Raw genomic sequence first — 112515 nt, 5'->3', positions numbered from 1 at the left:
AGGTCACAATTGGGGGTCAAAGGTCAACAGAGTTTTTTTCCTGTCCCGTCCATAACTGTGCCATCCATGAAGGGATTTTAATATTACTTGGCACAAATGTTTCCCATGATGAGACGACATGTCATGCGCAACACCCAGTACCCTAGCTTAAAGGTCAAGGTCACACTTTGAGATCAAAGGTCAAGAGGATTTTTTTCCTGTCCGGTCTATAACTTCGTCATGCAAAGCAGGATTTAGATATCAGGTGGCACAAATATTCCCCTGGATGAGACAACATGTCATGCGCAAGAACCAGGTCCCTAGGTCTAAGGTCAAGGTCATATTTAGAGGTCAAAGGTCAAATTCAAGAACGACTTTGTACGGAACATTTCTTCTTCATGCATGGAAGGATTTTGATGTAACTTGGAACAAATGTTCACCACCATGAGGCACCCTTGTTTTTAGAATTACGTCCCTTTGTTGTTACTATAAATAGATTTTATTGTAACTTTTTTATTACTGGCGGTAGAGAAAAATCGAGACCACTTTTCTGTGGTACAGCATGCATGTTACATCCAATTTTTAGGTGTATTTTGACCTATCTCTACCTGGTAAAGAGTTTCTTGTGGACTTATATTATATATATTTTTTTTTTTTTTTTTTTTTTTTTTTAAGATTAATTTCCCTTTGTTGTTACTATAAATAACTTACATGATAACATTTTTATAATCAGCCAAAAAATTCAATATGAAAACAACTGTGGGTTTTTATATATGCACATTTTAATCCAAGTGTGTTGTTATAACATATTGTATATGTAGTACAATATTGTTTATACATCATTGACAGATATCAGTTCATTATGTTATACTGCAGTAGAGAAAATTAGGTGCCTTCCAGTAGGGGACTTTGTATTGCATGGCAATACTTCATTCACTTGTTCTATCTTCTTCGTAATTTGCAATCTTTGTTATTTGCTAACCCTAAAATAACCATGCCTCACCCTAACGGGCTCGGGTACCAACCGATCCCTCGGGATTCTGCAGATGTGTTAACACGAAAAGACATGCGTTATCCCTACATTAAAATCTCGAACAATGTTGTTACCGAGTCATCTGGGGGAAAAAACAAGTCACCAGATCAAAACCTTATTAACACTCCAGGGGCCACATTTTAGAAAATATCTTTAAGAAACCTTATCAGAATATCTGTCTATATAAAACCTAGATTAAACCAAAAATGGGTTACATGGGATAAGAAGCTAGGACACTAGGTCAAATCATGGAAAGACCTTGTTAACACACTAGAAACCACATTTTCCACATGATCAGCATACATCTTTGCTAGAATCTTTGTCTCTGTAAAATCTAGGTCAATTTCAAACCTCGGTTACCCAAACTAGGTATGGTAAAATCATTGAAAACAACACTGCTCATTTACTTGGTCTTCATATAACTCTGTCAAGATTTATCTCTTTGAAATTTGTCAGATTTAAAACTGGATTAATTGAGATGTTAACTAGGTCACTAGGTTGAATTATAGAGAAAAAAAAAACATTTGTTAACGTTATAGAAGCCACATTTTCCACTTGATCTCAATAACTTTGTCAGTAGGTTTGTATTATGATACCAGGGTCAAATTCAAAACTGGATAATATATGTCAAAACTAGGTCACTAGGTCAAATTATAGAAAAGGCATTGTTAACATACAAAAGGTCTCGTTTTCTACCCGATTTTCAAAAAACTTAGTAGGAATGTATGTCTGTTTAAAGTTTAGGTTTAATTTGTATCTAGATCACTTTGGCCAAAAACCTATTTATTCTTATTCAATCAAATCATAGAAAAGGATTGTTAACACTTTAGTGGCCACTTTTTCAACTTGATCATCATAAATCTTGGTCTGAATGTTTGTCTGTATGAAATAAAGGTCAAGTTCAAAAGTCGGTAACCAGATATCAAAAACTATGTCACCAGGTCAAATCATTTAAAAGGTTGGTTAATGAACTTGATTTACATAAAACATGGTCAAAAAATTAGATACTAGGTTATCTGAGTAAGAAATAAGTCAGGCGAGCGGTATAGGGTCTTCAGGGCCTGCTAGTTATATTTAGCCAATTTAAATACATTTGATGAGAATTGTCTTCATTTAAAGTATATAGCTAATGATAAATTACTTAAAGTGAAAGATGTGCCTAGTATATCTCCAATCAAAATTGTGACTGTACCCATACAAAGAAAAATACGTCCGTAGTCCTAATTGCTCCATACTCTATCTCTTTTTGCATCATTCTATGTAAGTATGTTAACACTTACCTTGCTAAATTTCTATAATGGACTTGTCCATCATTCAATTTGCATCATTGTAAGTATGTTTACCCTTACCCTGCTAAATTTCTATAACGGACTTGTCCATCATTCAATTTGGGCAATACCATTTATTATACGAAGGGGTGTCAAGTGAAAATTTACTGACTGAATAGCGAACAGTGCAGACCATGATCAGACTGCACGAATGTGCTAATCTTGGCCTGCACTGGTCGCAAAGGTAGATTCACTTGCCGCCAGCAGGCTTAAGGTTTAAGAACGTTCAACAATAGCTGCCAAGCAGAGCTGAATGTTGTACCATTGTCCTTACTGAAAAATGTGATGTTTATGACTGGTACAGTTTCCTTTTAAGTTTTCTCTTTTTGAAAAGGTTTCATTCAATATTTATCTTAAACATTAACCCGGAAGTATCAATTTCAGTCATTGTCATTGTCGTTATCACATAGTCAGACATGAATTGATAAAGAAACTGAAAATACACTAATTTTAGAAAATAGAATAGCGTTACTAGCCATGTTTAGTCTTGCTGGAGTATTTTTAGAAAATAGGATGGGGATAGTAGCCATGTGTAGGAGTGTGTAACAATGTGTTTTGTTTATTAAAATCGAATTGAATAAGTGAGTACCTTTTATTTCCTAGCGTCTGCAACATTGTTGTATTAGTATGTTGCTGCACAGAGTTCAATTTCCGTATAATTTACGGAATCGAATTGTTACCATGGTTAATATATAATTTGCAGAAACTTTTAAAAATCGTTAGTTCATTGCGAACACTTTCTTTAATACTAAATGCAATGAAAGACATATTCCTAGAATTATATGTAAAAGAAGCCTGCATTTCGTTGCTTAAAAGTTTAGAGTTGTACTGAGTTTGGAATAAGTTATTCTTTAACTTAAGAATTACGTATTTATCAGATTGATTTGTAACTTGGACAAAAAGCAGAACTATAAACGTCCGAGGTAGTTCAGTATGCACATTATAAGGCCAAAAGAATTAAGGTGTGTTTTTGGTGATTCACAAGAAAAAATGGCGGAATGTACGGCTTTTCAAAAATTATGTTTTAAGTATTTTGGAGAAGGTATTGTTCATTTACGTCTATCTTTTAACTCTTCTATAAAATCCCCATTCTCAGACATGATTAAGATTACAAACTGATAATTAACACTTTTGCACATGAGAAGTCTTAACTCGGAATTTGGATTTCAAATCCCGTCAAAATTTGAAATCGCATACTTGATGTTCCGTCATTAAATTCCTGTCTCCATGTGACGAAATAAACATGTGTTTGCTAAGTAATGGCGTTGCAAATGTAAAAAACATATATAAACTACGAACAAAGTGCGTTTCAAATTTCTGTGCACTCTCAGAATGTATATAAACTGTATATGCCCAGTGTTTTTTTCTGGCCAATTTGGGGTCGAAATTGGCCCCGATCCCAGTGGCAAATAGTATGTTTTTTTTTTCCCCAATTTCAAGCTTAAATTGCCAAAGTTATTATTTTTTTTTTACTTTTTTCAACTTTTTCAGACAAGGCTGTACCTATGAAACCTTAAACATTTGAAACACAAGACAGTTTCCTAACTTATTGTATAATGATAAATTTTATGACCATTTTTTAAACTTAAATGTGACATTTAAATAAAAAATATGGTTTTTAACAATTCCCGATTTAGGTGTTTTACGACGCATTTCTCCTAATTGTAAAGGCCCAGGTCCTATTCCCAAATCAGTGGGGAAAAAACGCTGATGCCATGTTTGCACGGAAATATATATGGCATCTGCACAAATAATCATGATTAAGTAGAATTTCGAGTATCTCGAAGTAACACGCTTGGTCGCACGGAGTTCGAGATAGCGACTATCAACTTTATAATTGTTAAATTATGTATTTTGATCTACTAGGTACTTTGTGGAAAATATGAATTGTGTCTTCAGTTACTATTGCTACTGACACAAAAGTAAGTGACGTCCAAAATTGTTGTTTGAAACAATCTTTAAGAACTGACTTAAAGACCCACCACAACCTAGTGACCTACTTTTTCCACCTACATGAAATTCGTGAAAATCATACCATTATACCATAATACTGGTATAATATAGCTATACTACCAGATGACAGGTAGAAAATTCAGGCACTCATATGTACTGACAAACTTTATGTTACGGAAACGCATGAGAATTTGCTGTTTTTACTACTTTTTACGATGAAAATCGAAAAGCGTTTGTCACGCTTTTACTCCAGGTAAACTGTCTCGATTATAAATATCTATATTTTAAGTCATTATTCACTACTTCAGCTATAGCGCTATTGGTTACGACGACGGGAAAATGTCTTTATTGCCGCAGCGGTCCGGGGTTCGATTGCCGCGGCGGTCCGGGGTTCGATTCCCGACTTGGTCATCTTTTTTTCTTGATTTGGAATTTTTAAAATATTTTAGAAACAAAAATTCATATTCTAATGTAGGGATAACGCATGTTTTTTCGTGTTATAACATCTGCAGAATCCCGAGGGATTGGTTGGTACCCGAGCCCGTTCCAACGATTCCCGAGGGATTCTGAAGATGTTATAACACGAAAAGAACATGCGCCAACGCTATTCTAGACATAAAACGCGTAAAAACCAAGTAAATGAATATATTGTCCCTCAACATCATTAAATTTCCATGAAATGCGCGGTAAAGTCTACGTTGTTTTTTCACGTTGACATCATTTCCTTTTGAATTATCCGTTTTGGGGCCGTAATACGTTTACGCTTTGCCACGGAACGCGCATATATAAAAAGGTGTTATAACAGCACGCGAGCGCGAGAATCTCTCTGTTAACACACGTTTTCTTTCCTGTTAAAACACCCCCAAAAAGTAACAATAACAGCAATTTTATGCTAGAATGTTCATAATATGACCAAAACTTAAATTTGAAAGAAAGATTATTTTTTAGCCAAATCTGGAGGCATGCTGCTTTAACGATATCGGTAAGATAAGCACTTAACATTCAACCGGTTGTCCAAAATTCCCAATGTGATTTCATGCATGCTGGCCCACAATAGCTGAACGGTATCAAATTGTTCCATTTTTCAAAATTCATCTACCGACTATTTTTCGGAAAATGCTTAAACTCCCTTAACGTTAATAATCATTTAGCAACGTTTTTCTGTGATTGGAGAATGAATAATGAAACTGCAAATGTGCATCGAAGAAAACTTTAATATAGCGGGATTTTTTAAAACTGTGTTCGTATCATAACAAATTCGTTAAAACGAGTGAGTAACGTTTGCTTTGTCATAATAATTGGCGTATTACTGCAATTTTCACGCAATCGCTTACAAATAATGTATAAGGTGTGATTAAGTTGTGTTACTCTTAAGGATTCGTTGTTAATATATATAAGATCCTGAAAGACAATTAATTAAAACCTTTTGTATGTCATTTTGTCTCTTCAACTACTGCACTTAGAATATACTTATTAAGGCGTAAAAAAGACACTTTCTCCTTCCACATTGCGTAGGTTCTCCCACGGTTTTGTTGATTTCAGTTATGTGCAAATCTAAGAAACTCTTCAGTATCGTTCTTTAGCAGTAAAAAAGAGAACTACTTTAAGTCATTAGGTACAATTTTAAACAGTTTTGTGAGATCGTTTAGTAAATACCATTGCTATATATACTGAACCAAAGAGCTACCCCGTCATTTGCTATTTTGCAAATAGTTTAAAAATTACTGAAAGTACATTTCTTAATTTAAGGTGACAGACTGACAGTTAGATCGATCTATCAATATTAACATATCAAAATATCAATAGCATTAAATCACGCAAAAATATAATTTTATCATTTTAGAAGCTACTACCAAACCCCGTTTTTAAAAAGTCACAAAATTACACTTGAAAGATGCGTTTTTTTAGAAAATGAATATATACAATTTATAGAAATAAGGAAGTGTAATCCTGACTTTTTATTAGGAAATCTTTTCATTTTTTTCACAGAACAGAACAGAACATATACTCTATTGACTTGTACATAACACATCGTCATACATTCATATCAATATAAAAATTATAAATACAATGTAGTCTCGTGATTAAGGAGGTAAATATGCATATTGTTGTAAATACAACAGACAGGTTAATGGGGATGCTTGTATTTAAATTACATGTGACATAGACATTCACACATATTATATGCTCTTTTACGATAGGGCTTGCCAACGCCATAATTCTGTTTTTGATGTCATTTTCTTCCCTCATAACGTTTTTCACTTAGTTTGTAAATTCTATCTGTTTTAGTGTATTTTTGTGACCTTTCAAAGATGGGTTAAAATCGTAAAATGAACGAAATAATATGACAGCATCATTTGAGCCGCGCCATGAGAAAACCAACATAGTGGCTTTGCGACCAGCATGGATCCAGACCAGCCTGCGCATCCGCGCAGTCTGGTCAGGATCCATGCTGTTCGCTAACAGTTTCTCCAATTCCAGTAGGCTTTAAAAGCGAACAGCATGGAGCCTGACCAGACTGCGCGGATGCGCAGGCTGGTCTGGATCCATGCTGGTCGCAAACCCACTATGTTGATTTTCTCATGGCGCGGCTCATTTGATTTTGTTGGAATTGTGAAAACTTATCAACAACATAATTATTGTTCTAAGCGAAGACTAAATTTCAAAATTGTACGTTCAGTAATTTTCAAATTACTGGCGAAAGAACTCATGGCGGGTAAGCTGTTTTGTTCAGTATAGATTACGAATTATCATTCAGTACAATTATCGATAAACTGAAACAATACATATCAGATAAATGATGAGATAGTAATATTTGAACAACGACGACACTACAGATAATTATAATATCAGTCATCAAACACGTAACGAATCATGTGAGTTTCAGTTTTGTTTTCAGAAAAAAAGGTTGCCACTAAATATGTTTGCATAATTTTAGGTCAAAAAACTACATTTTCATGCAAACATCTCAAACAGACCATGCCCAGTTGTTCATTTAGTTCACTAGGAAGACTTTGCATTTATTTCTAATTTCACACAATGATTCATGCGTCTACAAATAAAGTCGACATGAAAGGCTATGGAATAATTACAAATATAACACAATGTATCTGTATTCTTTATAAAGTCTAGGCTGCTATAAGTAGTTAGATACATGGGGTTTTTGGCATTTTAACCCCCACCCTGACCCCTTGTCCCTATTCTATAAGTGGACTTTAACCTTGCCCTAAACTTAAAATACTAACTTAGTACCCTTGATACCCTGACAATCTTTTAAATCTTTAGTTAAACCGAATGAAAACCTTTGGTTTAACCAAAAAAAAGATTTAGTTTTTGGTCCGAACTGACCAATGCCGAACAATTTAAAATCCACAGGCTTTATCAAAGATACAAGCTAAAATAAAATTGACTTAAATATCAATACAGTACACCGTAAGGTATTTACTTCCTGATTGACAGTGCATATCAAGATAAAGATCAGGTTTCAGTTTAACTGGAGAACAAATACTACGCTATAGTAAATACAATTCTATTGTGTATTGAGAGCTTGTCCTACTTGTAAGACACATACTTGTCCTTTATGTACCTGTTGTGTCAAAGGTAAATCAAGTGCATTTTTTAAAAATGATAATGCGGGAAACCACAAATTTAACCAATCAAAAGCCTGCCATTTTTCTGCCAAGTGGCAGCAATGTGGCAGTGTCTGCCAACTTTTGGCAGAAATTTGGCAAAACTTTGGCAGATTATATTTATTAATAAAATGTAAGGTATTTGATCTTATTTTCAATTAATAAGTATATTATTAGGGTACACATAGTAATTAAAACTTTAATTAAACTTTTAATTCAAAAGTTTGTTTCTATCATGGAATGCATGTTCATTCGATACAGGTTATACATGTTCATCCGATACAGGTTCATCCGATACAATATTCGATGTAGGTTCATCCGATATGTATAATCTGACGTAACTACCCGGCAAAAGCGTAAATGTTACTTCTGCAGATTCTGAATCGTTATAAGGATGAATATCAAACATTGTTCCATGTAATAGATAAACTTTAATTCTTTTCTTATAAATAGATATTAACCGATCAGTGTCAAAGTCCTCAGCTACTATATTTATTATATTACTGCCAAATATACCAAGAATTAGATCATTTCATCATGCACGCCTAAATATAAACTGCGATATTGGACTTTTAATCGGTTTATCCGGTTCACCTATGGGTCTGGCCCCGTTAATAAAAATTTAATATCTATTATATAAGGTCAGTTTTTTTAACCGCAAACACACCATTCAAAACCACATTTGGTACAGCTACATTATATTGTTGGTTTATGTGTATAAATCTTTATAATCTACGAAAATTCCAAATCTTAAATCCATTCCATTTAAATAGTTCAGATCATCCATACCTTCATATGTTGAATGTATCCAAGCACCAGACGGTTAAAATACTTTTCATTTTTACAATATGTATAAAAACTGTTATATTCAATAAGAAACACTTCATGTCCACTTCCTCTAGCCTTTTTTCTATTTTTTTGTCTTTTTTTTTAAGTTTAAGAATTATTTCAGCTAAATCATCAACTCGTTTTGTTGTAGCAACTTCAGAAGCAGATAAATTGTCAACAGTATTCTTTGTTCTAGCTAATTGTGTTTCTTGTTTTAAGAAAGCATCTTTTACTTCTATAATTTTTTCCCAATTATTAGAAATTTTTTCATCATTAGTAGCAATTTCTTCGACATTAGCGGTTATTGCTTTAGTATTAGCAGTAATTACTTGGGTATTAGCAGTGATTGATTCTCCTTGTTTAGCTGATATTTCAACTACAGAGTCCAAATCATTTATTATTTTTTTAATTTTATCATTAATTTGATTATTAAATTTATTAATATCTTCTTGTAATAAACCTTTAAGTTTACTTAACTTTTTGTACTTTATATTGTGACTTGCATCAACATTATTAATCAGGTCTACAAGTTGTTTCTTCAAATTTTCTATCTGATTATTAACTGTGTTAATTGCTTCAGTATTAGCAGTAATTAACTCTCCTTGTTTAACTGATTTTTCAACTACAAAGTCCAGTTCATTTTTATGTTCTTCAACTTTAGCATTAAGCTGCGTCATATCTTCTTGTAATTTTTTTGTAATATTACTTAAGTCTGCATACTTTAAATTATGACGGTTGTCAACAATACTAATCCAATTTCGAATTTGTTTTTTAAAGTCATCTATTTTAGAATTGAGCTCTTTTTTAAAATCCTCTAATGCTGTGTCATGATCATCACCTCTTTGTGAAGCTGCCTTTTCCAATTCAGATTTATATTCTGCAAGTTTTTTGAAATTAATTCTAATAAATCTTTATGCTTTTTTTCAGTTTCAGTATTTAGTTTATTTATTTCTGTTCTAATTTCTAATGATACATATTTTGTAACTTTTTTTCAGCTTCATAATCTTGTCTTTTAGTTCTTCATGTTTAATCATACTATCTTTTAATTCTTGAATTTGGGTGAATAAAATGTTTAAATTAACTCGAAATACTTCTTTTATGTTATCATCTGTCAAATTGATTTCTCTTCAAGTTCTTTAATAGAATCAGTCATAGCTTTCATTTCTTCTTCAATTTTACCTTGTAATTCAACTATTAATAATGAATTCTTTTTAAAATTTTTGTTAATTCTTCAATATTCTTACTTCTGCTTTAATGTCTGTTTTTATACTTTTAATATCTTCAAGATTATAGTCTCTATTACACTTTGAACTTTTTTATACACAAACGTCTTGAAACTACATCGGTGGATTTATCTGGATTTCCTAAGTTGATATTTTATTACCTCCCATATCTAATGCTCTGTTCATTGTGTTATCAAGTTCCTTATTCTGTGAAGATATGATTCCATGTCCTTTCTAGCTTTTTGTATTGTTTTTTAGTAGCATAATCACTTAAATCAATATCAAATTTAACTTTACTTACACTTTCAGTTTCACTTATTTGTTTTGTTCATTAAAAAACACCCATCTATATATCACCAGTAAAGTTTTTTCTTAAAACTTCCTTGGTTTGTCAATATATAAGAAATCATATTTTTGATTTGTTGCATTAGCAAAAGTATCACGATCTATATTTTGTTCATCACAAATCATATTATTTTCGTTTACCTGGACTTTCAAATAAAATATAATGTGAACAGTTATACGAATATCTTTTGGTGTTTTTATAGTAAGACTGACTTAAATAAATAAACACAACAGTTTTTGTGGACGTCCTTGAATAAAGTATTTGTTATTTCATTTTGAACTTTTTTTATCTTCACATACAAAATCATCAAATTTACTACTTTTTGTTTTCTGATTCAAGATTCTCACAAGGTTCAATTTGGTTGGGATCAGCTGAATATTCAAGTATTTCATTTGGATCATACTTTAATTTTTTTTGCAATTTGACTTAAGTTGTTAATTAAATCTTGATATTTAGATTGTTCTAAGTTTTTAGCTACAAGTATAATTTATTCATAATATATAAGAGGTTTTCGAAGTATATGCATTAATGTATTTTGTTTTTCCAGATCCAAGAGATCCACATATTAACATTCTAAAACATGAATCTGGCATAAAAGGATAAAATTGTTTAAAGTTATTGGATTTATCACTTTTTGTATCATAATTTGGAATTTCCATTTATATAATTAAAAACTAAAGTTTTAAAACTTTATATTACATTATTTTACATTATTTTACAATATCTTACATTATTTTACATTATTTTACAATATCTTACATTATCTTACATTATTATATAAATGCAATCAAAACTTAATGAAATGATAATAAGAAAAAAATTAGTTGGGCAAAAGATGAGAAATCTTAGAGAAGAAATAATGAGAGAAAAAATAAGAAAAGCTACAAATCGGGATATGTACACTGAAATTTATAAGCCAATTACTGAAAAAATAGAAAGTCAAAAAGAACAATTATCAAGTCAGTTAAAAGCATTACCTGGAATTAAGGAGCAATTAGCGTTACTTCCAAAAAGTTTTGTTGATAAAATAAAAGAAGCAGAACAACAACAAAAATTGGCAGAGATAAGGGAAGAACAACCACCTCCGGGACTACCACAACCATTACAACCATTACCGCCGGAAGATACTATGGGTTTGGAAGAGCTATTCCGAGAATCAATGCGATTAATACCGCCGAAAGATCATATGGGTTTGGATGATGGAGATGATCCTTTTGAAGAATCAGAAGAAGAATTGAGAGCAAGACCGGAAGAAAAAAAAATATATGAAATAGATTTAGATGCTGATTTGGATAATGATGTTTTAAAAGAATATAAATATTCCAAACCGAATGAAATATTTGGCCTTTTAAATGCAAATGTAATTGATCCTAATAAAATAAGTAAAGACGATCTTAAAGACACAATAAATGATGTTAATGAAGATATTAAAAAATTAAATGGTCCGATAACAAGCAAATCAAGATCAAAAAATCCAAATAAACAAGAAGAAGCAAAAAAATTAAAACATGATCAAAATCAACTCATAATGTACAAATACCGGTTAAATCAAATTCTTAATGCGGATCGTATATATAAAAAAGGAAAAGGAATAAAACATCATAACCCATATAAAGTTTTACCAAATGGACAATATGGCAATTTAATTATTAACTTAATAAACCATATGGTCAAAACAAATTAATTGCTAAGGATAGAATAACTGGAAAAGAAGTCATTAACACTAAAGTAGATGATGATTTAATTGATTTGATTAATAAAAGATATAACAATAATAAAAAATATTCAATTAATTCAGGAAAAATATTTAAAGAATTAACAGAAAAGTCAGGATTGCCTATCAATAAAAGATCTATGAAATTTAAAAAAGTAATTAGAGGACAAGGTTATGACGTTTGTCCATGTAATCCAAAAGAATTGGTTAATGACTTGGAGTTAATTTGTGGTTCAATTGATGCTGGAAATAATAATGAAGAACTAAAAAATGAAGGTATTAGAATAATTGATGAACTATTAAAATGAATTCACTTTTACCAGAACAACACGAAATGTTATATAAAAATTATTTTCTTGAATATATAAATGGAACAAAAAATAGTATAAGTTCTGAAACAGTTAAAGATAATAAAAATAAACCGAGTGATTTTACAATCAGATTTAGTCGTTCTTTAATTTTAGATAAAATAAAAACTTATGTTGTTGGTTTGGATAGTAATAACACTATGACCTACTCTTGGCATAATATTAGTGATGAATATGACAATAAAAAAATTCGTTATAATAATGGTTAAGAATGGAAAGATATTATATTTACAAATGGTTCTTACAGTTACACAGATATTAATAATTATATTAGAGAAACATTAATAAGTAATGATGATTTTGAATTTAATAAATCAGAAATTGCTCCAATAAGTTCGGAATTTGATTTAAGTAGTTTCGAGATTTTGATTTCAATTACAGATAATTTTATGTTGGATTTAAGAATGTCAAATTTTCATACATTGCTTGGATTTGAGAAAAAAGCATTGAGAAATACTGAATGGGGAACTACAACACCAAATATAACTATAACTCTGTTGATACAATTTACATTCATTGTGATCTTATTGATAATTCACTTGTTGATGGTAATTTCAGTGATATTATCTATGCTTTAAGTACTGCAGATTTAACAAGAGCTTATCCATTTACAAAAGAACCACAAAGAGTTGGATATATCTGAAATTAATAAATATATTATAAATTCAATTAGAATATATATTACGATGTATTTGGTAGAATAATTAATTTTAATGAGGTTGAAACAAGTTTTTACATAATTTTAAAAGAAATTAATTAAAACTAAAGTTTAAAACTTTAATTATGAAATTATAAATTTTAGTTTATATAAATGTACAAAAAAGTTTATGACAAAAATAAAGGAATATTTATTTATGTTGATGCTCACACAGGAAAAGAAATCATACACGGAACAGGTATCTTTGACACTTTAACGAAATTGTTTTCAAGTGGAGTTGCATCTTAAATTTGGGCCCACAGTGGAAAAAAAGCTTTGGAAACAGCAGGAAAAGCAGCACTTGAAGTGGAACAAAAAGGTTGGCACAGAAGTTGGAAATTTAGCTGCTGATAAAATTGTTGAAAAACTTAAAAAGAAACCTGCTCCAGCAGTTGGTAATTTAATTGTAAGGAATTACAAGAAAAGAATAACAGTAAAAATAATAAAAATAATAATGATAAAGAGGAGGATATTAATATGAGAATAAATAGAATATTGTCAGGATCTGGAACTTCAGCTCGACAAAAACGTATTAACAGATTAATTTATAAAAAACTAAAGTTTTAACTTTAATAAAAAAATAGAATAAAAAATAAAATAATATATAATATATACATGTTTAGAACAAAACAATATTGTGAAAAATATGAATTAACTCCTATTCAATTAGATACAGCATTAATATCTGTCCTGGGAAATAATGTTAAGCAACAAAAAAACGGATATCACTTTACAATTAATGATAGAAGTTCATATTTGATGGTTTAATGGTTATTTTGAAGTAAGTTTTAAAGTAATAAAGCTTGCTAATGGTAATAATTACGGTGATGGAGATCAATTGCTTTAATTAATAATGCAGCTTCATTATTGATCAGTTAGTTGTTAAACGAATGGAAAAAATTGTTTATGATTGTAAATAATTTATACAAAGTAATAAATGTAAAAATTTAGTTGAACTATCTGAAGATTATGCAAATCAACTGGAACAAATGAATTTATCTATTTAGATACTAACGTTGGCACTGAAATCAGACCTGCCCAAGCTAAATATAATAGTGGTTTTGCTTCTAGGAATTTATTAATCCAAGGTAATAAGGAGGTGAATGCTAAAATTTCATTAAATAATTATTCATTTTTTCAGGGTTTAGAAACTAATATTTTACCTCCAAGTCAAATTCAAATAACACTGCAGCTGACAGATGATGATGAATTAATTTTTAGAGCTAATGCTGCTGATCCTGGTAGAGTAATTGTAACAAAATTAATTCTATGGGTTCCACGTTTAATTTTCAATGAATTTGGGTTTGATCTAATTACTACTGAAAGATTTAAAAAAGCAAGATGGTCATACCTTCGGGAAATGATAACACAATCAACTGATACACAACAGATTAATACAACTTTTAGAATAACAGCTGGTGTAACAAAACCACAACATGTATTTGTTTATTTACAACGACCTCGTTGTAAATAAACAAATACAAGTAATTCACAAGAACATAACCCACATTTATTAGATACATTTAAACTTAATGCAGCAGATGATGATTATAATTCTATTTTGAGCTCTTGTCGTCTTGAAGTTGGTAATGGTGTTTTTTATCCAGAAACAGAATATACAAGTATATCAAGAATATATGATGATGTAATTAATTATTATTATAAACAAAATAATAAGACTACTGGAAGTCTGCTAAATAGATTTAATTTTCGAAGTTTATTTGGATTTGTTCATTTTAACTTAGAATATAAAAAGGAAGTAACTACAGAAGATCCTAAGCAGATTACATTAACAATTAAGTTAACTGCACTTCCCACTGCAAGATATCGTATTTACGCAATTGTATTATATGAGGAAACAGTTGAAATAAATACATTGGAAATGAACTTGTTATTGTTTAAATAAATAAAAATAAATTATATATAATGACATCAATTATATTGAATATAAAGTTAACCTTACAGATGGACAAAGAAAAATTTAGCCCGAGCCTACAACAACAAAATTCCACATACTTTTAGATTAAAACATGAACAATTACGTGGAAACTTCCCTTTACTTTTAACAAAAACACAATTAATCAAATTAAAAAAGTGTTGCAAATAAGAAGGGATTAGAAATTACAATTTCAAAAAGTCAAATGTCCAGTCAAGGTCAAAATGGTGGATTTTTAGGAGCATTTGGCTGGTTTGTTAGGAAAAACAATTCTTCCAATGGCAGCAAAAATAGCTCCAAAATATTAGCCCCTCTAGGCATTGGAAGCCCTTTCTGGACTGGCCAGTACTGGTGTTAGTAAAATACTTGGAAATGGTATGATTTCAGTAGCTAATGATAAGAGAAATATGATATCACCATATCTTACACCTAATCAAAGAAAGCAATTAGTAGGATCTGGAGTGATTAGATTAACACAAAAACAAAAACAAGACGGTGGGTTTTTAGGTATGTTGGCTGCTAGTCTAGGAATACCTTTGATTACATCTTTGTTAAGTGGGAAAGGATTACAGATTGATTCTCAACGAAGACCTTACAGACGAATTCCTATAGTAAAAAAAAAATAAAATTTAATAAAAAGAAAATAAAATTTAATAAAAAGAAAATAAAATTTATAAACAAACCAATATCTAACTTTGAAATTGAACAATGGGTAAAACAATTAAAAATTAAAAACTTTAGGGGTGTGTTTAGTAGAAATAATTTACCAAGAGTGAAACTCTCGGAGACCACAGGTCTACCAAAATTAAAATTAAAAGTAAAGGACGAGTGTGGAATTATAAATTTGGACGACTCTATTGGTCCTGGAACACATTGGGTTTGTTACTTAAATAATATGTATTTCGATCCATTTGGACTTCCTCCACCAAAAGAAGTAATTAAGTATATACCAAATGTAAAATACAACAATGTTCAATATCAAGACAAAAAAAGTACACTTTGTGGATATTATTGTTTATTTTTCATTAAAATGTTACAAGACAAAGTACCATTGTATGATTTATTGTATAAAATACTAAAAATTCATAATCAAAGAGTAAATGAACAAACTATTATAAATTATTTTAACTAATAAGGACATTTATTTAACTGGAATAATTAATATAATGGGAATATTCAATAATATAAATGAAAAAGTAAATAAAATAGAAAAACAAATAATAAGAAAACCTCCATTGTTTTTAACAATGTTTACCAAGATACCGATGGTGGATTATTTCAATGGAAAACTGTAAATGCTAGTCCTGGTTTAGTTCAAAATGGTAATAATGTAAAAATTAATTTTAATTGCATCTTAATTATTCTTGTTGATGCAATTAAATTAGATAAAGGAGAAGCTAAATTACAAATAAAAAATAAAGAAAATGTTATTCTTCAAGTTACAATGCAAAAAATAATAGAAAAAATGAATCTATTTCTATTAATTATGCAAATGAATTTAAAATAAATGATGTTATATATATTAATTCTTTAAACGTTATGAATATTCAGTTAACAATTTATGGTTCTATAATTTAAGTTTTAATTTTAAGAGCTAATTTAAGTTTTAATTAAGAATTAATTTAAGAATAATTTAAGAATAAGCTAATGTATCAATACCATTATCAAGAATATATCTTTTATCGTCATAACATGATAAAGATGTTTTATTTATAACATAACTGGAAAGATTGTGTTTATCAGAACGAATAACTTTAAAGGTGTGATTAGTTTGGGTTGAATAAACAAAGTATCTTTGTAATTTTTATGAACTATTGTTTCTTAACAAAAGTTTTTTAATCCTTTACATTTTTTACAATTAACTTCATTTTCTAATAAATATGAATACATTTTACTTCTTAATCCGACAAATTCAACAATAGGAAGCGGCAGCGTTCATCTTTAAATTTTCCAATTACTTTTTTATTATTATCAAAATAAATTTGATTTTGGGTTTAATCACTATTATCAAATAAATCTTTGTCCTTATAAAATCTCATATGCATCTTTGGTTTTTATTTCATAACATAATGATCAGTGTCAGTGATGTAATTTACAATTATCCTCGTCAGCTTTCTTAATATAATTATTAATGAAAATCATACATTTAATATTTTGATAAATCTAGAATGCACATTCCAACATAACAAGGTCTGTTTAATAACAAACTTTCTTTTATTCTATGAATACCAAAAAAGGTTAGAGTTAAACATCGTTGAATCTAACAATGAAGGTTTGGCTATGTATTTAATAAAATATTTTCATCATGAGTTAATTTAATATTAACCTCTTGCGTAAATTCTCCATCGTCTTACCAAATACAGAATTGTCATTAACTTAAAAAAGTCCTTTTCAAATGAATTTTTTGCTTTAGATCTTTTTTGAGTATTAAAATCAATATACTTTTTAACCAAGGACTTTCATTAAAAGTTAATTTTTGTGTATTTTTGTTACTTTTAACCCTAATTGTGTATATAGTTCAAGATTTTTATAATGAACTACATAATTTTGTTTTTTCATTAAAGTTGGAACCAACTTCTTTACATTACTTTTTCCTATTTCAAATTCTGTTTTAATATTTTTACTATAATCAGAAAGCCATTGATCTGGTATAATAATTTTTTCAGGAGCTAAAGGATAATCATTATGTACAGTATGTAATTCTTTTGGATATTCAAGATCACATTCAACTATAAAGTTAGTTTTACCTTTTGCAATTAATTTCTTGAATTGTTTTTCGGATATAAATTTAAAGTTTCCAGAGGGTAAAGGTTGACACATAGCCCAACCGTAAAGGTTATTGGCGTCAAGGTACATAATGTATTTAGATTCTAATTTAGGATTATAATCTTTCATATATTTATTGTTTGCTTTACTGTATCTGTTTGAAATATAACTTATTCCTCCTCTCAGTCCCTTTTCAATAAAAAGATACATATCAATATCAGTTATTAAATCTAACTTAATTCCAGTCATTTTTAACATTGCATCCCAAGCTAAACCAGGACTACTAAAATAATGACAAGGATCTAATTTGTAGTACTCTAAACATATTTTTCTAAAATTTTCAAATACATCAGCTAAAAGTAATACGTCAGTTTTTAAATATAGATCATGATATTCTCCCATTGTTTTAATTTTAAATTTATTCCAAACATTTTTAGCATGTTCATATTCGTTGTCAGATATGTGTGTTTCATTTAAAATTGAATAAAACTCTTCTTTAGAAGGTAATTTTGTTTCTTTGAATTTTTTAAATGAATCCATGTAATCATATGTATAAACACCTTTTGTTTTTAATAATTCAATGTAATCAAATTCTTGAGATAAGTATTTAAATTCTGGAATATTTTTTACTAAGTTATCCAATGATTGAGACATAAATTGGAATGAATCAATAAAGACCAAGTCAGAAATCATAAATGCCATATATCTTTCCATATTGTTAGGAATAACATTAATTTCTTTTTTAAATTTCCCTATTTGTTGCATAATAAAATGACCGTCATAACCTCTTAAATTATGAAAAATAACAGGAATTTTATGTGTTAGTTTAAAATTGATATTACATTCTGAGTGAGCACCTCCTCTGAATTTTCCTGTTATATGACAGTGGTCTCTTACTTTGATTGAATCTTCTATATATTCTTTTTCACAGATATGACAAAACTTTTGTTTTTTAAATTCGGTTGAATCTTTTTTAGACATTCTTAGTTCTTTGTTAAAGTGCTCTTTAAATATTTCTTTACAATATTCCTCTTCCTCAAGCATTTTTTCAATAAACTTATAAACTGCATTAGGGCCTCTATAAATCTGGGTTGGTTTAGTATATTTATCGTCATAACAACAAACAACTTTATAGCCGTAACCACAATCTATATGATTTTGATATGGTTCAGTAAATGAAGATTCAGTTGATGGTAAAGCAGTTAAAACTTTTTTAGTTATTGATTCAAATCAGCATAAATTACAAAAGGTACTGCTAAACCTTTATGATAATTTTTAAATTGTACTTTACTTCCCTCTTTTGGCATTTTTACACCTTGGATACCATTAATAGCTAAACAATTTGGAATATGTTCATTTAATATTCTTTCTTGAGTAAAGTGTTGTAAGCAACTTTTACAGAAATATTTTTTTTCTTTATGTTTGGTTTTGTTAAACATTAATCTATTAAAGTCTTTTATCCAAACATAATGTTGGACTACAGTTCTTGAGGGCTTACAGTCATCATCAGTTATTTTATCATTTATTTTATCATTTATTTTATCATTAGTAATTAGCAACATGTCACAGTGTTCTTCGTATTGATATTTTGATATGTACAATGGATAAATACTATTTTCTTCATAACCAAATATATTAAATGTTATTTCATTTAAAACTTCAATTTTAGGTATTTGATTTAATGTAACAGGAAATTTAATTCCAGTATAATCAAGATCGTTTATATGTTTTTTATATTTTGAAATATTTTGAGATTTTTTTCAACAGGAAATTTGTAAGCTAAATGACACCATCTAAAACATTCGTTATTCATCATTCTTTATATTTATTAATCCTTTCATTGGATGTTGTAATGGTTTTGGTAATTCTAAATACTTGAAGCAGCCAATGGGCTATACTTATATCTGTTTATATAATGAGCATCAACTGACTCTATTCTCCAGCCACTTCCTTCAGAAATCCAATTACCAATTCTATTTATTATTCATCAAAAGCTTGATGTAAGTTTTTTTTATTTCGTTTGTGTTAATAATTTCTAAAGCCTTTGATTGAAAATAAGCTGATTTATATATTGTATCAGTTTTATCCATTTTTACAAAGTTATTTTTAAAACAACGTTTATTTTTATACCTTTTAAGTTTTAAGTTCAGATTTAAAGTATTTCATAAGAGTCGTTTATATTAAATATAATTGATTCTTTGGATCTTGTTATATGTAATTTTAATTTCAAATTTCTTATATATTGTTTTGTAGATCTCTCAATTTCCATCTATATTTATATTTAGAATAATAAAATTCGTTAAGCAAAAAAGGATTAAAAAAATAATTAAAAAATAATAAAATAAATAAAGTTTTAATTATCTTTAAGAAGAAATAAGATATTTAAATTTATATCTTTTTCCATTAACTTTTGATATTCCACATTTTACTCGGTTTTCTCCTTTACAGCACATTGTTATTAACCAGAATTAATACAAGGTCTTTAGAAGCTGCATAATTGCTTTTATATGTTTTTCTTCATTAGTATCACAGTCGGTTACAATAACTTTTTTAGGGTTGTTTCTAATATTATTTGGTCTGGGACAATCACATAACTTTTTAAAACTAGAGGTTTTAGTACTCGAGGGTACAGCATTTTCTTCTTCAGTTAATAGACAACCACAGTCCCATTCAAATAAAGTTCTTTCACGAAGATAAGGATCTATAACATTTTGTAATTTATCAATGACATGATTTTTATATTCATCGCTAACTATTTGATCAAGTTTTGATTTAATAACATTTCTTCTTTTAAGAACTTTCTTATATGAATTTTTATCTGGATTCATTATTTCTCCTAAAGTGCTAGATAATTTTGACATAATCATTCTATCTACCTTTCTATTAACCATCTATATATAATATACTTATAGAAAAAAATCTCTAAAACGCACCTAAAGAACATTTAAAAAATAGGTAATATTATCTATATCTTTTGAATAAGATTTAAAGTCATTTTTTCTAAATTGTTATCAACTGTTAAAATTTTAATACCTTCTTGAGACATTCTGTTTAACCATTCTTCGTGTAATTTGTGTAGTTTTTCTAAATAATCTAAACCAACTCTATTTTCTTCCGTTCTGTTTCTTTTTTGAAGCCTTTTAAAGCATATTTCTGGGTTGGTTTTAACATAAACAAATCCGTCAATTGGGTTTTTTCCGTATGGTTTTATAATATGATCAGTTAAGAAAAGATTGTATACTGCCCACTCGGGGTCATTTATCATTGTCGTGATGTTGTTTTGTAAAAACGTTACTGTTAGTTAAATAACAACGTTCAAGGACAGAAACACCATCAAACTGTTTAGCAGAAGATAGCATTTTTATATGACTGTTTAAAGTTGTTAGCTGAAAAGGAAATAAATATTTGGAAGGTTCTTGAGCAGCAAGTTCAAAAAGGTTATATGAATTATAATCAAAGTCCATAACATTTTGCCATTCGTGAATTGGTTCTGGAATTATATTAAAATTAGGATTATATTCTTTAATAATATCTAAAAACGTACTTTTTCCTGATGCAATATTACCTTCAACTGATATAATTTTTCTCATTTATATAAAATACTTATAGAAAAAATCTTTAATAAAGTTAATATAACTCTTCTTCTTTTTTACTTTTATATCCGTTAAGTTTAAATTCCTTCATATACGTTTCAAAAGGCATTGAATATTTTTTTTCTTTCTGCATTTCTAATAGTATTGTAAAAATATCCTGAATAAACTTGTTTCTCTTCTTCTTTATTTACTTTTCCAATCCGTGCTTTTGTTATTAGTTGTTTTATTTTGTGATGATGTGCTTTTAAATAAATTTCTTGTCGTCAAGTTTTATCTGTTAGTAAATATGGTAATTACTGATGGAACAGCGCCAGCAACTGCTACAAATATAGGAATAGCTGGAACAAGTGCTAATGCAGCTGAACAACCAAAGACACCTGCTGTAATATATAATCCGGTACTTACTCTCCCACAAAATTTATAACTTTTTCTGTAAGCAGCAGCTAGTTTAGTTAAGTGAATGATTAACTGATCTATTGTTTCTATTCCATTATTAGAAATTAAATTTTTATGGACCATTTATAAATTATTTTTTAAATTAAATTTCTTCCAATTCACTAAATGGTACCCAACTATTAAATTTTTCACTATAACCTTCCATTTTACTAAAGCTTGTTTTTTCTTATAGTCTCGTCTAATAACTTTTTCTATTCTAAAAACTTCTTGTGTAGTAGGTAAAAGTTCTTGTTCATAAAATGAACCTTGAATTATTTCATTATTTAAATCTTTAATAGTGTATGTTCTGGGATTTGTATTATTAATTTTATAAATTATAAATATTTCCTCTGTCCAGTTTGGTGTATATCCTTTTTCAAAATGTCTTTTAAGTTTGCTTAAACGAACTCGATCACCAATTTTAAATTTTTGTTTTACTTTTTGGTATTTTTAAATCACCATATAAATTAAAGTAAACAGTACCTTTATTTAAGTTTTTACTAGCTTCGGTTGGTGTCATTTTTATACTAGAATGTTTTGTTTGTTATATTTATCAACCATATCCTGCAAATTATCTAAATAAGTATAAGTATTATTTGCTGTAAAATATTTCCACATTATTCTTTTTAAATTCTATTAAATCTTTCAATTACTACAGCTTTGCCTTCATTAAATGTATGATACATATTAATCTTATTTTTATTCAAAATGATTCAAACTTTTTATTATAAAATTCTTTTCCTTCATCTACCCATAAATTTACTGGTAATCGTCCTTCTTAAAATTATTTTTTCAAATGCTTCAGTAACAGATTTTCCAGTTTTATTCTTTAATGGAATAACCCAAGCATATTTACTAAATATAATCAATAACGGTTAACAAGTACTTTACTCCTTTAATTATATTTTGAAAAAGCTTGCATGTCAACTAAATCAGCTGACCAAGTATCATCAATATCATTAACTATCACTCTTCGTTTTCCTAAATTTCCTTTTAATTGGTTTTGTGTAATTCTTCTGCTAATTCATCGCTCCATGTGATTCCGGGGGTATACTCTACCCCCTTTTCCCGTTTTTTGATTTTTGTCCGAGACCAAGTGTGTATTTCGTTTTGATAGCTGGTTTTACAACTAAATGTTTTGCAATCTTTTCTCCAAATGTTTTTGATTTAGTTTTATTTAAATTGGAAAGCATTTGCTTATCACATGTACCCTTTTTTACACCACTGTCATAGCAAAAGTCATGGTCCATACATACTGCATCCAGTTCATTGACAGGGGGTCCATTATCTAGGGGATTTCCTGGCCCACAATAATTATATCCTGGAAGTGTTAAACCTTTCTTAGGTAATAAAGGTAACATTGCTTTGTGAATATCTAAATTACCCCCTGTACTTTTAACAAACTTTGATTTCATTTTTCCACAAGATGAACAAGTAGCCTTTATCATTTTTCTCCCGTTTTTTGTTATAACATAATGAGGATTTATATTATCAGTTAATCTTCTTTCTTTCAAACAATATATTTTATTCTGTAAACTCATCTATATCATATGTATTTAAATTTAACTTTAAAACTTTTTAGTTGGTTTTAACTGGGTTTAAAACCTGTGGGTTTTTAATTGTCCGGCATTGGTCAGTCTGGACTGAGGGTCAAAAGGTCAAATGAGGTTAAACCAAAGGTTTTCATTCGGTTTAACTAAAGATTTAAAAGATTGTCAGGGTATCAAGGGTACTAAGTTAGTATTTTAAGTTAAGGGCAAGGTTAAAGTCCACTTATAGAATAGGGACAAGGGGTCAGGGTGGGGGTTAAAATGCCAAAAACCCCATGTATCTAACTACTGCTATACAATAGTAAAATATCTGAATATATAAATTGATGAACATTTAAAAAAGAAGAATTTGGTTTCTAACGGCTATGAACCATGTTTTACCACTTGTAATTAATATTTTAACGCGTTAAGTATATGCGCACAGCTGCTGTTTTTCATCAGAATAACGTGTAGCCGCTGCAATCAAAATCGTATCATTTTGATGACTATGGTGGCTGATTTCTGCCATTTCGTGTTGGCGTGTAATCGGGGCGAAAACACGACAACACGAAAACTCGACAAATACCTAATTTGTCGAGATTTTGCGTTTTCGCGTCGGCGGGGCGAAAACACGACAGCACGACAAATAGAGGGCACCAATAGGACATATTCATACCCGCCAACACGAAATCTCGACAAATAAATGTGTCGTGTCGGCGTCCTCTAAATGTCGTGTTTTCGTGTAAAATTGGTCGGGTTTTCGTGTTGCCAGCATATGTCAATAATGTCAACAAATGTCTTAGATCATTGTGTTATCTGCAGCTATTTTTAATCATGGGTGAATATTTTTTATTAAAAAAAAACAACAACAACAAAAAAAAAAAGCAAACGGACCAATACATTTTATTTCCCAACATAATAAACCTTATGTTTACTGACGCATAAGAGTTATATCGTAGAAAAATTTCTATAAGCGAAAATGTTATCAAAATTGTCATTTTCTCCCATAAATACCCATAATGAAAATTTGTGTGAGGTTTAAATTGTTCAGATCAGTCTAACATTAAATCAAACACACGACCCTATCTTTTTTATTTGCCGAATTTTAAGAAGATTCTGAAGTTGGAAAAAAAAGTATTTAATCAAATTGTACATTGATCTGCACTAGTAGAACTACAAGGTGAAAACACGAGACACTCCTTTTTGGTATACAACAACATCGTTGCTTTATTCTAATGTCAATAACTTATTATTTCCCTTGTTTCAGTGTGCGTCTTCTAAGCAGATATATAGTATAGTTTTATTCCACGCCCACTTTTAGCTCAAGAGGAAGAACTCAGATCTACGGATCGCGGGGCCGTGAGTTCGATCCCCAGGCGGGGCGTATATTCTCCGTGACGATTTGATAAATGGTATTGTGTCTGACATCGTTCGTACTCCACCTTTGATTCATGTGGGGAAGTTGGCAGTTACTTGCGGAGAACAGGTTTGTACTGGTACAAAATCCAGGAACACTAGTAAAGTTAACTTCCCGCCGTTACATAATTAAAATACTAATAATAGTATGAAATGCAGTGGTCTTAACTATCATCTGTTCTTACGTAATATTGTTAACTCTCCAATCTGACTAAAGTACTTGATCTTCTATGCGTAGCGTAATAGGATATGTACTTTAGTCAGATTGGTTAACTCTCCGCTTTGTCATTGCGGACAACCCGAGACCAGCTCACATTTTTTGCTTGAATGTAGACTGTATTACCTTCCTCGGCATGTAATGTTAACTTCTGTTGGTAATTTCACCCAGTCTATCACTGTTAACACCTTACTTTATGGTGATACTTCTCTGTCTGATACTGACAACAGACAAATCCTCACAGCTGTCCAACAATTTATCCTTGGAAGCCATAGGTTCGCTTGACTTGTGATCTGACCCCTATACTGTTTCACACTGTCATTATCTCCAGACAACAAGACTGTTAAGTATATAAAGCTAAGAGTGGTTTGGGGCAGCTGAACATTTCCTCTACATAGTTTCTTCCTTCCCTTTTCATTCTAGAGAATATAGTTTTTCTATGTACTATTTCATACTGTAACCTTTATGGTTACCTAATTTTGCTAAAATATTCTAAATACTAAAAAAGCGATGTACTAATACTTTTATTTCATCTTTACCTTCCATTTCTGAGCATTTTGTTGTTTTTTTCCTTTTTTTTTTTGTTTTTCATTTTCCTTTTTTTTTCCTTTTCATGAATAACTAAGAATGTGTTACACATTAGTTTAACAGCCATCCATAGTATTGTAAATATTATCTTTCCGGAGGATGACATTATAAGTATTTCAATACTTCCGTCAATATCCTATTGCTTGTGTTGTTATGTCTGTCTGTATGTGTATGAATGTATCTTGTGTAACATTTGCAATAAAATATTCTTAAACTAAAATACTAATAATTAAAAAACGACGTTAAACCCAAAACAAACAAACAAATCCATGATGATGTGTAAAAACCCATTATAGAGATTGATGTGCCTTGTGTGTTTTGCTTACATTTTACAGTAATGAAACAGGTAGTAAGAAAAAAATCAGAATTCACACATGTTGATGTACATTTTATCACCAGAGATGAATAAAAAGCAAAGTCTAATCGTGAATATATATACAAACCCATGTAAATTTGCATCCGTGCAAAAGCGTCCCTGGCGATTAAACTCCGTCTGAAATACAATGTGTATACCAATATCTGATAATACAATAATACATGTATTTGTATTTCGTGGTATACTAAGCGTTAAACGTTTTCAATAAATCACAAAGCAACGATATATGCCTTTTATTTGTAGAACATATTTGAGCCGCGCCATGGGAAAACCAACATAGTGCGTTTGCGACCAGCATGGATCAGACCAGCCTGCGCATCTGCGCAGTCTGGTCAGGATCCATGCTGTTCGCTTTCAAAGCCTATTGCAATTAGATAAACCGTTAGCGAACAGCATAGATCCTGACCAGACTGCGTGGATGCGCGGGCTGGTCTGGATTTATGCTGGTCGCAAATGTTGTTCATGGTGCAGCTCATTTAGTAACTGTGCAAATAATAAGAAAACGGAGTATATCCAGACGACGGTACAAACTGGCACATACCGGTTCATGGCATCATAAATCTCAGACGAATAGAGTAATGTCCCTTTGCAAGCAGAAGTAAAGCGAAAATAATAGTCGGGTATAACAAATTCGCTAAAATTAGAATCGCTAAAATAAAATTGATACCAAAATCGCGAAATTTGCCGTACGCGAAAAAAAACAAAAAACAACAACATGATTTACGGTAATAAAAATAACAGAAGTCAAGTTCTTATATAAATGTATACATGTTGATACCTTTTACACTGAGCAAACGTTTTGAATGTTACAGGGATACTTTGAAAAGATATTCGTTTAGTTAATACTAAAATACATGTTCACAAATTAAATCTGCATAGATTTGTAATAAAAATGTGCGAACCTATCGCTTCAGATATGACCCACTAATCTGACACAAGGGTGATATCGTATATATCAAATAGGTGATGTTATTTTAGTCTATCTTTTATCAAATGAATGATAATATATTGTATACATTAAAATGTACAGTTATGGTCTGTATAAAGAGCTTTTGTATTTATTATTAGGATGCCATGATATAACAGTAGGAAATGGAGCATCAGAAACAATCTCAAAAGACGCCTTCCTCTGATACTGGCAAAGCTTCAAAAGACTCACAAATGCAAAAGAAACAGGGTGAATCAGTTGGCGGCAAACGTGAAAACAAGGGTCGGACTAGAAATGTAGAAAAGGAAAAGGATGTAAATAAGGTTCGTCCATTCAAAATTAACGCCAAAGAAACATACTTATACGTTATTATACCGGAGCAATGTTCAGACAAATCAAAATTAGAACCGTTTTTGCACTATCGAATGGGAAACAAAGATGCTAGTACCATGAAATTTTGCTTAACAGATTTAATGCCTGTTCGTTTAAGTAACAAAAGTTGTAGTTTGGTGACACTGCGATTCGAGAGTTCAAAGAAAGCTGCTGCAGCTACTAATTTATTACATAAAAGTAACCAAAATTCATCTAGCAAAATCCGTTGTTATAGCAGTAAATTTGAAGCACTTGGTGAAAAGGATCCAGTCGACGCTGAACGTGCATGTGTACTAGAAGAAGCCTTCAAGGAAATAGTCGAGACAGCGTCGCGGACAGCATTGAAACATGATGAAAAGTTGACAAAAGCAAGAGATAATTTGAAAGAAATTGAGATGGTGCTTGGCAAAGAAAAAGGACTATCTCCCGCAGAATTCGAGAAACTAACAAACGAAAAGTTAGCGGTTGAAGATAAATTCCTAGAATTAGAGAGACAGCGGCGAGAGTTCAACGGCTTTATCCAGAACATGAAAACAAAACTAAACGGTATCATTCATTTCGAGAAATTTGACAAGGAACTGAAAGAGATCAGAAAATATTTTGGAGTTGAGTGCCGTCGACTTGATGCAGCTTTGCCCATGTATGCTAGACGAACGGATATATTGAATACCATTAGAGACAGTCAGGTGTCTGTTATACTTGGAGAAACTGGGTCTGGGAAATCTACGCAGATGGCACAGTACCTTTACCAAGCAGGTTTCTTGTGTAAGTTTGACTATGTCATATTTTGAAAATAATATTGCTCTTCATACCCATAAGGCAACCCTGAAGTTTGACCTCGATATAGCCTTTGGAAATTGCTTTTAGTTATCATTTTCAGTATTAATGACATGGTTCCTATAATCTTTGATTGCATCATGCCGGTAACGAAATATTTTCCTGGCGATTGACATTGGCATATTATTGTTTGTCTATGTTTAAAGTCAAGTCAAAAACTTCTATCAAATTCAACTGTATAATGCCGGTAAAACAATCTACCTCCATTTAGCAGTTTACTACCGGTATTTATCATAAACTTTTGACCCGCAGGGGATCCTCGAACCTTCAGTGTGGAAGACAAGTGGTTCTGAAGGTTTCTTAAGATCTCCAATATCTTTTAATTATCTTCATCTTTTTATGCTTACAAAGACATTTTATAATGTTTGAGTCATTTAGCTGTCACATGCTTGTTTGTTTGATTATGAAAATACGACAAAGGGCAGACACCATGCTTTCTGACTAACACATTGCAATATAATTAAATTATTAAATAATGATATTAATAATACTTCTGAATAGAAATGTACAATCACAGTATTTTATCTTACAGCAGGTGGCTTTATAGCCTGTACACAACCACGAAAGATTGCCGCTGTTAGTCTAGCAACACGTGTTGCCTCAGAACTTTCTTCTGGCGTTGGTCAAGTGGTTGGCTATAAGGTTGGAATGCAAAGTAAAACAACCGCTGTTACGAAGATTGTATACATGACAGATCATATCCTTTTGAACGAGTGTCTAGTCGACACACACCTGTCTAAATATTCGTGCGTGATCATAGACGAAGCCCACGAGAGAAGCATTTACACGGACTTACTCTTGGGTATGCTGAAACAAACTCTTTCAAAAAGACCAGAACTGAAGGTTGTCATTACATCCGCAACAATCGATCCAGATTTATTTGTAACATACTTTGGAGGAATGGAAAAATGTCCAGTACTGAAGGTTTCTGGAAGAACATTCCCGGTCGACGTGATCTGGGATGGTAATAACTCTGAAACACCTTTTCCAGACGACTATATGAACAAAGCGCTAAATAAAGCCATTGAAATACATAACAGTTCTTCGACAGAAGACGGAGACATACTTGTATTTCTTACATCTCCCGCCGAAACCGAAACTTGCGCTGGAAAAATGAAAAGATGTGTCAAGGAAAACAATGTTTTGTGCCTTCAACTTCACGGTAAATTGAAACCCGAAGAGCAACAACAAGTCTTTGCACAAACTCCTAGTGGAAAACGAAAAGTTGTGTTTGCCACAAATAGCGCAGAAACATCCATTACTATTCCAGGAATCAAATTTGTCGTCGACGCTGGTGTCGTCAAGGAAATGCGTTTTGATGCGAAAAAGAATATGAATTCTCTTGATGTCGTGCCCGTCAGTCAAAGTTCATCAAATCAGAGAAAGGGAAGGGCTGGGCGTACAGAATCCGGAAAATGCTTTCGATTATACACTGATGATGATTTCTGCACTATGGAGAAAACTGCAAGCCCGGAAATATTAAGAATTCAAGTTTCACAAGCAATGTTGAAGCTGATATTGCTGGGTGTCGATCCGATGAATTTTGACTACGTCCAATCCCCATCACGCGAAGCTATGGTTTCTGCAATGGAGGAATTGGAAGAAATTGGTGCAGCAGCAGACCGCACTATAACTGAACTAGGAAGATGGATCGCAAAGCTACCAGTAGAGCCAAAGCTTGGAGCGTTCATAAAGAAAGGCATAGATAGAGGATTTCCTATAGAGGTTCTAGTTGTTGCTGGGTGCTCTAGTCAGAGTGGAATCTTTTACCGTGCTGGTACAGCTGAGGAGAAGAAAACCGCTGATATGAGGAAAATGAAGTTCTGCCACAATGATGGAGACTTTCTAACAGCGTTAAACGTTTTCCGTGAATGGGATAAAATAAACGAAAAAGCAAAGGGGAGATGGTGTACTGAGAATAGCGTCAATGGGAAAGCTATGAAAGGTGTACGAGAGATGATGAACGAAATCCTGTCTACATTAAAGAAAGAATTTGACTTTAACATCAAGCATAAATTTCAGCCCCCTGATGACGCAGATGGTGTCGTCAAACAACTTGTATTTGATTGTATGATGAATAACCTTGCAATTTATCTTGGTCATGAAAGCGCTGGATACCTCATTGTCAAACGTATGCAAAGAGTTCAGCTGCATCCTGGATCGGCACTAGTGTCTCTAGGATCTCACCCGGAATGGGTTGTCTTCAACAGAGTTCTAAAGACTTCGGCAGATTTTATGACAGAGGTCACAGCTGTTTCATTATCAACAATAAAAGAAGCAGTAAAAAGTAAGAGGATATCAATAGACATCAATGAGCTTGAGAAACAAAAAATCAGACTGGTCTTAAACATGCGATTAGGGAAAACAGTCTTTTGGAAATTTGTTGGCAAAAATCATTCTAACAGGCGAAAGATTGAAGGAGACATACAAACAAAATGTAATCAAACGCCAGTTGTTATTGAAGCAAATAAGTTATTGGGTGTAGTATCTCTGTTTTGCTTACCAGAGTATGCTGAACAAGCTTCAGGTATACTTCGTTCTATCCTTGAGAATATGGTTCTACAGATACTTGCCGAATCCAGAGAAGAAAGCATTGGGAATAGGAATTCAGGAGTTCGTGTTGTATTACGAGAAGGAGGATCAGTAGTAGATTTACTTATGCCAAATCAGTTCCGAACGCTGACTATTAAGGTCAGAGGATCTAGCAGCATGGCCGAAAAAAACGTTCGAGATGTTCTTGAAGGTTTTGGGAGCATAGCAAATATATGGAAAAGGAAAGGATATGGTCCAGTTTGGGGAAGCGTGACGTTTGCTGAATCGAATGACGCTGCTGCTGCTCTCAGTATGATAAACAAAGACGAGAACAGAAAAATAGATTTGATTCCAGTTACTTTTGAAAACAAGGCATCTATCGGTAGAGACTCGCGAAATCAAAGTTTTACCATTGTTATTACATGGTGTAGGCGAAAAGCAAAAGGACTGTGCTTTGTGACCCTAAAAAGACCTGAGGATAAAGCTATGCTTTCTACAGCTTCAGCCATTATTAATGGTTCCACCCTGTCTGTCAGACTTTCAAAAACCCAATCGGACGCATCTAAAGCTCAGTCTGATTTGTTCATAAAGGGGCTCAGGCCAGATACAACTGAAGAGCATGTAAAAGAAGGGTTGGGACAACTTCTCGGAGTATCACTTGAAGATAGCAATACTAGATTTGGAAACATCATAATTCCTCGTACAGATATGCCATGGAGTCAAGACCAAAACGCACAAACACAAAGAGAAATTTCAGGCCTTATACAACGGTTTGCTGGGACAGACTCATTCAAAGTAAATGTCAAAGAATTCAAACAAAAGACAGTCAAATGCATTGCATTTGTTACATTTTCGGACTGGAAGACATGCTTTGACACCGGAGAACGTCTACGTGGAAATTCACAGATAGATGGAAGCATCGTGCATGCTAGGTTTGAATGTAAGGCCAATGTATTTGTCGCTAAACGTATTTTTGAAATTATCAGAGAAGATATGGAGCAACTTATTGACAAATATAAGCAGAAAAAATCATCTACTACTGTCACGTCACGCCAGATGAAAAACGAAAACTACTGTATCGAGATAAAAACATTAACTCCGGAAAAACTAGCCAAAGGCAAATGCAAAGTTGAAAAGCTCGTAAATGGAGATACATTAGACTGTGAAAAAATAAGTAAATTGGAAGCCATTTTCAACCATGATGGCAGATTGAAGTTAAAGGAAATAGCGGATAAGACTGGCACAATCATTTTTGTTGACGAAAGACGAAAGAAAGTAATTGTCCAAGGTTCATCAGAGGGAAAGACAAACGCTGTCTCCATGATAGAAAACCTTATCGGGGCTATTGAAATATTAGCAGAGAAAGTAGTACGTTTTAAGGGTAAAGACAATCCTCCTGGATTATTGAAAGTTCTGCTAAGGAAGTATGGGATGATGTTCGAAAAGCTGAAAGTAGAAACAGGTGTTTCTAGCATTCACCTTAATATACGATACCATGAGGTGACACTTACAGGAAAAGAAGAGGCTATTGAAAGAGCACTAATACAAATAAGCAAAGTGAGGGAAACGATGATACAAGAAGGTGAGCATAAAACAGCCGATTCTGATTTTCCAGATTGCCCAGTATGCCTTTGCCCAGTTGAAGAAACAGACATTTCCAGACTCGAATACTGCGGACATTCGTATTGCAAATTTTGCCTTACATCACAGATTCAGAGTGCGATAACAAACCGAGAATTTCCGATTGCATGCGCAGAAGAAACCTGCAACAAGCCAGTAGCCATCAGGGATTTAGATGCACAGGTTAAAGGTGGGAATGTTACATGGGAAGACATAAGTGGTGCAAGCATTGCATGTTTGGTTACAAGAAATACTGAACACTTTAAGTATTGTATTACGCCCGATTGTGGAATAGTGTATCGAGCGACAGAAGAAGTCAACATGTTTGCATGTCCAGTGTGTAATATTAAAATCTGTACAAGCTGTCACAACCAGTTTCATGAAGGATTGACATGTAAAGAAAATGAAAGCGCTGGTACAGAAGATACTTCATTGGAAGAATGGCTTAAAGAAGAACCAAACTTGCGGAAGTTATGTCCGAAGTGCGGCTATGCGATAGAAAAAATAAGTGGATGCAATCGAATGACATGTAAATGTGGAGCTAATATTTGTTGGAAGTGTTTAGCTTTTTTTGAGACCAGCGGAAAATGCTATGATCATCTGAGTAAAATGCATGGCGGTTGTTTCGACTACTAACTCTTCCCAAGGTACTGATGATACCGTCATGATTCATATGAATCCATTCTACAAATAGATAACTGAATACAAAAATAAATACAAAATGCCTTTTGGACCTCCTCGGTAGCCTAGTGGCAGAGCGTCCGCTACGAATGCGTGTGGGTTCGATCCCCGGCCGCGTCATACCAAAGACGTAAAAAATGATTCTAGTAGCTTCCTCGCTTGGCGCTCAGCATTATGAGGATAGTGCTAAGACTGGTCAGCCTTGTGTCAGTATAATGTGACTGGGTGGGGTAGCATGCCACGTGTCTACGGCGTGATATTCCAGTGAAGCAGCACTATAAAGTTGGGCATTGTGCTCACTGCTACAAGTAGACAAAGCCGTTTATATGACTGAAAAATTGTTGAAAAAGACGTTAAAACCGAACACACACACACACACACACACACACACACACACACACACACACACACTGCCTTTTGAAAAAGAATGACTTTAGAAGTGTAGGGCATATTCTACAAAGGAATCCGATGCAGTTGTTTCAGGCTAGTTAGTGTCCGTTGCTTGAAAATGTTGTACATGTATATGTACACGGTAACCGAAAATTCATTAACCTATTTCCTTGAGCTGTTTTAAGATACTGTTTTGTTAAGCAGCACAAATGGACTGGCCACAACATAAGCATATAGATTGGCCGCAAAATTTCCTGCGTGATACCTTTTTGGCAGATAACATTACTTAAGGGGGTTTGTTCAGTACAATTATTACAATTTTTTATTGATTCTTTCTAATGTTGACATGACAAATGATAAGTTTAAGTACATGCCAATAATTTTCCTATTCTTGCCATGTTACTGTTCATAAAATACACTTAAACTAATAATATACTCTCTCATTCTCTTATTTTCGAGTTACGATAAAACTGTCCAAACAATTCACTGGAACTGATATTTAACTAAGTTATATTAAGGTACAGCTCATTGCCAAAAAAATGTATATCAACAGCGCAATCTATCTAAGAGAAACATAATTGCACTTTAATTAAAAAATAATAGAAATATTTTAAACTGAAACATTTGTAGTATGTTATATTTCAGCTGTGTCACAAGGAAAACAAAAAATAAAAAAGGGATTTAATATTTTACAGTAAATACAAAAGATATTCCGGTAACCTATTACAATTAAAAAAGAAAACAGTTTCACTTTATACTATCATTTAAATGATATAATGCAATTTAATGCTGTGCTGTCAAGCTGTATAAAACGATATGTGTTATAAATCTTATCATAAATACCAATTAACATTTATAATAAATACACAGCAGTTGACCGCAGATTGGTCGCACGGCCACAAGATAGGGATGTCATGATAAAACTCTAAGTTAAAGCGAACTGCCCATTGGACCGAAACAATTAGCGTTTTCAGGTTACAGCCCAGTGCTTAAAGTAATTATGTTTTTCCAGTTTTTACATACGTATATAGATGCCATTTTTATTATTATTATTTTTTTGCTGTTGTTTATTTATTCTCTTTAAAATTCATATAATTATGTGAGTATCTGTCGCATGATACACTTTTTTAAATAAGATTTTGTGAAATCGTTAATGTTTGTATACATGTGTTTTGTTGTTGTTGTTTACTGAAGGCCATACTGAAATAAGTTTACGTTTCATTATCATGTTATGTACACTTTGTATGTTATCTTCATTCAATAAAGATTTTATTATTATTATTATTATCATTATTGTTATGTAGTTCTAATATTTTCCTCTTTGTTAGCAGTTTGATTACCGGCTTCTCCTTTTACGCTTATTTACATTCATGGAAACAATATAACGGCAATTATCTGTAGTTCCAAGCCAATGATAGTGTCATTATTGAAGGACCAGACCACAGAAACAGGCACGCAATAGCACAGATTTTGAACGTTGTATGGAGACTGGACACATGCAATCCAAAGTATGGCATTGCTTGTACCTGGAATTTTGTCAAAAATAGTACATAAATTGTGCGGACACGATACAACATAACTGATATTTCTATGACGTACGCCCGTAATTTACCTTCTAGAACCTAGGTTAATATCTAAAAATTACTTCATATGTATTACACATGGGAAAAAGTAATTTTCATCTACAGTTATTTTGAGTCCTCTGAAATATTGATAGCTGTAACAGACTTATACAATGTTAAGTGCTATTTAAGTCTTCTGAAATTTTAAAAAGAATTCAGTCTTGTGAAATGTAAATAGTTATTGCAATTTTCTAAAATTTCAGTCTTCAGAAAATGTTAACATGTATATATCATTGCAGTCTTATTTAAGTCTTATATATTTATACATATCTTTCAATATGTATATAGGTGTTGGAGTCTGTAATTATTTATATCTGTTTCTGAAACTTTGATATTTCTTTCAGTTTTCTGAACCGTTTGAAATTATTTTAGTCTTTTATAGAGATACGTTTAAAGAACGTCCATGTCAAAGACGTTATATTGAATAATAACCTCTGTTCGTTTGAAGCCTATGCTATTTCGTAGTTATAGTTTTGTTCACAAAATCACTCTAGAATTTAATCAAGGTTGCATTGTATGTTATTTATTGTACATATTTGATTTGCATGTACTTGTATTGTATATATCTTGACTATATATTATAAAATTGCGCGCTGCGATTGAATTTAACATATTATATATAGTTATCTAATCCGTTTGTATTGCAAGGTAATAGGACAGGTTGGTACTAGCCGATATGCCCATGTTTCTTCCTAAGATCTAACAGTGAAAAAGCCAACGAACTATGTAATTTCTCAAAGAAATTACGTGAAACAAATATTTTAGAGTTACGTGAAATACATTTGTGTTTTAAATTCTGCAGCCCTTTTGAAATTCTGTTACATTTATTGTATGCTAAATTGATCAATATGTATATGTAACAAATTAGTGTGTTAAGTTGATATTATGCGAATTATGATTGAAAGTAGAAAGAAGTAGACTTTTGATAAGCAATTTCTTAAAAGAATCAGTACAATGTAAATATTATCATGTATGAATGCACTCAACGTAACAAAAAATACAAGACTATCGTATGTTGCCGTGGATATATTGTAAAGTTGGACTATTTGTTGATTTTAATTTTTGTTGAATAGTTTTATTTATTATAAAAACTGCTTTCGTATGAAATTCTTCTCATAAACCAAATAAGTACAACAAAGTAGGCATAACACATTTTAAAAACGAAATTGTGACATGCACGGCTCTATTTGCGACAGCACCTAAATTATGAAATTGCTTGAATATTGATGGAGATCTCCTATGAATTTATGTAACAGATTTCGAAATGTTAAATATTTTATCATCTGTTAGTTATTGTGAAATAAAAGTAAAACAATATGAAACAATTACTTCTAAGAAAGCAACATTTATTCATTTATTAAGAACACCTTTGCTGTCTGAAAAAGATGCAGAATTGCTATCTACTGCGTCTGCAGCGCAGTACAAGTTTGATTTTAGTCGGCACAATATTTTCTATATACTCATCAAATACATACTTCTTTACAATGAGTTATTAACTTATTAGTTGAAATTACATTATGTTTGTACTGCACAATTCATCTGGTAACATTCAATTTAAAATATTAAACTATACTGAATGTACATATGCATGTAAATGATATTGAATAAAACGTGTTGAGTTATTTAATATATGTATTTGTTTTGCAAGTGCTTTAACAATCTTCATTGCCTACCGAACAAGATAAGCCGATAGTCGAATGTCAGTTTAATATATGAACCGTTTACTGTTATCTTTTATGTATGGGTCATACAAGAACCTAATCAGGCTGTTCTAAGAATAGGACAAGAAAATATGTTAGCACAATACCAGAAACAACAGCGTGATAGCCCACTCTGATAACTGTAATTTCAGTTCAACGTGTTGAGTCATGTTACTCAAGCAATACTGAAAAAACACACCCCAAAAACATGCCTTTTCCGCATAGTTGTCTGGTCTACAAGTTAAGAAAACATGTAGTACTGTGATAATATACTTTCTCATAAATACATTTGAGCCGCGCCATGAGAAAATCAACATAGTGTGTTTGCGACGCATCCGCGCAGTCTGGTCAGGACCAATACTGTTCGCTAACGGTTTCTCTAACTGCAATAAGCTTTGACAGCGAACAGCATGGATCCTGACCAGACTGCAGGCTGGTCTGGATCCATGCTGGTCGCAAATGCACTATGTTGGTTTTCTCGAGGTGCGGCTCATTTACTCCACCGACCTTACGCTTTGCACAGCAGAGATACCAAACCTAATGGGTTTTGACTTTACATTTTATGAACAGCTGCTAAAGATAATTTCTAGACTAGATAAAGACAATTTAACAATTTAAGAGGTGTTGATTTATCAAGTTTATTGGGCTAAAACATTGATTTTGTGACTCTTTCGACTTTTAATCAATAATGTATAAAATCAATCCCAAAAATACCATGCTATTAACGTACTAAAAGATCCAAAAGTCGAATTATATATGATGATTTTCAAGATGTATTGTGAATTTATTGGCCGTCTCACCTTGCTGGCTAAGTGTAAAAGAGGAGTTGTTTAACTACACATTTTAAAGTATTATACAAAATTTAGTTTTGAAAGATACTATCTATTTTGGTCCGTCCTATAGGTTGAATACTAGTACTAAGGTAATGTCGCATTAACATTCAATTATATTATATTGCACTGACATTCCTTCATATTATATAAAGACCTCATTGTAAAAATATGGTAAACTGGCACAGCGCCCAGTCTCTTCCTCTATGTTAACCCAAAACTCAACTATACAGACAACAATCCCCCTCCCAAACGCTTCTGCTCAGCGACGGAAAACCAAATATCTCATTTGGTGTTTTTTTTTTCGGCGTGCCGTATTAAGCACGATTTTATGACCTCGTATGACCTTATGCCGCCTGAATAATGTACCAATCGGATTGCTTGGTAAGGTATTCTCGGTATTTTCTACGGTGCCCCTAAAGTGACATGTTACACACATTTTTTCCAATTAGGTAATGTGAGACTTTTTTATTTCGTTTAAACGAAATAATCATTTCGTTTAAACGAAATGATTTCGTTTAAACGAAATAACTATTTCATTTAAACGAAATGATTTCGTTTAAACGAAATAACTTATTTCGTTTAAACGAAATATGTTATTTCGTTTAAACAAAATGATTATTTCGTTTAAACGAAATGATTTCGTTTAAACGAAATAAAAAATAGTCTCACATTACCTAATTGGAAAAAAAGTGTGTAATATGTCACTTTAGGGGCACCGTAATTTTCAGCCATAATGAGAGATTTAGTAAGAGTGGCGCTGATTGGAGGAAAGGCTGAAAATGCTTCACTCTGAGTCACGTGTGACACTGAGTGAAATGACAACGCGTTCGTCATCTATAACCTCTATAAGTACAGCACCATCGGGTTGTATGCGCACCACTTGAACAGGTGTGCGTAACCAAATATTCATCTGCTCATCCGGACATATTTCTGTTTTGTTAAGTTTTCTTGTTAAGTTATTTCTGTTTTGTTAAGTTTCCTTTCCTTAAGTTTTGTTTTCACAAAAAGGTTATTTGTTTTATACAGTCATTAACTCTTACCCTGCATTACAGCAACAATTTCTAACCAGTGCAAATCATTACTAACCTGCAACAGCATGTCCGATACTGTTAAATTTTAGACTCTAAATTCTAAATTAATCTTTCCGGGGAAAACAGTACTGTACATTCTGAATGACAGACAAATTTGATAATAAGCTGAATTAGGGTAAGGGTTCATGTTGCTTCCAACAATTCCAGAAATAAAGTATAGAACGTATTTCAATATTGTGATTGTTTGGTGTCCGTCGTGTGTCCCTCCACAATTTCTAAACACAGTCTTCTTCAGAACTACTGTCCTCATTTATACAAAACTTCACAGAGGCCCCTTTCAACATTGCCAAAAAATTTAAAATACAGGTTTCTGCCCATATATAACTTGTGCTTCAGTTACATCACGCCGACCATCTTTTTTAAAGATATTTCTTGTTTCAAATAAATTCCTTTTTTTCAGTTTATTCAGTTTAAAAATTGAGTTTTACTTTATTTTTATTTTTATTTTGAATTTATGTCGATGCAAACCCGAGCAGGTGCTCTTTGGAAGCATTCACTTACGCCAAAGATCAGTTCTGTAAAAAAACAGTATTCGAAGAAAATTCACGAGACAAGTTTAAATCTCCCGTTAAACCAAGGCAAACAAACTATTCCCTTTTTGTTTTTCAAATTTATTCTAATGTTCAATTTATTGCGTTCAGATGATTTATCATTTCTTCAAATTTTTGTTTTCAATTTATGTTGACAATATTAAATCCTAAAAATTGCCGCGTTGATCATGTTAAGCAACGGTCAATAAACACATTTGGAGAAACCTTGTACTTAGAGGCCGTCTCACCTTGCATCCGCAGCAAAAGAAAATCTCTGACACAAAACGAGAGCTCTAAACGCAGCTGGTAAAATTTGAATTCTAATAAACACAACAAGTAAGGAATTTTCAGAAGACCTAAAAAGCTACCGTGTACAGAAATGCGCATAGCGTGTACTAGTATAAGTTGCATGCATTTTCTTTTTTGTTTGTTTGTTTTGTGTGATACGCCATTTTATATTACCCAAGTGGGAGGGATGTGCATATAGTCGCCACCTTGTCCATCCATCCGTCCGTCCGTCCGTCACACTTCATGTCCGGATGGTAACTAAAAAGTATTGAAGGTGCCAATACAATGATACAGTTCATTGAGAGGAAGTGCAGTGATGACAAGGAATCATAACTCTAGTGATACTTTTTCTGAATTATCTTCCTTTTTTGAAAACATTTTCCGTGGCATATCTTAAATACTATATAAGGTATTGACTTCATAACTTACATATTGATAGACAACAGTAAGAGGGAGTGCAGAGACAAGGAACCATAACTCTAATGGTTCCATATTTGAATTTTCTCCCTTTTTGAAAACCTTGTCCGGGGCATAATTTGAATACTATGTAAGGTATTGATGTCATACTTTACATAAAGATAAAGGTCAGCGAGAGGGAGTGCAGTAAAATAATCTGAAACTCTTGGTGGTCCCATTTTTAGCTCGACTATTCGCGTCGGCGTGAGCGTGAGCGTCACACAAATGTTAGTTTGCGTACTACCCCAAATATTTTCAAAGTCCATTGAGATATTGCTTTTATATTTTACATACTTGTTTACCATCATAAACCCCAGTCTGTAAAAAGGAGGAGGCAACTCTATCAAGCATTTTGACTGAATTATGGCCCCTTTTCGACTTAGAATAAATGTTAAAGTTTTATGTACCACTCCAAATATTTTCAAAGTCCATTGAGATATTGCTTTCATATTTTGCATACTTGTTAACCATCATGGCCCCAGTCTGTAAAAAGCAGGAGGCAACTCTATCAAGCATTTTGACTGAATTATGGCCCCTTTTCGACTTAGAATATGCTTATTGTAATGTTAAAGTTTTACTCATACCTTATATTATACTATCAAGCACTGAGAATAGTCGAGCGCGCTGTCAACTGACAGCTCTTGTTAATTATCTCCCTTTTGACTTTCCTTGTCCGGAGGAAAACTCAGGAAGTATTGTACCAAGTTGAAGCTTTATACAATGATATAGCTCATTTAGAGAAGAAAGGTCAATGACATGGAACCATAACTCTAAAAGCTCTCATTTTTGAATTATCTCCCTTTATTTAAACCTTGTCCGGGGCATGACATGAATACTACATAAAGTAGTGACTGCTCATGAACAGACTCAATAAAACCGAGTCTGCAGTTTTCACTGTTTGCTTTGTTATCGGTGCTTCCGAGGGATCTATTTTCCAGGTTTTATTTACCTCACAACAGCGGGTGTTAACTGCTGTGTGGCGTCCGTAAAAAGTCGTCCCGACTTCATCTCAGTGTTGTTATATTTTCTGGTCCTTCGGGATCATTGATTTCAACTCATTTAGATTTGAAAATTAAATATTGCTTAAGCCGGTGCTAGGGGGCGTGGGCAGTGTTGCATTTTCCATTACTGCTCATGAACAGACTCAATAAAACCGAGTCTGCAATTTTCACTGTTTGCTTTGTTCTCGGTACTTCCGAGGGATCTGTTTTCCAGATTTTTATTTTTTTGTTTATTTTTTTTTTTTTGTTACTTGTTAGATTACATATTGATAGAGGTCAGTGAGAGGGAGTGCAGTGTTAAAGAACCACAACCCACATTTCTCCTTAACACAACATCCGTGACTTAAAAGCCCCTTATGCTTCACTGATTTCGGGGAGCATCCATCGGTGTTACCGATCACCTTGTTTCAACAGTATAATATATCAGTTATTTAACGGCGGGCAGTTAGCCTAACCAGTATTCTTGGATTACGTACCAGTACAAACCTGTTCTCCGCAAGTAACTGCCAACTTTCCAACAAGAATCAATGGAGGAGGACGAATGATTTCAGACACAATGTCTTTTATCAAATCACAATTGCCTAAGGATCGAACCCATGACTCCGCGATCCGTAGATCTGCGCTCTTCCTGCTGTGCTAAGCGCTGCATGCACTTTCTATCCATGCGTCAAGTACTGTTTATCAAATCATCACTGAACGTTGGCCCCTTTATCACCAGTAAAATCATAGTTTGATTCAAAACCTTGACCTAAATTAAAATTATACTTTTAAAATAAGTAAGAATCCCTGGTCAATGATCAACCTTGTATTCAACAATAAGTGAGAAATGTTGGTACTCACACAAAATATGTGAAAAACTCTTGACAAGGCCAACCGTCTAAATCACAATTATTAAGAAATCATAGCCCGAACTCAAACCTGTACGAGAAAAACCAAGACCGAACACTGTCTTCAAAAAACGAGGAAGAAATCAAGGTCAGAATCCTTGAAACCAAAAAGGAGAACAATAAAACAGAAACTAAAGTACAATCTCATACTTTAAAATGTCATCATGACATTTTGATTCCAGACATACAATAATTAAAGTATGTAAATACATATTTTTTTGGTCTGGAAATTTCAGTCGGATGTATCATGCATGTAATAATAGCATGGCTTTTGCTGCTTCATTATTACGTTAACATTGTATTGCACGATAACAATTTAATTATATACAATTTGTACCGGTTACTAAATTAATATTAATAACTGCATTTGCTACAAACATTATATTGCGGGAAGAGGTGTGGATCCTGGTACAAAAAATCCTGGAAAAGTGTAATGTGCGCAGTTTCGTTAGAGCCATCGTTGTTTCAACCATTGCCCTTCGCCTTTGATGAGATGGTCCGATAACACGATGCGAAAATGCGATTACACGAAAGGAGGCATAACAACGATGGTCCTAATGTAACTTCGTAGAAATAAGCATGCACAAAATCTGTATCGGTATGTGAAAAAAGCCAAGGTGTGACTAGTTATCGGAATTTTTACTATGTTACCAATATTGAAAGATCAGTATTTGACGTAATTTATACAGTATCAGAATTTACTTTAATAGTTATGAAAAATGGCCATTATTATAGCATACGGTCAGCAACAAAGAAAATTAACTCATTTTTATCAGGAAATTTAGTTTTGGTTGATGTAGTTTTCTTAGAAAATTCATTGCAGTCCGATAACAAAACGCATACCAGATATGAGATTTTGAACCTGCAGAAAGTAGATTGACCATGATATTTACTTATTGCCTGAATTAAGACAGGTGTTTCTCAGCTTACCAATGGCTGAATTTACGTTGTTTCCAAATAAAAACTCACTTCCGCCCGAAATAATGTTTAATTATACATACTTTTATATTTTTGCAGTCAAACCGATGAGGACTTGGCGCGGATCGTTTTTGATGCTATGGATTTTATCCATGAGAATGATAACATTGCTGAATCAGAAAAGAGCTGTTTTTTCAAGCACACAGACTGTAACAGTATGTGTTGGCGATAGAGATAATTAACCTGTAATGACATTCGACAATTGACGTTTAATAACGTATTCTGCTAATGCTACTGGTTGCTTATGTAGTTAATCCCAGCAACCAGCTGCAAAATGCCAGAGGATACGTAATTGTGCGGAAATTGCCGAATATTGTTACAAGTCAACTTAAATCCTTCAGACATAACAGAAAATCATTTTTTAAAATAAGCGGAGAATGCCGAAATCGCACACGGATAGTGCGTTAACAAACGGAAATTGGTGATGGTCATTTTTTATTCAATTATATTATTTATTGCTTTTGAAAACATGTAACATAATAAGTACACAACAGAATAGATATCGAGGCAGGAACATGTAATTTGTTTAAAGCAAATGGGTCGGACCACAAGTTTTACCAACATTAATGACGGCCCTTTCCTTTCAAAGTTAAGTAATAAAATGTTCAATTCATAAATATTTAAACCAAATGAATAGAAGAAAAAGAACAGAAAAAATGGTGATTGTCAATACGGATCCACTACCTTATTTTCTTTTACTTTAAGGAGACGGATATGTTTCTCAGGACGAAGCTGTGTGCCGGGGAAAAGATATCAATGCCGTTGTTTGGTCAGAGTTTGTAAGTTTCCTCAATACTGCCGATGTAAATAATGACGGCCTTGTGAGCAGTGATGAATACAATGAATTTTATAAAAAGATGGACTTTAACGGTATGCTAATCTTTCATTAGACAGACCGAGATTTCATATTTGGATACTGGTTCGATTAAGCAATTGTGTACTTTAAGTACAAGTCTGATGTATCAAAAGTCAAGACAATTTAAATTTTTACACAGTTTAGCCATACACTTCTTTCAAAATATTCTTTTAAACTTGACCAGTTTTAAAGCAGACGCTTGTTTCTAGTTACTTGTGTTTCCTAGGGCTATGCGTACATGTATCTACGTACTGAAATCTCATTCTCTCTTTTTATCTGATGTTTTTCATATACATGGCTGTCCATAGTCCCCTTGTAAAATTTATATACTACATACGGCAGGATCAGAAATAGTTTGAGTTTTTTTTTCATCATTTTGCACATTTTTCAGACATATGCAAAACAAATTTATTTTATCAATATACAGGTTCCGTTTCCTGTAAGAATTTTGAGTTTTATTAAGTTTGAGTTAAAAGTATTTGTCAATTTGTTACCAAAAAAACTTAGAAGTATCAGTAAGGTACACTTTAAAGACGAGCTGTATTTAACACTTCTTCGATTTATGTTTCCCACTGAGTGTTACTGATACCGAATTGTACTAACCTCGTTATGAAAAGGTACATTTCGTACTAAAATATAAGATTTAACAGATATTAAGCATTATTAATCATTTACGACAGTCAAGGACAACTCTTGTAATAAGCATGACACCAAAATATTTAAATTCTGTTTTCTACGTGTGTAAAACAATACACAATCCCTCGTCATAACAATACTTTCCTGTTCAAATTGTTTGTTTTACTTCACTTGCAAATCACGAGATTCTACAGTACCCTATATCACGGCGTTTAGCTGTATTTCCCGATCGAAGCATGCATGACTACATTAAAACATGCATTGCCTGGCATTCAAAATCAATAATGTCTTATTATGCTGAAGTCAAACCACCCGTGGATATAGGGCATTACTATAAAATCTGCTTATAAATCCCACTATCTTTTCTTTCCTGTCAACCATAAATATCGCCATTTTACTTGACTATATTTATGGAGAGACTTTGTTTTTAAAAAAAGACCACATTTTTCATTTCTCTCGGATGCTTTGTACAGACAAGTAGGGCTGCCGTACTGTGCAACATGTACATCTGTCATTATATCAAAGTTTAATTAATCTGCAGAAATGTGACATAGCTACCTACAGAAAAAGTCTGGAAGTAAAACTCTGATACTAGTATTAGAGAAAATGACTTAACTATAGTTTAAATATATAAAGGTTAAGTTGTGAATTTCTCTGTACTTTTCTTTGAGTCTATGGAAAATAATTTCAGATAATCACAGGGTTACTAAGGGTGAATTCTTTCTTGCTTGGAACGAGACCTTCCAACAGTAAGCTGTAGCAGAAGTTTGGACAAAAATGGAAATCGACAGATCAACGACTTTGTACTAATTACGAAAGTTACTGGCATTTAATAAAAATAATTCTTTTGGATTCTGTTGTTATTTTGTTGTTAACCTGTGGTACATATAAGCTTTATTGTCCTCATTTTGTTAAGCACACAAATGCCTTGAAGTTATGCAAGTAAGATCAAATGTAATATATGTCATCCATTGACACCATATCTTACCCTGACGTTTTTTAAATTTCAATGCCAAATGTTAAACCTCGAGATAAATTACGCTGCAATGGTACATGTATATATAATATTATACACTTATTGAATGACTTGCCTGTCAAAAGTCAAAACTATTTTTCTAATTCTGAATGCTTTTATTTATTACGTGACATCAGAAATTAACTTTCATATTTTATCGACAGCAAAAGTTTGTGTTGAACTGTAGACCAGTCGATATCACATATTTTGACGCTAAAAGTGAGATTGTTTTGTAGATTTCATCATACAGATACATAATGTTATTTTGTATAAAAGGAACCTCATTTATACAATATTAAAGAAATATTTTGCCCAAATTTCATATTTGAATATATGAATAATTACCGCATGTTATCTGTTGAATAATAAAATAAACATACTTGTGAGTATGAATGGTAGTATGTAGGTTTAAATACAAGGTGTCCGAATAGAAAGGTAACACTTTCATACTTTCAGACAACATACTAATAAATGTCTAAGAAAACACAGTGTGAATATGTAACACCACTACAAATCTGCAAGTTTGTTTAGAACTTATAGAAATTTAATTGTTATTGCAGCAAACACAGTTAGTTTGTACATTTAGCCAAATAAAGATTTCTATATTTAAATCAATATGTAATGATGAAATGTTTACGTAAAAGGTAACTATTGTACATCTTTAAAGGAACGTGGAATAAAACAAATGCTTTGACGAAGTCAGTTCTATGCTGCATCGTAATTAAATGTAAATCAAATAAAGAAACCCATAATACATATAATAAAATACCTTACATAATTGAAAACAATATTAATAGATTAAAATAATTTAAAACCCAAAACACCATCACCTCGCCGGGACTTGAACTCACGACCCTTCGAAAAAGATATAATAATATACTGTGATATAATTCTACATGTACGTGTAGTAGACTATATCACGAATCTTTCTGAATGAGTGAAACTATTTTCTTTCGAGTTAACTCTTGTCTTTCTATTTGACATAAATGGACACAACTATGAAATAAAACAGAATAATGAGTATAACTACATCTAATTTCACTTTCACATTCTATTTTGTTGCTGTTGTTGTGGCAGTCATATTTCGGCACTATTGATCCGTTTAAATTAATGTGTCGTGAAACCCTTAAACCACGAAATATCGCTGTTCCTAAAAATATACAAATCATCAAGTGGAAACTGAGATGTTCTCTGTGGAGCATTTATAATCGTTTCAGAAATGTTTGAGCGTTTGTATGAAACACATCAATAAATTTGCTCCTAACATTTTATTGAAATGTTTTAGCTTTTGTTTTATATATCTTCTCTATATTGTTGTTTAGATATTATAGTTTTATACCTGTAAAGATGTATCTAAATATCTGATCACACCGACACTAGCACCAGCAGCAAAACTTTGCACGACATGGAAACTATATATGATATGTTAAACGTACAGTGGTAAAATGTGTCCTAGCGCTTATACAGCAACCTTTTCTACTATTCAGGAACGCATTTAGTACGATGATTGTGATTTCTTTAACATAGACTGACTTTGCATCTTGGTAAAAAATTGTGATACAGCCGCGGCAAGTAAGGCAAAAAGGGACGCGCTAAAATCAGATACAAAACGACCGTTGTTGCTAAATCAACAGAGTCATATGTGACTGAAAATAAACCAACACCTCTAACAGTAACTAGAACTTATGTTGATCCTTTTAGGAATAAAGCCTGTTTGTTTTCTGTCAAGAAAGCAATAGCAAATATTAGTTATTCAAAGAGGCCAATGCCATGTGTGTGAAAGATTACAAATGGCAATCCAAAAGTATATTATAAATATGTCTTAATTCGGCAATAAGCACAACATATGCCGATGCAAATAGTAACTATATTGTAAACAATTTCATCACGGGCGGGCACCTGGGTAGAACCACCGACCTTTCGACCTTCCGTAAGCCAGCTTGATGGCTTTCTCACATGAACATGTAAGACTCGAACCCACATCGGTGAAGGGAAAATGATTTGAATTCTGCAACCTTTATAACTCAACCACGGAGTCCCCTGAAATAAATCTGACAGCAATGCAAGTTTAGCAGTGCAATCACTGGAAACCCAAAGTCGGTATGCAAATCACTACGTTTGTTAAAACAAACACTGGAAACAGAATTAACAAAAGCTTTATTACGCAAGGCTGGTTTTTCATTTTTCATAGGTAATTAGGCAAAAATATTTCCTTTTTCAATTTGAACACGTTTCTGCATCTAATCAGACTTAATTAGCTGTTTCCAAAATGATATATAAACAAAATCATATACGAGTGTCTGTTTCTCCTTCCAATTGAGACACTTATCAGTCAGAAATTCGTGTTATTATCTGAACTGGATAAATATGCATTACTTCAATTTTCTCGACTTTCGCCTCTTTCATCATTGCAACTTTGTCTTTTTCATTGTCTTGTGCATTTAAATTTTGCACCGCATTCTGAAGCGAAGGGTCCGGATTACCATATTAAAAATGACTTTTCTCGCTGTTTTTCCGGTCATAAGTCGAAAGTTCAGAAAAGAATCAAATTACTGGATGAAATCTCAAATCCAGAATGAATTTTATTCTTAATTTTAGATCTGGGTATTTCTTCAGCCTTTCTTGTACAACGGTGTCGTCAAATCATATTAATTATAATTGTTGAATTGCAGCCCAAACGGCTAGAGATCGGACGGCATTTCAAATTAGCTTATGTTTATGAGCCTTACAAGCTTCTCTTAGAGAGACTACCCAATCAGTGATGTCCAAAATATCATCTAACTCGTTATTGAATTGTTTCTTCTAAAAAAAAACGTCTTAAAAATACTAAATACTATTGTCAAGTCTTACATTCTTTCTCGTAGATTCTGCATGCCACCCATTCTCATGAGGTTGTCAGCATCGAACTCTCTTTACGTGTCCTTGAATTTTATATCAAAGACAATTCATGTTTCGAGAATACGGGGTTTATGCATTTCATTAATGCAAGAATAACACACGAAAATTTGAAACGGCCAACATAATATGACAGTATGACTATTTTTTTGTGGAAAAAGACTTTGTACGCTTTTCCAAATGCTTGTTTGTTATTAAAGAAACAGATAAAACTGGTCAAAGCTCATTTCTACTGAATAATGCAATTCATTCAAACTTGCTACGCCAGTGTCTTTTGTCCACCAATATTTCCTAGGTGTTAACTCACAACATAGTAGATAGCATGTCAGCTTTAATAGCTGATGGGAACATCTTTTCCCAGCAAAACAAAAATTTCAAAAGTGGCATGATCGCTTTACAAAAGTTTTTCTTTTTTGTCGGTAAAACTAAATATGTACTTGAGAAAAATCTTATAAGATAAATGATCGATTAAATACTTCATACATCTTCTGACGTCGTTATAATAGCAAATGGAAGATCACATTCTAGCTTCACCTGACATCAAGGTCTCTTGAACAAAAGTGGACTTTATAAATTATAACTCTAGAAAAGTCTTTTTGTCTAAAGTTGGTTAATCATGTAAAGTATTTATAATATAATATTAAATATACTATTGACTTGTTTTGTTTAAATAAGTCTGATATTTTAGTAAAGCAACATTGCAGATTTATGGTCACATTCCAGTGTCTCTCAGAGAAAATGTGAAAGTATTTTACGTTGTACATGAATAATGAATGAATCATTATGTAGCCACCTTCCACGGTATCGAGAAAATTTTATAAAGCAATGCATGATTATGGCTCATATGAACCTGAATGTCTGCAGAGTGGAAAAGAATGACCGAGTTCGGCTGGGATGCAGTAAGACATTAGGTGTCGTGCAGTGTTAAGTTTGATGCTAGACATCGTACTGGTTTGGCCAGGCATTAGGTATACCACCGTGCTAGCCAGACATTATCGTACAGTACACATATTTAAGTCGCTAGTAAAACAATTTATTATCTAGGGATGTTTTGTAAAAATGTATATCAATTCGTGTATATAATATTAAGTCCTCAGCATGTCGTGAAGATATAGATACTGAGTTGAAGTATGAAATCAACATTTAAAATATTTTATATGTGCAGGTTCAAACCATTCATTTCACTGTGTTTATGGTTGATCGATGTATACTAACACTAACACTATATATCGTAACATTAATCACTCAAAGTAAAAAGTAATAACAGAACGTTAATGACACGTGCGCACTGTACATAAAACGACAGACTATAATTTATATGTATTCTTTCTGGGTAAGGCAACAAAAATATATAACACTTTTCCATTTATATTTAAATGAATACATGTACTGTTGTCTTATGCTGGTTATCAGAGGGGTTGTGACTTCTTATGTTAATGGTGAGAGTTGGTTAAGGAAGTTTATTCATTATATGAGCAAGCTTCTCAACTGTCGATTTGGAACATTGCATGATGCTCATACAATTAGACCGTAAAATGTAAAAGTTAGGTTTAAGTTAGGGTCAACTTGTTACAATTTATCGGATAGTTAAAAACAAGTGTTTTGCTGTCTGTATTTCATCTTCAGATGCAAAATATTACTTCGTATAAAAACATCGATAAAAGTATATCTTGCGGATTTGATATGAGCCGTGCCATGAGAAAACCAACATAGTGGCTTTGCGATCAGCATGGATCCAGACATCCGCGCAGTCTGGTCAGGATCCATGCTGTTCGCTAACAGTTTCTCTAATTCTAATAGGCTTTGAAAGCGGATGCGCAGGCTGGTCTGGATCCATGCTGGTCGCAAAGCCACAATGTTGGTTTTCTCATGGCACGGCTCATATGAAGTAAATAACATGTTCAAAGAAAGCAGCTAAAATCCATATAAAACTAACGCGCCAACATATCCATCTATGTTATCAAGAAAGAGCCTGTCAGTTGTTATAGAATTTGTACCTGCTTCTTTAATTGCAATAGTATGAATACAGTGCAAAACAATGGTTTTAAACAGTTTAAAGTGTATGTATGGCTAACGCAAATGGTAGACTGCTGAAACAAAAAAAATCCTGTGTTTGAAACTTAAAACACTAACACAAGTATTGGATGGATGCAGCTGTATGCCAAATAGTTGTGGAGATCATTTCTGTTGGAAGTGTTTGGAATTGTGTAGACCAGTGGGGCATGCTATGTGTTTTTTCCAAATACTAACATTTCTTTCAGGAACTGAGATGTCGTGACATTAATTTTAACCTCTAAATGAAAAATACAAGTGAAATACTGCGACACAAAATCATGCCAAATGAGATGCCGTTGCATGAACTCAAATCTGTAGAAAAAAGCAAACAAGTAAGAAGTCGTGACAAGAACTCATGTCTCTAAAAGCTACAAGTGAGAAGCAGTGACTTGAACTCGAATTTCCAAACCGTTCAACAAGTTGTTCTGCTGGTTTCTGGCCCAAAAGGCACATACATCTCTTGATATCAATTTGATCAAATGTTTCTGTACAATGAAATAAAATTTACCGAACTTGGGCAATTTCCGATGGATTTTGAACACATCTTCATCAACAGAAAGCAGTTTATAGAGGTCAATTTGGTCCCTCTCTTATTTTTGACAGTTCCCGTCTGCTATCTATGGGAAACATTACAAGTTAACAATGGGAAAAGGTAACAGCAGGTGAAAAAGCCAGATGTAATAGCACATGGATGACTCATGTACTCCACATATGGCATTGACCCTAACACACTGCTTACCAGAAACTTGTATTTCATTTATACTTTTCGCTGTGACCTTTTCGTTCCAGACAGGAAATAAATGAAATATGCAAAATTATGTTTACGTCTGGAAATTTCAATCGGAAACAAATAGTCATAAGCGAGGTTTTGCTTTTTAATTAGTTAGATAATAGAGTTGTTTGTCTACACCTGCTATGTTATAATGTTATATAAATAAGGAAATCGCAGGTATCACTTCATCCACGTAGGAGTGAGTATTGCTACAAAATGGTAAGTTAAATATTTTGCTTCAAATAATTTAAACTGATCTTTTATAATTTCTGTTATGTGTTAGATCGTACTTAAAAATAACGTTCATGCTACATTCTTTTTTTTTAAATGGTAAATAACCGTTGATGGTAAATATTTGCAAGTGCAGAAATGAAGATTTTGTTGAGTAAATTATCAAACGCACGTGCAAAGTACAAAATGTAATATCTAAAGTTAGATTCGCATTCTGTGTAAAAGTAAAGAAATAAAGAAATAAATGCCTAGGTTATCTAAGAAAAGCAATTTATGCAGCATGTCAGACTACTTTCTTTGATCAATTATAAACAATAAAGACAGGTAATGAAAATATGTAGGAACTATTTCAATATTGTATTTGCAACGTTCTGAGATGGTTGTTTCACTATTAAATATATATTATGCACTGTTCATATACTGTAAGAATTCATGGCTTATCTATGTATGAATTCAATGACAAAAATTGTTTCACATTCGTCAATGTTTTCATACATTTAGTAGACTGATTCTCACAGCAGTAGCAAGAATAAGAAAGTTTCGCATATTTAGATTGATTAAAAGTAACTTTGGCACAGTGAATTATTTTAAACTTGCTTTCTTGCAGACTTTAGAAGTACCTTGACAAAATTTGGATATGTATTATCATCCTCGAAATTTTGAACTGGTAGAGAGGAAACCATATTTATCAATGCAAGGCGCTGAAAATTCTTTATTTCCTATTTTAAACAAATATTTAACGCTCAAGTTTTTTTTTTACAAAATGTTTGAACAAGTGGGTGATTCAAATGAATTGACGCTGCGTTTCTCTAATATTGGTGTAGCTACCTATATTTGTAAAAAATATATCATTTTGTCTTAAAAGTATCAATAAATTTAAACCAGATTTTAAGTTAATTATATGTACTAAAAATTATTTAAAACATATTTATTGTATCAGTGTTCTGTAGGTTTATTGTAAATGATAATTAACATATACTATAGATTTGCTAAAAGTTATTACTATCAAATGGCAAAATGAAAGCTAAGTTTCTAAACACTCGGACAAGGTTTGAAATATCTTTGATGATCATTTTTATATTGATCTGAAACGTTTTTGCTGGTCAATTTTGTGTAGACGTGATTAGGTTGCTTATTTGTTTCGGGTTTAAGCCGTTTTTCAACAGTATTTCAGTTTTATAGCGGCGGGCAATTTAGACACAATATTGTAGACATGAAGCATCTTGGCTTACCAATTTTATAATAAAATTAAATCAAATCAAATTTTTGTGGACTTGAAATATCTTTGATGACCATGTTTGTGTTAAATTGAAACATATTTGCTGATCAATTTCTACTGACTTGAGTCATCTCTGTCGGCTGACTATTTCATGTAGAACTGAAACGTCTTTGCTGACAAATTTTAAAATTAACTTAATCATTTTTTGTGAACTTGAAATATCTTTGATGACCATATTTATGTTAAATTGAATCATGTTTGCTGACCAATTTCTACTGACTTGAAATATCTTTGCTTAACATTTTATGTCGAACTAAAACGTTTTTACTGACCTGTTTGTACTGACTTGAAATATCGCTGCCGACCATTTTATGTCAAACATAAACGTTTGTACTGACCTGTTTATACTGACTTGAAACATCGCTACTGACCATTTTATGTCAAATTGAAACGTGTTAGGTATTCAATTTAATATGGATTTGAAACATCGATTCTGGCAACTTTATGTTAAGGCAGGTTGTACTGACTTGAAATATAGTTGCTGATAATTTTATGTCAAATTTAAAACGTTCTAGTGATGAATTTTATGTGAATTTGAAACATCGTTGCTGACAATGTCCAGTGAATGTAAACCATCGTTTAACTGACTTGAAATATCGCTGCGGACCATTTTATGTTCAATTTAAACGTCTTTGCTGATCAATTTTATGTGGATTTGAAAATCGTTGCTGACAATTTTATGGTAAGGTAAAACATCTTTTCTCAGCAAGTTGTACTGACTTGAAATATCGCTACTGACCATTTTGTGTTCAATTTAAACGTCTTTGCTGATCAATTTATGTGGATTTAAAACATCTTTGCTGACAATTTTATGTTAAAGTAGAATATCTTCGCTCAGCAAATTATACTGACTTGAAATATCGCTGCTGACCATTTTATGTCAAGCTGACAAATTGGTACTTACCTGACACATCGCTGCTGACCATTTTATGTTAAATTGAAACGTCTTTGGTAATCAATTTTATGCGGATTTTGAAACATCTTGCTACAATTTCATGTTAAAGTAAAACATCTTTGCTCAGCAAGTTGTACTGCCTTGAAATATCGCTGCTGACCATTTTATGTCAAACTGAAACGTCTTTGGTTCTCAATTTTATGCGGATTTTAAACACCGTTGCTGCAAATCGTATTGAATTGAAACATCGCTTCTGACCATTCTATGTCAAATTAAAACGTCTTTGCTGATCAATTTCATGCAGTTTTGAAATATCGTTGCTGACAATTACATGTTAAATTTAAAATTCTTTGCTGAGAACTTTGAACTGAATTGAAACAATATTGCTTGCTTTTTACGTTGACATAAGACATTTTTGCTTATAGTACTCTTATTGACTTGAAACATCTCTTTGCTGTCCGTTACATTTTAACTTGAAAAATGTTTTGTTGACCATTATTAAAGGCCCATAATGCTTTTGTTTAAAATATGGCTGCCACATTTTCCGTTATGAACATAAAATATATTAATTTCACGTCAAATCCTATTTCCTATAATTGTTTTTTTCTATTATTTGTCTTGTCGAAGGTTAATATTAATGAACAAAGTAGAAAGTTTTATTGAATACATTGTTTTTGATTATCTACCTTTACCGTTATAAAAATGAGTTACCTGAATTTGACATTCTTTTTATCATTTAATTACGCGATTTAGAAAATAATTTCCAAACGCCGCCATTTTTTGTGTGTCAATAAAAGTATAATTTCAAACATCACATGTGCAGTGTCGCAAGGCCTAAATGTAAATAGACATACGTAGAGGCTAGGAGCTGACATTTCTTGAATTCTTTGAGAGAATGATAAATAACATATTAATTAATTAAGTAAAAGATGTACTGTATCGTGCAAGAATAGCGATAAGACACGTTTGTTTCGCAAAACAACATCTTCTGAATCCAATCTCTCGGGCTATGTTGGTGCTAGCGCTCAACTAGCTCGTATACCAGTGCCTCGCGATGATACACGAAAATACGTGAGTTAATCTGGTACGGTTGATCGCGTCTCCTATAATTAGCGCTGTGACAGATTAATGTCATTTTTAATTTTCTTAGTACCATCCTGATTTCTGTATCTATTAGTTTCTATTGAGAGGACGTAAGTAAAGATTTATCAATACATTTTGCTAATGTGATGAGATAAAACTAAATTATGAAAATTTGTAAGAAATCAATCCATCTGTTCATGAATAGATAGATGAAGGAACAGTTTATAAAGTTTCGCACATATTCAATAGATCTATCTATATCTGTATAGATCTACCCATAACTGGTGTTACAACTTTGTATTTAGGATTTGCAATTTTGTGTTTTGTTTATCAATTTGTGGAAAAAAAATCATGTCTTTATTATCGCTTTTAATAACTTTATTTTCAGAGCGCATTCATTTACGTCGTCTTCGCATGCCTTGTGGTAAATACTTTCGGGTAAGGAAGTAGTAGTATTATAGTATTCATAAATAAGATTTACATTTTCAATAGAAAAATATGTATATTGCCACTCCATATTGGAGTTACAAGAGACTATAAAAAAGCTGAATACGGCAGTCACAAAGTACACTGTAAATGCATTATAATAGACAATTGTACAAACATACATACAACACATATTTATATGAGCCTTACTAATCTGTTTGAGTATTTACTGCCTTAAAACAATACTAGTAGTAAGAAATATAAAAGTAGAAAGAAGCTATTTCGTGGATGTTCTAAATAAAATGGATTGGAGAAATCTCAGAACACATTGGTCAGATCATCATGGATCGAATTAGCAAAGTTCCTTGAGATGAAATAGAATTATTTATCAAAATGTAAAACAATGTAAATTATTAAAAAATACATGTAACTTATTTACATAATTTACGTCTTTGTTGTATAAGATACCAGGTTTTTACAAAGGTTCGTATCATAATATCATCTTGGTTGAAAAACAAGACATTAAACATGTCAATTTAAGACAGTGGGATAAACGTGTTATTGCAAACTAATGGCGCACAATTAAATAAAAGTTTTCTAAGTTCAAAGTACTCATAAGTTTTAGTGGGCTCTCTCACTGGAAAATTATGAAATACATGTATGAAATGGTGGCCTTTAATGCGTTTCTGGGTCTAAATTTTGAGAAAGTTTTATTCCATTCCCAAAATAGTAGGGTTCATCTTTGATGAATATAGGTCACCTCTCAGCTAACTGGGTGTGTGTGTGTGTGTTTAGGGTTGGGATGGTGTCGAGGGAATAGAGTAGAAGAACAATTTATACTTGGCCAATTCACATAGGTTAGATTTAATGTTTTATATGTTTAAAAATAGTATTTTATTTGAATTTCATACGTTTCGACAAAAATAACTTTCCATTTGTACAATGTTCGGCGCTGTTTGCCACATTCATTGACAATCGCCGGAAAGTGTAATATACGTAGTTTCTTTAGAGCAATCCTTATCGTAACCATTTGCCATTCGCCTTGGATGAGATCGTCCGTAAATACGATGCGAAAATGCGACGACACAAAAAAGGCGTATCACTGATGGCCCTAATGTAACTTCGTAGAAATAAGCATGTACATAATCTGTATCAGTATGTGAGAAAAGGAGAGATTTTTCGAATAGAGCTAGCTATTTGAATTTTTATTATGGTACTCTTTAACATTACCAATTTGGAAAGCTCAGAGGATTTTTTTTACCTAATTTATATCTTATTAGAATTCACTTTAATGTTACGAAAAATGGCAATTATTATAGCATACAGTCAGCAACAAAATAAATTATCTCATTTATATCAGGAATATTAGTTTTGGTTGAGAAAAATTTTCTTAGAAAAATTGTTGCAGTCCGAAAACAAAACGCATGCCAGATACTAGTACGAGATATTACACCTGCAGAAAGTAGATTGACCATGGTATTTTGTTATTTTCTGAACTAATGTAGGTGTCTCTCAGCTTACCGATGGCTGAATTTTCATTGTTTTAAAATAAAAATTATCACTTCCGCCCAAAGAAACTGTTTAATTATACATCCTTTTACATTTTGGCAGCCAAAGCAATGAGGACTTGGCGCGTATCGTTTTTGATGCCATGGATTTTATCCATGAGAATGATAAAATTGCTGGATCAGAAAAGAGCTGGTTTTTCAAGCACACCGACTGTAACAGTAAGTGTTGGCGCTAAAAATAATTAACCTGTAACGGCATTCGACAATTGTCGTTTAACAACGTAATCGCTTACGGTGGATACATCATTGTGCGGAAATTGCCGAATATCGTTACGAGTTCACTTACTTAAATCCTTCATACATAGCAGAAAATCATTTTTCAAAATAAACGGAGAATGCCGAAATCGCATACGGATAATGTGTTAACAAACGGAAATTGGTGATTGTCATTTTTTATTTAATTATATTTTATTGCTTTTGAAAACATGTAACATAATAAGCATACAACAAAATAACTATAGAAGCAGGAACATGTAATTAGTTTACAGCAAATGGGTCGGACCTCAAGTTTTACCAACATTAATGACTGTCCTTCCCCAACAAAATTAAATAACAAAATGTTCCGTTCATAGTTTGTTATTTATATGTAATATTTTAACCACATGAAAATGAGAAAAAAAGAGAAAAAGTGATTGCCATTACTAATTCACTAACTCATTTTTTACTTAAAGGAAATGGATATGTTTCTGCGGAAGAAGCTGTGTGCCGGGGAAAAGATATTAATGGTACTTTTTGGTCAGAGTTTGTAAGTTTCCTCACTACTGCTGATTCTAATGATGACGGCCTTGTGAGCAGTACAGAATACAATGAATTCTATGGAAGGATGGACTCAGACGGTATGCTAATCTTTCATTAGACAGATCGAGATTTCTTATTTGGATACTGGTACATAGAGAATAACAAGTCCAGACTTTAAAGTTTTTAAAATCACTAAATGTACACTGATCCAAGAATTATAATTAACTGATTCAAAAATAATAAGTAACACAAACACTTTTGCTAATACTTAATAAAATGTGCATGCCTTAAATAAGGCATAAATCAAGAATAAGTATATCATACATTGTCAAGTGTATTGTAAACCTTTCCAAGAATCGATCCATGTAAACATTGTGATGTCATGATGAACGTTTCACAATGACGTCGTTCAGTGCTATTGTCTGTGTGATAAAATTAGAGACAACCATATTCAAGGAAATTTGTTGAGATTACAGAATATATTTAGAAAAAAAGTTGTGCAACATCAAAACTGGACTATGTAATAAAATTCAATCTGGAAGGAAACTTATGTAAAAACTAGTCCGTCATTATGGGAGGAGCTTAATTTTGATATCAGGTCAATGACCTGATAACAAAATAAAATATCAGGCAAGTGATATCAGGCACTTTGCATAGTAGTTGCATGATAAATTATGAGGTTGTGTACTTGAGTATGAGTCTGATGTATCAAAAGTCAAGCATTTAATGCTTTAGATAATTTAGTCATGCATTATGTTTTCAAAATGTATTCTTTTAAATTTAACCTCAACAAGTTTTAACTTGAGAATTGTAAGATTTTACTAGATACTAAGGTTTAGCATTTTTGAAGTAATCGCTTGCTTCTAGGTACTTGTGTTTCCTATGGCTATGCGTACATTTATCTACGTATTAGAATCTTATTCTCTCTCTTTATATAGTCTTCTGATGTTTTTCATATACAAGGCTTTCATATATATTCCCCTTGTATAATTTTGATACAACGTATGGCAGGATCAAAGTTTGAGCTTTTTAAACATTTTGTACATTTTGCAGACAATGCTAAAAAACTTGCTTTATCAATATACAGGTTCCGTTCCCTGTAAGAATTTTGAGTTTGAGTTGAAAGAATTTGACAGTTTTTACCAAAGAAACTTAGTATAACCAGTAACGTAAACTTTAAATACGAGCTGTATTTAGCACTTCTTCAACTTTTGTTTCCCATGGAGTCTTGCATGCCGAATTGAACTAAACACTATATGAAAAAGTATACTTCGTACTAAAAATAACATTTCTCACATATTTAGCCGGGATAACTCTTTAAACATGCAAGACAACATAATGGTTTTAATTTTCTTATCCACATGTGTTATAAAACAGTATAAAATCCTTTGTTGTAACAATATTTTCCTATTCATATAGTTTGTGCATCTTGATTTGCAAAACACGAGATTCTATAGTATATCGTATAGCATGGTGAATGGCTAAAGTTTCCGATCCCAACATGCATGACTACAGTTGGATGGTTTTCAAAAATCAGCTTAACCATTAGATAATGTATTATTACGCCGATACTTTGTTAGTGTGGTCAAATCTGTCTTAATTAAATACTATCCGTTAATATAGGCAATCACTATAAATGTCACTATTGTTTCTTCCCGCTTATCCGTAAATTGCGCCAGTTTACCTTTTTGGAGGGGCCATTTTTCAACAACGACCACTTTTTTCCCATTTCTCTCGGATTATTATTACAGACAAGTATAACTGCTGTACAATGCAACATGTACATTGTCCTTACATCAAACCTTAATAAATGTATAGAAGTGTAACACAGATTCCTACAGTAAAGGCCTTGGAGTAAAACTCTGATATCAGACAACATTTTTTAACTATACATTGTCATATTATCAAAAGGATATGTCGTGAATTTTTGTTTGTACCTCACTTTGTCCGAAAAACATGCGTCTATAAAACATAAAAATATAATTTCAGACAGTCACAGGGTTACTTGGGATGAATTTATTCTTCGTTGGAACGAGACCTTAAAATGGTAAGCTGTAACGGAAGTGTGAATAGATATGGAAAATCGATATCATAAACTATGAGCCGTTACTTTATATACTGTAGTGTACTGTAGTGTAGTGTACTGTACTGTACTGTACTGTACCTTACAATACTGTACTGTATAAATAAATGAATAAGAAAATAAAAAATAAATAAATAAATGAATAAATAAATAAATACCGAAAATGATTTGGTTAATAAAATCTATAAAACAATCATTTGGAAGCATAGAATGCGATCAAGCAAAATAATAACAAACTCAGTTGGATTCTGTTTAATATGCAACTCCTCTCAAACCCCTTTAAATTTATAGCTAAGAGTAAATTGATTATTCCCTGAACTTTGTAACAGTAAGATATTATTTCTAATGTTAATAGTTACTTGTTTCTTAAAATACTTAAGGTAACAAAACTTTAAATGTTAACTACCTGTAAAGTCCAATCTAATATACAAGAATAGTTCAAGTCCTGTGCTAGTCAATTTTAAATACAATCAGTATATATTCCAAAATATTTCAGAATAGTCTAAACTAAATTTTGTGTATCCAAAGAATATAAGTCCTCTCTTTAAAAATATTTTATAAAACACATTGTCAATATAAATCCTTCAAATGTTAAATGTTTAAATTAGTAAAATTTTGTTATTGAGAAATACAGGAATGTTTTTCTAATTAATGTAACTTCGTAACAATAAGCACGTACAAAATCTGTATAGGTATGTGAAAAAGGAGAGATTATTAGAATAGAGCTAGCTATCAGAAGTTTTACAATGTTATTCTTCAAGATAACCAATTTTAAGAGGCTCAGTGGTTTTACATACTTTATACAGTATCAGAATTTACCATAAAGTTACGAAAAATGGCCAATGTAATAGCATTAATTCAACAACAAAGTAAATTATCTCATTTGAATCAGGAATGTTACTTTTGGTTGAGGTAGCTTTCTTAAAACATCATTGCAGTCCGAAAACGAAACGCATGCCAGATATGAGATTTTGAAACTGCAGAACGTAGATTGACAATGATATTTAATTATTGCCTGAATTAAGATAGGAGTTTCTCAGCTTACCAATGGCTGAATTTCCGTTGTTTCCGAATTCAAAAATTTCACTTCCACCTGAATTAATGTTTTATTATACATTCTTTTACATTTTTGTAGGGACTTGGCGCAGATCGTTTTTGATGCTATGGATTTTATTCATGAGAATGATAAAATTGCTGGATCAGAAAAGTCCGAGTTTTTCAAAAACACCGACTATAACAGTAAGTGTTGGCGCTAAATACAATTAACATGTAATGGCATTCGCCAATTGACATTTAACAACGTGTTCTGCTAATGCTATTGGTTGGTCATGTAGTTCATCCCAGCAACCAGCTGCAAAATGCCGAAATCGCTTACGGAGGATACGTAATTGTGCGGAAATTGCCGAATATAGTTACGTATCCACTAACTTAAATCCTTCAGACATAACAGAAAATCGTTTTTCAAAACAACCGGAGAATGCCGAAATCGCATACGGATAGTATTTAACAAACGGAAATTGGTGATTGTCATTTTGTTCTGATTAATTTATTTTTATTGCTTTTGAAAACATGTAACATAATAAGTACAAAGTAGAATGAATATAGAAGCAGGAACATGTGATTTGTTTAAAGCCAATTTGTCGGACCACAAGTTTTACTAACATTAATGACAAAATGTTCAGTTCATAGTTCATATGTGTAATATTTAAACCAAATGAATTATAGAAAAAAACTAAGATAAAAAATCATTGTCATTACGGATCTACTACCTAATGTTTTGTTTAAATTTAAGGTGATGGATATGTTTCTCAGGAGGAAGCTGTGCGCCGGGGAAAAGATATGAATGGTACTGTTGGGGAAGAGTTTGTAAAGTTCTTCACTTCTGCTGATTCTAATGGTGACGACCTTGTGAGCAGTACAGAATACAATGAATTCTATGTAAGGATGGACTTAGACGGTAAGCTAATTTTTCATTAGATAGATCGAGATTTCATATTTGGATTCTGATACGACTAAGAAATTGTGTACTTTAGTATGAGTCTGATGTATCAAAAGTCAAGCATTTAATGTTTTACATAAGTTAGTCAATTATTTATTTTTGTCAAAATAAACTTAACAAGTTTTTACTTGTTTCTTGAGATTCTGAAGATTTTACTAGAGACTAAGGTTGACCAGTTTTAAAGTAGGTACTGTTTTTTAGAGCTATGCGTACATTTATCTACGTATTGTAATCTCTTACTCTCGTTTTATTAAGTCTTGTGATGTTGATCTTATACAAGACTGTTCCCTTGTACAATTTGGATACAATGTACGGCAGGATCATATATAGTTTGAGCTTTTTAATCGTTTTGTACATTTTGCAGACATATGCAAAACAAATTACTTTCATCAATAAACAGGCTCCGTTCCCTGTAAGAATTTTGAGTTTAACTGAGTTTGAATTGAAAGAATTTGACAATTTGTACCAAAAATCTTAGTATTATCAGTAACGTAAACTTTAAAGACGAGCTGTATTTAACAATTTCTAATTTTTGTTTCCCACTGAGTCTTGCTGCTTCTTTATGAAAAAGTATATCTCGTACTAAAATAAGATTTATCACGTATTTAGCGTCAGTCCACGGGCCGTATTCATAAAGCATCTTAAGTATAAGTTTTGACTTAAGTTTAAGATTTTACTTAAGTTTGTGGTGATTTCAACTTAAGTCTAAGTAAAAACTTAAGTCCTAGTCATAAAACAGCTTAAACTTAAGATACGTAAGAAATGACTTAGGTCAGAAAATAAAATAGCGTGGAGAGTACGATTAAAGTGTTGTTTTTCAGATAAAAGCACTTTAAACATAATTGTGCATATGTATCTGTCTGAAATTAATGTTGTTTTTTTAATGTTTTCGTCCACAATAAAAAACAAGAATTATTTATTAAGTTGTTTTATGAATAACAAATATACTTAAGTAAAATAAATTTCTAACCTAAGTAATGCTTAAGTAAATAATCAATTTCTTACACTTATACTTAAGATGCTTTATGAATACGACCCCAGGAGTACTATTTTAACATGCAAGACCACAGAAGGCTTTTAATTCTGTTTTCCACATGTGTTATAAAACAGTATACAATCCTTCGTCATAACAACATTTTCTGATTCATATAGTTTGTGCTACTTCACTTGCAAATCACGTGATTCTATAATATATCGTATAGCATGGTGATTGGCTATAGTTTCCGATCCCAACATGCATGACTACAATAAATATTTTATTGGATGGTTTTCAAAAATCAGCTTAACCATTACATAATGTCTTATAACGCCGTAACTTTGATAGTGTGGTCAAATCTGTCTTACTTAAATACTACCCGTGGATATAGGTCATTACTATAAATGTCACTATCTTGTCTTCCTGCTTATCCGTAAATAGCGTTAATTTACATTTTGGGCTGGCCATTTTTCAACAACGACCACATTTTTCCATTTCTCTCGGATTGTTATTGCAGATAAGTATAACTGCTGTGCATTGCAACATGTGCAGACATGTAACACAGCCACCTACAGCAAAGGTCTTGGAGCAAAACTTTGATATTAGACAACAATATTTAGCTATAGTTTTTCATATCATCAAAAGGTTAAATTGTGAATTTCTTTGAACTTCTCTTTTTCCGAAACACATGTTTCTATGAAACATAAAATATCATTTCAGACAATAACAGGGTTACTTGGGATGAATTCATTCTTCGCTGGACCAAAAGCTTACAACTTTAAGCTGTAACGGAAGTGTGGATATATATGGAAATGGACAGTTCAACGAATTTTTCTCCTAATTACAAAAGTTACTTGCATTAAATAAAAATAATTCTTTTGGGTTCTGTTTTTATTTTGTTATTACCTCTGTAAGCTATATTTTCCTCATTTTGTTAAGCACCCAAAGAAGCATTACAAGAAAGACCAAAATTAATATATGTCATCCATGGACATTATAGCTTGACCTTGACATATTTTCAACTTCGCTCTGTTTTGACTTTAGCCCAACCGATTGTAAGAAGTTTGAAAAAGCCGTAATTTTCGCATTTTGTTTAATTTATAGTGTGGAAACTATTTTCAGACTCCGGGTCGCTGTAACTTTGTTCTTTGACCTTTATTCCTTGATCCTTAAAACAACAAGGATCTCCTCACAGATGTCAAATTATACAGTCTTTCTTAGAACAAAAAGGGTTATTCAGGTTGAGCTACCTTGTTGCTCTCTTGACATATGTCCCTATTACTCTTTTCTATTTCCATTGCTACAGAAAATGCCCGCAGCTTAGCTCTACAATTTTTCAATGTCTAACAATATACCAAGGGAAGACTGCATTTAGGACACGGAAAGCAAGACTCTAAAAGTGTTTTTCTGTGCAGGGAGCAGAACTTGAAAGACATTGTTTTTATCTGATTTTTAAAGAAGGCATACGAATCAAATGACAAAATTAATTAAATCACTGGAATATCCGACTCGAAGGTACTGATTCGGCGGTAACAAAGCTCTGTCGAGTTACCGCCTAAGTCGGATATTCCCATCTGCATATACGACCAATGATCGAATCTTGTTCTTGCATGCCATAATAAAAAATAAAAAAAAAATTATATCAGCAAAACTAAAATGAAACAAATAACTATCCTTTCTTACAGCACTTTTATCATTTTTTCTTACATGGCTCTATTTAATTGTAAGTTAAACAAAGTCGAGGGTCAAGCTCTGTATATTCTGCAAGGGCCGGGCACGATGTGACATAACGCAGCATAATAACATAAGAGTTTACAAGTATTTTATGTGGTTTATGTTCTCTGAAGCAATCCTCCTTAATTACTAATATCGCACACTGCCTTTATTTAGTGTCCGAACATACTCAGTTGTAGATTAGCGTCCCTCTCTCTCCTATTTCTATATGAAACATCTCTGATGTATCACTTGTTTTCTTTATTTTATTGTATTCTATCTTATCCTTCTTTTGTCTTTCTCTATGTATCCACCTGTGATGATACTACAAGTGATCTTTCGTGTCCACTATCTAAGTCAGGTTCGGGGCATTCCTTGACCAAACACTTAACTTCACTTCCATTCGATAATGGTTAAAAATGCACGTGTTGTTGCAAATGTCCCGAATAGAAGCAAGTCATTATCTAGGGGTGTTTTGAGTATTTACAGGAACCCTTTTTCTTTTCCCTTAGTGACACACTTCTGTCTGCTTATTGTTGTGATGCAAGATCTCTTCTCTTGGTATCATTTTCATTCAGCTTTACATGCAACACAACGCCTCAACTTTTCATACATTTTCTAACTAGAAGGGTATATGCAAATATCTTGCGTTATAGATCAAATTCATTATTTATAAAATTCAGTTTGACATTGCTTTTCGAGTGTGTGTTGGTAATGTGGCTTCATGTTTTACTCACAAACGCTGGTGATATTCATAAAAACCCTGGACCAGATTCTGTCGCTTCCTCAGCTGAGTCTTCTACAGGCTTTTTAGAAGCCCCACTTCATGTTCACAATCATCTTTCTTTTATAATATATATATAATGTTCAAAGTATTCAGAATAAAATTTATATCTTGTTTGCTGAACTTACCGATTTTGACATTTTGGCCTTTACTGAAACTTGGCTTAGTGAATCAGTTACGAGCAGTGATCTTACTATTCCAACATTCCATCCGCCAATTCGAAAGGATAGACAGTTCGATAATCACGGAGGAGTTATAATCTATGTGAAAAACAATCTTTATTTCAAGCACAGACCTGATCTTGAACCCAATCGACTAGAATGTCTCTGGATTGAGGCGATTCTTCGTAATAACAAGCATGTCCTGTTTGGAATTTTTTATCGACCACCTGGCTCCGATACCATCTACAATAACCTTATTGAAGAGTCCTGTTCTATGGCTACTGACACAGGGATAGCTGATTTCTTTATTACCGGCGACTTTAACTTCAATATCCAAAATCCAAATACATGTCTTAAAGTTTCATCTCTTTGCCAACAAAATGGCCTTATACAGTTAATCCAAGAACCTACTCATTATACAGAGCTTTCTAATTCTACAATTGACTTGATCTTTGCTTCTAACCAACAAGCAGTACTCCATTCTGGAGTTGGTGACCATTTTCTCGAACAGAACATTAGATACCACTGTCCTGTCTACTGTATTCTTAAGTTCAAAAAACCAAAGATGCCTTCCTATACATGACAAATTTGGGTGTACGAACAAGCCGATTTTAATGCCCTCAGACAAAAGTTTCAAACTGTGGACTGGGACACATGCTATCAAGATGACATAAACACCCATGTATCCAATGTCACTGAGAAAATTCTCCAGATAAGTAAAACGTATATCCCAAACAAAACCGTAATGATACGTCCTGACGATGTTCCATGGATGACAAATACAGTTCGTAAAAGTATTCGGAGATGCAAGCGGGCATACAGAAACGCCAAAAGCCACAACATCGAGGCACATTGGATGACCTTTCGAAGAATTCGAAATGATACAGTGACACTCATTAGACGAGCGAAAAGAGATTACTATGAACACATGTCAGAGAAACTTAACTCAAGATTGCTATCTCCAAAAGACTGGTGGACTACACTGAAAGCTTTCATTTCAAAAGTCTCCCGTAAGTCACTGCCTCCTCTTATAAATTTTGATTCCAACACTTTTGCTCCCTCGAGAAAGCTGAGCTTCTGAACAATTTCTTTCATCTGAATGATCATGGCAAAACTGTTCCAGCGCCTAATGTTCTGCCTGAAGATGTTCAGCTATTATCTATTGCTATCCAACCTAAAGAAGTTGAAGACGTTCTTAGAAATCTTCCGATTGCAAAAGCGACTGGTCCTGACGGTGTAGGCTATTGTATTCTCCATGACGGGTCTCACGAACTTTCATTTCCACTTTGTTCTCTCTTTAACCACTTTCATCAGCAATGTGTAGTCCCAGATTCTTGGAAGGAAGCTTATGTATGTGCTGTCTTCAAGAAAGGTGATCCAGCGCTTGTTAATAATTACCGCCCTATCTCGCTTCTTTGTTGTATTGAAAAGGTTTTTGAAAGAATTGTGTTTAAACACACTTACAACCATCTACTCGATACGCACTTTATTTCTCCTTATCAGTCTGGTTTCAGGCCAGGTGACTCAACAGTTAACCAGCTTGCCTTTCTCTATGATACTTTCTGCAAAGCCCTTGGCGACGGACTTGAAGTTAGGGCGGTCTTTTTCGATATCAGCAAAGCCTTTGACAGGGTGTGGCATCAGGGCCTCTTAATAAAACTCCAAAATGCCGGTGTCTGAGGGAATCTTTTAAAATGGTTCACCAACTATCTGTCTGGACGGCGTCAACGTGTTGTTCTTCCTGGTATTTCTTCATCCTGGTCATATATTGCTGCTGGTGTTCCCCAGGGATCGGTATTGGGTCCCCTTTTGTTCTTAGTATTTATAAATGATATCGTCCTTGATCTTGGTAGTCATATCCGCCTTTTTGCAGATGACACTAGTCTTTACATCATTGTTGACTTTCCGGTCCCAGCTGTGGAGCTTCTACAATCGGACATTCTGAAAATCATGGCATGGGCTGATCAATGGCTTGTAGATTTCAATCCTTCAAAGTCAGAATCACTTCTTATAAAACAACAGTTGCTTCATCCTGCTCTGACTATGTATGGCCAAGTGATTCCGGAAGTGTCACATCATAAACATCTTGGACTCATACTCACTAATGAGTGTTCTTGGCATGAACATGTCAACTACATCACTGAAAAAGCCTGGACACGAGTGCACATTATGCGTAAATTGAAAATGACTCTAGACAGGAAATCCCTTGAAACGATATATACTTCTTTTGTTCGCCCTATTTTAGAGTATGCCGACGTTATCTGGAATAACTGTACAGCTTTTGAAAAGGGTCAGCTGGACAAGATTCAGAATGAATGTGCGCGAATTGTGACAGGAGCAACTAGACTAGTATCCTTAGAAAATCTCCAACGTGAAACCCATTGGAAATCACTTGAAAACAGGAGAAGAGACACAGTGTGATTTTATTTTATAAAATGAAAAAAGAACTGACCCCGGAGTATCTACAACAGTTAATTCCTCCGTCAGCAGGAGCTTCAACCCAATACAATCTTCGCAATCCCGATTTTATAAGACCGGTATACTCGCGCACTTCACAGTACTTCAACTCATTCTTACCTGCTACTATACGTGATTGGAACAATTTGTCCACTGAAACCCGAAATGCGCCAACTTTGACTAGCTTCAAGAATATTATGAAAAATGACGTTAACAAAACTCCAAAATTCTATTACACTGGCAATAGAAGAGCCCAGGTCCTTCACGCAAGACTTCGGATGAAGTGCAGTAGCTTGAATTATCACTTGTTTCTACATAATATTGTTGAATCCCCTCTCTGTCAGTGCGGTGAAGTAGAAAACAGTCACCACTTCCTATTTGTATGTAGAGCTTATGACAACTGTCGCACCTCACTTCTGGCGAGTCTTGTCCCTATCACTAGAAATATTTGTGAAACTACCCTGCTCTTTGGTGACGACTCATTATCTGATGAAGATAACATAGAACTATTCGCAGCTGTCCAGAAGTATATTCTTGACAGTGGAAGGTTCACTAATAATTAACATTGACTTCCATTGTGACATGTGCTGTCATATCTTGATAACACCTGACATCCTTCTACGTTTTAACTAGTCCATCTGCAGGTGGATTATTTCTATTTTCATTATTTTTCATTTATTTTCATTTACTGATTTAATCCTTTCATTCTCTACATATTATTTTCTTATAACTATCACGATTTGAAATTCTTTACTTCTCTTACTAGCACTTAACTTATTTGTGACTTCTGAAATATGTACGAACAGGCTGTCAATATTTTGTTTTGTTCTTGGGAATTATAGGAATAAAAGAGCCTTATATGTTAAGTGTCTAGGATTTTCAGAAAGATCTCTTATCGTATATTTTCTTCTAAAATTGGATGTATTGCACAAGAAATATTATTTTGTTTTGTAAATTTAAGCCATGTTTTTGGTGCATATTCTATAATAGAAGATTGACCTTATAAGTACAATATGCTTTCGTCAATATTCTTTACATGCAAAATGGTTACTGTACTATTGTTATTAGTGGATTTCATGCAACAAATATGTTTAAACTAAGGGCCGGTAAGAGAACATTATAACGTCAAGTATGACATCAAATTGCCGCATGACGTCCGGTTCTAAAGTACTCGGATGAATGAAATCCATCATAATTCTTATCAAAATATTTTATGAACATCTAAGAATGAAAACGGTGAATGAAAAGTGATGCCCTCACGGATAAATTCCTGCGCATTTAAACTCTAAACCGTTATAAATCGGGGGACAAATCACTCGATTTGTTTAGTAACGTATTAAACAGAGCAGGAAAACTTTCTTTCTGTCTGTAGAGAAAATACGTCGTGACGTTACAGATACAATTAACACAGTAATTTCTGTTTCGTTTTATCATCAGCTGTGAAACGTTATGTTTTGTATCGTAAAATAACGTTTTAAAAATAGAGAAAAATATTAGAAGTAACAAAGAGGAACTATGAAGGATATTGCTTTTATCTGGTTCTACGTAAAAATAATAAATAAAATCCATAAAAGATCCTTTAAAAGCTCTACATAGATGTAGTTCGTTAAACATCATTTACAGCATGAAAAAAATCTTTTTGTTTGATTTTATGTCGCATCGACACAATTATAGGTTATATGGCGACCTTCCAGCTATGATGATGGAGTCAGACCCCAGGTGCCCCTTCGTGCATTATTTCATTACGGGCGTTCACCAGGGTAGAACAACCGTCCTTCCCTAAGCCAGTTGCATGGCTTCATTACATGAAAAATTTAACGAACCGGGTGAGGCCCGAACCGAGTGAGGCTTGAACCCACATCATTTAGGGGCAATTGATTTAAAGTCAGCGGCCTAAACCACTCGGGCACGGAAGCCCTTAAAAGAAATCTTGTAGCAATGAAATTTTAGCAGTGAAATCACTGGAAACTTTAATCCGGTATGCAAATCACAACGTTTTATTTTTAACAAAAAGAAAAAAAATGCAAAATGAGATATAAACAAAATCATATACGAGTGTCTGTTTCTCCTTCCAATTAAAACATTTACCAGTCAGAAATTCCATGTTATTTTCTGAACTGAATAAATATGCCTTACTTAATTTTCTCGACTTCCATCTCTTCCATTATCGCTACTTTTGTGGGGTTTTTTTGGGGTTTTTTTTTCATTAATTCTCTGTTGCAATTACATTTTGCGCCGCATCCTGAAGCGAAGGATCCGGATTGCCATATTTGTTGTATTAGTGCATCTTCCTGATATTGATACATTCCCAATTATTAGTCGAGAGTTCAGAAAAGAATGAAATTACTTGAAGATGTCTCAAATTCAGATTGGTTTTTATTCTTAATTTTAGATTTTGATATTTCTTCAGCCTTTCTGTGATAAAATAATTAGGGATGTGAAATTTCTCCATGTTTCTAATGTTTGCCATGTTAGCACAGTTAACATTTCTGTGATGTTTAATCTAAAGTCATAGTTGATAAGAACATATCTGGCTGCAGTCCTCCATACTCTTTCAATTTTATATGTTAGATTTTTTTTTGCCAATGATGCCAAACAGTTGAGCAATATTCCAATTTTGGGTGAACTTATGTTTTATACGGAGTTTCTATAATTCTTACATTTAATATTGGTTTGAACATTTCTTTTCATGGATTTTAGGTTCTTGTTTGCCTTGTTTGATACATTTTGTAAGTGTATCAATTGAAAATATATCAGTTAAGTAACTTCGGTACGGTGTAACCAATATTCATACAGGACCGTACGATTAGCCACTTTCTTTAGCGTAGTTGCCAAGTACTTATGGAAATGTTACGAACGTATCAGAATGATGGCGACTGTGTCACTGAAATTGAAAGTTAAAACTTTTATATCTCTCTCCTTCAGCGGAATCTATCAATTTACAAGTAAAAGTATCCAGTTAATGTCTTCGTTAACTGAAGTTAAATGAAAAATGACCTTCCTATTATATTTGCAACGGAATCTAATCTGACCAGGATTATAACTTTAATTCAGATTCTTGACATCGTACTTGTTTAGCCAGGCATTGGGTATAGCATCGTATTAGCCAGACATTGGAGCATTGCATGATGTTCATACAATTAGACCATAAAATTTAAAACTGTAAGGTTTAATTTAGGGCGACTTGTTACAATTTATCGGATAGTTAAAAACAAGTGTTTTGCTGTCTGAATTTCATCCTCAGATGCAAAATATTACTTCGTATAAAATCATCAATTAAAGTATTTCTCACAAAGTTTGTTTTGCGGATTTAAAGTAACATTTTCACAGAAAGCAGCGAAAATTCATATAAAACTAACGCAGCAACATGTCTATCTATGTTATAGAAAAAGAGCCTGTCAGTTGTTCTAGAATTTTTACCTGCATCTTTATTTGCAATATAGCATGAATACGGTGTAAAACAATAGCTTTAAACATTCTAAAGGGTACGTATGGCTACAGCAAAGGGTAGACTGTTTGAAACTGAAAACTCTAACACAGGTATTGGATCGATGCCATTTTACGCCATGTAGTTGTGGAGACCATTTCTGTTGGAGGTGATTTGAATTGTGTATACCGGTGGGGCATGCTATGATCATTTGCGTTTTTTCCAAATACTAACACTTTTTTTCAAAAACTGAAATGTCGTGACATTAATTTTAACTTCTAAGTGAAAAATACAAGTGAAATTCCGTGACACAAAATCATGCCAAATGAGATGCCGTGGCATGAACTCAAATCTGTAGAAAAAGCAAACAATTAAGCAAACACGAGCTCACATCTCTAAAAGCTACAACTGGAACTCGATTTTCCAAGCCAACTACCGTTCTACAAGATGGTCTGCAGGTTTCTGGCCCAAAAGACATATACAAATTGATCAGATGTTTCTATTTTGGAACGCATTTGCAGCAGTAGCAAAAAAATTCGCATATTTAGACTGATTAAAAGTAACTTTTACTCAGTGAATCATTTTAAATTTGCTTTCTTGCTCACCTTCTAAGTGCCTTGGCAAAATTAGGATATGTATTACCATCCTCGAAAATTGTACCATTTTAGGGGTCGAAGAGCATCCTCCTACCAGCCTTACAAATAAACATGTAATTATAAGAATAAACAGAAACAAAGTAAATTTACAATAACGTATAGAGTAGAATAAGGGTACTTCTGCACATTAGTTATTTACAACTGAGCATTTGAGCACTGAGCAGTAATATAACAATTATTTTTCAATAAAAATATTTATCTTATATCGTTCCTAACTATAGGAAAATAAATCTATGTGATCAATGCGAAACAAATAATTCGCTGTTATGTCATTGATTTGTCCGAAAGGCCGAATGCTGACAAGGATGAAAAACGAAGTATAACTGCTGTATCAGTATTGAAAGTTTTGGAGTTGCGTCCCTTCAATAGCAAAACGTATAAGTGATATATTATATCGTTCACATCACAGATGTTTAAGAAAGTCTGCGACAGTCTTATCCTTTTTTTAAATTTATACTCAATTTGATCTTTTATAATGTCAAACAAATTTCTAAAAAAGTAATGCATTGGCTGTCGTATATTATTATGTTTACAGTTATTTCAGTATTTCCAAATGGCCCATTTTGTTTCAAAGATTACAGTGTCTATCAGTCTGTTGGTGTCAGAGTATTCAAAATGGCCAAAAAAGAACCGCAGATTTACAATTGAAAGTATGATTATTTAGTTTCTGTTCAATATATTTCAAGATGTTTCTTACACCGGTGCATTCCTAAAATAAATGGACTAAGGTTTCTCTGCTTGATTTACATATACAACATTTTACGTCAGACAGATTCATAAGACAAAGTTTGTGTTCAGTAAAAACAACATTATGAACAAATTTCCATTGAAATTGTATTGCTTTACAGGAGGAAAATGAATTCTTTTGATTTTGGGCCCATATTTTTCTCCATGGTAAAGTTATGCTAAGTGCACTCTCCCACTTAAACTTTAAGTCTGCCTGCCTTTTTAATCCAGATTTTAGAAATTTGTTTCAATTAAATGTTTTCAGGCTTTATTACGGTTCTGACCTTGTTTTCAATACACTGCCTTCTAAGTAACTAGGAGATTTCTCCGAATTATATTCATGTCTTTTTAAAGCATTTGTATATATCTTTGGAATAACTTGATTTGATAATTTGCCATTCGACAATCCAGTTCCGCCTATATTTTAATACATCAAATAATTTTTCTGTACTGATAAAATTATTAAGATCAGCATCCCAAATATCTTTTAAACACATTATGTAACCTTTGACGTAAGAGCTGAAAAATAAAGGTTTGCTTCGGAATCTTATATCAGTGTTACAGAAGAGGAATGTGTTCTTTATATCTAAAATTGATTCGGGTTTGAAACATTTTCGGAAATGAACCCAGTTTTCAAGAGCGACTTTATAATAGTTACTATTTTAAAATTGAAAGATAAATTTTCCAAAGATGTACATTTACAAAGAAAATAACTTTTATCAACATGTTTATCATAGCACTGTAAAAAGTATTTCCCTATAACGTTCCAGTTTTGAATATCATTTTTATATTAACTAGCCTGAATATTTGATATATTACACATATTAAGATAGTCTGGCTACCGACTAGATAATCTTTTTTTTTTTTTTTAGAAAAAAAATCTGTAAATAATTCCAACTTCATCAGTCCTGGCTCTGATTATCTAATGTTTTGAGAAGAAAAGGGACATAATTACACAAAATTTGAATAGTCTCAAGAGTTCTCTCCTTTGAACAAAACATTAGGTCTGAACACAGACTAATATTAAGACCTCTCTCAAGCTTATCTAAAAGAATCGTACTTTTTGAAACAAACGGTCGTTTATTATCCCAAAGGAAATTGCTTAAAATACTTTCAATTTCTTCGATATACTTAACTGGAATTCCGCGCGCGTTTCAATTTCAAAGCTTGTTATAGATACAACATACGTTCTTAGAATACGTATTTTCCCTTTATAGGGTTATCCTCTGGCTTTCCATACTTGAAGACAGTTTTTTATTTTGTCTATTTCTTTTATCCAAATTTTGTTTGTGTCTATATTGTAGCCATGACAAACACCAAGAGTTTTAACATAATTTTTCGTCCATGAAATATGTCTTTAAATTTTGGATTATTTTCTTTTGACTTTCCAGTGTAAACACCAGTAGTTTTGTTCTTATTCATTTTAGCTCTAGAAGAAAGTTCGTAATCACGCAAGTTATTAATTATTTCTGGAAGCGAAGCTTCATTTTCACAAAAAAAATGCGTGTCGTCTACGAATTTTATTTCGAGTTCCAGACCGCTCTGCACAGGTAATTTAATTCCATGTATATTATTATCCTGTCTGATTGCACATGCCATTGGTTATTTGAATTTTCATTTATTTTGCAACCATCTGTCTCAGGACTCAATCTGTTCTTGTGGAGAAAATATTGAAGACGTTAAACATTTTCTTTTCACTTGTACGAAATATACAAATCAAAGGATGAAACTTTTTTCACGATCTAAGGCAATTTCGTCCTGTAAATACCCAACTTATTTTAGTTGGTAATTCCGAATTGTCATATGAAGACAACTGCAAAATATTCTGTTCAGTTCAACATTTACATAAAATCAACCAGACGCTTTTGAGACTCACCATATTTAGCAGGCAATATTATGCAATTTATATATATATATAAGACAAGACCCCAGTTGTTTCTTTTTTATGTTCTTTTTTCCCCAAATGTAGTACATGTTAATGCAATTGAATTGAAACTTTTTTGTACTCTTACATCTTTTTGTACACTGACTAGTCACAAATATGTTTGTCTATATAAGTCACATGTACTCGTTTCTCTTTTTTTAAGTTCCTTTTTCCCAAATGTAGTACATGTTAATGCAAATTAATTGCATCATTTTTACTCTTACATGTATCTATACATTGCCACTAGTCACAAATGTGTTTGTTTACATAAGTACACATGTACTTGTACATTATACATATTTCAACTCTTTCTTTTTCTTTCATTTTTTTTTTTTGTATCTGTAATGTTGTAAATTTATCATTTACCACACATGTACTTGATTAATTGTCATTGTTGTAAATTACATATGTAAATATTTGCATTAGGGAAGACCCGTTACTAATGTTGCGAGAACTTGTGGATCGACCTTTTTGCCTATTATATGTACAATTGATGTAGTTATCTGTTTATATATGTATATATTAGCAATAGAATATGTTTAAACTAAACTAACATTGTGCACAACATTGTTTTGATAATTTCTAGACATGTCATTCCTCCCTAAGTGGATAATCAATGCATTTACAGAACTGTGAAATGGCTGACTCAATAACATTTTCACAATTTTCTAAGGACAAACCAGATACTGATTTATTATGAATTTTTTATTCTTTTATATGAAATATCTTTGTGTTGGAATCACCAATTATCAAAAATGTTTCCTTTTCCCGTGTTTCGGAAACTCCTTTAATCTGAGTCCAAGTATTCTCCGAATCCCATGGGCTGGTGATGGCTTCTTCTATCACAGGCATTTTGTTAAGAGCCCCTTCTTCAAATTCAAGTTCGTTTTCCTTCTGACCTGTAATTATTTCAGAGGCATATTCTCCGTAACTCTCATAGAGACATTCATTTTGAGAGTGTCCTTCTTTTTGACAGTATCTGCAGATGATGTCGAACGGAAGTCTTTATTTAAGTGATCACCACTTTTACAATTGTGACACAGTTTCTTTTGTCGATTTTCGGTTGGTTGCATACTTGATCTGCGCTCAGGTTTGTTTTGACATTTGAAATACGGATGACTCGTGACACCACAATATTTACATTTAGTTTTATTATTATCAGCGAATAATCTTACTGTAAATCCACCGATATCAGTTACATGAGGTAACAGAGGAAACACAATTTAAAAGTTTTAGATACCTTGATCCATTTTCAATTTCTGTGCCCTTGAATTTTCCATGCGAGATACTGTTCTCGATCACTTCTCCAAACTTCGACAGAGCTTGTATTAAAACTATATCAGGCATTTCGTAAGGTGCATCTTTAACTGTAACACTGGTGATGATTTTGTCAACATCTGTTATGTATGTATAACGGTTTTGAATACGTAATCCATGAAGAATGACCTTGTTTATGACATGCTCCGAACTCAGTGTTATGATACATTTACTTTCTGTGATTTGAATAGATTATATGTCTTTTCGTCAATGAAAGAGGCTATTGAAGAAAGAATTTCTTCGTGAGTGACACGATTCAAAAATTTCGTCGAGAAAATAAACAGATAATGGTCTTGTCATAAGATCTGCCCCTGACCAACAACACAAAATTACAGACAAAGGATCGGTGACCTAATCCTCATTCCAGTGAGCGAAATAAGAGTTTGAAGGCATAGGTTCTCCCTATGCAATATAGGTCTCACCTTCGATTATCCAGAAAAAAAAATCCAGTAATAAGAGTCCGTAAAACTACAGTAAAGTCTAAAATATCAAGGTTTACATAACTCAACAAAAAAAATGTGCCGCCATGATAAAGGGCATCACTCTCTTTCCCAAAATTTGCTGAAAATATTTACTATCGACTAAATTGAAAACACGCAAGCTAGAACCTAGAAGATTGAAAATATATTTGCTGATCATTTTTTAATATCGATTCGAAAAGTTTTTGCTGGTAAGTTTTGTGTAGACTTTATAGGTTGTTTGTTTGTTTGTTTGGGTTTAAGCCATTTTTTCAACAGAATTTCAGTTCGGCGGGTAGTTTAGACACAATATTGTAGACATGAAACATCTATACAGATCAATTCTATAATTAAATTAAATGAAATCATTTCTGTGGACTTGAAATATCTTTGATGACCATGTTTATGTAAAATTGAAATATATTTGCTGACCAATTTATACTGACTTGAATCATCTCTGATGAAATTTTATGTCGAACTCAAACGTCTGTACCGACCTATTTGTACTGACTTGAAACATCTCTGCTGACAGCTTTATGTCAAATTGAACGAGTTTGGTGATCAATTTTATGCGGATTTGAACATCGTTGCGCAAAAGTTGATATCAAATTAAAACTCCCTTGCTCTCGAAGATGTATTGACTTAAAATATCGATGCAGACAGTTTCAGGTTAATTTGGACACTATCATGGGAAATTTTAATTTACTTGAAACAATGTTGATTGCTTTTTATGTTGACATAAAACACCTTTACTAATGAGGCCGCGATCATATTGAATAGGACAAGTATTTGCACGCTGGGGAAAATATTTCATGATGGACCTGTCAATTCTTTACTTATGGGTGAAACAGGTCTCATAAGCGTAAATACGACTAGCTTCTACTGATTATAAAAACATACCGTACGATTTGTTGTGAATTAACTGTTGTTGTACTTTTAGTAGTTCAACCGCCACCCTTGTTTAAGAGCAACATTTAAAAAACACATTTTTTTTCATCCTCAAGTAATAAGTAAGTAGACTCGCCCAGTTTAATCAATCTAGACGCATAATCTAACTATACGAGCGTCTATTTCACCCGATTTACATTCGGAACATTTTCACGCGTTTCGGGCTTTATCGTATGTTTAACATGGGATTTTTGAACCGTCCAAAGATGTTGGAAATGTTTGTCTCATTGTTTATTCTTTTTAATAAAACTGTTACTGCTTTCATTGTTTACCACTTTTTTCCACCCTTGCCCGAAAAAACAGTAATGAGTTTGTACACTGTTCAGACAACTGTGCTCTGTTGAAATTTAACCAAACACAAGTTTACCTGCATAAACAGAAAGCATGATATGTCGCCATGCGCGGATCAAGAGTGGGGGTGGGGGGGGGGGGGTACCGGGGGTCCAGACCCCGCTGGAAAATCTTTTAAAATGGAAAGAAGACAAGAAGGAAAGAAAATGTTTTTCGAAAAAGGCAACATTAGGACTGCATGTAAAGTATATGCGGCTGCTGCTACATACGACCCCGACATAATTCATATTATTTATCTAAAAGAAACTAAGAATTTTACCTTCAAGAAAGCTTGATTTTATCATTTTCCCAAATTTAACAAGTTAGTCCATAAAACTGTCCCAGAATGCAAAAAATGAAGAGCTAAATTTCAAAATGTCCAGGGTGGGGGGGGGGGGGGGGGGGGGGGCAGGGGATCGGCACCCCTCTGGGAAAATTGGCTGTGCCCGTGCATGGTCACTATACCTGTCCAGTACTGGACATTACGGTAAACGCTTCTTTCCTGCACAAATGACAATTTTGCAACTTCTGTCCGGTTTGTACAAATTTCTGGCCGCGATAAACCATTTGACTTGTATTCTTATTGACTAGCAATTATGGAAAAGCTCGAGGCAATGGACAAAAGATTAAATAAGCTGGATTTAATTGAAGGTCAGATTAGCAATTTGACACAGAAAATGACCGTTATGGATCAACGTGTCTCATCACTTGAGAGTAAAATTTATGAGCAAAACAGTAAATTAACAGAAATTGAAGCCAGCAGAAATTATGATTCCCAATTAAGCGATGAGATTAGAAAAAAACAATATGACATTGACAAACAACTTAAGGCTGGTATTGAAGCAAATAAGAAAGTAGTCTCGGTATCAAAATTTAAAGAAGGAGAATCACAGATTGACTGAGGAAGTTATTGACTTACAGTCGAGGTCCATGCGGGACAATTTACTCTTTTTTAACATTGAAGAAGAAAAAACCGATGAGGCCCGCAAAACTGAAAACTGTAGTAACAAAATTTACACGTTCTGTAAAAACGATTTGGGTATGGCGGACGTTCAAACCAGTGTACAGATTGACAGGGCGCACCGTATTGGCCAATTTACAACGGGTAAAAAAAAAACAATAGTGGTAAAATTTAATCACACACCCGATAAAATAGTAATAAAACAAAAGGTATTTGAGAAAAAGGATTCTAAATCTGTCAAATGCAGTGATCAATATCCTAAAGTTATCCAGGATCGCAGAAAGAGGTTAATACCAGAGATGATAAAAGCTAGAGAAGAAAACAAGACAGCAGTTTTGAGATACGATAAGCTGTATATCAATGGCAGTTTGTTTCGTGAAACAGTTGAGGAAGCCAATTAGGAAGAGCAGAGGCAGTTAACTTTCCTGTTATGGAATATTCAGGGGATTGTAAATAAACTAAATGATAGTGAATTTTTAAACTACGTAGGCAATTTTGACATCTTATTGTTCACAGAAGTATGGAACTCAAAAACAACCAATATTGATATCGATGGGTATTGCTCTTTTTCGTGTCCGAGGCCAAAATGTAACCGTAAAGCAAAACGATTTAGTGGTGGTGTTGTTATATACTATAAAGAAAAATATTTCAAAAAAATTGAACTTGTAAGTTTAAATGACAAAGGTATAGTATGGTTTAAGTTACAGAAAGAACTTTGGAACTTTAAATGATTTGTATTTCTGTACGTGTTACATACCGCCTGAGGATTCAAATGTTTATAAAAACATCTCGTCGAGTTTACATAACTTCGACTTCTTTGAACAAATAAATGATGACATCAGGAGATACAGTAATTTTGGAGATATATATGTGACAGGTGATTTAAACTCTAGAACAGGACAACATCCTGATTTTGTCAATAACATCAACCTTGATCGATATGTTCACATGCCTTTAGATGATATAGCTGTAAATAATATACCATCACGTGTATCACAAGACAGTCATGTTAACGGTTTCGGATTAAAATTGCTGTCTCTATGTAAAGAAAATAATATTAACATTGTTAATGGCTGGCTTGAAAAAGGGAGTTTAATTTGTTACAGCGCATAGCCGCAAGGCTGCTAGTGTTGTTGATTATGTAATTACAAGCTACAATAACTTCGCTAATATAACAAATATGAACGTCTGTGATTTAACAGAATATTCGGATCACTGTCCGATTGAATTTGGTTTGAACTGCGAAAATGCAATATTATATCATTATGATGTATTGACTTATGATAAAATTATTTGGGAAGAAAATGACCCAATTATATTGAATCATGTTTTAAATGAAAATAAACACATGTTTGATAATATTTTATATCAGTTGGAGACTGATGAATCAGACATTGACAGGTGTATTGATAATTTGAATACAATTATTTTTTACATATCCTTTAAATTGCATGGTAAAACATTTACCGTTATCCCCATGGTTTGATGATAGGTGTAAGCAAGCTAAAAAGGTTTTTTGGAGGGACAAAAGGGCATTCAAAACTAATCCGTCTGATACAAATAGACTTAATTTTTTGTCAAGTAGGAGAAGATTTACTCAGATTAAAAGCAAAGTTAAAAAGGAATATTATAACATTGAAAAGTCCAAATTATCTGATTTAAGTAAACGGAATCCACGAAAATTTTGGAAATATATTAAAAAGTTCAAAAGTAAAAGCATGCCGAAATCTGATAGTAATAGTGTAAATGATTTTTTAGTACATTATCTAGTTCAAATCAAACTGATTTTGTATCAGAAGATGAGGAGAGTAGTCGTACAGAGACTTTACGTATAGATGAACTAGATTGTCCATTTACTTCGGATGAAGTTTCTAAAGTAATTTCTTTTTTAAAAAGACATAAAAGCTGCGACTATGAAAATAATGTGGCCGATTTTTTTATTGATTCTAATCATTTTATAACTCCTGATCTTGTTTCTATATTCAACAAAATTTATGACTCGGGGAGATATCCCGAGTCATGGTGTAAAGGTGTTATAATACCTATTTTTAAAATGGGGGATGAATAAAACCCTTGTAATTACAGAGGAATAACTCTTGTCAATATAACTGCAAAAATATTTTCGTTAACTCTTAGAAATAGAATCAATAAGTGGTGTGAATCATATGATGTCTTTAATGATGCTCAATTTGGTTTCAGAGATAATCATTGCACTAGTGACTGTATATTTTTATTATACACAATTATTCAGAATACCTTGTATAATAAATCTAAATTATTTTGTGCTTTTATAGATTATGAAAAGGCATTTGACACAGTAGTACGTGATGCCTTGTGGATCAAACTCTGTAATTCAGGCATTAGTTGTAAAGTGTTAGCCATGCTAAAGTCTATATACTCAAATGTTAAGTCATGTGTAAAATTAACTCCAAATATGAAAATGTCAGACTTCTTTGATGTCACTATCGGATTAAAACAAGGGAAACCACTCTCGCCCCTATTGTTTATATTATTCCTAAATGATATTAAAAATTGTATCGATTTTAATAACCTTACTGAAAATGATTTAACTCAATTGTCAATGTATATGCTGATTTTTGCGGACGACATTGTTTTATTCACAACAAATGCTGAGAGCTTACAAGCACAACTTGATTGTATTTATCAATATTCTGATAAATGGGGTCTTAAGATAAATGTCAGAAAGACCAAAGTTTGTATTTTTGAAAAAAAGAAAACAAAACCGTACATTTGAATGGTATGTTAATGGTGAGAAGTTGGATATTGTTGATCATTTTTGTTACCTGGGTGTTAACTTCACTTATACCGGAAATATGAAAATTGCTGTAAGGACTCTCTCTGACCAAACCTTAAGGGCGTATAATAATTTGCTATCTGTTTTCAATAGGATAAATATGGATATTAGAACAAAATTATCACTTTTTGACTCAATGGTTGCGCCTCTTCTTTTGTATGCTGTTGATATTTGGGGAATTTACGAATTTAAAGAAATCGACAAACTACATTTAAGATTTTGTAAACATGTCTTAGGGGTACGAAATCAAACTCCTAACTTTGCTGTCTTTGGCGAACTTGGTCGCTTTCCATTATCAGTAATTATGAAAGAGAGAGCCTTAAAATATTAGATAAAAATTATAAAAAATCAGGATATGCCTATGTATAGAATTTTTAATGAGCAATGCAATAGCCTGAATGGTGAATCATGGTCACATAAAATTAAATCTTTATTAGATAGTTTAGGATTTAGTGATATCTGGTTGAATTTCGATTCGAACTGCAACTATTATGCTATGTTTAAGCAACGGCTACGTGATCAGTATATACAAAGTTGGAAAGCGTCTATTCAAAATGTATCGAAACTTGAATATTATAGTAAATATAAACTTGAATTTTGTTATGAGAAATATTTAGATATTTTACCAAGCAATTTACTGAGAAAACAATATACATTAAGTTTTAGAACTGCATCACATAGCTTAGAAATCGAAGTAGGCCGGTATACTGGTATTGATAGACAAGATCGTATCTGTAAAATATGCTCTAGTCATTTTGTTGAATCTGAATACCATTTTATGCTTTGTTGCAATAAATATTCACATATTAGACAGAAATATTGTATCAATACAGCTTGGCCGTCTGTTAATAAATTCATATATATTATGTCCTCTACTAGCAAGAAAAGATTGATAAGAAATGCGAAATATATAAGCGAAGCCATTAAACTACGTGAACAAACTCTTGAAGATTTAACTGCTCTTTAGATTTTCATATAAGTTATAATGTTTAGCTGAATTTATGTTTGCACAGTATAAATGTTTTATTGAAGTGATATTTTTTGTGTATTTGTGTATATTATATAATTATGTATTTGTATGTCTTGACCATATTGAAAAAACATATTGTAAATGGTCAAAGGCATTTGTAATGCCGATTTGCCAATAAATGAAATGAATTGACTGGAAACATCACTTTGCTGTCTGCTTCATTTTAACTTGAAAAATGTTTTGTAGACCATTTTTAAATCTCAAAATGCCTTTGTTTAAAATGTGGCCGACACATTTTCCTTTCTAAACATAAAATATATTAATTACACGTTAAATCCTATTTCTTATAATTGTTTTTCTCTATGTTTGTCCAAGGTTTGAATATTGATGAACAAAGTAGAAAAGTTTATATGAATCTGTTGTTTTTGATTACCTCACTTTATGACTCTATCTGTAAAAGTTCATGTGCAGTATTAAAAGTAGCGCTTTTGTAACCATATAAGTATGCATAACATCTATTTGGAAAGCTGTATCATCTGCTTTTTACATAAACTTTTAAAGCTTTATGTAACATTAATGGACTTGAAAATGATTTACTGGTTAAGTATAAGAAAATACATAACCATTTATAAAGTAATAGACAACACTTCCTCTGACAGGTACAGTTGCACATTAATGAAACATGAATATATCTTGGTATTATATAAATTTGTTTCGCTTATAGTTGTGTATAGGGGAAAATGTACAATTCTATATGCATATATAATGAGACAAAAAAGTTTGTAAGAAATGAGAAATGTAAATTGCAAAAGTAGACCGATGAATAAACAGTAGACATTGTTTCGATCGAAATATTCCAACTTTTTTTTATTTGGCATTGCTAAGTAAGAAGCATGTTTCGTTCCTCTGTCATTTCTTGTTTTGTAAAGATTGTGTAAATAAACAAACAACTTCCATACTTTTTATCTTCAGATTTTATTGTCTTACATCCTCTTTGCATGTCCTGTGCGAAATTCGCAGAGGAAAATCTATAAATACTAATGAGACGTTTGCTTTTGCCAACTGCTCAAATGGGGACAATATTCTTACCATGGATGAGCACATGGCATTTGTAATGGCATATGGACATAAATAGTATGTTGATATTTTAATTTCAATTCAATTCAGTTCAATATTTTCTTCGCCTATGCATATATAAGCGGCGACAAAGAAACATGAGAAGAGTATGGACAATATACAATGAATGATGAAATATAATGATCTTCAACACTACACAATGATAACTTTAAACGTTACACATGTTTTCGTACGCACACAACCTTATCTGCATGGCTAAATTTAGATTGGATCATGAATGACGGATTACTAGTGTATTGAAAGGAGGTCAAAATATATCCGACAAATATAATTTTAGTACAACGCTGGGTAAAACTTGCAAATAAAAATGTGGTCAATGCCAAGCAAAATAAAGTCGTATGTTACGTTTAAACAAAGTGAACAGTATATGTAATAAATCACAGTAAACTATACAATTAATCTGTATAAGCAGCACGTTTTATGTTTGCTAAATATATAAACTTAGCTTTATTTAAAACACTCGATTGTTGAGTAGTTAATAGTGTTTTAAATTTCTGTGATGTAGGCCAATGACAATAATATTTAGGAAGACATGCATTCTTTATTTCTCGGTAATGCGGACATACAAGTACAAAGTGATACTCATTTTCTATAGCATTCATGTTACAATATATACATTTTCTGTTTTCTTGTTCTACATTTCTAAAACGACCTTCTTCAGTTGCCAGTCTATGAGCAGAGCATCTTAGTATGGTTAATGCGATACGATATGCGTCTGTTTTGATACATGATAAATATTTTTCAAAGCCTATACAATTTTTTACCATTTTATAAGTTTTCAGTTTTGGCATACTATCAACCATATCATAAAAGTCTTGATAATATTGACATACAGTCTTTTAATTACATCATTTAATTGATGCTTAGTAATAGCCATATCGTTCCATAAATATGCAAAACCTAAAATTTCCAGTAACGACTTAACATCTAAAGCCCATGAATTACTAACATTTTTTTAACTTACTATCTAGTAAACATTTATACACCAGAGTATCTGGAGAATTCACAATTTTACTTCAGTAAGAATACGCTCTTTTCTAATAATATCAAGAACTTTTCCAAGTTCAGCGTACACAGTAACGTTTGTTGTCTGTTGTCTAACATGTAATACTTATTTGAGAAACTTAATATATACTTTCTAAATATCTGGGGCTTTATGAAATCCCCATTATATTAATATTTTAATATTAAAGCGGGTAGGGATGTCTTTATTTTATATTTCAAGTAAGAGTTTGATGTGTAACTGTTCAAAATATTCAAAGCAGCACAATTGTCTTCCAATAAAGTTGTACGGGTGCGCTCAGAAAATAATTTTAAAAGCGTATATTTAAAGTCATAAGAGTGTAGCCTTACGTGTGTGTACAAGTGCAAAATATTTAATGACATAAGTTTCTGTAGTATTGGTCCAAAACTGTGGAATGAACTGCCGTTAGCATTACGCAAAAGAAAATCACTTGTTTGTTCAAATCTTAAGACACTGTATTTTAGATGCATCGTTGCATTTCTTTAGTTTCATTTATAATTGTTTTATAGGTGATGACAGCAGGTATTAGTTATTGATTTTATGTAAAATATTACATTTTAAGGTTTGAAAATTAAATGTACAACGCCTTTGAATATGTCATTGTATAGAAATAGACGTTTAATCAAAACAATCAGTTTCAGGTTTTACAATAGCGATTTTTTTTTCGAAAACTTTTATTTTCTATAGGTAGGTGTACATGTATGCGTACTAATATTCAAATCGATTTCTTATAAGGATACACGTATTTTGATTTTATAAATCATTTTCTTTACCTTTTTATTGCGATTTGGATAAAAACGTGTACTATGTTAAACATGAACGTGAGTCTTTATAATCATTTTGTAGACATAGGCAGGGTAAGCTAGGTTCCTAAATCACTATACGCTAAAATGTCTGAGTAGACATTGTTATACGTTTTATACCAGTAATCATATTTTCACGCAAGGCAATCAAGACGCGGCTTATTTAATGATTTGTAAATTAATGATATAGACCATGAGCCAGAAGGGGTTTTGCTCCCTACTCAGGGGGAATTTCGTGGACTATATTTTTTTTGAAACCCCAATGTGTGGTGAACATTTTGGCATAAAGTTTGCGACTGGCGAGTGGGGCTTTTCTCCGTAACCACGCTTTAAAATACGTTACCCTCAAAACGTATAATTTTTTCATCAAATTTTAAAGACAAATGGTACCATCATGTTAGTAAATCATTTCAAGTTTGCATATGTTTTTTCAAGGTGTATACTAGATGCTGCAATTTGATTAAATTTTAATTTCTAAAATGTGATGTTAAAGAAGAAAAATATCGGAAAAAGATACGTTACCATAAAAACCCAAACATTTTTGGAATAAAGTTTTTACTGCAAATTTAGATGACCAGGTAATCAAAAAATGAAATTACCATTAAAAAGTTCAAAGTTCAACAAAAACAATGATATATAGATTGCTAGTATAAGTTAAGAGAAAGCTGACTTTTATCGATTCTTAACATGTAACGTCATTCTTCCAAAATGTGCTTTTTTTCAATCATACATAATTCAAACATGTTTTTCTTAAAAATTTTCATATCAATTTTATATTAACATTCTTTAGTTATATATAATACAACTATTTATTCATTTATCAACAAGCCTCTAACTTTTTAGATATGTTACATTGAATTCTACATTACATTTTACGTTACCAAACATACAAATTATAGTTTATGTCTTCAGTTTCTTTAAAACATACTTTATCATTTGAAAAAGAACAAAATTACAATACAATTCTGTTCTTAACAGTGTAGTTTTGCATTTTAAACTGTAGGTTTAACTTAAAACACATGTATTGATATATCAAACTAAGTTACAATTTACATTACCGAACACTTTAACTCTTGTGTTCTGTTACCTTAAATGTACTTTAGCACTTAGAAATAGCACATTTTCACTTCAGTCAAAATACGTTTTAACAAAGCTTTGAATTTTAACTTTAAACCCATGTATTTGAAAAAAAAAATCTACGTTACAAATTACGTTACCTAACATATAAACTATACATTTGCATTTATTCTGTAATGTGAACACATACTTTATCTTTGAAAAATAGCAAAACTTACAATTATTTTTTTTGTTTTAAATATTTTGCATTCAGTTTTAAACACATACATTTAACTATCAACATATGAAACTAGAGCCTAATTTATATGGCCCATATTACACCTTCTTGAGAACACTACGCACACAAACATTTTTAAACACTTAATATTACATATGCCAGCTATTTTAGCACATTGTAGTGTCATACTTACAATATATACAGACATTGCTCCAAACAGTGCACTATAATGATACTAAATTTGAAACAGATATATCACAATATTTAGAAATCTAGTTCAGGTTTATGCACACAAACTGTACATTTTGTTAACTGCTGTATGTTGTAACTGTGATTATTTTGAATGTGCAGTAGATTCATTCATCAACATAGATTTCACCCAACATATTATCAATCTCGACTGTATCCTTAAGTAATTATACCTTTTACATATACATGTAGCTTCTATGGAGCCGGTATCCAATAATGGTCATGACTGGAATACTGTGACTTTCTTTAATACTGTCTGTATATATTGGTGGTAGTTCAAGAAGACAATTAGAGGAACTGCCTCAAAATAAGATATCATGCAAGTGAAATTGATGTAACTCTAGTAGGTAAAAGTAAAGTGCAAAATGTTACATTAGATTTGCCTAGTCTGAAAGCAAGTTCTTACAAAAGTAATTCTTTTGATGGCAAATATGGGACTTTAATCTTTATGGGTGAAGGCCGTAACTCCTTGACAAGTTTATGCCAGACCGACTAATGCAGTATGTGTATCCCCTGGCATGCATTAGTGTCAGTATTATGGTCCTTGCTCTGTGTATCCCAGGGCCTTAATAATTTGGTATGTTTTTCTAGGCATCCTAGAAGTTTATGAACGTAGGTCAGGGTATCCCATGACCTTAATTCATGTCATTAAAAGATATGTGCAGAATAACTGCTTCTATATAGTAATTAACCGTCCTTTGGGGAATCTCGTCTGTTTTAAGAAGGAAGTCCTGGCGGTCTGCTTCGCATTAAATGTATAATTATTATTGGTGAAACCTACATGTTAATTATCCAGCAGGATAATTCTGCAAGGAACCCATTTGAGGCTCCAGGCCTCCTTCACACACACACTTGTCGCCCTTGTGGCCCACTTTATAGAACGTGGTTGTGGGGGGGGGAGGGGGCTTTGGTGTAGTGGGAATGCAGTTAAAGGTTACCAAGGTCACTGTCAGAGGTCACAGGAGGAACAGCCAATCAGCAAGGAGGATCGACATCATATGGCTAGGAAGACCAATCGTTGACGAGGAGTATCTCTTCTCGACCAGACTCTACTGAATGAAGTTGTATTTATCATCAACAACCGAATTCTAAGGCCATCTGCCTGTAAGCGTTAGAAACCTCTTCCACCCCTGATAGGAATGTCGACCCTGGTATAGTAAATACCATTTTCACTTCAAGGTCAATGCCACACTTAGTGGTCAGAGGGCATACCTTAGGGCTTATATTGCTCCGCATTGCGGTGGTCATGTTATTTATTTGTATTTATGATAATTATGATATGCAGTCATACTGGTACATGCAAAGAACTACATGTATATATTCTTTATATATTTAAATAATACTTTCTAATGAATTATAAAATCTATATACATTATATGATAATGTTTTCATGTCCGTTGATGTTTATTTATATTCCAATGTATAAAAATCCTAACCATACGTGTAATACCTTATAGCCATATTTCGGAAAGGTACCGTATTATATGTGACATATTGAATCAGTTATCTCTGGGGGTAGTTGTATTATAACTATATTAATTATTGAACTGTGTATTGGACATTATCATTATTTTATAACTAAAAACATCATATATGTTGATATTTTTTAATGTTCTAGTAATTTCAAACAGAGTAACGTAAGTAACTGATAATACATAACATTTGTTCACCTAAAATGATATGAACATATGATAATTTCAATTTTAAATACATAAATAAAAGTAAATGTCTTGTTTATTATGATTAATTGAACAATTGGCATGTTTATAATATTACATTAGCATAAATGGTGAATTAAATGAAAATTTGCATTGTAACGTATTTTAAATCTCCATAACTCGTTTAAGCCCCAACGGAAACTTGCAAACTTTTGTCTATGAATGACAACTACTATAAGGTTTAAGAAAATCATAGTGTTGAAAATTCCCCCTAGGGGGCAGCAGGGTCAATTGTCAGCTCAAGGTCTAATACCTTTGTAGTATTCTATTTATTTGTTAAACTATATTTTATCTCTAAAATACTTATTTTTGCTTATGATATCATAAAACAGTAGTTACTGAAATGCAGTATTTAAGCAGTCAAGAGGAATGCATTAGCCAGCAATTATGTGTATAGTAATCTGATGAAATACCCAACATTTTAAAGCGTCATCATAAAAGTTGGATATGTCTGCCAACAAAATACTACCAAAATGATATCTGGCATATCATATTAATAATTCCAAACATAATATAAATAAGGCACTGTCTCAATCGGGAATCGATCCGACTTCAACTCATTCCGGAAGACATTGGTGGTGTTTTTGCACTTTCTTTCTCACATGTGCAAAACTAATAAATACTAATGCTTTATAACTTTGGATAATAACAGAACAGACTTGCGACTTCACAAATGCTGGTATTAAGCTAAACACTCTGGAAGCTCTCCAAGTTTGTAATTTCAGTTAGATAAAGAGTTTTCTTATTTAAACAGACATGAGTAAAAGTTTTGATTTCAGGAAGAGGCAGAGTTACCTGGGATGAATTCCTTCTTGCTTGGAATGACGCATTTGCTGAAGAGGACAGTCAAGGTTAAGTTTCAATGTAAATGGTTATTCAACGGCAAATTGGACATAGAACCTTCATTTATTTACAATAAGGCAATAAAGACGTTGTTTGCATTAAATAAATGTAGCTGATTCTGTTATTTATGTTATCTATGCTGCAAATAAAAGGTGTTTTCCTCATTTTGTTAAGCTCGCCATTTCTGAAAATAACACATGATCAATCGCAAGATACGTAATTTATTCTATTTCTCCCTTAGCCTGTGTGTAGTTTGTACGTTTATTTACTGTAATGATATACGTGTTTTCGTTTAACTCTTCAATTCACAGCTTTGTCTGAGTGGATACTATTTAAAAGTGAAAAAGAAAATGTGCGCAAAATAAATATATTTTGTCTGCGAGTACGAGGACTTATATTTTCACTCGTAGCTACACTATATGTTAAACTATTGCGTTTATTTGATACAAATTTCAATTATTTACTGAACTCTTTGAGCTGAAAGTAATAATTAAATGCATTCAAACTGACATACAGAGGCAGGTAACCAGCTTTTGAGCTGAGGTGATAATTGTATTAAGTATTAAACAGGAAAATAAAGAAGTTGCTTTGTGCCAAAAATATTGCAAAGAAATTCAAAGAAAATGGTGCAATGAAACGATACATCTAAAGTTTTTATGAAACCTAGCTAAATTTCTTTTTTTTTTCTCTATTTAACAGATTTTCTCAAATTTTGTTTCCAGCAGTTAAAAAATATACAACAATTTGATTTTAATAATTGCTTTGAAAGGATCCAATCAGTCTCTGTTCATTTCTTATGATAGCTCGCGATGTATTGTGCCTAAAATCAAGATTTATTGCTTTCGCGGCTTTCCCATTGGACTTTTGTCTTTGTTTTACACCAAATGGAACATGTTTCACTTTACAGTTTGTAATTCTTTCCAAAGATTCCCTAAGTTCTATCCAGCCATTTACACAGCGTATAAGAACATATGCACCTTAGGAATTACTTAAAACTGATTTAAACCTTTCCCTGGAAAAAGTTTGACTATAACACCTGACGCATAATTTCTTTCATCAAAACGTAACAAAAAAGCGGTGTTAAAGCAGAAAAGTAATCTTAATCATGGAACACTTAAGTAGATATCTCATTTATTAAACCTTATAAAACACCTGATGGGGCTCTTCCAACAGAAATTTACCTGGCAGCATTTTTGCAACGGTTATATGTCACATAGTCGCTTATCTTGAAGTTTTAGCCCAAAGTGCGGCATATAATGATTGAACAGTCTGCCATTCAGTTCTTTGTCTGTCCCATTCGTCTCTGCTTTGCTTGCCTAGAGCATAACTTAAAGTTGTTGCAAGTGATTCACTTTAAATCTAGCATACAGGCGAAAAAAAGTGATGATGCCAACAAGGAGAGAAGAACTCTATCTTCATTAATCAATGGTTTTAGTAACGCCACTTTTTGTTCTTGTAATGTGCTTGTTCGGAGCAGAACGTTCGATCTGTGCAATGGGTTGACTTCAGTTCTAGAATATATAATAACATGAAGAACTGCATGGAGTTGGGCAGGAGGGACGGGACAACGAAATACATGAGCGTGGAGCATGGTTTTCCATAGTAGCTGGAATCAAATTGGTATTCTGTGAAAATCCTTTAGATGCGAAGTACGCAAACAAGCAAAGTAATAACAGACTCATTTTATATGAATATGTTCCAAAAGTGTAATACTTTGTATCACCAACGACACACAGCACCTATATACTCAATGAAGCTGTAGCGATAATCCACTCTTAAGGAAGATCATCTGAAAGCTTAAAACACACACACAAAAAAAAGAAGAAAAGTAGCACACTTGCTTTTACTGAAGTAAGGATGTGCGTGAAATTAGCCAGAGCAGCCAGAGTAGCCAGAGTTCAGCCAGAGTTTAGCCATAGTAGCCAGAGTTCAGCCAGAGTTTAGCCAGAGTAGCCAGAGTTCAGTCAGAGTTCAGCCAGAGTAGCCAGAGTTCAGCCAGAGTTTAGCCAGAGTTGCCAGAGAAGCCAGAACTCTGGTTACTCTGGCTAGCCAGAGTAGCCAGAGTTCAGCCAGAGAAGTCATAACTCTGGTAACTCTGGCTGGCCAGAGTAGCCAGAGTTCAGCCAGAGAAGTTATAACTCTGGTAACTCTGGCTGGCCAGAGTAGCCAGAGTTCAGCCAGAGAAGACATAGCTCTGGTTACTCTGGCTGGCCAGAGTAGCCAGAGTTCAGCAAGAGTAGACAGAATTCTGGTTAGTTACTCTGGCTGGCCAGAGTAGCCAGAGTTTAGCAAGAGTATTAATATACCAGATTTATATAGCGCCCTTTTCATGATCAATTTCACGTTCAAAGGCGCTTTACATAGTTCAAATGCAGCCACACAGGGCGCATAATTCATCCTCTATTAGTACAGACACAGAGCGATCTGACCAGAGGGACAGAGTGAGACAAAGCCCCCACGACAGAGAGATCAGAAATCAGATACAGACTTGTCCGGCTAACTTAGCCTAGCTCGTTGCGAATAGACAGCCTGGTTCTTTAACGTGCCCAGTGTATAGCACTGATACACGCAAGGATTTCCTGGGTTCCTGACCAGTACACCTCTAGTTGGGTGGGAAGCACTGAAAAGCGTTTCTGAAAATTCCCGAGTAGCTGCCGGGGATCGAACCCACGACCTCAGGATTGGAAGGCCAGTGTGCAAACCACTGAGCTATCCGTCCTGGCTTTTCTTGCTGAACTCTGGCTACTCTGGCTGAACTCTGGCTACTCTGGCCAGCCAGAGTAACTAGAGTTATGACTTCTCTGGTTGAACTCTGGCTAAACTCTGGCTACTCTGGTCAGCCAGAATAACCAGAGTTATGATTTCTCTGGCTGAACTCTGGCTACTCTGGCCAGCCAGAGTAACCAGAGTTATGACTTCTCTGGCTGAACTCTGGCTGAACTCTGGCTACTCTGGCTAGCCAGAGTATCCAGATTTATGACTTCTCTGGCTACTCTGGCTAAACTCTGGCTGAACTCTGGCTACTCTGGCTAATTTCACGCACATGAAGTAAGGTTGTTTATGCGCAACATCCCTCGATTCCTTCCCTGTTCTCTCTTCTCGCATCATAACGTGGAACTTTGTTATGTAATTTCAATTAGCTTCATAATCCAATCCAAAAGTCCAGCAACGAAAACATTAACAACCTTGAGTCCAAGAACAATGCGAGAGCACAAGCAACATAATAATGAAAGGTACCAGCAGGTCGGATTACATTCAGTGATCATAGTCAGTACACAGTATAATTAGATGTTCTACGTCCTTATTAAAAAAAACAATAAAAAGGTGGATTTCTTAAGATAATAATTTATCGTAGAAAAAGAAATTAACGAAACCAGAATGAACGATCAAATAAATGCAGAACAGTCTTACAAAATAGAAAAGCTATATTACACTTTATGACTTTCTGAGTCCGGAAAACGTTTCCTGTCTATGTCGAAGTCTTTGTATCCCTAATGTATTTAAGTGGAATGTTTTGATTGCTTTCCAACTTAGAACGCGGAAAAAGATATGTTGACAGACGGACGGACGACACCATAAAATAACACATCCCGTTTGTTTTCAAAGTTTAACGATCGGTGAAGTTAAAATAGCACATTTATAAAATTTGAAGGTCACAGAGTTTGCGTAAGTGAAGTGTCCAAAGCTTATAAAAGCAAAACAACTGATAAAACGTTTATGGAGGTCGAGAAATTTGATTTTTATATCAAATATATTTATCCAGAAGAATTACAAATGATCTTGGACATTTCTTTTCATTTTTCAATAATCGTAACTCTTATTTAACGCAAACGTCCACTTGTGAAATGCATGCCGATGGTTAGATTTTTTGAGTGACACTGGTTTAAGAACAATGTATATATTAAAAGTGGAAAATGTAATGAAACAATTTTCACAAACACCTAGTCAATACTTTATTGAAACATAAATATATCTCGTACAAAGAAACACCTTGCTGCTTTCCAATTTAACTGGATCCAATCTCGTACTGGTAACTACGGTTTACGTCTGAATATAATTCCATGCTTGTTGAAACGCTACGTTATTCATCCCCAGGTGAGGTTGATAACCCTGGTTTACATTTGAATTAAACCCCATGCTCTGCTGGTTACCAGTGTTAATATTTGATTTGAACCCCATGTTCTGCTGGTTACCAGGATTAATTGTACTGAACCCTATGTTCTGCTGATAATTGGATCCCGTGTTCTGTTGGTTGCCACGGTTCATATTTGAACCGAACCCTGTGTTTTGTTGATTACCTCGGTTAACATTCGAATTGACCCCAATGTTGTTTTGGTTACCACGGTTTCCATTTTGTTTGAAAATGTTATAAAGTTGATCAAAGTTTACATTTGAATTGAACATCGTATTTTGTTGGTTACCATGTTTTCCATTTACATTGGGTCCGATGTTTTGCTGTTTACCAGGATTAACATGTGAATTGAACCCTGTATTATGTTGGTTATCAACATTAACATTGGAGCTGACTCCAATGTTCTTCTGGTAACCATGGTTTCCATTTGAATTGATCCCCGTGTTTTGTTGGTTACCAGGATTAACATTTGAATTGACCCAAATGTTAGGTTGGTTACCAGAGTTAACATTTGAATTGGCTCCTGTGTTCATCTGCTTACCTAAGTTCGCATTTGAATTGACCCCCATGTTCTGTCGATTACGAGAGTTAACATTCGAGTTGACCCCTATGTTTTGCTGGTTACCAAAGTTAACATTGGATTTGATCCCCATGTTCTGCTGGTTACCTGAGTTAACATTTGAATTGAACCCCATGTTCTGCTGATTACGAGAGTTAACATTTGAATTGACCCCCGTGTTTTTCTGGTTACCAGAGTTTGCATTTGAATTGGCCCCAATGTTCTGCTGGTTACCAGGATTAATATTTGAACTGACCCAAGTGTTTGGTTGGTTACCAGAGTTAACATTTGAATTGACCCCCGCGTTCTTCTGGGTACCAGTGTTTGCATTTGAACTGACCCAGTTGTTCGGTTGGTTACCATAGTTAACATTTGAATTGACCCCCGTGTTCTTCTGGTTACCAGAGTTAACATTTGAATTGACCCCAATGTTCTGCTGGTTACCAGGGTTAACATTTGAACTGACCAAAGTGTTCGGTTGGTTACCAGAGTTTGCATTTGAATTGACCCCCGTGTTCTTCTGATTACCAGAGTTTGCATTTAAATTAACCCCCGTGTTCTTCTGGTTACTAGTGTTTGCATTTAAATTGACCCCAATCTTCTGCTGGTTACCAGAGTTAGCATTTGAATTGACCCCATTGTTCTGCTGGTTACCAGGGTTAACGTTTGAATTGCTCTTCATTGTGTGAGTCCAGGTTTGCGAAAACTCCAAAGTCGTTATTTCACCATCAGCTATAAAAAGGTAAGAAAAATACGTATATTTGCTTCATATTTACATGAAAATATGTTTTTAAGTTTTACTTAGTCACCTGCTATTTTTCAAACGGTGAAGTGCGTAAGATGCAACGTATTCAAAACATGTATGCAAAACTTAACAGATGGAAATTTGACAGTTCCAAACAAGTATTATGTAATTTACATTGGTTGTCGGCGAGGGCAAGAATTGAGTTTAAGATACATTCATGTATAGCTGTCACATTGGCAGAGCACCTTTGTATTTAACAAAACAGCTTACAGAATATATTCATAGTAGACAAGGTTTGAGATCGTCATAAAATTCTGAATGTCGTTATGTTGTTGACAAAAGATTCTGTACTAACGGTCTAAAACTGAGCTGCCCTTAATATTACGCAAAAGTAAATCACTTGATACATTCAAAAAAAAATTCTTAAGACTGTATTTTAGATACTTCATGGCATTGTTTTAAATGTTTTGATAATTATTTTATATGCGATTACAGCAGGTTTTAGTTTTTAATTTATGTGAGTTTTTACATTTCATCATTAATATATTAAGGTTTGTTAAATTAAATGTACAACGCCATTGAATATGTCATTGTTAGAAATAGGCATTTAATCAAATTAATCAATTTCAGTTTCAGTTTCAGTTTCAGTTTAATATTTTGTTTAATGTTGTTCCGATTAAAAAACTCTTACTGGGTTAAAAATAACTGGAGATGGGTATCATAAGATTTTTTTGAGGCAGATCACTACCAAATCAAATGTAAGCCTCCGCTGGTCTATCACAAGTAGTCCAAATATAAATAGTGCTAATCTTTCTCCCTTTCCTCGTGCCCTTTCTCAATAGCATCGTGTTTTCTTTTACTCTACCGCTTTTCAGTATGTATCACTGTGCATTCTATCGAAATCGGCATGTTCCTATCGCATGCTAGGTAAAAATGGCGGCTTAAGAATTTAATGTAAGAGAAAAGAGAAATTTAAAGAAGTGAAAATGAGTAAATTCAGCGGTTTGTATTTAGCGAACTGTAGTTATCTTATATAATAGTTAACACCCCCTTTTCTTTTTGTTTTCTAAAGTAGCGATATAGTTCTTTATGGGAATATAAGTCTCTGAAAATCTGATATGTTAGAAAATGTCGGAAAACCTTTATAAAGTACGTGGATTTTATACGAAATAAAGAACATCCGGATTTAGTGGTGTTCAATCTTTGATATTTCGAAATGAATTGCTTGTTTTTGCCAGGCTAAATTTTGCCAAGAAGCATGACGGATACAAAATGTAAGTGGTTTATTGAATTATAAATGTAGATTTTATTCCAAACTTCGACTGTTTTAAACAGTGGGAATCTCGTTTATTTTTTTAATTCACTGCTACGGAAATTATTTGAGCGCCATATGTAATGGGTAATTGTTTAAAAACTTTTTTTCAATAGATATATAGAAAAATAAAAATACATACAATTGTGAACCGTGGTAAATTAGACGACAAACCACAAGAATGCTTTGACAGTTTTCAATTTTACATGGTCATTGAAATATTTTGGTAAAAATCATGCTGGGCTTTATTATAGTGTTATCATCCGAACCTTCATTAATACGACTGTTAACAATAGTAACCCATAATGAAAATGAGTTTTACCTCTGTTGTCCCCACCTCTATTATCTATGGCTGAAAAAATGATATGCATTTAACTTGACTTGTATTTATTTTGCGTCATTGCTAACGAATAAGTACAAACATATTTTCAGAAAATATGCTTAAACCCTGAAACGGACATAACTGCTTAATTAGAAGTGAAATGTTAATCTAGGGCCGTCCGTGCAAGTAAATCCTACACGTTTTGGACAAAGTTTGTTTTAATTTTTCATATCTGTTATTCAACAATAAGTAGACCGTGAGCAAACCACTAAATTTAGGCACACAGACATTAAATAGGAAAATTGGCTCGCGAGAAAAAATGGCCAACAGTCAGGCATAAATGGCGGAAATATAAATAGTTTTTCCACATAGATCATACACCACCACTACAATTTGGGGCCTCATATATTAGCTGATTTTGCAGTTCGTGTGTTTGGCTAAAAATATCTTTCTTGGGTCAAACATGACCCCCACATTTCTTTTGATTTTTATTCAGCAATGACAATATTATTCAAGAAAATGTTAGTTACAGACATTTAAAATGGGTCCTGATGTGTGCTGCGGTCATTGGAAATATATCAATTTTATATAGAATACAGAAGAACAGCTATTTAGTGTGTTGTAACCTATAAGGTGACATTGGTAAAAATTGAAATATGGCCAAATGAGGGTGGAAATGGGCTACTTCTACTTTGATTAGAATTTGATAGAAAATGACAAATGTATTGCATTTTTTGTTGTAGATGTGGATAAAACACAAACATATCACATATTCACTTTTTTTGGTCTATTTTTTTCTTCAAGAACAGCATATTTATAGCCTAAAGATTGCTAATTTCTGGCAATCAGAGGTAAAAATAAACAAATTTAACAGTTTAAATGTGTAATTTGTATGCAGATCAGAGTAGAAAATGGCAAAACGGGGCAAAACAAGGCTACATTTAGGGTAACTGCTTGAAAATTATGTCGCGACAGCTATTTTTGGCAAAATCTGACGCGTTGTCTTATGTTACTGAAAATGCCATAAAACCTTAGAAACTGCTGATATCAAGCTAAATCCTTGTATTTGTTCATGCATTTAGGTTACCTGTACATTTCAAATGAAACTGGCACAATGTCAGAGAAAAAAACCTTATAGGCATACAGATACTAAATAGTAAAATGGTGCGAAAATAAATGGTAGTCGCATAATGGCGAATACAAGTAGTCCTCAGTTTTTGTTGTTGTTTTTTTTTGCTCTGTAGAGCTATTTTCCTTATTGTCTTTGCAACTCTTTGCTAAAATCATATGACAGATCTATGATTGACATGTAGGGAGCATTTTCATAATGAAATAACAACATGACAAATGTTTTCATGGAAACATAGATCATACACCACCACTACAATTTGGGGTCTCATATATTAGCTGATTTTGCAGTTTGTGTGTTTGGCTGAAAATATGTTTCTTGCATCAAACATGACCCCCACTTTTCTTTTGATTTCTACTCAGCACTGACAGTATTATTCAAGAAAATGTAAGTTACAGACATTTAAAATGGGTCCTGATGTGTGCTTCGGCCATTGAAAATATATCAATTTTATATAGAATAAAGAAGAACAACTATTTACTGTGTTGTAACACCTAAATGACGTTTGTATGGACGCCGCCATCTTGAAATGGACGTCACGTCATTTTACAACATAAGTCTATGGGAAAAACATAAAATCTTGAATGCTAACTTCATTTTACAACTTTTTTTTAAAGGAAAAAAAATCCTAGAGATATTAACTTTCTGGTATTAACGATGCCATTTTTTGACAATGTTACATACGGTTTAAACAAATCACCGGAGGTCCACAAGAAGGTGAAACAGACATTTTTTCTTAGTCAATATTCAATGTACTACCGATATATTATATCTTTGTTTTTGCAAAAGATTTATGTTATATATTTTGAAGTATAAATGAATGAAAATATATAGAAAGGCATACACAAAATCATTTAATCTAGCAAAAAAGAAATGTTGATTGTTTTTATGTTATTTTACCATTTCTGTCAAAGAAATCGAATGCCTGGTGTCCCTCATTAAGATCTATTCTTCCGTCGTTGTTCTTATCTCCGGCAGTGAAGAAAGGCATGTATACATTGTTGTGGTAGAATGTCCATTCCGTGGAAAATTCATCATCAGAAACGAATCCATCATCTGTTTAATTAAAAAAAACAACAACACATTTTGGCGTGGTTTGACTGAAGGCAAAAGCTTTTGTTATACAGGACTTGCCTGTCAAATATAATACATGTAGCACGCATTTCTTGTTTGTTAGGAATGTGTTCTTGAAATTATTTTTTTCTTCTTCAACATGGTTATTGTGTAAGTAAATAATTTCAATGCATGCGAAGTAAAATAAAATAGTTCAATGTTAGGCGAGTCCAGAATATACAGGGCGAAGTTTCTTTAAAGGTATATCAGATCAAAATTTCATATATTCGCATTAGGTTTAAAATAGTACACACTTCATACATGTACACATAAACTCAGTAAAAATGTGTACTACCACAAAATCATTTAATTTAGTTTTCTCCCCTCATACATCTCTTTTCAAATCTTAATGTTAGTATTTTACAGTTTCATTCATTAGAGGTTCGTTATAGATGTAAAACGAATCATGCTACGTGAGAAAAGGAGTTTTTTTTTTCAAAAGAACTGTATAAATCGCGATTTCAGTGCGAAATGATTTCACTGCAGAATGTATAATGCCAATGCGACAACTGTGCTGAAATTCGCTTTAAATATATTTTATTGATTATGCTTTCACCTTCTTCCTATTCAACTTTCCAATAAACAAGTTTTCCGTTCTAGTACACTGCTAAAAATGAAGAATTTATGCATGTGCAATTGTGTACATGTATATACATGAAGTTTCGTACTTTTTTTAAACACAAAAACGTCATTATTGCAAAATAAATATCATAGATCAATATTACACAACAGGTTCAAAAAGACCTATAGTCGCTTTTATCTTTGAATAGAATATATCATAAATTCAATAAAAAGGTGTACATGTGCGCATACGCGATATGTAATAAGAAAAATAATGTAATAAATTACTTACCTTTACCTCGCTAATTTCATTACAATTAGTATGAAATTTGATCTATCTTGCCAGTACAAATTTGCTTACTGTTTATGTCTGAAGATCTGAAAACCATTACTCCTTCGTTTCTGGATATTCTCGAATTACCATCGGTATCATAAGCTTTAAATACTTTCCCAATCATATCCATCCCTGGCTTTGGGCACTGGCAACTGTAACATATATGCTTACTCAACAGCGAAAGGGTTCAAGTGATTTATGTGAATTTTCAATACATATCAAAGTGTTCATGATAAAGTTTTAAAAGTCTATACATGGATCGTTTGGAAGAATAGAATAAAAACTGAAAAAGTTTGATAGGAGTCTGTTCATGACAGGTTACAAAATATGCCTCCTTTTACTGAGTTAAACGGAACTCTGTTATTTAGAAACATATTTTTTTAATTTTAGGGCTTCGTAAATGCAATGTTTCAGAACATATAACAACACTGTGTCCAAGTACATTTTTGTACGGGGTGACATTTTACATTATCCAATTTCTTACCCTTTTTAACAACTGAATTTTGAAATTGTCCAATGATTTTTAAAAAAAGTTATAACATTACACACATATAGAAGATTGTGACACATTTATACGTGCGTGCGTGTGCGTGCGTGGGTGCGTGCGTGTTTCTATATGTTTATGTGCGTGTGTGCGTACGTGCGTGCGTGCGTGTATCTATATGTTATTCGTGTGTGCGAGCGTGCGTGCGTGCATGCGTGCGCGCGATTGTGTATCTTCAAAAGTATGGGAGCAGTTTAATTTAACCGTGCCTCACTTCCTTAATTTGACTTCTTTATAAATCTTCTAACATATTTATTATCTATCTTTTCTGTCACAAAACTAGCAACACCTTGTATATCAAAAACATAATTACATGGAAATTTATGTCACTGTTAAATCCCGTAAACTATCACAAAATGCAAATTTTAAGGCATACCTGACACCAACAAGGAGACACGTGATTATAACTACCGAGATCTGAAAAACGAAAAGAAAGAAAGACATATTACATCAGGAGAAGTCTTATTTTAAAATAAATACACAGATATGCACGAAGTGCTAAACATTAAACAGTATGCGAACAAATACTTATACTTTTCAAATATTACTCAGCATTTTTAATGAAAATAAAACAGACGTGCTCTGAAAATGTTATTTAACCATAAAAGTCGGTCTGTTTTAATAAACAAATTATGTTGAGGAAGAAAGTCTTACTGCTTGATTTAAACATTCTGCAACGTGGTTTATGCATTTTACTTCTTTCTACTTAAGAAACAAATAAAAATAGGCATCATTCTAACGGTATCAATGGGCAAAAGAAGGAAGGTCTTGAATTCTGAAAACATCTTTTGTCATTATATATTATAAGCAAAGGTACTTTTAAAAGGAAATCTCATGAAAATTTCAAAGTTCAGTTTTACAAAAAAATTAAAAACGATTTACTTGTACATTTTACTTTTATGGTATGAGAAATTCAAACATCTCACATAACAAAAAATGCAATTTTAAATGCACATGGTGTGTACAGAATAGAAAATGGAATTTTGACAGTAATCTCCAAAGTACCAAAGAAGAGATTCATTCGGTAAAAAATAATGAGAAACTTTCCAGTAATTACGAGATCTTCTATCATTATTACAAGTGAGTTATCCATATCATGTAACTGAGATCTTCCTCGTTATCACGACCTAGTATTTCGGTTTTTTTACGAGAAAATATTTCGTTATTACAATAAATAATATAGTTACTACAAGAAAGACGTTCAGTGATAATGAGACTATTACGGCCGAATTTTCTCGTATTTCCGAAAGGTATAGTAAACCTTTAGGGGGTTTGTTTTCTTTTTTATTTGACTTTGTAGTAGAAAGATGAAACTGCACATTTCTGGGTAGGATTTCAATGCTAAAGCTTTAACCAGTTTTACACAATTACTGCATGAGAAAGATAGGTCTGCTGCATTTAAAAGAAATAAAGAAAAATTATGTTTTTGTACATTGCGTTGCCCATTTTCAGCTATTTTCGGCGGAAAATGCCAAACTAGGTGTATTTGTGCGATACCTTTCTGTGGCGATTTAGGAGTATAAAAAGAGGATATTACTACTTTGATCTAAACTAACTTTCTGTTACTACTTTTGCCAAGGTTTTTGCATATTTTCTATTTTCATTTTTCTGATAATTTTGGGACAGACCTTAGTGAAAACATACTTCCCCTTCACACTTTTTATTGCAGCTATAAGTTTTGTAAAACGTTTTTACTCCGAAACTTGTGTATGAAGTCTTATTAAAGATATCGCAAAATAGGAGTTAAAAAATAAAACGGCACCCTATAATCATTACATAAAGTATAAACATACTAATATTATTATGTTAAACAGTAACGAAAATGGTGCTATTTTGTTGATTTTATATGATTGAATTGTACATGGTACTAGTCTGTTTTACTCCAATGGAATAAAACTGATAGACTTAAGATAGGGAATTCTTTTACTTTCAATGACTATCTGTGTCTTAGTAAGTGGTCAAAACTAACCAAAATACCGATATTAAACATTGTAGTTATTGTACATATTGGAGTGACTGTTGGTCATTGGCTTAGGAAATCACAAAATACCTGTAAATATGTTCCCTATTTTAACTATACATGTATATAACAGTATCATTCATCGTCACGGAAGCCTAGTGGTATAGCACCCTTTTCGAGTGCAGGTGGTCGTGGGTTTGCTTCCTGGCGGCGTCATACCAAAGACGAGAAAAGTGGTACTGATGTTCAGTTCTAGGACTTAGCAGCCCTGTTTTTAATGGTGTATCGTGGCATGCGTCCATGGTCCGACGCAGTAACCTTCATTCCGTCGTTTGCTGTGCCAACTACCTGTTGTACTGTATTTAATTGGTTATGTTGTGCCATCAACTACCTGTTGTACCGTATTTAATTGGTTATGTTGTGCCAACAACTACCTGTTGTACTGTATTTAATTGGTCATGTTGTGCCATCAACTACCTGTTGCACTGTATTTAATTGGTTATGTTGTGCCAACAACTACCTGTTGCACTGTATTTAATTGGTTATGTTGTGCCAACAACTACCTGTTGCACTGTATTTAATTGGTTATGTTGTGCCAACAACTACCTGTTGCACTGTATTTAATTGGTTATGTTGTGCCAACAACTACCTGTTGCACTGTATTTAATTGGTTATGTTGTGCCAACAACTACCTGTTGCACTGTATTTAATTGGTTATGTTGTGCCAACAACTACCTGTTGCACTGTGTTTAACTGGTTACTGATAAGAAACATTATCTTAAAATCAACTGTTTTTCTGTTGTACTTTCACTAAAGGCAACTCTTACCTGCTATAAACGCTCGTGAAAACTGTACTACACTGAAATAAGTGCTTAGCTGAGATAACTAGTTGAACTAATAAAGTACTTAAAGACCACTAACTAAAACATGGGTATACTATCCGAAGTGTTTCTCTTTCATACATTTTCTTTATCACTCTGTTAGACATTCGGCCTTACCACGTCCTATGCGCTTTAGTCAAAAATCAAATGTAATACATATATAAAAAGTAATTAACAAAAATGCGCTTATGAGAACAGTCTTTGATACGCTATATTAAAGGAGGTAATTTATCACCATAAAGTACTGGTTATGACAGCTGGACACACATCCAGATTTTTTATGTAATTATGTATAAGTGAAGGTTGTTCTAATCTCTTAAGCTATACCAACTGTAAAAAACGTGACTTCGCAAACAAATTATTTCACAATAATGCACCATAATTTTAAAGTTTGCGCGGAAACATAAGTAAAATTAGAAATCCTGAACATTTAATTGATTAATTCAAGCAATTTCAAACCTTATAAAGTAGATATAGAAGAAATAAACATTTTGCTTACCATTTTTAAAGAAATATCTCGGAAGTAAACATTCAAACAAACTCACTTGGTCTAAAACAACGCTTTCTTTGAAACGTTTATGTTCGAATAACATTTTGCCCTTGATATGTTTATGGAAGTGCTATTGTTCTTGTCGGTAGATTAATTACCACATGCAGGGGATATATAAATAGTCTTAACGAATACATTAAAGTTCCGTGTGGAGATAAAACTTGCGATAAATCTCAACAATGCACCATTGTGTCTTTACATGCGTTGCATTGCAAATCCTACTACTGACATTTAAAAACAACAACAATAGCAAAAAGAAAAAAATCAACGACGAAAAGCTTTCAAAAGTGCTGAACTTTATTTTTACAGTTACTGCAAAGATGTGAAGTCATCATTAATAATGGTACACAGTGTCACCATTACATGTCTATATACACAATGCGTTGTAGCATCGTGTTACACATTGATGTCAATCACGAGAAGAGCTAGATCATCTCTAAAGGTGTTATCCAGATACTTTGTAGCATTAACCTTAATTTTATTCAGATTCGTGTCATGCTCTGTTTCCATGACCCGTGATGATAACCGGCTAATAATAAAGCATTCTACATATGTGATTTCAGCATTTTTCGTTTTAACGGTAAGTCATCTATATTGTGCTATATTTACTTTCGAAAAATTCCGAATTGCGATACGAGAGCACGAAAATTACCGAATATCCGGAAAACTGAAGTCAAGCCACGGTTATCACAGTACCAAAAGCATGTAATTTATTTCATTTCTTAAAAAAAAATATATAAGAGATTAATGGTAATAAATACACTAACGCTCAATCTTTTTAAATAAATAAAAAAGAATAACACAAATTTTCTTTTAATTCGTATGATTACTACTGAAATAAATTTATGCGTACACGTGTATGAATCAAACAAAGTTTTCTGTCATGATAGCATCTTAGTTGTTTTTATAATTTTTTTTGATGTTTCGTACACTATTCTGCATATTTAACGGGTTCGACCACATAAGATGCGCAAAAATAATTCGTCAAAATAAAAGACGTTGTTAAATCCTGCCCACTGATTTAGATGACGTGCACGTATACTTTCTTTTGAAAATCATATATTTATACTTATATAACCTGACAGCGAGCTGTCATGAATTTAAGGAAATGAAAACAAAGGAATGAATGATAAATCAGCGAACCTACTTCGAGCTAGCCATGTCACTATTTATTCACTGACTAAATGAAATACCCTAGATGTAGATATATCTTTTAAGTTTTAACGTAATCGGTTTAAAATAAAGATTTGTGACGCTCTAGCGAAGTGGGCGAGTCAGGATGTAGCCTTAGGCTAAGAACCAGATACCTAAAACCCAAATACTAGAAATACTATACTAATTATTCATCAACTTTTATCCGTGTAGTTTTATTATAACATTTACAAATAATTCGTAGTTAAAATACCTTAGGGGAATCACCTTATATCAAAAGACCTTAAGTAATTCACAAGATACCGTGCAGTATTTGTCATAAAATCAGCATAAAGTCAGCATAATTACAAATCATTGCTTAAATATTTCTCAGATGGCCTTAGAAATACGTTCTTGTAAAATATCAGCACAATTAACTAGCATTAAAGTCACTTTGACTTTCCATATTTTTGTTAAAGATGGATGCATGTATTTCAATAAGGCTTTAAGCTTATTGTTTAGAACTAAAGTGACCGTCATGGTCACAAACCGAGCAAGGGAAAAGTGACCGAGACATAAATGGTCAAAATGTGTTACAATGTAGATTAACTAAACTTATATGGTTAGTGACTAATTCGGTCACGAAGGACCAAGTTTCCGAAAATTGTGAAAAAAGAAGAGTTGTCACTATTGGTGACAAATGCCCCCGATGCGTGCACAAGAATACTACAGTTGTCTGCACAAAATAGGCCAGAACAGTTTAAGTATGAACCATACTGTGACATTGACCTTGACCTGAGAGACCCAGGTCATAAGCGCAACACACCCTCAATACATGTATGGTTAACATTTTCAAATCCCTAAATAGATGGCAGTTATGGACCAGACAAGAAAAAGACAATGTTAACCTTTGACTTCTAAGTGTGACCTTGACTTTGGAGCTAGGGGTATGGGTCTTACGCATAACATATCATCTTATTATAGGGAACATTTTCAGAATAATTTGTATATTCAATATATTGTTAGCGTAACACATACGCACAGATAGGGCTTGGCTCCCTTTTCATGTTTCATTGCTATAATTATTGTTGAATTGCTGTAAATAATAGAAATTGGGTCATTTGTGGCTGATTTGGGTTCATTATGTGGATAGCTGGATCCCAGCATCACACATTATGTCAAATACAGAAGTTAAAGGGAACCAGATATTTGATAGAGCAAGTACTTGTTGTAAAACGCTATGTTTAAATTTGGACCAATCAGAAATAAGTTCTAAAAATAGCACGTCTGCTAAGGTATAAATAGGTAGATGGATGACAGAGAACTGATTTGGTATCCAGCGGCTGAAGAAGACACATCGAGGATAATTTATCCCAGTACCTTGATAAGGAGACTATTGCAGTTACCCTGTCGGGGCGGATAAATTATTAAAAGAAGACGTTTGAAGTTCATAGACTAAAGAAGAGTTGCAGAATTTCAACAAGGTTTCGAGCTATAGGGCAAGCGCATAGGAGTTTTACCTTAAGGGTAGTTGAATGTTATAAACGATAGCAGATATAGGCTGAGCATCGGGAAGCTGAGACAGAGACCAAAAGTTTGGTAATCTACTGAGATAGTAGGAGAGTTCCAGCTTATAGACGGTTCAGCGTTATTGGCGAAGTACAGCCAAGGCATCGGGGATATACCTTTATGGTAGTTGAATGCTACATGTGAAAGCATATAGGCGCTGAGCATCCAGGAGTCAGGACATTCATACAGAGTTGTAACTTCAGTTAAGAGGACAGAGGCCGAGCATCTATGCGATAGGACTAGTATGTTGTTGATTCAAAGACATTGTCTGACGGAAACTTCAACAAAAAGACCAGTCAAGTATAGAGTGTCCAGCCTATAGGAGTTTTAGCTATTTAAGATTGTTAGTTTGAGACATTTAGTGATTTGCCTGATCCCTGGAATTGTCTAGCTCATAATTGAAATCATTTACGAATCACTGGTACACGAATCATTTAGGCAAGGTAGCCAGAGGAAAATTCAATATACGAGATACCTGGTCTCACCAGCTATACGTTTTAACAAAGGACATTCTATTTCGTTTGTCAGCTAGTCTAAGACATAGTCACCTTAGCGATAGGACCCATTTCATTGTTTAAGATATTAAAGGCGTAGGAACTTCCCTGGGTCATGTAACTCGTATCCTGACAAACATTTATGCCAAGTAGTTTTAAAATCCCTTCATCAATGGCAGAGTTATGGACCAGACAAGAAATATACCATGTTAACCTTTAACCTCTAAGTGTGACATTCACCTTAGAGCTATGGGTTTGGATCTTGCGCATGACAACTTGACTCATTATGGGGAAAATCTATGTCAAGTAATTTCAAAATCTCTTGATGAATGGCAGTGTTACGACCCGGACACCTGTTAACATTTGACTTTTAAGTGTGACCTTAACATTGGAGCTAGGGGTCTGGGTCTTGCACATGACACATTGTCTTATTATGGTAAACATTTATGCTAAGTGATTTTAAAATCCATTTATGGATGGCAGAATTAAGCAGACCCTGTTAAACTTTGACCTCTTAGTGTGACCTTGACCTTGGAGGTAGCGGTCTGGGTCTTGTGCATTACACGTCGTCTTATTATGATGAATGTTTATGCCAAGTAGTTTAAAAATCCCTATATGGATGGTACTGTTTCAGCCCGGACAAGAATTTACACGGACGCACGGAGGTACGCACGGACGGACAGTGCGATTTTAATATGCCCACCTTCAGGGGCATAAATTCACAAGGAAAATACTGTTAAGTAAACCAATAATGCAGTGCTAATGATGCATATCCTGTCATGAATTGTGACAAATTCGTTCACTGATGTTAAGTACAACAAAAAGTAGGAACTCAATAATTAGCAAAATATTAGAACGATAAAATACGGAGTACATCCAGTCAGGAATCAAGCATAATCAATAACATAATGTTACTCAAGTATTTTAAAGTATCTCAACGGCATTTAAGCATCCGAATACTTACAAATGAGATTGGCCATGCTCAATAAATACAGAAAGTGAACCCATTTTGACCGTGACAAGCGAAAACTGTTGAACGTTTTTAGCGATTTCCTATATTATTTAGTTGTAGTAAAATCGGACACTTCGGGTATCAAAGAATACATTTTAGACTTTCTAAGACACTATTTATTTGCATTTATTCATTTTGTATGTTCACTAGATTTTAGTGCTATGTCATTATGTCATTATTCATTACGTAATGATTTTGTTTCTAATTGAATATATTCAGAACATAACCAGATAATAATATTAATTTATCAATATTTAACTGGTCTGAAAGTTGATGGGTTTTCACAACAGGACCGGGCTGTGCAATTTGAAATATATGAACAAGGGGGATAATCTCTTTAGCTTCAACATGTTTCGATGCATCCACATATTGATATTCCCTAGGAAACCCCCAACTCAATACTGCGCAACACTTCACTCATAGCCATTGCTTCCCTTTGTTTTTAGGACAAATAAAACTGGCAGGCATTAACTTAGAAAGGATGAAGCATCCCGGGACGTCTTAATATGGTTCCTTCCCACAGCACCAAGAACCGATCCTATTGGAACACTGAGTGAAACTTTATGAAGACTGCACGTAGATGAGACCCTCAAGGTGCATCAACTTTGCCTAATTCTATTGAAATGAATGGGAGAATGGGCACAGGCCTGGAATGTTTAGGATATTCAGTAATAGATATGTTTTATACGATCTTACTTGCGCGTTCTAAACCTTCTTTTTCTCATATTCAAGGAACAAGTTAAAGTTCACGGAACACTTCTTCCTGCAGACATACATGCATTTATAAAACAATCATAATCTCAGCGTTTTGTTACATGTTTTTAGTAAATTAATATGCTGTCAATACCTAAGCTTGGTGCAACACAATCACATAAACTAAAGACTTACATAATAAAACTCGTTTTGGAGTTTATCATTATTGTCAAACTTCGAACTTCGAAACGGTTTTTCTTTGTAGTTATACAATTCTTAAGCTATTTGATAAGGATTTATATTTATGGAAACAAATTACACATATGGCTGATTATTTGATATAAAAACTGAAGTAGTGTTTTCAAAAATACGAGAAATACTTGTAAGTCCGAGGGACACATCTTCGTATAAACTTTGATTTGCACGTTACTGTAATAAAAAACCACACAGAGAATATATCAATAGACAAATCAACAGTATAACATATCCATAGAGATATCACATTAGAAGTAAGCAGGAAAGAACGGCTTACAGTTTCAGTAATATTTGTTTCAGCGCAGGCTCCATAACCCCTTTATTTAGGTCTGGCTGTCCATTATTTATTGTTTAGGGCCGTCCATTGCTTAAGCGTGGGAACATACTCAGTTTTTCATGGAAATGTACTCTAGTTGATAAAAGTCTGCCTGGAATTCCTGTACACCGCCGATTGAACATACCTGCGGACGACTCTAAATTGTATTTTTGAACTTGTCACACATGTGCAGCTATCTAGTTTAGTTCAACTGGGGGCTAGGTGGCGTGGACGGTAGCATGCAATACCAATTCCGTCCATAAACAGACAACAATCAAACCTTATTTATGTCGTGTTTGGCAACCTGTGGCTTTCCGCTTTTTTGTAGTTTAAGAATATTCTCATTTTCCATCCGATGTTCCAAAACGCATGTTAACAATATATCCTAAATACATTTTATAATTAAGATAGAACATATTGAATAAGATAATCTTTGAAATTCTTACAAAAGTTTATGTAAACATAATTCCATTAATATCATATTTCTTTAAATGGTATCGACATGGCTTCAACTCACTTTTGCCATTAATGTCGACATTGTAAATATATCCTTAGTGCAAGGGTATGTCTAAATGAAACCTGGTCTAGAACCTAGTGCTCCCGACGAGAATTACGAGAATTTTTTAAAGAATTTTGAAACGTTTAGAATGTTATCTAGATGAAAATAATCTTCATGAAAGACTGCAGTTCACTACCCTAAATCGGTTCTAATGAGAATCAAAAATGACATGGTCTTTTGGCAAAACTATGTTACGGTTGTTCTGCCACGCGGTCTACTCGAAGCTTTTGACACCAATGATTGACTCACCGCCTTGGACGCCAATTTGGAGTCAATGATAAAGCACAGGCTTGGATGCCATTATACCATATAGCCGCCATTAAACTATCTGAGCTGACGGCAAATTATCGTCGCATGTGCTGCTAATGAAATTTAGTGCCCATTAGCGATCGGCACCCACAATAGTTACATAATGTATACTAGTCCCTTGGGTGAAATATGCAGGCAGCAAAGACAGTTCGCCGTCGACTCAAGAATGTACCTGTCATTTCAACCAAAAAATGTGTGAAAAAGAATAAGCTATTGCATCGTATTGAGGGCTGCTTCGACATAATTCTATAGAGGTGATGCTGTTCGCATCAAAGTTTAATTCCATACACATAAAATGACGTGTCCGTAAATATTAGCTTTACTAGCTTTCCCTCGACATCCGAACCTTTTATCTACCCCTTACCACCCAACCCCATTTTTCTGTATTATGCATATATTTATAATATACTTTTTGTTGGATTTTTGAAGCAACCCGTCTACAATATATTTCCGTTACAGCTTCTTTTTCTTGTTTTCTTGTGGACCTACTTTGCGATACATGGCTCTATGGCTGTGTGTGGGGTGTTCTGTAATTCCGGGATATCTACCCTTACATTTTGTCTTACTGTAATAAAATACCGTGTGAAGTTTCTCGGGGCAGTGTTAGGCTCATATACGGATATGGAATAAATAGTTCAGTCTACATTCCAAGACACCAGACAATATCTTATCAGTTTTAGCAGTTGTCCTAATTATCTAATGAGTAGATGCCTATGATGCGTTGTTGAGTGGTAATCCTAACGTCGCATTGGACGAACTACAAAATTCGCACAGCACAACAGCTTGTAGATTAGCTAGAACGCCCCGTCATAGCCATATTTTGCATGCAATGTGGAAGCTTCGTTTATTTTAATTTTGTTGCTGCTATTGTTAATTGCTTGTTATTTATACACAAATGTTTTCAAACTATTTTGATCAGATGTTATTGTGTTGCGGCTTTGGATTGTTTGAAAAAAATGTGTAGCGAAGATCCATATGATTCAGTGAGACAGAAGCTGACTGGATAAGAATGTGTTGTTTACATTTTTAAATCAAACAACTTAACGTTTACTGTGAAATTTGAAATTTGGAGTCTGGCTGAATGCATGGCTTATTAATCGCCATTTAAAAAATGTAGGTTTTAGAGGGCAATTGGCGTTTATATGTTTTTCAACAAAGGAGGCTTGTGTGTACTTGAAGAGAAATTATTAAGATTTTGATTGTTTAAGCCTATAGAAAGTTACTTTTGTTTGGTACCTGAAAGGTTGTCTTATTTAAAAGATCACATTTTATTTGTCTCTTCTCAATATTCGTGTTTGTGACAATGTCTTTTCTAACATCAAAAACTTATAGCAGTGCTCTTTTCGTGTTCACCATTAGTTAGATATTTTTGCGACTTTACATTTAGTAACATACGAAATTTAATTCTACAGCACATTCTGTATCTGCACTTATACGAAGTCTGCTCATTCCGTTTTCAAAACCTTAATAAGATTAGATGAAGTGTATGAAATACCGTAATGTCACCTGTCAGCTAATTGTCAGTTTTGGCAGTTTTGAAATGTTTCTTGCACACTCAGTAAGCCTTTACCGACCGTATTAATTATGGGAGCATATCTGTCTAGATTTTGCTTAAAATCACATTTATATGAATTTATCATTAAAATATGCACATATATCAGCTGTGAAGGTTTGTTAGTTATATTAATAAAATAGCAAACTTTAAAAAACTTGACGCTTGAAATGTTATATTGTATCGCAAATGTACAGTTAATTGCCTTAACATTTTTCCAAGTTATGAGACACATGATTGATTGCCTGCTAAAATATGCGTGATAGCATAAATATACATTTTTAACTAGACAAAAATCTCATAATGTCAACATTGTTGTTTGCCATTATACAGCTAGAATACCTTACCGAACATTTTCAAGGCAAGAATGTATAATTATTTCCGATTAATATAGTGTTTGTTTTAACTTTATTTCATTACCTCTTATATATCAAACAATTAAAACAGTGGAAAACCACAGGTCGCCCAACACGACATAAACGAAAATGTTGCATGCTCGGATTATGGACGGTAGTGGAAGTTCAAGCTACCATTCACGCCCTCTAGCCCTGTGTACTCGACATTTACACATGTTAGAGTAATTTAGAGGAGACATCCGCAGAGGTAGCAAACCGAGTATTCTATCATTTTGCTTGTTTGAGTTATATGCTTCCACACTTCCTACAGATTTTATATAGATAAAAATATCTCATTTTCAAACTAGAAAATGCTTTTGTAAAAAAGCGCATGTCTCCCCCAATGCAAAGTCCTATAGGCAAGAAGTCAATAGGGGTCAGGACCATGTTCAATCATCCTATGAAGTTTCAACATTCTGGGTCAAGTGGTTCTCTAGTTATTGATCGGAAATGGTTTTCAATGTTCAGGCCCCTGTGACCTTGACCTTTGACGGAGTGACCCCAAAATCGATAGGGATCATCTGCTCTTCATGACCAATCATCCTATGAAGTTTCAATATTCTGGGTCAAGTGGTTCTCTAGTTATTGATCGGAAATGGTTTTCAATATTCAGGCCCCTGTGACCTTGACCTTTGATGGAGTGACCCCAAAATCAATAGGGGTTATCTACTCTTCATGATCAATCATCCTATGAAGTTTCAACATTCTTGGTCAAGTGGTTCTCTAGTTATTGGTCGGAAATGGTTTTCAATGTTCAGACCCCTGTGACCTTGACCTTTGACGGAGTGACCCCAAAATCAATAGGAATCATCTACTCTTCATGACCAATCAGCCTAGGAAGTTTCAACATTCTTGGTCAAGTGGTTCTCTAGTTATTGATCGGAAATGGTTTCAATGTTCAGGCCCCTGTGACCTTGACCTTTGACGGAGTGACCCCAAAAACAATAGGGATCGTCTACTCCAGCAGCCCTACAACCTTATGAAGTTTGAAGGTTCTAGGTCAAATGGTTCTCCAGTTATTGCTCGGAAATGAAGTGTGACGTACGGACGGACGGACGGGCGGACGCACGGACGGACGGAAGGACGGACGGGCGAGAGGGCAAAAACAATATGTTCCCCCTAGATGGGGGGAGACATAATAAATATGTACATTTCCTTCGGTTTAT

General features: G+C 33.1%; 3 protein-coding genes across 6 annotated transcripts; 2 read left to right on the top strand and 1 right to left on the bottom strand.

The window, feature by feature from the left end:
* The first annotated feature begins 2758 nt into the window (after positions 1–2758).
* Positions 2759–36563, top strand: LOC123554063 (uncharacterized). Of its 4 annotated transcripts, XM_053548520.1 has the most exons (4): positions 2759–2921; positions 24625–24843; positions 27023–28019; positions 28624–36563. In XM_053548520.1, the coding sequence occupies exons 3-4, from the start codon at positions 27047–27049 to the stop codon at positions 32877–32879; spliced, it is 5229 nt and encodes a 1742-aa protein (XP_053404495.1). In that variant the 5' UTR covers positions 2759–2921; positions 24625–24843; positions 27023–27046; the 3' UTR covers positions 32880–36563. The 4 variants fall into 4 exon arrangements, with proteins under 4 accessions (XP_053404495.1, XP_045199872.2, XP_045199873.2 ...); XM_045343937.2 differs by lacking the exon at positions 24625–24843 and having other exon boundaries at positions 2760–2921; XM_045343938.2 differs by lacking the exons at positions 2759–2921; positions 24625–24843 and adding an exon at positions 5354–5563.
* A 14489-nt stretch (positions 36564–51052) lies between these two features.
* LOC123555357 (uncharacterized) lies at positions 51053–63090 on the top strand. The gene is made up of 8 exons (XM_045346004.2): positions 51053–51148; positions 54806–54855; positions 56455–56570; positions 57083–57247; positions 59139–59196; positions 60368–60471; positions 61025–61189; positions 62928–63090. Exons 1-8 carry the CDS (start codon positions 51146–51148, stop codon positions 62987–62989), a joined length of 723 nt encoding a protein of 240 aa, XP_045201939.1. The 5' UTR covers positions 51053–51145; the 3' UTR covers positions 62990–63090.
* A 29768-nt stretch (positions 63091–92858) lies between these two features.
* Positions 92859–103124, bottom strand: LOC123554064 (putative uncharacterized protein DDB_G0286901). The gene is made up of 5 exons (XM_045343941.2): positions 103014–103124; positions 100050–100090; positions 99157–99281; positions 98022–98177; positions 92859–94345 (listed from the first exon to the last, which is right to left on the bottom strand). Exons 1-5 carry the CDS (start codon positions 103014–103016, stop codon positions 92964–92966), a joined length of 1707 nt encoding a protein of 568 aa, XP_045199876.2. The 5' UTR covers positions 103017–103124; the 3' UTR covers positions 92859–92963.
* Positions 103125–112515: the final 9391 nt, after the last annotated feature.

The sequence above is a fragment of the Mercenaria mercenaria genome, chromosome 7, assembly GCF_021730395.1.
Source record: "Mercenaria mercenaria strain notata chromosome 7, MADL_Memer_1, whole genome shotgun sequence".
NCBI classification, from domain to species: domain Eukaryota; kingdom Metazoa; phylum Mollusca; class Bivalvia; order Venerida; family Veneridae; genus Mercenaria; species Mercenaria mercenaria.
The sequence above is the reverse complement of the archived record's forward strand: the minus strand, read 5'-3'. Positions and strand labels throughout refer to the sequence as shown.

Excerpts from the sequence above, each read along its gene's own strand:
- LOC123554063 (XM_053548520.1), top strand. The coding sequence starts at position 27,047 with ATGGAGCATCAGAAACAATCTCAAAAGACGCCTTCCTCTGATACTGGC. Across the intron at positions 28,020-28,623 it reads TTACCAAGCAGGTTTCTTGT|CAGGTGGCTTTATAGCCTGT; the intron begins GTAAGTTTGACT and ends TTTATCTTACAG.
- LOC123555357 (XM_045346004.2), top strand. Across the intron at positions 59,197-60,367 it reads TGGAACGAGACCTTAAAATG|GGACTTGGCGCAGATCGTTT; the intron begins GTAAGCTGTAAC and ends ACATTTTTGTAG. Across the intron at positions 60,472-61,024 it reads CAAAAACACCGACTATAACA|GTGATGGATATGTTTCTCAG; the intron begins GTAAGTGTTGGC and ends TTTAAATTTAAG.
- LOC123554064 (XM_045343941.2), bottom strand. Across the intron at positions 99,282-100,049 it reads TGTCTCCTTGTTGGTGTCAG|TTGCCAGTGCCCAAAGCCAG; the intron begins GTATGCCTTAAA and ends TATATGTTACAG. Across the intron at positions 98,178-99,156 it reads CAGATCTTCAGACATAAACA|ATGATGGATTCGTTTCTGAT; the intron begins GTAAGCAAATTT and ends TTAATTAAACAG.